The 144179-nt window shown below is 34.8% G+C and overlaps 1 protein-coding gene, 1 long non-coding RNA gene and 1 other non-coding gene across 4 annotated transcripts; 1 reads left to right on the top strand and 2 right to left on the bottom strand.

The window, feature by feature from the left end:
• Positions 1–27658: 27658 nt before the first annotated feature.
• On the bottom strand, positions 27659–31064 carry LOC132524598 (uncharacterized). Its single transcript, XR_009541939.1, has 3 exons — positions 29653–31064; positions 28839–28977; positions 27659–28342 (listed from the first exon to the last, which is right to left on the bottom strand). It is a non-coding gene; the product is annotated as an uncharacterized LOC132524598 (long non-coding RNA).
• Positions 31065–33763: 2699 nt separating this feature from the next.
• POT1 (protection of telomeres 1) lies at positions 33764–113241 on the bottom strand. 2 transcript variants are annotated; one of them, XM_060156769.1, is made up of 19 exons: positions 113190–113241; positions 110299–110371; positions 107108–107199; positions 94912–95025; positions 94084–94131; positions 92019–92133; positions 70231–70361; positions 67431–67721; positions 62377–62532; positions 57520–57689; positions 56094–56182; positions 51654–51710; positions 49660–49816; positions 47702–47907; positions 44435–44570; positions 41021–41109; positions 39122–39213; positions 37463–37568; positions 33764–35699 (listed from the first exon to the last, which is right to left on the bottom strand). In XM_060156769.1, the coding sequence occupies exons 5-19, from the start codon at positions 94090–94092 to the stop codon at positions 35587–35589; spliced, it is 1917 nt and encodes a 638-aa protein (XP_060012752.1). In that variant the 5' UTR covers positions 94093–94131; positions 94912–95025; positions 107108–107199; positions 110299–110371; positions 113190–113241; the 3' UTR covers positions 33764–35586. The 2 variants fall into 2 exon arrangements, with proteins under 2 accessions (XP_060012752.1, XP_060012751.1); XM_060156768.1 differs by lacking the exon at positions 113190–113241 and adding an exon at positions 112230–112411.
• LOC132525000 (U6 spliceosomal RNA) lies at positions 67212–67318 on the top strand. The gene has a single exon (XR_009542135.1). It is a non-coding gene; the product is annotated as a U6 spliceosomal RNA (small nuclear RNA).
• Positions 113242–144179: the final 30938 nt, after the last annotated feature.

Below are 144179 nucleotides of genomic sequence, written 5' to 3'. Positions count from 1 at the left end.
CCATTGTGACAACATAGAAATTTTCATACTCACTTTAGAAATGAAGACACAGAGGCTCTGAGCATTACAGTAACTCATCCAAATTAACGAGCGACAGTGTTGAGGTCCTGATAACACAGCTGTGGTCTTTGCAGATATATCTGTTAAAAAAGGTCAGGGAAGCTGATGGAACAGTTATAGGATAAGCATTGTGAATAAAAGAAGAAATCAGTTTCATAAATGTGTACCTGTGACACTGAGTGGAGAAAATTTCAATTGTTTCTTTTCATGTTGCATATAAAAACCATATGATCTCATGAATATGTTTATTTTACCATCAAACTAAGTTCTATGAATATGGGAAATCTGCCTATGTCATTCATCTGTGTAAGGCCAGTATCAAGCAAAGAGCCATGCACGTCATAGTCATGTAATATGTACTTAAATTTTCAAAATGTATTTGATCTGAAATATTTCATTATTTAATTCAGGTGTAAAGATGTAGTTTGTCATTTGGAGGATATATTAAATGTGATGTTTCTGTGAGGGTGATTTTGGATGAGATTTCCATGTAAATTGGTGAACTTTGAGTAAAGCAGACTGTCCTCCATACACTGGGTGGGCCTCATCCAATCAGTTGAAGGCCTGAATAGAACCAAAGACTGACCTCCCCCAAGCAAGAGGGAATTTTGCTGCAGACTTCAACTCCAACTGGTGGACCATGCTGGTAGCTAATTAGTGTGCTCGTGTCTGCTCCCTCATGTACTCCAGCAGAACATCTATTAGGAAGTATTCTAAGGAGATAAAGCAACTGCTTACAATGCTTGGAGTGTGACATTTACATTGAGTTTGAGCTAGATTTTATCGAGTAGCGAATGAAAAAAAGGTAAGTTCAATCAATGTCGGCCACCCACAGTGGTGGAAAAACCTGTCCAAACTAAATTTTCATCTCCATGAGGTCAGAGGCTGTGACTGTTTTTTGCCAACTACTTATATCCCTGAAGCTCAGTGCCAAGCCTGGCACTTAGTGGGCACTGAAAAAATATTTACTAAATGAATGAATACATGAGTGAAGGTTGCTGTGTCCACCAGGTTTCCAACAGGCTACCTATGACATACTTGAACTAGGATAATTTGAGGAGGGTTTATTTATCAAAAATCTAATTAAAAGGGGAAGTGAAAGGACAGGGCAGAAACCCAAGCTAAAGAGATGGTGGGAAGTAAAGTTACCAAAACTCAGAAAGAAAGAGTGGGTCAGCCGGCACAGAGCAGTGACCTTCTTCCTGCATCCTCCCAGAATTCCCATTTGCTAAACCTGACTTGAGGGAGCAGGATCTCTGTTGACTTCGTTCAGGCAGGTTAGCCTCAAGGGGGTGTGACCAGCGGAGAGGAGGGTGGGGTGTGGGTCCTGAAGAGCAAACAGAGACACTGCATTGTTGTCTTAACGGAAGGACTGCACTGCCCTCCTGAACAGATATCCGATTAACAACACAAGTGCAGTGTGCACGCTCACACACTCACGTGCGTGTGCACACCCACACACTGCACAGAGCCTTCTTTTAATTACTGTGGTTTGATTGCTGTTTTAAAAGAAACATGGAGGGCTTCCCTGGTGGCCCAGTGGTTGAGAGTCCGCCTGCCGATGCAGGGGACACGGATTCGTGCCCTGGTCCGGGAAGATCCCACATGCCGCGGAGCGGCTGGGCCCGTGAGCCATGGCCGCTGAGCCTGCACGTCCGGAGCCTGTGCTCCGCAACGGGAGAGGCCACAACAGTGAGAGGTCCGCGTACAACAAAAAAATAAAAAATGAAAGAAACATGGAAACAATTTACCTTATTTTGAAATTAGAACAGGAAACACAATCTTATTCATTTATTTTTAAACTATAGGTCCATTTTACATTGTCCTCAGTGAAGAAACAAGAAAGGAGATAGACAAAGGGAAAGGGAGAGAAAAAAATAGAAAAGGCAGAGAGACAAACTAAGAAACAGATCAAGAAAGATGGTAAAGGAGACTCATGGATCAGGGGACCTCGAGGAAAGAACAGTGTGGGCCTAAGGAGAGATGGTCAGGGCGGGGGAGTGAGCCAGGGAAAGAGGTGGGGGGGGGAGAAGGCGAGGGGCCGTAAGACATAGCCTTGGACCCAGGAAATAAATGGGTCAGTTGTTAGGAGATGTGCACAAATGTAGGACTGCAGGCAAAACTGTAGCCTTTTTTGTTTTTGCGGTACGCGGACCTCTCACTGTTGTGGCCTCAGCCGCTCCACGGCATGTGGGATCCTCCCGGACCGGGGCACGAACCCGCGTTCCCTGCGTTGGCAGGCGGACTCTCAACCACTGAGCCACCAGGGAAGCCCAAAGCTGTAGCCTTTTAAACTTGAAAAGATGTTGGGGAAAAGTGCTTTGTAAAATTTATGTATTAGTCTCTGGAAAAAAATATCCTTGAGATTTTGACTTAAGTAGTTAAGTCGAAGTAATTCAATTTGGAAGTGAAACAAAACGTACTTCCATGGGACGAAAATAATTCTTACATAATTTTTTTTCCTTTTAACTCAAGTAACTTGGAAGTAACTTTGCCAGGAAAAAATAGAAGAGCAATATTACCCACAAATTGTTTTTCTCCTTCCTTTCTTACCCGTTACTTCCTGTTTCACCATATTGCCTTACTGGCCACGTGTGTGTATCTATATCTATCTAAATCTCTCATATAGGCATTAGTTTCTTTATACCTATATAAATATAGATACATATATATATATGTTTTTATTTGTTCTAATAAATACCATATAAGTGTGAATAATTTTAATTCCTCAGATGACTTTTCCACCTGCAATGCCCCATCCTGCACATTTGACAACTCTGTAGCCTGAGACTCAGAACTGGAAATAAACATCACAGTGATACAGCTAATTAATGGTAAACCCAGGACCCAGGGCTCCTCACTTTCCTGCTTTTTCCTCTAGGGCGCAAACTGCCTCCCTAGCTAAAGATTTTAGCTGGAGGTCAATTTGCCAATAAATGCCTTTTCATTCCATTTTACTTACTTTTCTTTGAAAACATACATAACCCTTCAATTATTTTCTGAATGTTAGAAACCTATTGAAAGATGTATCATTTCAACATGATAACCTATGTTTATAGATTTTTTTTCATTTATTTCTGAGAACAAATTTAATGTGAACTATTTAACTCATCCTGTCACAATTAAGTGTCAACCCTGTTTTTACTTTCAGCCTATTGCTGAAACTAAGAAATGCCCACTGATTTGCTAAAATCAAGAACATAGTGTTCTTTGGGCATTAATAACAGTGACTGGGATAAAAGGATGAGCATCTCAAAGCCCCTATAATGTAGAGTTACATAAAACTAACTCAGAGGACAGGATTAAAGGTAACAGTTCAGTTAAAAATAGACCTAAAAGTTATTGGTATAGTCACTCACTCTTAAGGCTGGGAGTATGCGAATCTCCCTCTCATTGTTAACTAAAATAAATAAATGTTTCCATGCTATCAATACTACTTTAAGAAATGAGGCTCATGACAATCATAGTGCAATTTAAAGGAGGATTAAAATAATGGGGGAGAATTCTAACTGTTGAGTTCCCAAAACATAGAGCCAGAACCATTCTTTAAAGGGCAAAGATAGTTCAAAGCTTCAACCCTCCAGAGATCATGAACTTTAATGTTGTATTTCAAACTGTTAAAGGACATGTGAAGGAAGGGATCCAGAATTCAATGTCTACTGCATTTTCAGAGTTGTGAATTCCTCCACCTTCTAGAACCCTACTCAGGAGTAAATGCTGCCCTAATTACCTAGGGAAATCTAGTCAGAAAGCATTCATCAAGTTAGTATAGGTTGCCTCCAGAACACTTAAGATTGCTGGCTGGGAATGCACTTGGATGCACTTACTGGGTTGAAACCCTCCTTTTTTTAGTTCTGAGTGGACACTGTAACTTCAGTATTCCTCCAAAGCCATTTGGAATCTCTGAGAACCTCAACAGAACTGAGAAAGGTCCTCCCGCCCGGAGCTGTGATAGGTCTAATTTAGTTTCTCAAGGTCCCAGTAGGACTCCGCCAAGATGCTGCTTGAACTTGTGCGGTTGTTTTCTCTGACTGGGCTGGCTTCTCACACCTGATTTGCTCCTGGAGGATTAAACCAAAATACTGTGGGGAAGAGCGCCCTCTCCTGCCTTACAGTAGGAAATGCACTGCGTCGGATTGCCAGGGTGGATCCATTTACCGCGCGCGTCCCGCTGCCAAACTGTTGAATTTGATCGCATGAGGTTTGCGTCTTAGTTTGGCTAGATCTTTTTTATATTTATAGTCCTTGATTTGGAAATCCAAGTTTTATGTATAAACAAATGCATAATTAAAACATCCACTATATAAACAAAATGTATAATTTGCACACTGGCTACAGATTTTCTTCAGAAAAACAACAATTATTTCATATGAGGTTTTGGAATTAATAGAAATCTGTTCAGTTGTGACTTATGTGCAATTCCAATCTGAGATTGTTACAGAGGAGATTGTGACAGTTAATCAACATGCAAATGACATGTTTATGGATGAGTTAAAATGAATTCTGACAGATGTACTAGTGCCAAATATTAAAATTTAAAGCCTTAATCTTGTAGTGAAAATGACACAAACTACAGAAATCTGCTTACCTGTAGACATACTGAAGATGAAGAGAGTTTAATTAATACGTGTCAGATAATTTTTCATTTATTGATAATAGGTGAAATATACAGTATAAATACTCAAAATGCTGGAAGTAAGAAAACACTCTAGTATTCAAAAACCTCACTTGCCACTTCCGTCACAATTCATTGTTATAAGATTCACTCCAGTAAATAGAGGTTTTGGGCTTGTCTGCAGAATTAAAGTGACTATATTTAAGTGACCATTCTGTGACAGAATTATTTTTTTCATTTCATAAATATTTGAAAATGTACTACTGTTTCTGAATCTTAATCACGAAAGTTCAACTTTCATTAGGAACATTACAAGATTCTGAATAAAAGAAAGGAATTGTTGTGGGAAAGTATGAGATTAAAAGATAAACACAAAAGTAATTAATGTTCACTAGTGTCACTCATCTGTTCTTTATTTAATTCTCATCACTTGTGGAAGATCCTCAAATTAATATGAATTAACACTGAGTACTCCATAAATATTAGCTGCTATTATGTACTAGGCACTGTGCTCATTTTTTTACTTTTTTTTTTTTTTTTTGCGGTACGCGGGCCTCTCACTGTTGTGGCCTCTCCCGTTGCAGAGCACAGGCTCTGGACGCGCAGGCTCAGAGGCCATGGCTCACGGGCCCAGCTGCTCCGCGGCATGTGGGATCTTCCCGGAACGGGGCACGAACCCGCGTCCCCTGCATCGGCAGGCAGACTCTCAACCACTGCGCCACCAGGGAAGCCCACTATTCCATATTAAACTGCACTAATGAAGGGTTTATTTCTTTCTTTTCCTTCCTTTGTGGTTAAATAATCCATTGGTCATTTTAATGGCAATGTCCATAGCGGGAGTTAGACGTGTGGAAATGCTGCCATCGTAAATCTAAGTCTCTTTTGAGAGGACCATCCTCATACATTTTTAATGAAGTAAACTTTAAACCCTTCAAAACTAACAAATGTCTGTGGGAAATCATCCAAGTAATTATATTTTTGCATATTTGTAAACTTAGAATATATCTGAAAATACTTTTAAGTACATTGTACAAATGAGAGAATCAGATTGTAAATGTTTTGTTTTTAAATAAATGGATCGAATGTTTTTGTCTGACATGTGATTATGTATCACAGACTAAAATCTTATGGGGCCTGCCTATTTAGGGATCCAAACATAGTGGGTCCTCAATACCTGTTTTTGCAGCGTCTATGAAAGAGTAGAAAAAATTTTTTTTCCTTTATTCAAATTACATATTATTTAAAAGATTCTTTTTTAAAAATCAGTTTAAAGAATTTTAAGAAGGAATTCAAATCCTATAAAAAAGAAAAAATTCTAAGCAAATATTATTTTTGAAAGTTTGTTTCACTGCCCATCGGAAGGTTACTGTTCACTTCCTATCCATTTTGTTCCAGGCTACTAAGAAAAAAACACTTAAATTCCCTGGGGATGGATAATCAGTAAGTTCCCCCAAAGGCTGGGAATCATGTTGTTTGGAGACATGCATAAACATTGTCACAACTAATCCAAAAGCCACGGACACACACTTACTGACTACAATTCCTTTCCTTCCTCAGCATTTCCATTTCTCATCTTTCCTCTGAATTCTTTTCCTCTTTTAATTTTCTGTTCCTCTACCTCTATATGTTTTTTGGTCTATCAGTTTTTTTCTTCAGGCAGTCTCTTAGTTTTTCCAGCATCTTCACTGTGTGTGTTTCTCCTAGTCTTCTTTCCTTTTGTATTATGTGACATTTATCCTTTTGTTCTCTTTTTGCTCATGATATTACCTGCCATTTCTATCTTTTTAAAATGTTATTGAAATACAGTTGACATACAATATTATGTTAGTTTCAAGCGTACTACACAGTCATTTGACATTTGCATGCATTATGAAATGATCACCACGATAAGTCTAGTAACCATCTGCCCCTATACAAAGTTATAATATCATTGACCACGTTCCGTCTGCTGGATACTCCATCCCCATGGCTTAATTATTTTATAACTGGAGGTTTATACCTCTAAAGGTATAAACCCTTCCCCTTCCCCTCTTTTGCTCCTTCCCAGCCACCTCTCCTCTGGCAACCACCCTTTTATTCTCTGTATCCATGAGTCTGTTTTCCTTTTAGTTTGTTTGTTTTGTGTTTTAGATTCCACGTATAAGTGATATCATACAGTACTTGTCTTTCTCTGTCCTATTTATTTCACTTAGTGTAATACCTTCTAGATCCATCTATGTTTTCACAAATGGCAAGACTTCGCATATTTTTAGTGACTGAGTAATATTCCATTGTGTCTGTGTGGCATACACACACACACACACACACACCGCATCTTCTTTGTTCATTCATCTATCAACGGACACTTAGGTTGCTTCCATATCTTGGCTCTTGTAAACAATGCTGCAGTGAACAAAGGGGTGCATATAGCTTTTGTGAAAAGGTGAAACTGCTGGATCGTATGGCAGTTCTAGTTTTAATTTTTTTGAGGAGCCTCTGTATTGTTTTCCATAGTCACTGCACCAATTTACATTCCCACTAACAGTGCAGGAATGCCCCTTTTCTCCATATTCTCGCCAACACTTGTTTGTTGTCTTTTTTGATAATAGCCATTCTGATAGGTATGAGATGACATAGCACTGTGGTTTTGATTTGCATTTCCCTGATGATCAGTGTTGAGCATCTTTTCATGTGTCTGTTCGCCATTTCTATCTTCTTTCCTTATCGTTCATACTACCCATTTTCTCCTTCATAACCACAACCACTCCCTTTATCTCTCTCTTTTTTCCCACAAAGATGAAGCAGTACTATCATTTTACTTTACGTCCCATGTTAAGTTTAATTTTCACTCTAGTGTCTTCTGCTTTTATAGCACTTTTTCCTTTCCAAGGAATAAACATTAAATTCAAAGATAAGATTCAAATTTATTATTTACTTTCATATTAATTATGATTAACATATTTTCTCCTGTTTCATAAAAGAAGGATATTTTACTGAATCATATAAAATGCACTCAATTTAGATCTCTGTCTAGATCAGATCTCTCAATCACTTGTTGATGAGAGCCAATTTTTTCTCCATGATAATATAAAATGCACTCTTTCTGCGAGGCACATTTCATGTTTCCTTGACACAAGCCAGCCTTTTCTTTTTTTTTTTTTTTAATTTTATATTGGAGTATAGTTGAATTACAAGGCTGTGAGGCCAGCCTTTTCTTACCACCATTGTCTTAGTCCCTGATCATACCTCCACACTCATCAAAGACTAGATTTCTGCCTTATCCTGAGTGCATTCGGTAGCTATGCCACACCCCGCTCATAGCACTCCCAGTAGTGTTTACCATCCACCTCTGAGGAGGTCCTCGTATGTTTTCTCTCTCAGAAGTTGACTTCCTGCTGCTCAACGGTGAACTCAAAGGCTTTCAAGTTAGGTACCTTGAATGGTCCTCCTACTGAAACAACAGAAATACTAGACACAACATCAAAAACTCTTTTAAAAAGCCTAGCAGATCTGGCCCAAAATTGAGGAATAGAGAGTCCAAATCTGAAGTGAAAGCAAGAACGGTGGGAGGTAAGTGACAAAATTAGTTTTGTTATCAGTGGTTTCTGACAACCCCATGGCAGGACGGGGGTATAAGCAGGCAGGAGGTAAAGGCTAAAGTCTGAAAACAGCTTGGACCCCAGCACACGCAACCCTCAGAGTAAAGGTGGATGAGAATTAAACCCTCTCTTTAGAAGAGAATAACAAAGAAGTTTGTCTGTCTAGAACCTGATGCCTCTGAGGATTTATAATCATTAGTAAGCCTTCACCTGAGCTTCAGTCCCAATCATCACCACTCTGATTGTCTGAAGAAAGTTTGAGTGGAAATTTTAATCGAAAGTAGTCCTGGCTTTAATTTTTAGAAAAGAGAACTTTAAGAAACTGAAAACACAAACATTAAAGTTAGGAAACCCAGTGAAAAGATTATACGGCAGATTTGCATAGCTGAAGAGAGAATGATCAAGTCTGCAGGGAAAAGAAATCCAGAAAGTGAAAGCAAGAGTAGGTAGAGGGTAAGACGAAAAGGAATATGCAGCCATTCAAATTCCAAAAAGGATATCAGAGATATTTGAAGAGATGATGGCTAAAGATTTTACAGAACTGCTAAAGGACATTAATATTTAGATTCAAAACTCATTGAATCCCAAGCAGAAAATGCTAAGTAAATTCACACCTCAAAACATTATAATCACATTGCAGAAACCCCTAAAGGCAAAGACAAGACAATAAGACACACTTTTTGCTCTCAGTGATCTCACAGTCTGGACACATGTAAAAGGCTCTGCTTTCCCTATTTTACAGCAGTTACTGTTGGAATAAGAGGCCCTCATGACGATCGCTTCTATAAATACTTTTTCCCTTCTATCCCACTTCCGTTTCTCCCATACCCCATCAACAGGAAGAGTGACTCCTGCAGACATGATTTCATTCTGGCTCCAGTGAAGTCCTGAGAGTCCAGAATCTCAAACACAGCAACTGATCTAGAACAACGTAGAGAGTGACCACCTCTCCTCTCAGTACTGCTCTTCGTGACTCTCTAACTCCTCACTCGCTCAACCTTTAGAGCTTATCTGTTTATCTCTATCTCTATGTCAAGTACAATACTGATTTTGTACACTTAGCTGACCTCTCAGACAATGACTCATTTTTTTTCTCTCCTGGACCCAAAGGTTCATCATTTCTATGAGCCAAACACTAAACACAAAAACTGTACAGGTAGAATGACCATCACCTCCCCTACACACACACACACACACACACACACACACACACACACACACACACACACACACACACACACACACACACACACACACACACACACACACACACACGACACCTGCTTGCACACATTTCCAAGGAGCTGTAAATGTTAGAAAAGGGGAAGCCATTAGAGTAGGACACCAGGAGATCTGGGACTCGAAGGGATGAGACAGTTGTGAGAGAGCAGAGGCTAGCTGGGGTTGAAGTGTCAAGATGTAACTAGGAAATAGCAGCTACTGCGCTCATCAACTTCTGTCCACGAGATCTGGCATGCAAGGGAAGAAGGTTACTGAAAAAAAGTTTTCTCTGCTTGTTTCTCCTGAGAAATACAGGCTGGCTCACTTACCATGATGTCATCTGGTCTATGCTAGCCTCTACGCCTCCTTCCCTCTGTCACCTCCTAACTTCCTGGTAACTCCCTCTCATTCACTGAAGCGTTTATGCCTGATTCATGATTTTCATCACAGCCTCAATTTTCACTTAAAAAGAATTTCTTTTTTAGTGTGGGAATCTCATCCAGTGCCGTGCCTACTGCCTCTCCAGTGATCTTCACATCCCTCACCTTCAGTCACACGCTCCCAATGCCACATCCTGGGCTTTATCATGACCTGACAATTCTCCACCTCTGAAATCTTAACCTCAAAGTCCTACCCTGTGTACAAACTGTTTCTCTTCCAGCTCTCTCACTGTGTTACTTCCCTTAACACTGTTTTACTTCACAGTGATTTCAGTTCTACTGAAACCACTTCTACGAACTCCTATTGATATCCACGTCGTTGATAACTCAGTTTAGATTCCAGGGACCCTTGTCTTATATTGCAAGTCCTGCAATTCTGCCACTTAAATTTTCAGGAATCTGTACTCTTCTATCCCCTTGTCATCACCCTAGTTCAAGTTACCATTACCTCTCATGTGGATTACCTAACAATATCCACACTGACCTTCCTGACCCCGGTCCTTCCAAATTTACTTCCAGTCCATTCTCTGTACTGCAGCCAGAGTGATCTTTCTACAGTACAAGTCTGACCATGCCATTCTGCCCTTAAAACACTGTAATCACTCTGGTCATTACAACAAGTTCCTGATATCACTTAAACATTTCCCATGATCTGGCATCTACTCTCTCTCTCTCTCTCACTAATTAACCTTCTTGCTTTACCTAACCTTTTATTTCAGATAGCCTGAGTTTTGGGGGGTTACTAAATTTTCTATGCTCTCTCTACCTCTAGGGTTTACACATACTGGCTCCCCTTCCTGGAACATTCTTCTGTACTCCTCCTCTTTCCCCATTAATCTTAATCATTCTTTAAGTCTCAACTTAAAGATGACATCTCTCAGGAAGCTTTCTCTGACATCCCAAGTCTGAATTACATACACTTTCCTACGTGCTTGTACTTCCCTATCACGGTACTTAACACAGGATCTCATAACTGTCTCTAATTGTGGGCATCCCTGATTGGACTGAGAGATGTGAGGTTGGAGACAGTATCCCAACTGCCTAGCACAGAGTCTGAAACACATTAGCTACTCAATAAATACTGAGTGGTGGGACAAAATCCCAACTCAGAGAGTCAGATGTAGAAAAATTAAATTAAGTAGACATAACCCTAAATCAGGATATTAAATTAAGAACCTAGAGGATTCCTATGAGATTATATACCTGGACATATGGAAACGTATCTGCCATCCTAGAAGGCTACTGGAAAAAAAAATCAGTATTTCCAAAATGATTATAAAATTTTCTTTGTATTACATTAAATACACATTTATGATCCAAAAATTCCACTTTTTAAAAAATCCAGGTTGAGATTTGTACATGCAATCTCCACACTTAGCCCATGCACATTACCACTATAAATTATTATCCTGATTTTAAATCAGCATATTTTCTGAAGAGTTTCCTTTTTTGCCTCAATGTGATGGAAAGCGACATCTCGAGGCACAAGAAACAGGCATATATTCAACTCCTCATGATTTGCCTTATTACACACTGCTGACCCCATTGGACCAGCATTTCTGACAGATTGTCATCTTCCACACAGCTCTGACTTTATATAAATACAGAAAGTGCAACAGACTTGTGTCCTTAAAACCTCAAGGCCAAACTTGCTCAGGCCACAAATGTGAGAGTCGACAGAGAATATTGATATACCCCCGCAGGTCTCCCTTTCCTGTAAAAATGGAAGCGTCAGATTATGATAATTCTGTCTCCATCAAATGCCTATAAAAGGCAGACAAGTTGAGGGGAGATAAAAGTTAGCAAGAGGTATGTAAGAATAAAAGAGGAAATAGCAAGCTGTTAAACTCTCCAAGGCTTTCATAACTGCTGTCATTTTGATAACATAGTTGTTGCAGACCATTAGGCCATAGCCAGCTTCTTCCAGCTGACAAGTCTGAGGTTCCTGATGCTCTTACAATTGAGTGATGTGTCTGTAGGAAGGAGCAAATAGCCTTGTGAGAGGCTTTGTGCTTTCATAACCACGGGAAAGGTGGTAAGGTCTATCTACACCAGTAGTTTCGATCATGGATGAACAACATAATTAGCGGGGGCGGGGGGGATGGGCAGGGGTTGTTATCAAATATAAATTCCTGAATCCCACTCCCAATATTCTGATCCACCAGATCTATTCTTTTTCATTGTATTTGTATTTTTTCTTATGTTTTATTAAATTTTTTTTGTTCGTTTTGTTTTGTTTTTTTTTTGCGGTACGTGGGCCTCTCACTGTTGTGGCCTCTCCCGTTGCGGAGCACAGGCTCCGGACGCGCAGGCTCAGTGGCCATGGTTCACAGGCCCAGCCGCTCCGCGGCATGTGGGATCTTCCCAGACCGGGGCACGAACCCGTGTCACCTGCATCGGCAGGCGGACTCTCAACCACTGCGCTACCAGGGAAGCCCTATTAAAGTTTTATATAGAATAAAAAGCATGATCTCTTTCCCTCTTTTGGGTTAGTTAATACTAGATTCCATTTTAATTTTTTTTGGCTTTTAGCTACACCTCTTTGCTGATTTTTTAGAAGTAATTTATATATAATTATCATAGGCATCTTTAATTTATTACCATCTATTTAGAGTTAATATTTTTCCACTCGATCTAAAATGCTAGAGCCTAATAACAGCATGATCCTATCTACCCCATCTTCTGTGCTATTGTTAACATATTTCAAATTTATATACATTATAAACCCTACAATACAACCTTACATATAATATTTGCATTAAAAGGCAATGGTCTTTTTAAAAAGTTAAGAGAAAAAAAAAAGATATTCTTTTACATGTACCTGCTTATTTATTTTTCCTTCTGCTTTCCAATCCTTCCTGAAGATCTGAATTCCCCAGTCATTATTTTCCCTCAACCTGAAGAAGGTCCTCCAGCATTTCTTGTAGTACAAGTCTGCTGGTGGTAAATTACTAACTTTTATTTATTTGAAAATTCTTCGTTTTGCCTTTCTTTTTGAAACATATTCTTTCCGGAGATTGAATTCTGAGAGAATTTTCTTTCAGCACTTTAAAGATTTTGTTCCATTATCTTCTGGCCTTCATTGTTTTTGATGAGAAGTCAGTCATGTTTGAATCACTGTTTCCCTGTATATAAGATTTCACTACACACACACACATGCTTCTGGTTGCATTCAAGATGCTCTCATTACTTTTTATTATCCGTCAGATTATGATATGTACACTTATGATTTTCTATGTATTAATCCTACTTGGGATTCTCTGAGATTTTAAACCTGAAATTTATGTTTTTCACTAAATTTGGGAAATTTCAGACATATTTTTAGTATAGATTCTTTCCCATTTTCTTTTTTTCTTGTTAGCTGGGGATTCCAGTATACATACATTTGACAGCCTTTTAAGGAGCTCCAGATTCTGTCCCTTGACAACTCAACCCCGCAATACTGCAGCTCTCTGCTTGAGTTTTTGCTACCCTATACTATGCAAAGTTGGGTGGAAAAGAAGGGCAAATGCGTAAGCTCCCTTATGTCAAGGCATGAATTCCACTTCTGGTCATTCTCCAGTGGCTTCATTTTTCCATTAAGATTTTGTCACTTCTAAGTATGTGAAGTGATGGATGTTAACTAAATTTATTGTGGTAATCATTTCACAGTATCTACATGTATCAAATCATTACGTTGTACACCTTAAACCTATATAATGTTCTAAGTCAATTATATCTTCAAAATGCTGGAAAAATGTTTTTTAATTATTTGTGGATTGATATTGGGATATATTTGAGGGAGTAGGAAGAAATCAAGCAGAAAATATTTGAGGTCAAGGCACCTTGTATATAATTGATATCTATACCAAATCTTTTCCTGATAATCAGGCTTCAGCAGGGCTATCCCATGCCCCTGTTGTTAATATTGTCAATGTGGTAACAATTTCAGTTTCTTTGCGATTTATATAATTACTCTTGTATAGCAGTGCAACTGCCGTGATTCACTGACTTTCTTTGATCTCCAAATTTTAAGTTGCTAACTCTCAGCATCATTTAACTAGTCTTTATTTTCACTTTAATTAGCTCAATAGCTTCATGTGTCACATGTAAGTAAAATTATGAATAAAAGAACCACTACGAAGAGGATAAATAAATAAATTTCTTCATTATGGAGATCGTTTATACTACCCTATAGTCTAAAAGTATTCCCCGTGGCTATTGCTAAAGCAAAGTGGCAATGTAATGCTTTTGCCAAAAATAAGCTATGGAAAATAGAGCACTTTCCACGTGACTTGGTTTGTTCGACAGGACGCATTATTGAGTCAATGAGACCGTTGTCATTGATTTAAGCCCCAGAGGAGCTCTGACATCACCACTGCATGGCTTCCTTTGGCTGTCCCACAGGATGAGAACAGTGAGAGCAAGGGACTGACAAGAGAAATAGCCTGGGAAGTTCAGTGCAAGTCCATCCCTACTTCTGAAAACAACTTGAATTGCCCTCTGTCCCTGCTCTGTCACACGTGTCCTTGTTCCTCTCAGTTCTGCTCTGGATCCTACATTTCCAAGCTTCAGTCACCATCAACAGAGTAGAGGGCAGAAGGAAGGGAGACTCCAAGGTACCCTTTTTCTGTCTTTGGTGGTGGCTACCATCACCTTCAAGGTTCCAGTTCCTTCCAGAAAAGTCCACCAGCTTCAGTCTTCATTCAGAAATTCAAGACCATGGGTTACGATCATACCTCCTACTCGTTTGTCCTTCAGCCTGCAAGTGGTGGGGGCTTTGGATTTGCCAAGCTTTGGAGAGCCTCACAGTGCTCTAGGTAGCTTCTCAGCTTCTTCCATCACCTGATAACCCATTTTCTACATTAAATTCCTGATTTTAAATACTGGTAATGGTTTCTCTAGTTTTTTTTTGGGCTCTAAATAATTGTGCCCTGCTAACAGAGATGCAGTAACACTGTCTTTTTGAAATTTTTATTTGAAGAAAAGAGTTCCTTTTAAAATGTATCCATAAAAACCCATGTAGACATACGCACACACCCCCCCAAAGAGGAGATAAGATTTTTAAAGACATTCTAACTAAAATGTTGCTTAAGGTCAACATGCTTTGCTCACACTGAATTCTTTAACTAGCTGTATACAGAATGTATACAAGGAAGGAAACTGTAAGACTGCAAGTACTGTATGTGGTAGACGGAATAGACCCAGATCAAAAACAGGAAGATGATCCACAGATTCAAGCAGCCCAAACATAAATTTTAGATTTATGGCTAAATGGATTATCCTAATCATTAAAGGAGATTAAAATTGCAAAAAAGCAGGACAGTTTTCTTGAGATATGCATGCTGCTTATATTTGAATACAATTCTTACATGTTAAAATAGATATGTGGTTTATAATTAATTAAATACAAAGAATTTCCAGGGGCAAACTATAGCATTTTAAGTGAATCAGTGAAGAGATACCAATGTTTAATTGCACAAACACAATCTTGGAGGAGACTGGAACTGCTGTTATGTAACATGGTCATCTTTTCCTAAAAGATGTGTTTTGTTTGCCTAAATGGATTATGAAATTGTATATTATTAACATTTGTTTCTTTGTAGAGTCAATCACACTATGCCTCCTGCATAGAAGATGCTAAAAGATACAATATTACTACCTGATTCAATACATGAACTGATGTGGCCTGCCAGATATATGTTCCATAAATGTTCACCTAAAATTGCCAACAGAAACATTGCAGACAGTTCAGAATTGCAGTAAAACTATGTAAGTGCTTTCAATAGCTTTCAAGTTAACCTAAATCCCAAACTTCATGTTACGAATGGGAAGAGAAAAAACAAATAGTCTCCTAGACCCTCTCAAGCTTACTGATAAGAAATGATACAGACAAGAAAGCCTCATCTTTACTTATCTATATTTTTAACAAACGTGTAGCCTTGGTCAAAATATTAACTCTAAGAAGCACAGCGTTTTAAAAATTTCTAATTATACAAGTAAAGTCAACATTGCATTGGAGAAAGTCTAACACATCTTAAAAATCTCTTCCCATTTTCCCATTTTATTTATTTATTTATTTTTAAGTGGCCATACAGAACTTGAAAGTAGTCATATCAAGAACTGTTTTAGGAAGAGAGCAGAATTCATTACATGGAAAAGTCACGCAGCCTTATTTGAAGAGCCTCTCTTGGATCTTCAAAACCAGTGCATGAAAACTTGGCAGGACTTATATACACGGCCAAATGTAAAATAGATAGCTAGTGGGAAGCAGCCACATAGCACAGGGAGATCAGCTCAGTGCTTTGTGTCCACCTAGAGGGGTGGGAGAGGGAGGGTGGGAGGGAGACGCAGGAGGGAGGAGATATGGGAACATATGTATATGTATAGCTGATGCGCTTTGTTACACAGCAGAAACTAACACACCATTGTAAAGCAATTATACTCCAATAAAGATGTTAAAAAAATAAAAGGAGGTGAAGAACTCAGAGCCCTGGCCCTCCTGGCTCACACTAACCCCATGGAGGCATCCTGAGTCTCTGGCCTGCTTCACGCCACCCTCAGGAGCAGCTGTAACATATTTATTTATCTTTAAGTACCCATCCTAAGCTGCAATGCAGAATGCATACAAAGGAAGGAGAGGGACTACAATTTTCTATAGAGACCTCCACTACCTTAATAATATGCATATCAAGGTACTACGGCTCTAAACACACACCACACTCCCCCTTTACCTCCCCCATAAACCCTTCACATTCTCCTAAGTATTATTACTCAAAAGTCTTGGACAAAGAGAAGCCAGAACATATTACAAGCCATTTTTGCTTCCTGCTCAGTCAATGTTTCTGAAGAAATGAAATGCAGAACTGATACCTACTTAAATTGTGGATGGGGGAGGGAAAAGATAAAGGAAAAACATAGAAAAAACAAATGATAATCTCAAAACATTATCTGCTCTCACTGATATTTAAGAAAACTCATGATTTGGGAATAATTAAACTTTGTTCCACCAGTTTGCTGAGTTGTTGTGATTAGTTCTGATATTTAGTTTCTCAGCACTTGGATTTGCTAACGTCATAAAGATTTTTGCAAATATTTAAATGTTGTATTTTCTTTTCCTATATTTATACTACTGGTTCTGCTTTGTAAGTTAATACATTGGCCATGATCTCCAGTACTTTAAGAAGCTATAGTATCATTATGCATACTTTTACTTTTCCTAAATATAACAGAAGTGCTTCCTATAATTCTCTATTATTTTTGATGTTGACTATGTTTATGAAAAAGATATTCATTGTCATAAGAGACCAACAGAAAAGAATGGAAAGTTCAGTTATAGACAAAATACACAGGGTCTTGTTTTTTGTTTCTGTTTTTTTCACATGCTAGAGGTAACATTCTAATAAGCTGAGGAATTTGTAGTTTACCTCATGTCTTACACCAAAATAAATCCTAGGTAGATTTAAAAAGAAATAATTAGACTATAAAATTACTTGAATAAAATTATGGAATAAATATGTTGTTCTTAGAGGCCTAAAAATTTTCTACGTATTATATAAAAACCAGAAAGAATAAGTGATTTTTAATAAATTTAACTTCATAATACATTATTTTGCATGACAAAATAAATAAAATAAAACCCCTAAGCAAAGTGACAAATGACAAATAGGAAACATGGATGAAGTTCAGCACTATTTTTAAAAATAGAAATGTCCTGATAGAAAAGTGGGCACAGTATATGACAAATGCATTTGAAAAGAATTTCAGCCTCATCATAAATCAAATACAAGTTAAAATGAACTTCTTTTAGGTCTTGAAAATTATAAAGTTGTAAAATTTTGTAATATGACTGACATTGTTTGAATTCTAGTATGGCCACTTACTAGCTATGCAAAGTTGTTTAACATTTCTCTGCTTCAGTTTCTCTATCTGATGAAACCATTCCAGTCACACAGGGATCCATCCATCCTGTATGCCAGTATGTCATCTGTAATAAAGTGTTACTTTCCTTATGGCTGTCCTGTGAATTAAATTAACATATGTAAATAGTTAGCACTGCGCCTGGCACAGTATAAGCATTCAATTAATGGCAGATAACTGAAAAGTCTAAAAGTGTAAACTGATTAGGAGTGGGTGGATGCAGCTTCAAATAACAGAAAACAGAAAGAGAAGTTTAAGCAAACAGGGATTCGTCTTTCACACAGAACAGTTAAGTCTTGAGATGGGAAGTTAGTTCAGCTTCTCAAAGATGCTATGCGGGGACTTTGGCTCTTTTTTAACGTCATACCCCACTGTCTTCAGTGGCAAGGCTTATGTACTCATACTTACTGCCACCTGATTGTAAAGTGATGCTGTGTATCTGGGTCTGCATTCCAGACAGGAGAAGAAGGAACAAAAGGCATAAAGGTGAGAATGCGGCGCCAGATCAATGTACCTCTTTTTATCAGGAAAGCAAACCCCTCACATAACAAACTTCTACTTACATAGCTCTGACCCACAAATGTATTACATGGTCATCACTAGCTGAAATGGATGGGTATTCGTTCAGCCAGCCAGTAGTGTTTGCCATAAACAGTATTGATGGAAAAAAAAACACAAAAAACATTAACAAAGACATTTAGCAGTGGCTTTAACCTTTACACTCCTATTGAAAGTCTTCATTGCTTTGTAACAATAAAACTAATTATTAAAAAAATAAAAGAATTCTGATACTTACATTTCTCTCTCCACTCCTCTATAACTCTCTACCCCAACACATATCCCTAAAGAAGAAAAAGGACGAGGAAGATATAGGATTACTGGTATCTGACATTTCAAAATCATTTTGGCACCTGAAAACATCCATAAATTTCAGTCTCTATTGCCTGTAGAGTATTAGTGACATTTTTTGTATTTGTGAGGTAATAAGAAGAGTTGAGTCCACTCCCTTGTATCACATGCATGCATCTTTCTCTCTTTTGTAATAAATATGAGAAAACAAGACAAAAAATTGCACATGTTTCAACTGATTTCTTTATTAATGTTTCCCTCTGTTACAGATACCCACTTCAAGTACAAAGACCTGAGGACTTTCACACCTAAACAATGAATAAGTATTGGAAAAGATGATACAATGCAGTTTCTTACACAGAATTTTAACCTGATTCATTTTAATCACATAATCTCTCATTTCTAAGAAAGGTAATCAAAGAAGAGAATGTATAATGGAAATAATCAGAGCTCCAAAATAAATATATTAAGGGAGTGAAGAGAAGTCTCACCAATTGTTAAGTATGGTGAGAAATATATAAAGAGTAATTATTTGATGTGGCAGAGGTTTTAGCTAACACTATAGTGGTAATCATTTTGCAATATATAAGTGTATCAAATCAACACATGGTATGCCTTAAACTTACACAATGTTATATGTCAATTACATCTTAATAAAACTAGATTTAAAAAAGAATGATTGAAGAGCCTATGGACAACTATCAAACTATATTAGGCTATCTTTGTCTCTGCTTATTTGAAATAAAATCTATTTCAAACAAACCAATTTTCTCAACAAAATTTTTTCCTTATATAATGGTACACATCTATGAAATATTTATTTTGCTGTTTTGTACTGGTATTTAGGACAAAATTGTGAATAATCTTTGTTATTTTGATTTAAATTATGGAGAAAATTTTAAAGCCAAATGTATTTGCATTTGAGATCAGAAAATGAAGATTTCTAAGATCTTGAGTTTTCTGCTGACTTTAATGAAAATGCTTTGCAATAATTTTTTAAAAGGCAAATACCCTGGTAAACTTCACAAAAGCTTCTTCTTTAGTTCTTATAAAAGTTCACTACAGAAGACAGGTAGTACTTCAGAAGATGGCAAATATATTTATACCTGAACTTGAAAAAAAAATGTAGTCCAAGGACTCAGTTGTTCGTGGTAGACCACATGCTAAATTAATCCCAAAACCACTAAGACATTTGAGTCTAGCTGACTTTTCTCAGTTACAAGAACATTCCTGGCTCACTGGATATTTCCATTCTTGTTCAGAATCTCACGTATACAGAGTTATTCAATTTGTTCTTGATAATCACAGCGGATTATGTATTATTATTGTTACATGGCAGATTCATGCATATATGTTAAATGAATGGACAAAAGACTCACCTAGGGCTTCCCTGGTGGCGCAGTGGTTGAGTGTCCGCCTGCCGATGCAGGGGACACGGGTTCGTGCCCCGGTCCGGGAAGATCCCACATGCCGCGGAGCGGCTAGGCCCGTGAGCCATGGCCGCTGAGCCTGCGCGTCCAGAGCCTGTACTCCGCAACGGGAGAGGCCACAACAGTGAGAGGCCCGCGTACTGCAAAAAAAGAACCAAAAAGTGTGAGATCAAACGTTTCTAAACCCATCTAAATTCATTCATGATTTTTAACTTTTAGACAGATATTGGCTTTCCCATAGACACAATTTTTTTAGCTTATTTGTTCTATCAGGATAAGACAGGACAAGAACAAGGACAGTTTGGTTTGGATTTAATGCAAGATTGATCTCATAGAACTTCTGATATTTTTACTCATATTTGAGATCAAAAGATCTTTAAAGAGATGTGGATAGTGGCTACATAGAAAAACCAGTCAGTATTCTGACATTCTGCCTCATATTCAAGACTTGAATATTATGTTTCTGATACAAAGTCAACATTTTAAGCTGTTGAAGTTGAAAGCACGTATTTGTAATATGTGCAATAAGTTTCTTTAGCATTCACAATCCCCAAATTCATCCCCTTCTCCTTTTGGAAAGCAGTTGCAAATGAATTTCTGATGGAGGAATAATCAAATCCAAAGGACACAAACCATATTTGCTCAAAGTGGGTGAAATAGAAAATTTTGAGTACTGCAGAAAAGATCTATCAAATGGATTATTTTCTGCCTATCAAATTCAAAATCACTCAAGTGAAGACAATGAAATGTATTAATTACCTTAATTTTATGAATAAGGCTTAAATGGTCTACTGCCAGCAGAAGTGTGAATTTCCTTGGTTATTTAAAGTTTACTGTTATTTTCTCTGTTGCATGATTTTGGTATCTATTTAAGGGTGTAGCAAAATTTAATCATTGAAATCATGGCCTAATTCACAACTTAAAAAGCTCCTGTCAAATCTTTTAATATTAATTTGAACGTATATTCATCTACAAAGTCCTAACAAAAATTAACCTCATCAAGGACAAAAGAAATAATGAACATGGCTTAATGTGAAGCTTATGCAAAATGTAGAAGACTTATTTTACATGATATTAACTTAAAATCAGCAAGGCTTTTTTGAATTATGCATTACATCTAGAAACCTAGTGGAATCAAAAAAGTTTTTCCAATAATAATTATAAATTGATAAACTAGTGAGACCATTAAATGAGATTTTTTATCATAATTAAAAATGACAGACCATATGTGGTGTTCTACTTTATTGAGATGTTAAATTAAGTGATTTTATACAACTTTTGAATAGCCAAAGCATTAATAATATAGTATTGTTCTTCCTTTTTTGTATCAATTCTCCCTGGAGACATATGACAATTTTTAAAGAAAGCCTCTCTTAGTTGCAAAATGAAAATACCAGAAAATTGTATGATCTTTCTTCTTTTTTTTGGCTGCGTTGGGTCTTCGTTGCTGTACTCGGGCTTTCTCTAGTTGCGACGAGTGGGGGCTACTTTTTGTTGCAGTGTGCGGACTTCTCATTGCAGTGGCTTCTCTTGTTGCAGAGCATGGGCTCTAGGTGCGTGGGCTTTAGTAGTTGTGGCACGTGGTCTCAGTAGCTGTGGCACGCAGGCTCTAGAGCACAGGCTTCAGTAGTTGTGGCACGTGGGCTCAGCAGTGGTGGCTCGCAGGCTCTAGAGCGCAGGCTCAGTAGTTGTGGCACACGGGCTTAGTTGCTCCACGGCATGTGGGATCTTCCCAGACCAGGGCTCGAACCCGTGTCCCCTGCATTTGCAGGTGGATTCTTAACAACTGCGCCACCAGGGAAGTCCAGTATGCTCTTTTTATTAGTTTTCCTTCTTATTCTAGAGAGTAGCAACATGTGAAGACTATTATAACTGCTATGATGTAATGAGACTGCTTTCTTTCTGCTGGAATTTCTCCTCATCTAAGCATAAAATGATTAAAGTTACAAAAATGAGTTTATGCTTTAGTCCAAATATGAGTCAATACATGATCTTCATGGGATTCTGAAAAGTGTAGACAGGTTCAAAAAAAATCCCAAACTGTTAGCATTCTGGTTTATTCTACCTGTAATTGTTGGCATGTGTATGATTTTGAGGGAAGGGGCTGTTTTGTTGAGAGCTGTATTGCCAGTTTTCATCACAGTGCTCTGAACAAAGTAAAGGCTCATGAAATGTGCTCATTGAATAAATGCACAGACACACATACTGAAATGGGGTCAGATTGTTAGTATACGCCTTTCTTCTTACCTGTAACAGTAAATATAAGAAGGTTCTTAAATATTCTTCTGAAACATGTTATTTGAGGGCTGCATTATATTACAATTTGGGGGTATGACTTATAATTTATCTAATTAGTATTCTGGGGCATTATGGTTGTTCCCACTTTTCCTAAATAGTATTTTTGGGACGCTATTGTCATTCTCAATTTTTCATAGTTCATAAAAGTAGAATAACCTGGAGAGAGGTAGACACTAAATAAACGTTGTAAAATCATATTTATCCCTTTATCTATTTAATTCATACCACATACATGGAAACGTATTTGTGAGTTCTCTCTACAAATAGAGAAGATCAAATCAATTATTACTGCAAGGTTGGAGCGGGGACATAAGAGAATCCAGGACAAATCAATATTACCATCTATACTCCATGGACATGCATTATAATTTGTGAAGGGTTATTTGAATGTACATTATTATTTCTTTAAGTCTGTAAACTTCCATTTAAAATATCACCTATTTCCTAAATGAACTGCCAAGAATTAAAGAATATTAATGATTCCATTTTGGTTTGGCAGAACACTAGTGCTCAACTTGTTACAGATTGAAATTAATAGTACAAAAACTCCATTCAGATGAAGAAGGATCTCAGTAATTAATTTTCCTTTTTCTGAAAACACTGAAATGAACACAGATAATCTACAGTTCTCCAAGAAAGATCTTTCAGATGCCAAAGAGGAATTCTTATCTTGGAAGAGGAAAGAAACCCAACAGGAAAGGAATTGTGAAACGAATAAAGGTCAGTGATGAATCTGAACTGGTGATAGTATTTTGGGGTTCTATTTACTTTTTCGTTAGGCTGCTTTAGGGTTTGTTGGTTCTTAAATGATGTCTGACAGGCAGCCCTCTATTGTTTCCTTCCCTCTTTCCATTGCAAATGCTCATTAAGTTAAGCCTTTTAGTTAGATAGTGTAAGACATTTGTTACTGGGTAGAGCAAAGCCCTATTTCAGGGCAGCTAACAATAGCTGAATACAACAGAAGTGTCTCTGGCAAAACTGAAACCAAGATTCATTAAATCCAAGAAATGTGGATTTAAAATGGGAGGGATTTTAAAGATCATCCCGGTTCACTGCTTTAGCATCTGGACTTCTGAACTATTAGAGGACTTTAAAGGAGCAATGAGTAGAAAGAGGGGTTCTTAAACCATTTTCAACTTTTCAAAAAGCTTAAAACGTTGGACAATTACTCATGAGAAATCTGCACTGATTCCTTGCTTTTGCTTAGGATTATATGAATTTAGTTAGACAGCACTAATTATATTAATCAGACCAAAAACACTTATTAACTGTTGTTTTCAATAAATAAAAATGAGAAACAAATTCTTATTTAATAGGTGAAATTTCACAGGTATAACCTTTTCTTTTTTTTTTTTTTTTGCAGTACGCGGACCTCTCACTGTTGTGGCCTCTCCCGTTGTGGAGCACAGGCTCCGGACGCGCAGGCTCAGCGGCCATGGCTCACGGGCCTAGCCGCTCCGCGGCATGTGGGATCCCCCCAGACCGGGGCACGAACCCACGTCCCCTGCATCAGCAGGCGGACCCTCAACCACTGCGCCACCAGGGAAGCCCGGTATAACCTTTTCAAACTAATCAGTGGTGAAAACTTGGCAACAGATGGTCTATAGATGAGAGTCCAGAGAAGTTAAGAGCCTGACTCAAGATTAAGTGAATTAGTGTGAAGGCAGGGACTGGATATCCAGTTTGCTGACTTCCAGTAGGTGAGATGCAGGGTTAGCAACTTCATCTTCTAGTTCTGCCTCTTCTTCCAAACTTCTTAGAGGCTGGTGCCACCCCACTGCAGTCTGTGAGGGGCCCTCCCCAGATGTGGGTTTCTTACTTCTGTACCTGGGAACCCTGCACAGTCCTCTATTTCCAATAAAACATCACTGAAGATTTTATACTAATTTTTTTTTTTTTTTTTGGCTGCGTCATGCGACACGTAGGATCTTAGTTCCCCAACCGGGGATTGAACCCGTGCCCCCTGCAGTGGGAGCGTGGAGTCTTAACCACTGGACTGCCAGGGAAGTCCCAGATTTTATACTGATTTTAAATATTCATAACAACAAAATGTTACCTTCTTTCTACACTTATTTGCATTTTATGAAGGTCTAAGGCCTTGAACCAAAGAACTGAAGCTCTTCCAAGAGAGGTTCAACCTCTCACTAGGTGTTCTTTTGGCAGAGAGGAATTTCTGGTAAAGAGCCAATGATTACGGCAAGTATGAAGTGGATTTTAACTTTCCAAAAGAACATGGATCTATTTAGAGTGGATCTAGGGAAATCGTGTTATGAATATTTGCAGTGTTGGCTTCCTTTATAAGGGAAGTAACTGAATTGTGCCATGGGGTTTAACCCCCTCTGCCGTGATACTGCAGGTATGGTCTGGTTCTGAAAGACTGGTTTTATCACTATCTTACAATAAGCAAGTGTTGTGTCAGAAAGACTGAGGGATACATGGAAGCCAGGTTTCAGTAAATTTTAAGTACCTAATGTGTGTCCTCTCTATAAGAACCAAAGCTTATTTTCTGAGGTAGATAAATTATGATATGTATCACATACTTGTTTTGTGACCTTAGAGTAGAAAGTACTTTGCACATTCAATACTGAAAATTCAGTGCTTTCAAATAGGTGTCAGTTTTAGTCTGTGGAACCATAAAGTAAGCATTTAAAATATCTCACCAAATACACTGGTATAAAACATGCATTTTGATTTACATTTAGATTTAATAAAACCATAGGGACACAACATTAGTAGTGTATTACATCATTATTCTTTGTTCAAATTGCTGTTACACGAAGAGACAGGTATGTGGAGTCATATAAGCCCATTCCCAAATTAGATCCTATCCAATATTAAGAAAAAGTTTCCTTGATGACTCTCTGAACAACTAATGGCTAGTGAATAACTTATTAAATATAACTACTTCTGAATGATATAAGCATTGGGAAATCCGTAGCTTTATTTGTATTTTAGTTTTAAGTGACTCAAATGCAGAAACTGAAGAGACTTCTATAAACTGACTACAATGCAAAAAAATTCTCCATAAAATTTACATACAATTGTTTCTTCCTTTTCCACCATTGTTTCAGAGTTGTGGATGTTAATCAGAAAAAATATTTTCAACTTTCTCAGTGATTGCACACTTGGACCTTCAGATTCCTCCTCTTGTCACTTAGTCAAGCTATCCCTCTACTTAAAAATAAAAGTCAGCCCTACAGACCCATAATGACTGTTGTTTATCTTACGTTTCTTTGTTTCTCGTATTTTTCACAATAAAAATGAGATATTGAGAAAATGAGATGAAATAATAAAACTATCCAAGATAATCCTCTTAGGAGAGGATTCTTTGCTCAATTGGTCCAATGATATTCACTCCATTCCATTCCCGTTTTTGTAACAGCTTCACTAGACTGGGTCTGGAGTGACCCCAAGTGTGTAGCTGTTTCCCTTGGCACCACAGCCGCAGAGCTTGCTTGGATGTTAAGGAATCCAAAATAGAAGGATAAATAAATTTCAAATCTTGTTTCTAAGAGAATAGCAATAAAGACTGGTTTTTGTCACCAAAGCTTAGTAATCATATCTAATCCTTTATGAGGATTTCCTATGTGCCAAATTCTAAATGTTTTACATATATTATTTCATTTAATCCACTCTGCCCCACCCTTCCACTTCCCCATGGTTTTCTGAAGTGGGCACTATTACTATTCCCAGTTTTCATGTGAGGCTAACCAATTTGCCTAAGGTCAAACAACTAGTTTGGGGGTGTAGACAGGGGTTGAATCCATGCAGTCCAGAGCAAGAGCCCAAGGATCCAATGCTGCTAAAGCTCCCTCCCAGGTGATTATAATACGAAGCCAAGGCCAAGAACCACAGACTGGCTCAGATTCTAGTTCAAGGTGCTTCAAATCAAATGCTTTCAAGACCAGGCAGTTAAATTAAATGAAGCAAGCAGATACAGACTTCACACTCTAAATAATTTCTAAAATAATGGTTTTGAATCTTTTACCTGAAACATATCACCTGGGGAGACTGCTAAAAATGCAAATTACTGAGCTTCAGACCCATAGAATCTTTGTTCAATCTGCATCAAAGTTACCTAGGTTTTAATTTATTCATTTATTTTAACATCTCTTCAAATATTTTCTCAGTCCCTTTCTTTTTCTCTTCTCCTTCTGGGTCCCCTATAATTCGAATGTTGGTGCATTTAACGTTGTCCCAGAGGTCTTTGAGACTGTCCTCAATTCTTTTCATTCTTCTTACTTTATTCTGCTCTGCGGCAGTCACTTCCACTATTTTATCTTCCAGATCACTTGTCCGTTCTTCTGCCTCCGTTATTCTGCTATTGATTCCTTCTAGAGAATTTTCAATTTCATTTATTGTGTTGTTCATCATTGTTTGTTTACTCTTTAGTTCTTCTAGGTCCTTGTTAAACGTTTCTTGTATTTTCTCCATTCTATTTCCAAGATTTTGGATCATCTTTACTATCATTATTATGAATTCTTTTTCAGGTAGACTGCCTATTTCCTCTTCATTTGTTTGGTCTGGTGGGTTTTCACCTTGCTCCTTTATCTGCTGCATATTTCTCTGTTTTCTCATTTTGTTTAACTTACTGTGTTTGGGGTCTCTTTTTTGAAGGCTGCAGGTTCATAGTTCCCATTATTTTCGGTGTCTGCCCCCAGTGGGTAAGGTTGGTTCAGTGGGTTGTGTAGGCTTCCTGGTTGGGGGGACTAGTGCTTGTGTTCTGGTGGGTGGGGCTGGATCTTGTCCTTTCCGTGGGCAGGGCCGCATCCGGTGGTGTTTTGGGATGTCTGTGAACTTAGGATGACTTTAGGTAGCCTCTCTGCGAATGGGTGGGATTGTGTTCCTGTCTTGCTAGTTGTTTGGCATGGGGCGTCCAGCACTGGAGCTTGCTGTTGGGTGGAGCTGGGTCTTAGTGTTGAGATGGAGATCTCTGGGAGAGCTGTCGCCAATTGATGTTACGTGGGGCGGGGAGGTCTCTGGTGGTCCAGTGTCCTGGACTCGGCCCTCCCCCCTTGGATGCTCAGGCCTGACAGAGGGCTGGAGCACCCAGACCCTGCCAGCCACACAGCTCAGAAGAAAAGGAAGAAAGAAAAACAAAAACAAAAAAAACAAACAGACAGAACCCTAGGACAAATGGTAAAAGCAAACCTATACAGACAAAATCACACAAAGAAGCAAACACATACACACTCACAAAAAGAGAAAAAGGAGAAAATATATATTTACATATACATTAAAAAAAAAAAGGAAGAGAGCAACCAAACCAATAAACAAATCCACCAATGATAATAAGCACTAAATATTAAACTAAGATACACATAAAACCAGAAACAAATTAGATGCAGAAAGCAAACCCCAAGTCTACAGTTGCTCCCAAAGTCCCCCTCCTCAATTTGGTATGATTCGTTGTCTATTGAGGTATTCCACAGATGCAGGTTACATCAAGTTGATTGTGGAGCTTTAATCTGCTGCTCCTGAGGCTGCTGGGAGAGATTTCCCTTTCTCTTCTTTGTTCTCACAGCTCCCGGGGCTCAGCTTTGGATTTGGCCCCGCCTCTGCGTGTAGGTCACTGGAGGGCGTCTGTTCTTCTCTCAGACAGGACGGGGTTAAAGGAGCAGCTGATTCGGGGGCTCTGGCTCACTCAGGCCGTAGAGAGGGAGGGGTATGGATGCAGGGCAAGTCTGAGGCGGCAGAGGCTGGCGTGACGTTGCACCAGCCTGAGGTGCGCCGTGCATTCTCCTGGGGAAGTTGTCCCTGGATCCCGGGACCCTGGCAGTGGCGGGCTGCACAGGCTCCCGGAAGGGGGGTGTGGATAGTGACCTGTGCTCGCACACAGGCTTCTTGGTGGCGGCAGCAGCAGCCTTAGTGTCTCATGCCCGTCTCTGGGGTCCGCACTGGTAGCCGTGGCTCACGCCGTCTCTGGAGCTCATTTAGTTGGTGCTCTGCCTTCTGTGGCCACACAGGGAAGGAATCCACTCTCCTTGTGCACCCAAAACGATGGTCTCTTGCCTCTTGGGCAAGTCCAGACTTTTCCCGGACTCCCTCCCGGCTAGCCGTGGCGCACTAACCCCCTGCAGGCTGTGTTCACGCTGCCAACCCCAGTCCTCTCCCTGCGATCCGACCGAAGCCAGAGCCTCAGCTCCCATCCCTGCCCGCCCCGGCGGGGGAGCAGACAAGCCTCTCGGGCTGGTGAGTGCCGGTCGGCACCGATCCTCTGTGCGGGAATCTCTTCACTTTGCCCCCCGCACCCCCGCTGCTGCGCTCTCTTCCATGGCTCTGAAGCTTCCCCGCTCCGCCCTCCGCAGTCTCCGCCCGCGAAGGGGCTTCCTAGTGTGTGGAAACCTTTCCTCCTTCACAGCTCCCTCCCACTGGTACAGGTCCCATCTCTATTCTTTTGTCTCTGTTTTTTCTTTTGCCCTACCCAGGTACGTGGGGAGTTTCTTACCTTTTGGGAGGTCTGAGGTCTTCTGCCAGCGTTCAGTAGGGGTTCTGTAGGAGTTGTTCCACATGTAGATGTATTTTTGATGTATTTATGGGGAGGAAGTTGATCTCCACATCTTACTCCTCTGCCATCTTGAAGGTCCCTAGGTTTTATTTTTAAATGCAAATTTCTGCGTGCCAGAAATCCCTTTAAATGCTAGTATCACTTTAGGTGCTAATAAATTCTAGTATTGTCAGATTTTGAGTCTCAAATATTTTGTTGGTTCTAGGAATATTACCAAGCAACTATTATATGCCAGGAACTTCTAGGCACTGGGTAAATAGCAGTGAACAAATAAAACTCCCTGTTTCTAAGGAGCTCATTTTTCTTTAGGAAAGCGAAACAGTATGAAATAGTAAAACGATGTCAGATGGATAAGTGCAATAGAGAAAATTAAGTCAGGGCTGGGAATGAAGCATGATGGGGTAGAGTGGTCTTTACATGATCAGGGGAGGCCTTCCCATAAGGTTAGGAAGGCCTAACCTTATATGTTACAGAGGATTGGGGGGGCGGGGTGGGGGGAGGTGGGAAACAAGGAACCTGGAAGAGTTCAACAATGTCCAGACTAAAGTAACAACATCAAGTTACAAAGTCCATGAAGGGAGAGACTGCCTGGTACGCAAACAAGGGGACCAGTGGAGAGGAGTGGGAAGAAAAATGTAATAGTAAAAGATGTCAGAGAGGTAGTAAGGAAATGGCTCGCGTTGGGCGGTGAAGGCCATGGTAAGCTCACTGGGTGACATCAGAGAGCACTGGGAAATGATGGTATTGGCCTTACGTTTCAATCAATCAGTCCGGCTGCTGTATGCAGAATATTCCATGTGCAGAAATTGTGGAAGCAGAAAGGCCAGTTGGGGAGATATGGCTGTAGTCAAGGCAGAAGATGGTTGCATGGCCAGCATGGTAGCAGAGGAGGTGCTAAGTAGTAGTCAGATTCTGGATGAACTTTAAAGAGCGATCTATGATGATTTTTCAAGTGGATTGGCTGTGGGCTGTTAATGAAAGAGAGGAATCAAGATGAGTAGATCTCATGTTTGGGCAGTTAGTGCTTAGCAAATCTGGTGTAGATAAAATACTCTCCCAGCAAATTCCCAGTCGGGCACCAGTGTGAAGCTTGTTTTACTTATGACTTAAGCAATACCTTCCCTGGACCACTGGAGATGAAATACTGGAGCATATTATCTTCCTAAGGACTGAGATTCATTAAAACCCATATTCTTCCTGACATGAAACATTGAATACAAGACATCTCTTTTATTTCATTACCTGCAACTAGAAAAGAAAAAGGTAAAAAGAGCTCATTTTCTCAGTGATATTTGCATCTGAAGGGAATTGATTTTTTTTCTCCTGTGGTAATTCATTAATGCTTCTAATAATTCTTGAATATGCATAGGTATTTGAAACACTTTAATCACTAATAACAAAACAAACCAAAAAAAGTGTCTCATATAAAAGCCAAAAGGTGGATAGCCAATGGGAAATTCCCTGCTTTATTTCTTCCATTTGCAGAGCTTACCTCTCTCACCATTTTGGATCAAGTTTCAAGTACTATTAATTCAAAACTTGTTGTTTCACATTTTTAAAAATCCACCTTGTCTTAAAATTGAGACTAATAAAAGGTTTGTATCTAATAACATCATTCTTGTTATTTAATAAGAACTATGTAACCTGTTGCATCTTCATGTAGAAGTATTGTTCAAAACCTGTAGTAGCCCATAGGTTAGGAATTGCTCTTCTCTTTATTTAGCTCCTGTCTTCTTGCCCTAATTCTAAAGGTTGTGTCCCATGTCCGTCTTTTATTATAAACCACATCCAACTCTTTCTGGATAGACACAGTATAAATTATAAATGAATGTATGAGCTGACTTTTAAGTACCTATTCTGTACTCTGTATTCTTTATCTTAACCTCCATTTAAGCTTTGATCATTGTGCAGAAATATTTGTTAATGATTCCAAAATTTAAGGGCAAGTTTATCATTCGAGAACCCCATCTAATGGGGAATAAGCACATAGGACTTCCTATCCAACCCCATAAAACCACACATGCCTATCTATCACAAGCAATATTTTCATCTGACTCCAACAATTGTGATTTTTAAATGTTACCTTTCCTATGAACTCTAACGGCAGCTTGGGACAGAAAATCATTTATGAGGTAGCTAAACTTGGCAAGAGAAAATCTAGAAGGACTTTGCCCTCTAAGGGAGGACAAAAATCTGCTGAGGAATGGAATTATATGTAAAGACAAATCGGCTTTTATCTGGGAGTTCATATTTCACAGAAGGGAAAAATCATTCTGAAGGTACAGGAAAAAAAATAATAAAGGTATATACCAGGGCTTCAGGGTTGTATATGAAAAGGTACCTGTTTAGAAACTGCAACAATATTTGATGGAATATTTTATTAATAGAGATAAGGCTTCAATAAACACATGCTCCACATCTTCAAAGTATTGTGAATAGATGAAATAAAAGAAACTTTCACACAAGTTGCAAATGTCTTTCTTTGGCAGTTGTGTACGAGGTTGTCAGGTAAATTCCAACATAGTGCCCTGCAAAGTGAACTCAAAGCAGAGAACAAACGCGCACGCACACACACACATGCACATAAATACAAATGTGACTTTGTGGCCTAGATTTCAAGGGGAAAAAAACAGACATTCATCAGGATGTTGTTATGGTCTAAAAATAGCAGAGGCGTCTCTGAACTATCCACGTTGCACCAATCAGCACATCTGAGGGAGCATCAGGACACTGATGCATTATCCTTATCATTGTAATTGATGCCTAATAGTTCTCTACCCGTCAAATGCAGCCCTGAATGGAAGGGCCATTAATCTCCATGTAAGATGATCATCGCTCTGAAAGCCTAAGTGATCTCAAACTTTCTAACAGCTTAAATCACAACACTGCAGGGAAAAATAATACACAGGGCTACTGATTCATTTCCTGACTGCCAAAAGATATGATCTCACATACCTGAGCACGCTGGTGAGTTCCGATACTATTTCCAAGTACCCGAGGGAAGAGAAGAAAGATCACTCTGCCCAGATTTTACAAGCTGTCTAGTTCCCCTCTTTCTAGAGTGGGTGGGAGGCTTTGCCACTATCCGGAGACACTGAGGGACCAGCAGAGGAAGAAGTTTTTTTATTTCACTTAAAATGATGTTCTAGAACTTGAGTGTGACTCATCGTATCGTTCATAGAACCTGAATTTCCTAATGAAAAGCACTACAGGAGGCGTTTTCCTTTTTTATATTAACATAATTCTTTTCACAATGAGTTCTTTAAAGCATAAAAGAATATTTCAAGACAGCTATGTCACGGCAGCGTCCTAACCTGTATTAGGAAGTCTGGACAGACTTTCAAAATTCCGATCACTTGAAAAACTCCAGGAGATATAGTGAAACCAGGTCCCAGGGGCTCCAGATTTATTTAAAGGGAAAATACACCAGATAAAATACAAACTGGGTAATAAAAATAATATTATGAATAACTATAAGGTAATAAAGTCAACAACAGTATACATTCTATAAAAATATGAAATTCCAAAATTGGCATAAGACGAACACTTAGACCCCAAACCACTACAAAAATAGAAAATGAAATGATAGGAGAATTCCCCACTAAAAAGTGACTTATGCTGAATGATTACAAACAAGTTTCTCTATGTGTACTGACATAAAAAAACAAAATCCACTCTATGAAGTGACAGAGGCAAGTTGCAAAATATATTCATAGCATAATGCTATTTAAAAAAATGTATATATACACATACTTACATGTTCTCCGGGAAAACAGTCTGGAAAATTATACACCAAATTGTTAAAAGTGGTTTCCTCTGGGGTACTAGTTAAAGCACGAATTAGTTCAACCTTATATACTTTATGCTGTTTCAAATTCTTACAAGTACATATCACTTTCATTAAAAAAAAATTCTAGATGAAAACAAAACTTGATGAAATGCATGGTCAAAATTCAAAATACTGAAAATAATCAGAAGAATGTAGCATTTTCCCCAGATACCAATGAAAGCTTCCACAGAGTATAGGAGAGATTGGCTGGATTGAGAGTCACAATTAGTGACAAATGCATGCTTTGACTTCAGAAACAAAAGAACAGTCAGCTGGGGAACAGGCAGGAGAAAGATTTTGGCCCATTCCTGTGTGTGCAAGTAGCTTGGGTACAGGATCTACAGATTTGAAAACCGGGCAGCCAGTATTGTGTGGAGACTGCTTTCCCACGTAGTCAAAGATGTATTCAGCTCCTTCTGTTCCATCAACACTGGCCTTTCTCTATTTATTTAGAAACAACACCCAATGTGCAACATGACCAGGGTAAAACGAAATGGGGAATGATGCACTCCTTCTCGGCAGGTGTAGTTCCCTCAAATAAAGCAGTATGAGGTGGCCACAGAAAGAGCCTGTGAGCACTTTTCATTATCACATCTAGATAAAGAGGAATCGGCTGCCTCAGATTTTCTAAGACATGCGCTCTCTTCCTCATACAGAACAGCATGGGGGCCTCGAGAATCCAGTAGTGTCTGAAACGACGGATGCTGTGGAGACTGGAGACTGAGGAAGAAGCTGTACGCATACTACATTCTTAAATTTGTGTAATTTAAAATCTGACAGGAAGATTCTACCAATATTCACAGACTACAAAGGGGACAGGGCTCAAAATTGGGCACGATGAACTATCATCTAGTTGTTGCTACAGAAATGGAACTCCCCTTACACTTGGGTTCCCGATTAGGGTAAGGCACATATATCACCACTGGATAAACACTAGGGGCTGACAAACGCTTCTTGTTCAAAACTGAAAAGTTAAAAACAAAAATGATGACAATGTAGGGGTTTACTAAACAAAACAAAAGGTAAAGAGAAATCGTGAAAATTCATAGTTTTACTTTATTAACTGGCAGCACAGGCTGACACGTGTGGCACTCCCTGCACCTCTGACCCTTACTCTCCTAGACTGGGTGCTTCCCGAAGGAAGTGAAAATGCCTCTCTCACTTTTGTGTCCCTAGCATACCACCAATACCAAAATTTTCTTAAAACATTTCTTTAAAGTTTTTCCTTGAATATGTTTTGAACCAAGAGTGTACATCTCCAAAACAGCAGCATCGGTCTCTTTCATTGTCTTGAACAAGCTGATAATTCAGCGATGGGGCAGATGGGTAGTTAGGTCTGGAGATGCGCTAATATACTCAGGAATTTGAATTTAGAATTATTGTGAGCAGAGAAAATCAGATATTCAATCCTTTTGGCCAGTAAGGTGTGAAAAGCCTTTTGGTTCTATCTGTGATATTACTTCAGATATTTAAGGGAGAATTCACTTGCAGAAAACCCCGTACCAGCTTTTGCTCCAGAGGCCTGAAGTGGCTAACAGTGCAGCCCCTGAGCAGAGACTACCTGAATTCAAGTGCTGACTGGCATTTAATAATTGTATGCATTTGGTCAAGTCAGCTTATCAGTGAAACCTTAGTTTTCTTATCAGGATGATGGGTTGTTTTGAAACTAAAATACATGTTAAGCGCTTACTTAGTATTGTACCTGGTGTGTAGACAGTCCTAAATATCTGCTATATTGACACACTTGCTTTGATTCTTCACCTCAAATCATGCCTCAGCTCAACATAGGGCAAATAAACGAAACAGTTGAAATGTGTACATTTATTTATTCTTCACTAATATTGAACTAGGCAGATCTGTATCTCTCAGTCTTCAGGAAATAACATACATAAATCTTTACATATATATAAATATACAGAAGCATTTGTATAAAACTGAATATTCATGATTTTAAATTTGACAAATATCATCAGGTAAAAAGCAGACTATCATACTGAGTTAATTTCTCATTCAATGTTCAACCTGAAATTTAAGTATATTTTACATAAGACCCTAACAAAAAGGGTAACATACCTAAGTCACTAACATTGCAGATCTGACCACTTGATTAGGTTGAGGAGGAATGGAATAACTTCTAATATCATGTAGAGAAACAAGCAATCAAAGCACATAATTCAGGTCTGAAAAAATGGATTTATCCTCAATTGGTCAAAGTCAGCACCCAAAGAAAGCAATTCTGCTACTTCCACTTAAAGCAAATCACTCTTTTCAAGCACACTGTAGCTCACTCAGACAAGCACTTCTTCAAGAGTACTTGTTCAAGCAGATCCCTTTGCATGAAAACAAAACAGATCAAATCCTTGTGCTCAGTAAGAGTGGAAGATTTAAGGTAAGGACATTTCCTAATCCCATATACATGCTAAAATCATCCAAATTGCTGATATAAAAATCAGGGCAGAAAAAGCAGCTCAACCAGGCATGATGGATGGCAGAGAAATCAGTGGCTGATACATGGAAAAACCAATAGGGAGAGTGACTTCTAGGGTAGGGTAACAAAATAGCTTCTCCGAAAGGAGGAGAGTAAAGAGTAAATGAAAACACAGTCCTTGTTTATTCGATGTCTCTCTTTTATATCCCTCACAGCCATCATACTGAATATTTTGAGCAACAGGAACATTTTTAACTTATAAGAGGGCATTAGGATAACACAATGCCTATCTGTCAAAAAATTTTTAAATACTGGTTAAAATGGAAAACTACAGAGCTAAAATCTCTTATGTCTTTTATAGCAATCGCATAGAAAATAGTAATGTCTTCCAAAATTATAGCATTTTACCTATGGTAAGTTGAATGTCAAAATTAGATAAGATCTTCTGCAACTGTGGTGTCAAAAATCTGATAGCAAATTTGCTGCTCCGGTCCACTTGTGACATTATATGACTTGATGAAGCATTCCAACCATGGATATGCATCTACAAATCAAAAAAAGAAATGCTATTTAACCATCAAAACTAAACAGATAACTCTGAAATATGTATCTAAGCATAATGCTTAGCTAGTAAAATCAACATATTTAATTTAGCTTGAAAAGTAAATAAATACACTCACCACATTTACCATTATCTGCTCTTCCAAATACACACTGGATTCATGTTATTGTTTTGTAGCAATTCTGACTAATTTCAATTTTTCCCCAACAACAGGAAAAAGTCATTAAATGTGGGGTTTTTCAAAATATTTGATAGCAAAGGTAGTAATCTACGTCATTCCCAACTTTTATTCTTTTTTTTCTGCTTATCACTTACTGATCTGCCCGTTTTGTTTTTCTTGGTTGACTGCAAAGAAACCAGGTCGCCCTTATATCTGTCTAGTTGAAATTCCCGTCAGGTACCAGGTGTTGTGTCCAGGCAATGTTGGCAGCCAAGCTTTGGTCACGACCACAGTAAATCTGTTTATAACTTCTCGAACAGTCTGTTAACATTTCTTGAAGTTTGAATTTGAAAGACATTTAATATAGTCCTCACTATTGGCAAGGGTCAAGCAAGACAGGCACTCTCCTACACTGCTGGTAGAACCATAAACAGGTAAAATGCTCTTGAAAAGCAATCTGGCCATATGTAGCAAAAGCCTATCAGGCCTATGCTTTTTCATATGGCAGTTTTTTTTTTTTTTTTTTGCGGTACGCGGGCCTCTCACTGTTGTGGCCTCTCCCGCTGCGGAGCACAGGCTCCGGACACACAGGCTCAGCGGCCATGGCTCACGGGCCCAGCCGCTCCGCGGCATGTGGGATCCTCCCGGACCAGGGCACGAACTCGTGTTCCCTGCATCGGCAGGCGGACTCTCAACCACTGCGCCACCAGGGAAGCCCCGATATGGCGGTTTTATTTGCAGAAATTTATCCAAAAGAATCCAAGCAGCCAACAAAAATAAAAGCTGACATCATATAAAAGTATGTAAGTTAGACTTAGTTATGGATATACAAAAACTATCTTTTTGGAATTGTTATAAAATGCAAACACTGACCAGGGGAAAATAAAACCTGACTTAAAATAACCTATAAACGTTAAACTGACAACAGTTAGATCTGCAGGTGGTAAAATTTGTTACTGATGAAAAATTGTTAGAAGTCAAGTTATCTTAAAATGACTTAGATCTGCAAGTTTCAATGCAAAGAGAAATAATGGCCACAAAAGGAAAAATCAGTGGCAGTAGGTGTAATCAATACAATTTGACCTGAAGACTGGTTGATGAATCAAATGTTACACAGAAAACAACTAAAGCTGACAAAAATATTCAGTAAAATAAAAACTTGTAAAATCTGAAACTCGTTAATATTGAATAGACAATTTATCAATGAATTAAACAGGCTAAATGAGTTTGTTATAGGAAATGTTTCCTGTCAAAATTTCATCCCTGTTGGTTTAATTTCAACTGTTTGTATGCATAAGCATCATATCAAATGTGCTTGTGATCAAAATTGCCTCCCCCTTGTTATATCAATATTTCAAACTATTTTAAAAAACTTTTTTCATTTCAGGAATTATGATTCATACCTATTTTATCCCTGCCACTATCTTCATCAGTAGGTAGATCATACAGTATAAACAATCACTTAGTAATTTATTTGGATTCAGATTTCAAAGTTTTTAATACCTCTAAAAGTCCATAGCTTAGCCATATGCTAGGTATTATTTCAAGGAAAAGAATGAATGGATTGTTAAATATTACTGCCTACCAATTTTTAATCCTGGAGGACAAAACATATCCATGATCATATCCATAATTTGCTGAAGGCCATCTTTGATTAGGACTTCTGATGCTGGAATCTGGAAAAATTTTTCCTTAAGAAAAATATGAAGAAACAAGGAAATGATCTTTATCTTCTTCAGAAGCTATAATCAATACAAAATTATTTGAATATTATCTAATTAAAATAATCTCGACTATTTCACCATATCAGTATCGTAGAATTCATAAACTAGAGTGCTAGTCTAAACTCTAAAATCTGATTTACTACTTTAATCTAAAAACAGCTATGATACATATATATAAAATCAAGTTAAACCACTCTGACTTAATGATAAGAATGATTAGAATACAGTGAGGCTTACTATTCTCTTGAGGGCATATGTATTGAGCACCTACAATGTCTAAGTGTTAAGTTTAAAAGAGTTTAATATATAGTATATATTTATTTAATTTTTTTTTCTCCTCTCCTATTTATAAGTTCCAGGAGGGAAAGGAGTTTGCTTGTTTCACTCATTGCTATATCCCCATCACAAAGAGTAGCACTTGGCATACAGTAAGTGCTTATTAAATACTTATTTAATAAATGGATAAATAATTTATTTAGGCAGGAGAAAAACTGTCCTCAACCTTAACCAAGATTTTTCCCAATGTGTGTAGTAAAAAATTTAACCTCATTGGCCTTTGCCCTCGGTTTCTGAGAGGTAATCTAAGCCCTTGGAATGTCATGCCTCATAGGAGTATTCTTTTTTGCCTGGAGACCCTGGGTCACTCTAACATTGTGATTTAGGGTGGGGAGTTTGGAGCATGTGGTTTTAACTTGACCACTGGAGGGGCTGAAGATTGAGATCAGTCACATGGGCAGCCAACCATGACTACATGATGAAGCTCCAAAAAAAACTCTGGACACTAAGGCTCAGTTGCACTTCCCTGGTTGGCAATACCTCATGTGTACTGTTACATATCATTTCCAGGAAAGTAACACTGTCCACTACTCTATGGGAAGAGAACAAATGGAAGCTCCATGTTAGAAACTTTCCTGGACTCTGCCCTATGCACCTCTTCCCTTGAGGATTTTAACCTATATCCTTTAGCTGTAATAAATTGTTAACAGTGAGCATAATAGCTTTCAATAAGTTCTGTGAGTCCTTCTAGCGAATTATCAAAACTAAGGGTGCTCTTGGGGACCTCTGAAATTTCAACTGGTGCCAGAAGTAAGGGTGGTCTTGGGAACCTCCAAACATGGTACTGTCAGAAATGAAGGTGGTCTTGTGGACAGCTACCTAGCTTCACACATAACTATCTCCCTAACAGAGTAATTTCATTCTCTCTAATACAAAATGTGGAGGCTTAAAAAGCCCAGTGAAATGCTAACAGATAATGCCTGAGGGGGTGGCCATACCTCTGCCTTTGGCTCCTGGAATAGAACTTCCTCAATTTTTCATTATTCACATATTAAGATTTACAGTGTCAAATCAAAAGAGAGATAAATACATAGACAATTTAAGATTTATGTGCTTGTCTTTTATTTATTTTTCAGAGTTGCCTTAAATCTCCTCAGTAACAAAGTATGCATGAATAAATATATTAAAATTTTAAAAAGTACTATTTTTTAATTAGAAGTATCTTCACTACCTCTATTACTTACAGAATCCATGAGGTAAGCTTCCAGTACTCCTGTTCCATCGTCAAGAGTAAATGTCATCACAAACACATGTTGGAGAGGTACAATACCCAGTACTAATGAAGGAAAAAAGTTGAAACCATATGAATCTCCTATGCCTTAATCAAAGTAAAGAAAAAATTGTTTTATGATATTAGATACCTGTTAGTCTTGTTTACTAAAATAACTCAAGAGATTAAAAAAACTTATCCCTTTCTGTTCTCTAATACCAATATATTAAGCTAATTTTAGAAGGGTAATTTTGGAACATTACACTACACCTGTATAGGGATAATGACTCATGAGCAATAGTATCTTTTTTAAATTAAATATCAATACAGCATTATCTTTAAATTGAGTTCATCTTGATAAAAAAACATAAAAACCAATTCATGAAAGGCAATTCAGAAAAGCATACAGTTTGATAGTTAGGATTTTTTTAACATGTCTCTCTCCTTTGTATTTTAAGCATAGGGATCGATTATTTTTTAAGAGATATCATCTGGTTGAATGATGTGAGAATCTGAGATTTCATAATTTGGTAAGATGAGGAAAAAGGAAGAAATTAAAGAGATGCTAAATCAGGAAAATTTACAGGTTAAAATGAACATCTTACTTTGTGTCTGGAAATGGAAGACATTCAATATGCTTATATAATGGAATATTGTCTTCCATTTGTGGAATCCATATTCAGTAATAAAGGGAGCAACTAAAACAAATAAATTAGGGCATACAGACATGAGAGAAATTGCTAATACAGAGGAATTGATTTTTAAGATTCAGAAGTTCTCGATAGGCATAAACTGTGAGCTAAAACCAAGAAGGATGAACATAAAACCTACCCCGAGGGACCATATAAGCAAACAAAAAACTACATTTAGTACAGGATGAGGAGACCAAGCCTGAAGCACATAGTAAGAAGCTCATGCAAAAGTAACCTGGAATTTCACTGGACCACAAACAAAATATGAGTTAGCAGTATTATATAGCTGGATTAAAAGAGAAAGGAAACAAAACCAAGTATACAAATAAATATCTACAGAATAAAATTTTCAGGCAAGTAGGAGCAGTATCCAGTCTTAGGTAAATAAAGGTTTTCTTCATATTCTGAATTGGCCAACACCTGCAGCTCTATTTCTAGCTTTGAGGACCAAACTTTGAGAAGAGCATTAGTAAAATGGAATGTTTACTGAAGAGGAGAAATAAAATAGTAAGGAATGTGGGAAAGTACCAAAGGAAGTGAGGGTACCTGCTTGGAGAAATAAAGACTCAATGAAAACTTGACAGATTATCTTCAAATGTACAGTTTGTTGACTTTATAGAAGAGGGAACAGATGTACTTTAATTCTAGTACACAGAATGTGGCCCATGTTAAAATTACAGGTAAGCAGATTTTGCCTCACTGTTAAGTACTGCACCTAAAAAGTAAGATATGTTACCTTGCAATGTAATGAGTCCCCAGTCACTGAAGAGTTTTAAGCCAAGGCTGGATGACCACAGTTAATAACGTGATATAAAAAGATTCTTGTTGCTCCAGCTAAAGACTTGTATTGGGTAAAAAGTTGTAATAGCTATCTCTACAACTCTTTTCAATCCCAAGATACTATAAACTGGAGAGATTATTCACAAGTTGTATTTATGATTACTAAATTATTAAAATGTAATAATTGAAAAACATTGGCAGATGCTTGAAAGTAAGTTTTCAATTATTTTAAACATTTATACTTTTATTATGACCACTGTGAATGGTTATACTTAAGGACAATTAAACTTTAGTTCAGCCTTTGCTCTGGTTTTACAATATCCACAAATACTGAAATATTCTCAGTGAGATCACGTTATACAAAGACAGTTACAATGACAGGACACAGAAACTTAGCTTACCTTCTGCCACAGAAGAAGGAATCCACGATGTTTTATCAACCAGGGAATTCAGATTCTGTATTGGTCTCAAACTAGAACACTGTTTACATCTAAATTAATAAAAGAAAAAAATGATTTATTATAAGTAATTATTACAACTCATTTAATTATTATAACATTTCTGTCATTCAAGCATGCAGTTTAAAAAGTATATTATTAAACAAAAGAGCACTGCACTTCCTGTATTGTAATGTGCATATTACAAACAGAATTACTAAAAAAAATAAGCTTCTTACAATAGAAGCAATCTAAAAAGATAGTACAGTTCAGAATAAACAACTCTAAGTTGACAATGAGAGAGGTTCCAGGTGCAGATTGTTAATTAATTTGGCTAATTTCCTTATCTGGTAAAACAAAAAGTCTAAAGAGACAAACTCTAAGGACTCTTTCATTTTATGGCTCTGTGCACAATATGGAATAGCCAAGGTCTTAATTTTATAAATATAGCAACAGGAGAAAATTATTCTAAGGAAGTCAGTACTAGCACATATTTAGAGGATCACAGTTTATGATGCCTAGTACTATAGTTATCCTTTGTATACAAATCAATCTAAAATTACATAATACACTAAAATTGCATATTATCTAGTATAGGTATTTTGCTTTACTTACAAACATTTTAAGTATAAGCAATTTAGTTTTTACTATATGTAATAATGTTTAGGAGATGATGATGAGAAAATATGCTTGGATAAAAATATAAAAATCAACATTCAAAAAGTTCATGCAGATTCCTTTTCATTTGCAATCTGGGGGAAAACAGAGGGTAACTATATTAAATGTTATCCCCTTCCATTCTTTAAATACATAGAAGTTTTTTCTTTAACAGAAAAAGGTAATTGAATGACGAGTATTAGTTTCTTAAAAAAAAAAGGCTGTGATATTAAACGTTAGACATTGATAAAGCAAGTATACAAATTAAAAATTAAGAGTAATAAGCATAAATTAGAGAATTCATTACTTCCAAAGTAATAAAAGAGGAAAAAGGAGAAAAATGAGAACATTTTTATAAATTAATCCAATAGAAGACTGGAAAAAAAAATAAAGTAATAACAAAAAAAGGGGTGGGAAGAGAAACAATAATAGTATGATAAGTGGAAAACAACAAGAAATACAGTATAGAAATAAAACCTAAATGTTTCAGTAGTTAACATATTTTAAACTCATCTATTAAAAAACAACTAAAACCTACTGATAAGTATTTATTTATGAGACCTACTAAAATATAACAACAAAGATACATAAAAGCAATGGGATGAGAATAAGATACACCATGCAATTACCAACCAAAAAAACTCTGATATAGTAATAAGAAAACGAGAAAAAAATAAACCTTACAGCAAAAAATCACGATTAAAGATGAAGTCATTACATAAGGATATACAGTACAATGAATTCACCAGAAGATGAAATACCAAACCTGAGTGAGCAAGCAAAAAGGACTCAAAACATATAAAGCACACATTGACAGAATAATAGGTCACAAACTACAATCACAGAGGACGTTAAGCACAGTCTCTAAGAAGTGATTAGACAGATAAAGTTACAAAGGAAAGATAAGTTTTGGATACGATTAACAAGCTTGTCTAATGGACATAACTAAACACTATTAAACACTAAACACAACTGTTTAAGAATACAGATTCTTTTTAAAATCTATGTAATATGTACAAATTATGAAGAAACACATTCTAGGATAAAGCAAAACTAAACAAATCTCAAAGAATCATTATGAAATGCATCACGCTACTTGGTTAAAAAGTAATCTAACTAAAATACAAACAAAAACATAGCACCTAAAATGAGTGTGTGGAAAAATTTAAAATACACAGTGAAGTAATTCATGGGCCAAAGAAATCATAATAGGAATTGCGAAACATTGAGAAGTGACAAGAAAAACACTACATATCAAATCTTCGGTTAAAGCTATGGCTATTTTCTCAGGAGGTATATTACAGACTTAAATACAAATATTTAAAAACATATTAAAAATAATGAATTAAGTGAGGTAAACATTCAATTAAAAACATTACAAAAAAGAAATACCAAGGAAACCTATAGAAAGTAAAGGAAGAAAATAAAGTTAAGAACAATAATAAAAAAAATAGAGAGCATCAACAAAAACAAAAGCTAGTTGCTTTGGCAAAAAAGTCCAAGGGAAAAAAAGGAGCAAATAATATGAAGTGGATTCAAGAACAGATGAAGAGGAGATTTAAAAATCATCAGAAAGTACTATGAATTATTTTATCTCAATAAATTTAAATTTAAAAGATAAATGAAATACTTCTCTAGAAAACTTTCATTAATAAAGTAGATGCAAGAAGAAACAGAAATCCTTAAAAGATGTGTAACTAGTAAGAAACTGAAGCATTAGTTTCTGTTCCATTAAAAAAGCATCAGATCCAGAAATCTAAGTAAAGTTTTGCAAAAACTATGTCTTGTCAAACATTTTGGCAAATATGACTATATTAATATTTTAAAAATCTGTAAAACATAAGGAAGCATAGAGTTAAAAAGTACAGGACTAGAAGTTTGATGAAATGCACATAACTGACAAATGTTTAGTATCTCTCATATAGAAAGAATTTTTACAATCATCTAAACACACACACAAGAACCAAAACAGAGACCAGTAATTGAATAGAAAAATGTGAATATGGAATTCACAGAAGAGAAAACCTAAATAGCCAATAAACATGAGACTTGTTTAAACTACCCAGTCATCTAGGAAATGCAAACAAAAACAACATAGATACTATTTGATGCTCAGCAGTCTAACAAAATTACAAGTTAGACTAACACCAAGAGCTAACCCGGGGTAAACAAATTTTTACACACTGCTGATTGGACCATAAAATGTTACAATCATTAGAAAAACAATTTGGTATTTTCCAATAAAGCAGAAAATATTCTATAATCCAAGGTTTCTCAAAGCAGAGCACTTCCAGGGTGCTTGTTTCATCAAGTGGAAACAGAGATTCTATCTATATTGCCTCCTTCCAAATCTAGACATCTGTTTGTAGCTCCTAATGTATTCTGATATCTTCCAGTTTCTCAGTGGCAACTCATTTATAACTTTGTGGCACAAAAATTCTGGAATTCAATCACTTAACTTTTACTAGGATACAGCTTTGAACTTTCTCTGTAACTAATATCTAAATTGTTATGAAAGAAAGCAAATGAATATTAGCCTTTGGGACAGCCTTAAACTTAGCATACTGTAGGCACTCAATATATATGGTATCCAAAGAATAGATATATGCCAAAAAATCTAGTACCTATAAATTGGTACTAAATAAGTATCCACTGAATATATAGTAACAAGTGGAATAAAGTAATAAATAAAACTAAAAATTCCCATTATTGAAGACATACCCATAGTGATGTATTTTTCCTTGTATAAGGAATGGTGCTGAAAGGTCAAGGACTTCCAGGTCTTCATGGCCAGATCTCACAGGAATTACACTATGAAACTTGTTTGAGAGTTTGCAGATTTCATTAAGTGTACCTCCTATTAAAAGAGAACAAATAAACCCTTAAAGTAGTACAAATATAAAGTAAGCAAACTGGGGTACTTATTAAGTAACACATGATCAACAGTAAAGGACTAAGGGGATTGACAGAAAAAGACAACAAATACCATGAATTTAAGAGATTTAATGCACTTATACATTTATTGTTAAAAATAATAATTTGTAAGCTTAGGATCCTATTCATTGATTAAAGAAAACACTGAGCAAAAATGCTGAGATTTGAGCAAAATATAAGGTTTGTGAAATATGAACTTTTAAAATTTATACAAATTGCTCTTTATGCCAGGAATACTTTGGTTCAAATGATCTAAAAAGAATGAAGTTGAGAGTCAAAATATGACAGGATTCCCATTATTAAATTTGCTATATACTACTAATGTCTAGACAACTTTGGTCTTGAGTTTGAAATAAATCTTTTCAGTTTAACACTGAATTTAAATATAGATGCAAACAGTTTATGTAATAGGAATTCCTGTAGAGTGTTTATTCATTTTTCCTATGGAAACCATCACACTTACTTACCCTAATGCTACGACAGGGTGGGTATTAAAACCATCATGTTGGCGGAGAAGAAAGAGTATGCTCAACGGTGCACAATTATTAAAAGGCAGCATTATCTCTGATTACTCAAACCCCCCGGTACCTTTTCTGGTGTATTTTTCACTTAGATTGATAATTCTTCCTCTCCAGGGAAAGAGAATATGGTTTATAAAAATACTTCTGAGTATTTCCTAAAATTTGTGTAAAATTTGTAATGTTAAAATTCAATTGTGAGGAGGAAGCATTTCTGGCATAGCAGAGTAAGGACGTCCAAAAATACACTTCTCCATAATAGCAAAAACAACTGGCAAAAATTGTCAAATTCAACTTTTTCAGAACTCTAGAAATTAACCAAAGGCTTGCAACAATCCAAGGAGTGTTTATTCAAAAAAAGTGGATAAATCTTATAAGAACAGCAAGGTTCATGGCATTTTAACTTGCCCAGCTCCCATACCTCTTCCCTCAGCTCTGTGATAGCTGGAAACCACAGGTTTGCTGTGTCATCCTACAGTTAGATCTTAGCCTATGCTTAGAGTTACAATACTCAGAAATATGATAAAATAAAAATAGCTTACATTTTGATGAAACCCTTTTAAAGTGCTTTCACAAACACTTTCATTTGACTTTTTAAAAAGGCTCTGTAAGGTAAACTGTTACCACTTTGGATGTACTTATATATTCAATAAATATTTACTGAGAGCCAGTTACATGCCAGGTTTACTACTCTAGGTGCTGAAGATACATAGATTAAAAGAACATGTATTCTGACCTTGGGGAATTTACATTCTAATAAATAAACAAATCTACAAACAGATAAAAGACAAATATAATATAAGAAGTGCTCTACTAGAAGTTCATACAGCATGCAGTAAGAACCACTCAAATCTGCCTGATAAATCAGAAAAGTGCTTGATGCATGTAGGTGTTTGTTAAATATTTTATATGAATTGCTGAATAAAGGGAGTTATTGAGTTTACTTCTGAAGACGTATTAGAGCAGAATTTCTCAGAACAGTGACAGAATGGCAAAGAGGCCCAGAGGAATATACTAGGTTTAGGAATTATCACCAGTTCAATATGGCTAGAGGGTGGGATGGGACCTGCGATAGGAGGTGAGACTGAAAGCTTGAGGGTTGACTGGTAATTTTAAAGATAGGATCAGGAACTAAGGGGACTTCTTTATTCAAGCTTCCTTTGGACTGTCAAGGCCAACATGGCTTCAGCACAGAATTCTGTGGGAGGCAGCAAAGCACAGAAGGAGCCGAAGGCATACTTGACATCCTCTGAGTTGGCCCTACAAGGACAGTTCTAATAAAGCCTGATGGGATCACAGCTTTGTTTTATTTTTAGGCCATATAAATAGATTTACCCCATATGTATGTGTGTGTGTGTGTCTTTGTCCTTCTGTTTTTACATCTATCTCCTGGTACAGATTAAAATACTGCTAATGGAATAAAATGTCACATCTCACTCATCAAAATGGCCAAATTTTTTAAAGCTAGTATATTAGGAGGAGGGTAGGTGAACAGATAATCTCACATGCTGCTAAAGCATGTGCACATTATGATAACTTTACTAGAAAGTAATTGGGCAACATTCACTTAATTCCTTGTGCCCAAATACACTTCAGGCGGGAGATAAAGTTCATCACAGAGTTGCTATGTAAAAAACTGGAAGCAATTCAGTTTCACCACCCACTACTAGGGAAGACATTTATCTCCTCTGTGGTTCAGTTTTCTCATGTATAAAAAACAGCTTATAATAGTACCAACTTCACAGGATTGTTGTGATGATTAAATTAATTAGTTTCTGGTATGCTATAAATGTATTAAAACAAGTGATGTTCATAAAAATAATATCAATGTTTATATACATGTGTATTCACATATATACATTATTTTCTAAAATGATTATGTGTTACTTTTATAAACAGAAAAATGCCAGGAATAAAAATGATCATAATCCATTGTAAGAAAGATCAGTTCATTCACAAAATGAAAGATTTCTCTAATGCAAATTAAAGATGATGGTCCCCTTTTATTATGGATTATTAGATAAATATTAGATAAAAATAAGACAAAAGTATAAAAGAAATGCAGAATTAAATTTGACTCAAAGTTTCATTCTCTTAAAATATGTCAGGTTATCGTTACTTGATTTAACTATCAATAGATGACTTTCACTCTATTTTTATGAAACAAGAGTGACATCCAGAGGCCAAGATAACAGCAACTATACATAACAAGCAGCTTCTTGATTATTATTCAGCTCAGCAGTCACCTTGGGTCTCATTAAGATGACATGTAGGAATCCAACAAGATGGACAAATGCAAACACTTGAGTTTAATGTGTAATTTCAAAATGTCATTCAGATAAATTTACATATATATGTGTATATGTATGTATTTGAATCTAGTTGCTATATATATTACATTATTTGAAATTTAAATTAACAGTATTTTGACTTTACATGTCCCAGGTTGCCCCTAAAATATATTTAACAATAATCAATCAGAGAAACACATAAGCAAAAGCTATATTCTAATAGAACAGCAACTTAAATATCATACCTTCTATCAAAATTAGACAGTCATTTGAAAGTGGGAGAATACCATTATTTTTCACAAAATGAACAGCTACTTTTCGTTCTCCTTGATCTTTAGTGGTCCAGATATTTGAATCATATAATGATGTATTTTGTAGTTTGCTATCTGGGGTTTTGGTTGCACCCTCTTGCAAAATTATATCCAAATCACCCTCATGTGGAACTTCTTGCCTAAAATCATTGACAATGAAATAATACAAAAACAATTGGTATAAGCTTGGAAATTCAAATTTAACAAACTATCCAATAAAAAAATTGTTTATATGCTTATGAACCAGCTACTTATTTTAAAACATGGAGATAACACTCTGCAGATTACATGGCTCATTCAATAGAAAGATATTTGATGACATTTTATGGCTAATTAGATCCATATCATAATTACATTAACCACCAGCAATTTCCTTGCCTGGTTTTGTGACACCATTATTTCTAGCACCAAACTGTTCTCCTCTGTAAGGAATGCTAAACTTCCCAGCAGGAGCCCCGTCTTCACTCCAGCTAAATATCCACTTACCACTTAAGTAATATCACTTTCATAGGGTACCTACTTTGCAAACCAATATTCCATTTGATTCCTTTTAATCTAGAATATAATTTTCAAAAGTCATATGGTAAAATATGATACAGTAGAAATCGCATAATCTAGAATCAAAAGGTCTATTTCCTTGTCTTGGTTCTGTCACCAATCAGCTGTGTAAATTTAGGTAAAACCTCTTAACGTTTCTAAGATGATTTCCCTATTTGTTAAAAATATTATCATAGAGGGTGGTTTTGTTTGGCAAAGCTATATGATTTTTACAGAATCTTACGAACTATAATTTGATAATACTTCAAGACTATCTAAAATCTGTACTTATATTTTAATTCCAACTACCATTTCAAGCCAAAATGGGTAGAAGATGGTCCCCTGTTTTGTATAAGGAGATCTGATGATCAAAAATCTCCACAAACAGTATTATACTTAGATTGTGAAGGGGAAAATATATGTACATTAGTGTACACAGCACACACACAATGTACACACACATAAATATAATGGAGATGTATATACATGTTCATGTTACATATATAGAGGGAAGACAGTCAAATTGCATAAAAGAGGGATTAAAAATAATTTTCAGAATATGTCTTGAGTTAGTAAGTACATATTCATTCTAATGTCTTATAAATTTATTTACTTATTTACAAAATAATTGATGTTTAGAATAAACCTTTTGAGGAACTGAGAAATCCTTAATCAACAACAAAAGTTCAAATTATGTCCACTGTGTGGTAGTTATTAAGCAGGACAGGAATATTTCCAACAAGGCTTTCTCTTAACACTTAATTAGGAATTTCAACTAACCAGAAATCTTTTCTATTTAAGGATTTTAGCTAACAATGGTTTACTTTCAAGATTTTTTTGTGACAAATGAGAAAGCCCCCCCCAAATATTTTCTTTTTTTAAATTATTATATTTATTTATTTATTTATTTATTGGAGTATAATTGCTTTACAAAGTTGTGTTAGTTTCTGCTGCACAGCAAAGTGAATCAGCCATATGCATACACACATCCCCTCCCTCTTTGACCTCCCCTCGGCCCCATCCCACCCAACTAGGCCATCACAGAGAACCCAGCTGAGTTCCCTGTGCTATACAGCTTTTCACAGTTATTATTTGTTTGCATTTATCAGAGCTACTAAATTGAATTTCAGATCTGAAAACAGCAACTACTTTTATTTACTATTACTAAGAAACATCAAAAGGATTTATTTTCTAAGAATTAGTGTTTTCTCTTAAAAAGATTACCATTCTTTCAAAATACAATACATTAAAATCACAATTTACTCATTGTCAGGACTTAAACTGACACATAAGAAAACATATATACACAAATTTCATGAAATGAAAACTTTGGTTTTGTTATGGAAAATACTTACAGTGAATGACACTTAGGACAATAAAGTTTAACAGACTGAAAGAGTCTTCTGGGCTTATATGACCTCAATTTTGCTCGGATACGATATTGTTGAGGAGCTTTTTGTTTCAAAATAGCACACAGTGGGGTTTTCTCCAAATACTGATGATCCGTAAGTACTATAAAGAATTTTTGAATTAAGTTAGAGAAATCTGCAAGGATATAAGTATATTCATGGCATGAATCCCCGTGAAACAAACATACACAATCAAATCCAATTAAGTTGTATTAATTGTCAATTTTGGTAACATTTTGCCACATTTATCATCATCTCCAACTGTCATTATCTCCATCTCTCCATATATACATAAACCTTGCAGACACGTGATAGTAACTTCCATATATTTTGTCCCTTTTTCCCTAAGTACTTCAGTATGTATTTCACAAGAACAAGCAATTTCATTAACATATTACAATGTAATTTTCAACATCAGAACACTTAACACTGATTATCACGGAATCAACAGACATTATTCAAATTTCTCCAACTATCCCCATAATGCTCTTATTTAGCATTTTATCTTCAGATCTAGGACCCAATCCTGAACCATGTGTAGCATTTATTTTTCCTGTCTCTTTGGAGTCCTTCAATGTAGAGAATGGTTCCTCAGCTCTTCTTTGTCTTTCAGGACGCTAATATATTTGAGGAGTAGAGGCCATTTATTTGGGTGTGTCTGGTTTTTCTCATGATCAGATACCAATTACACATTTTTGGTAGGAATACTACTGTGTAAGTGATATTGTGGCCTTCTCATTGCATGACATCAAAAGGCACATGATATCAGCGTTTTCATTCCTGGGTATGTTAACTTTGCTCAGCTGATTAAGCTGGTGTTCAGCAGGTTTCTCCACTATAAACTTATTATTTCTCCCTTTATAACTAATAAGAAAGTATTTGATAAAATATAAATATCCCAATTTCATTAAACATTTAGGATCCTGCTAGTTTAAGATCCATTGACGATTAGCAACTAAATAATTACTATCATGATTGAAAAATGGTGATTTTTCTCTAACTTCATTATTCTTTACATTTATCTGCTGCCATTCTATTTTAAATACCAGTTTTCCATTCAACCTCATTTATTTATTTGTTTTGTTCATTTATTTACTATCCATATGGACTAATAGATTCCTACTTTATTCAATCAGTTCTATGCCATCACTAGTAATTTTTATTTTGATACTCAAATTGTATGAGATTTGACATCTGCCACCATTAACCTGAGAAATTCTCTACTTTCTGGCACAACAAGATGTTCCAGAATCACCTTATAATTCTCTTGTCCCAACCCTGGAATCTGCTATTTCTCCAAGAAGCCCCGATTGGGGATATTACTTATAAACTAAGATCTGTGCACTAGGTGTACTCATTGCTACTGGGTGTCCTTGTTTTTATGCCCTTTCATCAACAGAGCTCGGGCACATATGCACACATGTTCATACCTATACTTATACACGTGCACCTGCATGTGTATGAATGTATATGTGAGTGAATACATATATACAAACACCCATATATCTATTTCTGTATCTGTCTCTAAAACCATGAGTACATACTGACACCTCCAATTCTAATACAATACCACAGCTTCTTTCTTCTAGCCCATTTCATAATTATACGTCCTTTCTCCAATAATGAGAAACTCATATCTTTATAATAGTATATTACAGAATTTTATTTAATAGACTTGTGCTTAGAAATAGTTAATTTTTTTTTAAATCTTAGCTGAAGTATCAGAAGGTGGGTATCTGATAGATTAACTATCATTGCTTACATTAAAGTTTTGGGGCATATTTTAAGGAACTCCTTTATGGACACAACACTAAATACATAGTGTGAATTGATTAAAATTAACACGGATATGTTTTTGCCCTCGTGGATAGATAAGTATAAGGACAGACTTCATAATACTCACTCTTGTGCCCATAATACAAAAATGAAAATGGTCTTACTTGTAGCTGACAGTTGTTGACATCTTTCTAACTCATATAGTGATACTGATCCAGAGCCTATCAGGAAAAAAAGAAAGAGGAATTACAGTTTTAAAATCCATTAAAAGCTCAATGTGGCATTGAAAACTATAAAACATTACTGAGAGAAACTGAAGAAAATCTAAACAAATGGTGATATTTGTTTATGGATTCATGTCATTTGTTCATGGATTGGAAGGTTCAATATTGTTAGGAACTGACATTCTTCCCAATAGATCTGTAGATTCAATAAAATCCTAATCAAAATTGCATAGGCTTTATTATAGAAAAGCAGATTCTATCACTTAAGTGGAAATGGCAAAGAATCTAGAATCTAATCTTGAAAAAGAACAAAATTGGAGGACTTATACTATATGACTTCAAGATTTACTATAAAGCTATAGTAAACAAAAGAATATGGTACTGAATAAAGAATGACAAATAATATTATCAGAATTAAATAGAAAGTCCAGAAATACACCCACATTTACATGGTCATTTGATTTTTGATAAAGGCAGCAAAGCAATCCAAATGGAAAGCAAAACGCTTTTCAAAAAATGGTTCTGCAACAACTGGAAATTAGTATGAGGAAAAAAAAATGCTTACTTCACACCACACTACTAAGTACTGAACACAAAGCTCAGCAGTAAATCCACATTTATACTCATTTGATTTTTGACAAAGACACCAAAGCCATCTTTAAAAAAAAAATGGTGCTGCAACTGGAAATTCATATTTTCAAAAATGTCTATGTCACACCATAATACTAAGCATTAAAAAGGAATAAACCACTGATATATGCAACATGGATGAATCTCAAAAACAAATAGTATGTACAAGAGTACATAACATGTTATTGCATTTATCTGAAGTTCTAGAACAGGCACAATTAATCTATGGTGGAAAAAATCAGGACTTCTGGGGTAGGGATGGGGGTGAGGATTGACTGGGAAAGAGCACGAGGGAGATTTCTGCAAAAAGGTAATGGTCTTGATTTTAAGAGGGACTTAGGTTTTGCAGTTTATGTGTTAGCCAAAACTCATGAAATGATACACCTAGGTTGCCCATTTCATTGAATATAATTTACCTCAAAAATAAAAGAGAATTCTAAACAAATATTTAACTCTAGATAATGATGTTCATTCATTGAAGTGTTTAGGAGATGTACTTATGTCTGCAAATTACTTTGAAATGCATCAAAAAATAAACTGGATTGATGCATTAAAAAAGAGATAAATGACACAGCAAAGAGAATAACATGTTAACTAGAGAATCGGATGGTGGGTATATGAGTGTTGACTATACAATTGTTTCAACTTTTCTGTGTGTTCGAAAATTTTTCTTATGTTGAAAAAATACATTGAAGGGAATAAAGGGATAGGTGGATAAAATAATATATTTACCAAACTTAATAGGATGACTTGATGAATACCATAAAATATGATTTTACTTTAACAAAAAAAGCAAAAGTAGTGATCATAGCAATAAGTCTTTTTTTTTTTAACATCTTTATTGGAGTATAGTTGCTTTACAATGGTGTGTTACTTTCTGCTTTATAACAAAGTGAATCAGCTATACATATACATATATCCCCATATCTCCTCCCTCTTGCATCTCCCTCCCACCCTCCCTATCCCACCCCTCTAGGTGGTCACAAAGCACCTAGCTGATCTCCCTGTGCTATGCGGCTGCTTCCCACTAGCTGTCTATTTTACATTTGGTAGTATATATAAGTCCATGCCACACTCTCACTTTGTCCCAGCTTACCCTTCTCCCTCCCCATGTCCTCAAGTCCATTCTCTACGTCTGTGTCTTTCTTCCTGTCCTGCCCCTAGGTTCTTCAGAACCTTTTTTTTTTTAAATTTACATTCCATATATATGTGTTAGCATACGGTATTTGTTTTTCTCTTTCTGACTTATTTCACTCTGTTTGATAGACTCTAGGTCCATCCACCTCACTACAAATAACTCAATTTCCATAGCAGTAAGTTTTAATAATGCTTTCCAAAATGAAGAATTTAACACTTTAAAAAGTATCCATATTTTGCAACTACTTTAGCTTACTACATTCTATTATATATAACAGTATGTTATATTTTTATAATTTATTGTATGTGGCATCATATACAAACATATGTATTACTTGTCCATCTTCCTCAACATCACTAATAAATGGCATAAGAATCCATGGCAAGAGAACCTTAAGCGAGCGAAGTATAATTTCAAAGAATCTGATTACTTAATATCTGCCATTCTGCATGAAGTTAAATAATAAGAAAATAGAGAAAATATTGCAAAATATATACAACAATCTCCCACAAAACTGATAAGACAAAAAATAAAGAATCCGACAGCAAATCAGGTATAGGGTAAGAGCAGACAATTCAAAGAAGGAGTAAAAAGGGCCAATATATACGTAATAAGATTTTTAAGTTTCCATGTACTCAGAAAAAATAAATAAGATATCACCTTATACCTACCAAATTGTCAAAAAATTACTTATAGTGTCAACGGCCAATACCACTGAGAGTGTGAGGAAAGGACATTCTCCCACACTGTTATTTGCATATGGATCCTATGACATTTTGGCATATAATCTGGCATCATTTATGAAAATAACAGATGTGCTTACTCTTTGATCCTTCAACCCCACCTTTAGAAGTTTATTTTAGAGAAACAATAAGCATGAAAGTACAATTGTTCAAGGGTGTTTATTAAAGAAGTATTTGTAAGAGTAAGAAACTGGAAACAACCTGAATGTCTATCAAATGGAAAATGGCTTAATTAATAATGTTAGATTCATATAAAATATAATGTAACTATTAAAAGAATGAGTTTGAGCTATATGAATTACCCCAGAAAGAGGTCTGTGATACACTGTTAAATAAAGCAGCTAGTCTAGTATCGTTTAGTACCCATTTTTGTAAAACTTTTAAACAGAGGGAAAACTCGTATCTGTTTATGTAGAAGTATATATATTCATATAAACATGTTGATTTTGAAGAAATCACACTAAACTGTTAACTTTACCTCAGCGAGTGGGCATAAAGGCATGGGAAGGCTACGTACCTTGATACTGTCACATGTACTACTTTTGTAATTTAAAAACGATTAGAAAAACCTTTTAAAAGGAGAAAAGGGATTTCAAAAAGTATAATTACAAATTAATACTGTCTCCAAATGATTGTCAATTGAAGTAAACTGGCCTCCTAATGGCAGCTTAAATAATCACAGATTAGGCCAAAATGCTATCACCAGCGTGCTAGGAAATATGAATAATTCTAAGGCAGAGAAAATGAAGAAATAAATATGTACAAAAAAATCAAATAGCCTGCATTTGAATCTGACTGACTTTGCCATCAGTTAATAGCTAAGTGACCCTGGACAAATTATATGACTCCCATCACTCAAAGCCTCAGTTTCCTTTCTATAAAAGGGAAGAATAATATCAACCTCATAGGAGTGCTGTTAGGATTAAATAATAATGGCTGTAGGCACTGACTAAGTGCCTATCAAGCCACACATGTTAATTTTAATGCTTATCATTACTGATACAGAAAGAGAGTAAATACTCATAGATCATAGTAGGGAAGGAGTTAGGTTGTAAAAAAAATATAGGGGATAGAAACATGACATAGATTCTAGGTGTCAGAATGTATAAGCAAATACTGACACAAAATGGTAAAGAAAAAAATCTTACAGATTGAGTGTTTTAAAATTTAGATTTGAATAGTCACCTGTTCAGGTAGGCAATAATATAAATACACAACCAATTGTTTGTTAACATTTTGTAATTAGGTACTTAACTCAATAAAACTGGGAACTCTAAGATATGTATAATCAAAAAATACTTGGGCTATTTGAAATAAAGCAGCAAAAACAACCTTTGTTCCTTTTAGAAACTGATGAGCAAAAGAGTTTACTAGGAAATAAATACAGATTTATAATAAATTCATATATAAACACATTAACACTACATATATCACAAATCAAGTAATCCCTACCACCGCAATTTGAAAATGTAACTATACAGGTAAGGGAGGAGTAACGTTTACCTTTGCACAGGACACTGATAAAGATTTAGCATGTTTCTTTACAATGAATATGGATTTAACAACAACAAAAAAATAGAGATAGGAAGATATTAAAAAAGAATTTATGTTGATAAAGTCATTTTACTTAGCAGAAATTAAACTGGCAATATTAAAAATTATCCTTACTCATTAGGAGCATGGGATTAATAAATAAACACCACTATATATAAAATAGGTGAACAACAAGGATTTACTATAAAGCACATGGAACTATATTCAATATCTTGTTAATAACCTGTAACAGAAAAGAATCTGACACTGTACACCTGAAACTAACACAATATTGTAAATCAACTGTAGTTTAATAAATTAAAAAACTGTCCTTACTTGAAATATTTGAAAAGCTGTCCTCATGTTCTGATTGACATATACCCTCTAAACGCTGATTGGCTGGCAAATCTACAGATTCTAAAACCCTGTAATTGAAAGAATAGAATTTTCAATTGCATAAAACAAAGTCAAACAATGATCAGTTTAGCTCTACCCAAAGAAACCAAGAGCTCAATGAAATTGTATAAAAAATTCTGTGTGTATGCATTCTTCAGGAGGACTATAGTTTTTTAACAGATTATCAGGGGATTCCAAGAGACCCTCAAATTTTAAAAACCTAAGTCTAGAAAGACACAAGTAGAACAGTGGGATGATGAAATACTGCAAATAAGCTGGGTATTTAATGGATGACATTCTAAGTCAGAACAATCTCATTCTAGACTCAAGTAGTGAAATACTATGTGGCTATATATTGCAATATGAGAAATAAAGTAGGGAAACTGATAGAAGGTTATTAAAATAGCTAATTTCATTGATGATAAAATCATATTGATTTCAATATATTAAAACCTGGAAAATAGCTATGTCATTTCAATTTACTGAAAAGGATATTTTCTGTAACTCTTTGAAAATATGTAGAAGAATTTTTATTTCCCTAGAATACGGGTCGAAGAGTTTCTGCACACATCATTAACAGGAGTACTTCAAGGAAAAGGGAACTGCAAGTGTAGCAGGATTTAAGGTACTATTCACTTTCTGGGCACACCTAAAAGTTTTAAAAATATGATACCCTGAAATATTTCCATTACCTATTTTCTCAGTTATACGCACTTTAAAAAGGCAGTATTGGGGCTTCCCTGCTGGTGCAGTGGTTGGGAGTCCGCCTGTCGATGCGGACGCGGGTTTGTGCCCGGGTCCGGGAGGATCCCGCATGCCGCAGAGCGGCTGGGCCCGTGGGGCTGTGGCCATTGGGCCTGCGTGTCCGGAGCCTGTGCTCCACGACGGGAGGGGCCACGGCAGTGAGAGGCCCGCGTACCGCAAAAAAAAAAAAAAAAAAAAAAAAGGCAGTATTTTGTCCATGATTGATCAAGTATGTTTGGCACCCTAGACATATATATCAAGTTTTCCAAACTTTAGCTAAGCTCCAGTTTCCACTGTTTGTTTCTGTACCTGGAGAAGGTGGCAAATGGTAGAAGAACATGAGTGCAAAGAGTAGAGGTAAGAGCATAAGTAACTATTGGAAAACCTAGACTATAAACCCAGCTCTGCTACTATGTAGCTATTTGAACCTACAATCACTTGATTTGTTTCATTTGGTTCATCTATTTAAAAAAATGAATAATGAATGGCAAGGAAGGCTCTGAGGATCAATTACAAGAGACCTCTTAGAGCCCCCCTTCCCACCTCAGAACAATATTATCCTAGAAACCAGCTTAATTAATACCTTATTTACAATTTCTAAATAGGTTTATAATATGCTTACTTTTTCAGTTGATCCACATCAGAGTTACTTTCTGGCAAGACTCTGATTCCCCGACCGTAACTGGTGCCTCCATGGAGATGAAACTCTAGGGCTAAAAATGTTGCCAGGTTCTCTGAATTGACTGACTGAAGTTTGGTATGTAGGCTATAAATTCTAAGAAAGCTTCCAACCTAAAAGCAGATGATTTATTATTTAGAAAATGGAGAAAAATCAAACAATTTTTGATACAATATTTAACAACTAACATGGGGCACAGACCAATAACCCGGGATGTTGACTCATCAGAAAGGGAAGTGGTATGTTCTACTAATGTGTACTCAATATCAGCCCCAAGGACACTGTATCAAAACCAAAACGTGTGTGTGTGTGTGTGTGTGTGTGTGTGTGTGTGTGCGTGTGTGTATGTGTTTGTATACATACATATGCATGTATAGATATGTATGTATTTTTCAAATGTAAAGGCATATTTCCATTTTAGAGATATTAAAATGTTAAATAAGTTTGAGTCTTAGCATTGGTAAGATATGGTAGCTAAGAAACCTATTACCCTAAATCAAATCCAAGCCCTCTATTTGATTAAGAACCTATTTGGTTAAGGTTTCTGAAAATAACCTACTTTAACTAATTTAAGGTAAGATTTAATTAAATATGATCACTAAAACACTCTCATTATGAGAATACTAGAAAGTATGTTTAAATGTGCTACTCTACCAAAATAATAAACCCCCTCTATTCCACAAGTTCTATGGAAATAAAATTTCTGTAAATATTTTTCTCTGTACACCATAATGTGAAAGACCTTCTATGAGTTCAAATATAGATTTAAATCAATTATAGTTTTGAACGAAATGTCCTATAATTTTAGATGTTTTGCTAAACTTAGTCTTAAAAATACCTTTAATTACGGAGTATTTGATATTCTTTTAATGTAGAAGACTTAAAAAGAGACAGATGCAGAATGTTTATTAAAGAAACACATACTCAAAGGAAGAAGCTGTATTACCTAAATCACATTTTTATGAAGAAAGAGTTATAAACAAAAGGAGTTAGTTACCAACTAGGAAATTTAATTCATTTGTATAAAGCAGCACTCCTGACTGCTGATGACTGTGGGACTACCATTCTTTTTTTCCTACAAGGTCAAGATTAACCGTGGTGAGATTCTGTGTAACAGAAAAGCTATACATGGGGGAAAATAAAGAAAGAGAAGGTAGTAAACCAACCTCCCACCTCTGCTTACTGCTGTTTCAGTTCATTGTATTTCTCCTCATCACCCTCTGGATGTGATGGAGGAGAGAAATGGGGGGAAAAAATAAGGGGAAAAAATCCACACTCCCAGAGCTACTCCTTCATCCTCAAGGATCTTTTTCCCATCCAATCATGGGTTTTATAAGGAGGTAAGGCACTTAGTCTTTTCTTCTTTGACTTCTTCCACTGACAGAACAGCAGGGGAGCAGGGTAAATAGAGTCAGAGAAGGAAAACACACACACACACACACACACACACACACACACACACACACACACACAAGATGACAAAACTGATTTTCCTCATGTTCTCCAAAGTAAGATGATGGAAGGAAATATGTCTATTTCTATTTACTTTTATGTCATTCTTTTTGAACATTTATTACTCTGTAATTCTTTTTAATATACATAATATATTAGTGCAGTAAATGTATATAATCTACAAAGGACTTAAAGAAGGCCAGACACAAGGCGAAAGATACCATAATCATAAATGAAAAGTTTCAACATTATAAAGATAATTTCCTAATTAATTATTCTTTAAAATCAATGCAGTTTCTATCTAAATCTCCAGTGCCTTTCAAGGAATTGTAAAAACTGATCTGAAAGTGAACAGTCAAGTTACTTTTGAAGACTGAACTGGGAGTGAGGGCTTAACCTATGAAATATCATTTAAAAATAAAGGTATGATTATTAAGACAGGCTGGTATTAATGCAGACACATATATGAACACGGATAAATCTTACAAATATAATGTCAAAGGAAAAAAGCAAATTATAGAATGATACATAACCATATGCATTTTTCAGACAAAAGTATATCAAATAAAAGCATAATAAACATGGGTGTGCGCACGTACATGTTAGGATAAATAAAAAGGATATTTGGGAGCAAAAAATTAGAACAAGCAGAGGTACAAAGAAGGTTCCACATGTAGAAATTTCATTTCTTAAAATTAAAAGTACCTGAAATAAGTGTGCAAAACATTTAGAAATGTTAAGTTTGGATGATAGGCACGTAGATGTTTGTTATACTATCTTCTTTACTATTGTATTTCATAATAAAACAAAATTATACTTTAAAGACCAAGAGAGAATTTTATATATATAGGCTATAAAAATGACAAACTGTTATTTCCAGAAATTCCTTCTGGAGGCAGCACTGTATATTTTTTTAAGCTTGCTAAATATATTATAAAACGTGCCAGATGCTCTGTTATAATAGACAAATACATAACAAACAAATCGTCTTATTGGTAATAACAAAAAAATTATAAAACATACCTCTAAAAATTGTTGTAAAAGCCCTTTTTAATACAGAAACAGTAAAAATAAAGCAAAGCAAACTGGCTATTAAGAAATGTTTATTCCTTTAGAAATAATTTAAATATTCCTTATAAACTTTAAAAAATTTCCCTTTAGGTTTAATATTTTTAATGACCTGTATGTGTCTGAAAATAACCAAAATATAGTTCTTGGGTCACTGAATGCCAAACATAATTAGAACTACGTGTATTTTATAATTATTTTTAAATTGTGTCAGAATAAGTCTGGGGATTGAAAATACACTGCTTTTGTTTGTAGACAAAAGGTTTGAAGTGTGTGTGTGTTGTGTGTGTGTGTGTGTGTGTGTGTGCAAAATGTTTAGGGAAGGAGATAACTTACTTAAAAAGCAAGGTTTAGGAAAAATGTTAAGGGCAACTTTAGCTGTAAAATGTATCGTATATAGAGTTCAATTATATTGTGCTTTACAATTGCCTTAACTGTCCTCTTTATTACATAAAATAAAAATCACATTTTTTCCTGTTCCTATTCAACAAAAAAACATGTAATCCATGCATTTCAATATAAATATGCAATTTTAAGCAGTTATCGTCGAGTGCTGACAAGAATTAATTGATATCAATATCATTTGGCTCTGGGCACTTCTTAAATAAATATGAAATGGTTAGTATAGAGGTTGCCTCAGAACAAATAAAATGTGATGTCAAGGTACATTAAATAAAAGCCTACAGTTATACTACTTACACATAGAGAAAATCCTTTTCATTTTTCTATTACATTGTAGATAAATGTCATGATATCTTTAGAGAAAAATTAATTGCCCTTCATTTTCTTAATTATGTATGCTCATAGCACCCTCTAGTGGGTGAGATAAAGCAGACAAAGGAGATGAAAAAAATCTGAAAAAAATTCACAGCGCTCATTGATTCATGCATTCACCAGCAGATATTATTTACTTAACCCTTACTACATGGAAAGCACTGTGGCAGGTGCTGTCCAGGACTTGGGACAAAGAAATCAGGACAAGAGAGAGGAACAAAAGACCTATAGAAACAGCATAGGGAAAGAGAAGGGAATTAAAACAGTGAAAGTCGAATCTAAAATGTAAATCTTTTTCATTCGTAAAAGAACTATATCTGTATTTTAAAAAGACTTTAGAATTGGCTTTATCATTACATTTATTTTTGAAATAAGCTAATCAATGCAGATAAAATCAAGGAAAAGCATCAAAAATATATTTTCAACAGTCAATTTTCTGATATGAAAGGTATGAACACACTCATAAAGGACAAAAGAGTACAGTTATCACCTTCCTTGACCTGGACTTTAACCTAATTTATTGAGTTGGGTGGGCTTCTTTGTAACACAGTGTAAAAGTGGAAATATTTCCTTCTCCAAGAACATTTATTTGCAAAAAAGAAACCGGGCACTAAAATTCAGATTTAAAAAAATTACAATTCACTTTCCCTATTTTCTTCCCATAAGTAGGTTATATACCTCCCTAAATGTAGGATGGAAGCTATTTGCAATAAAGAAATTCATTTCTTTATACTGCTTAAGAAGATTAGCTCTGGAAACAGACATACATTCAAATACAGGCTTCACGCAAGTAAGTGCGAAATCTTGGGCCTCTGAGTGCCTCAGTTTTCTCATTTGTAAAACAGAAATGATGATAGTACCTACAGCACAAGACAGTGCTAAATACATATGAAGTGCTTTAACAGATGTTACTATTATTATCATTATTATCAATGACAGCATTCTTTGCAAGAAAGATTACTTGCAAATAAATGACATGGTAAAATGAAGAAAAATATTCCTTAAAATGTTACTAAGAAGCAAGAAGTGCCAAAACTAAGCAGCGTTATTTTACCTAGAAAACTGCATCTCAAAAACAGTGAGCAAATTCTAATAAACTGTATGGTATACACAGACAATTTATCAATATATTTTAGAGGTGGATTAAAAAGTTGAAGACTGGATTTTATCAAACCAAGTAAAAGAGCTTATCATTTAAGTTTACAAATATTTTATACATCCTTTGTTATTTTAAAGCAAATTTTATGGCAGAAAAAAATTTTTCTTTCCATAGTAAAATTGGGCACAGCTTTAAGATGTTCAGGAAACATTCTTTAACTTTAAAAAAGCTGTTCAAGCCATTATAATTTAATATATCGTCTAATAATTTAAATACACATTTTACAAATTAAAGAAAAAAATTAATCTGCAGTTAATTTCTAGACCTCAAATATCATCTAACATGTGATTTACCCTAAAATTTATAAAAATACAAAAGAGCAAAACATGCTTGCTACACAACATCACCTTTAAAGATTTGGCCACTTGAACATGGTTGTCATAGACTAAAATGTCTATTGTCAGATTCTGCACCCGGTGGATGTGACTTAAATCACCTTCAAGAACAAGGTCTTGTATTAAGACTCTCCAAGATGGGAATGGGGTCCTGGTGCCATCCCATACCTGCATAAGAAGTAGAACAAAAGTTTAATGATCTTTTTGTAAAATTGTGGAGGCTAGAAGAGTTTTATTTGCTGGTAACATAGCTTAAAAGTAATTAAATATATTCCCCCAAATATCTGTTAAACTTTGAATATGATGTATATTCTTTCCTGATTGTAAAAGGACTACATATGTATAGGTAATGAATAAAATATAAGGAAAAAAACTCAAACAGCTATGAGCTTAGAAAAACTATTAACATATTGTTGAATTTACTTATCTTTTTTTTCTTCTATGTAGTTATAATATATATGTCTTTTTTTCTTTTTACCAAACTGGCATTCTATTCTGCTTTTCATTTCTTAATTTATTGCTGGGCAGTTTTTCAGGCAATTTAAATATTCTTCTAAAATAGGACTTTCAATGGCTTCACATTACATTATAGATGCAAACAAATTTATTAAACCAATCCCTTTTTTGGCCATTTGTTTCAAAATTTTTGCTATTTTAAATAATTTAGTAATTACCATCTTGTATATAAACCTTTACAAGTATCTCTGCTAATTTTCTTAAGTATAAATTCCTAGCTTTTAGGGAACTAATCTGACCTCTGCCCATTTTTCCACTTTGTTCTGATTTGGAAAAGGCCTTTGAAAGCACAGATATGAATATTTTGTTTATGTTAGAGGTTATGAACACAAGTGAATTACAATCATGGGTGATGGAAAGGGAAAGGTAGGTTGGATTGCTATTTAAGTCACCTTGAGGTAAGGATGGGAACAGGGGCCCAGGACGAGTATGCACTATCCCATCCTTAAGACCTGAGCTAGCTTGTGCTGTGCTAGGGCTGGAAGAGATGAGCTTGAGGCTATGCTATGCTATAGAAGGGCTGGACAAAAGACATTTGGAGAGAGGTGAGAATGCCTCTGCATGTCAGAAGTTTGGCTGGGTAAGAGTGAACAGTCTACTTAAACAGAAAACACCACATTTCCTTTTCTTTTTAACTGTTATTTTTTTTTAATTGAAGTATAGTTGATTTACAATGTTGTGTTAGTTTCAGGTGTACAGCAAAGTGATTCAGTTATACACACACATAGACACACACACATATATCTTTTTCAGATTATTTTCCTTTATAGGTTATTACAAGATATTGAATATAGTTCCCAGTGCTATACATAGGTCCTTGTTGCTTATCTATTTTATATACAGTTGTGTGTATCTGTTAATCCCAAACTCCTAATTTATCCTTACCCCCATCCTTTCCCTTTTGGTAACCGTAAATTTGTTTTCCATGTCTGTGAATCTATTTCTGTTTTGTAAATAAGTTCATTTGTATCATTTGCTTAGATTCCACATATAAGTGATATCATATGATGTTTGCCTTTCTCTGACTTACTTCACTTATTACTATAATTTCAAGGGCCATCCATGTTGCTGCAAATGGCATTATTTCATTCTTTTTTTATGGCTGAGTAATATTCCACTGTATATATACACCACATATTCTTTATCCATTAATAGACATTTAGGTTGCTTCCATGTCTTGGCTATTGTAAATAGTGCTGCTATGAAAATTGGATGTATCTTTTCAAATTAGAGTTTTTGTCTTTTCCAGATATATGCCCAGGAATAGGATTGCTGGATCATGTGAACTCTATTTTCAGTTTTTTAAGGAACCACCATACTGTTCTCCATAGGGGCTGCACCAATTTACATTCTTAACAACAATGTAGGAGGTTCCCCTTTCTCCACACCCTCTCCAGCACTTGTTATTTGTAGACTTTTTAATGATGGCCATTCTGACCAGTCTGAGGCAGTACCTCACTGTAGTTTTAATTTGCATTTCTTTAATAATTAGTGATGTTGAGCATCTTTTCATGTGCCTGTTGGCTATCTGTAAGTCTTCTTTGGAGAAATGTCTATTTAGGTCTTCCGCCTATTTTATGGAAAACACCGCATATCTATACAGGTATCTGCCAGTGTCAGATTACAGAGAAAGTACTGAATAATGTTGGTGACAGTGCTAAGTTGTAAATAAACAATCATGAGTTTGTGTCACTCACTCTGTTTCCTAAATTATTCAAAGAACCAGGACAATCACTTTGGGAGTAGTAACATTATGTCGCATTTTTCTTCACTTGGAATTTGTTCTTTCATTTTGTGTACATGTTTTTGAGACTTAAAAATGGCTTTACAGACCAATCCGTGAGTCTTCTGAAGGAGGGGTTGAGAGAGTAGAGTATAAGTCAGACCTTGTGTTGAAATTCTGGAACTTTTGTAATCTTGTATCAAAACTCAATCTGTTAGGTATCTGCATATTTTATACAGATCTAATTCTTTTTTCCAAATAGATAACAATCACCATTTAACAATTCTTTGCCAATTTGAAATGTTAATGTTATTTTTATTATTATAGCAGCACGGGGACAAGAGAGGAAGTCAAGGAGAGAAATTTTTTTACTATATATCACTTTAAAATATCTTTTAAATTTCTGGGCAATGTTAAAATTACCTATCCCAAAATTAAATACCTTACTAAAATACTACCTCAAACTTTCTATAATTGTTTGTTAATTTTTCAATTTCTTGACTTGAAAGATTATTCTGATATGCTATACTTTTTTTTCTTTCTTTGTTCATGAGATATTTAAGGCTCTAAATTTTATCTTTGAGTATACCCCCAACCATAGCCTTTAATCTCTTCTTATTAACATTATAGTCTTAATAACCTATAATTAAAATTAACTTCTTTTAGAAACAACAGTATGTGGGGGAATCATATCTGCTAGAATAATTAAAATGAATGTATTGTAGTTACTAATAAAGAGACCAATATTAGCATCATATCTCAGTTGAGACAGGAAATAATTACGCTATATTCCATGCTGACCAGAACTCATTTGGAGTAAGGTCTGGCTCCTTCTGTTTTCAAAACAAAATTTTAAAAAATTATTCATAGTTTGGGATAGGAAAACCAATTTCAGAAAAAAAAAATCACTTAAAATTTGACTTCCCATAGTAAAATGAGCAAAATATTGCTATATAGTCCTCTCAATATATTTTTTGCTATGCATATAATACATTTTTAGTATATAAATGAAAGCACATTAATCACTAAAGAGAATATTGTGAATTTCTATATCAATAAGTATGTCTACAATGTCATTTTATAGTCACACAGTATTCCACAACACATAAATAATTCACAAAATTCTCTATCGCTAGTATGCGAGTTTTTTCTGATTTTTGTTACTGCAAGAAATATAAGGATAAATATTCCTTTAAAGGCATTTTTCCACATTTTAAATTATTACTATAAAATAAATTTATGAAAATAGAGTTTGAGACGAAGAGCATAGAAAGACTTTTGAGATTTCTTTCAAACTGTCCTCAAGAAAGTCTTACTAATGTAATTTCTTACATTCACTTCTGAATGCTGTATTTTAAAATAATATCTACATGAAAGCTGTTTTTATTTCTCCGAAAAGGCTATCTATAAAAATGGGATGCAGGCATGTTTTCTTGCTTTAGAAGGAAAATGTACATTCAGCTACGTCAGCTAAAAGGTGGCAGGTTTTATCTCAGAATTTAAGAATTTACGCTCAATACAGCAGCCGAAAGGTGGAGAATACTTCTCTGCACAGCTGATTTGTTGTCACTGGAAGTGTTCAGTGATTAGCAAACACTCATTTGTTAAATATGTCACTTTGGGCATAAAGTATGACTGGCTGACCTCCTCATTTTGTTTGGATGATTTTATGTTGCTTTAGCTTCAATTTTGTCACACTTAACTTATTTATGTTTTCTTATAGCATGAATTTACTTTTTCAGAGTATTTCGTGTGTATATAAATATGTGCAATTTTCAACTTCAAAAACTTTGTATTTTATTCAATAATTTCTATCTTCACTATTCTTTAATATGGGCAAGGTATAACTGATAATAATGCTAAACCCCAATATTTGTCCAAGGGCCACTGTACTCCATTTCCTGTTCCATTGTTCCAAAGAGTCAGAAGCTAAAGAACCAGAGAAGCAGGGCTGAAGCAGTGTTTGTTTAAATGCATCCTGCCTAGGCTAGGTAGGTGAGGATGGTATCAGACAACTGTCCTCTCCAGAAGCTATTCATGAATAAATTGGGATAGGTGTAAACAAAGATTAGATGGGTCTTATGTCACTTTTTTTTTCTACAGATTTAAGAACAAAATAAAATATAACAAGAAAAATAAACACTTCAAAACCATCCATCATCTACCTATGAAGCAGACAGTGAAATAACATGGGAAGAGAACCCAACATCAATGGGCCAAGAAGAAGGCAAATGAGTGAGAAGGAAGGCTACATCTTGATAGGGAAACAGAAATATGCATTTTTTGAGCTGCAACTTAAAAATAGCAATAGAAAACAACTCATTTTGCTAGTACTAATAAGAAATATATAAACACAATATAAACAACACTATATTTAAAATATAGATCTGGTAATACTATTTTTCTCTAGAAATATAGGATAAAGAAGAGAAGTTCAAGAGTAAAGTTGCATAGAAATTACAGGCTCATTAAAAATGGTTAGATTTTAAGTTCTTAGTACACAGTATGCATATTTATTCCACCAGAATGCTGAAAATATAAGCTCTTTACAGGCTTATAGGTCATGGTAACTTACAAAACAATTTCCAGTATTTAAAAATATCTACCTGTGCTCGCTTTGGCAGCACATATACTAAAATTGGATCGATACAGAGAAGATTAGCATGGCCCCTGTGTAAGGATGACACGCAAATTCGTGAAGCGTTCCGTATTTTTTTATAAAGCAGAAACTAACACACCATTGTAAAGCAATTATACTCCAATAAAGATGTAAAAAAATGATTAAACTGATAAAATAAATACATAAATAAATTTTAAAAAAATCTACCTTTAGAAGAAATGATGCTCCATCCACTTCTGCTTTGCCCAAGAGCTGACAAGTCAGGTCAAAATACTGCATTGGCTGGACATCACACAATTTCACTAATGTTGAAGAAGGTGAAATATGAGTAGATGCCCAAACACGTAACGCTTCTACCATTTTGTGGTCCTCAGCGGTGAAGTTAAAACACTTGCTTGAAGTACGAGGTATGATAGGAGCTCCCAAAGTTCCCTCAAATGTTAAAGATGCAAAGCCAGAGCTGGTGATACCCTGAGTCTCCTTTTTATATACTTGGATCTAAGAAAGTGGCAAAGTAGAAAACAAAACAGAAACAAACAAAACAGGTTTACTGATCCAGAACCTAGGAACTGAAAACACTTGTGAGATGATAAAATCCTGCCAGCATAGTTAATAGAGGACATAATTCTTTAAATATTTCATTTAATTAGCATATGAAATTATAAAATCTACTGGGCTATATCAAAATCCACAAGCACCATGTAAACCGTAAAACACTATACAAGATTATTTTTATTTTTTAAAGAGCTAGGTGGCAGCCTCCCTAATACTATCAGGCTTGCAGTTTTACTAACAAAACATTTATTAGTTTTTTTATTAAGGTATAATTCATAAAAGGATAATAAGTAACAGTTATTTATGAATATTATAGGGAAAACTAGAACACTTAAAATATAAGAGTTTGAAGTGAGTAAAATGCAGCTGAGGCTAAGGGCTCATCAGTCTGACTGAGACAGCTGGGATATGTCTTAAAAACATTGGCTTTCTGAATTTCAAGGCTCAGTTATTAGATGCACATGCATTTATGACTGTTATATCTTCTTCATAAAGCAACCCTTTTGAACTTATGAAATACCTCCTTTAGTCTCCTGTAATACTGTCTGATATTAATAAATGTATTTATATATTTACTGGAAATTAGAAAATATATTGAACTGAAGGATACTTAAGCTGTGATGTGCTAAAACTTGTTGGATATAACTAAAGTAGTATTCAATACATAGAGAAAAATTTACAGAAATAAGTGAATATTTTACAAAAGAAGAAAGGGTAAAAATCAGAAATTTAGGCTTCTATCTCAAGAAGCTGCACAAAGAATATTATTTCAAATCCAAGGAAAGTGGAAAGAAAACATAATCAAGGTAAGAGAAATAGAAACATACAATAGAGAAAATCAAAGCTAAAAACTGGTTCTCTGAAGAGATTTGGAATTCTCTTATATCTCTAATGGGAGTGTAAGTTGGTAAAAAACACTTTAGAAAACTAAAGGGTAATATATGCACAACCCTGAACTCACGAACCACACTCCTTGGTATACAATCAGCTGAAATGCATATATATCTATGCATTATACAATATATAATATGTAATATATATTATAATTACATATAAATGTATATATTATATTACATATAATTATATATATTCAGTAAAAGGTATGTACTAGACTGTTTACAGCAGCATAATAGCCTCAAACTGAAAAGTACCTAAACGACCAACAGAATAAATATATAAATTCTGGTGTATTCAAACATTGGCTGGACAGAATACCATTTAGCAGTGAAAATGAACAAAGTAAAACTATATGTAATAGTACAGTTGACTCATACAAGCATAAGCCAGAAACTAAAAAAAACCAAAAACACCCCAAAAAACTATAGTGTATTTCCTTTATATAAAGAACAAATACATATGAAACTATATATGTTGTTAGAAGTTGTGAGATTATTTACTCTTGGCGGGGGGGGAGTGTGAATGACAACCCCAGGTAGGGGTACAAAGGACGTTTCTAGAGTGTTAGTAACATGAGCATGCTAATATTGTGAAAAGGGAGATGTATATTTTACTTCAGTTAAACAATAGCAAGAATTACAAATACAGTTGGCCCCTGAACATGGGCGTTAGGGGCACTGACCATTTGTGCAGTTGAAAATCCCCTTATAACTTAATAGTCGGCCCTCTATCCTCAGTTCAGCATCTATGGATTCAACTAACTGTGGGATCCTGTAGTACTGCACTGTTTACTACTGAAAAGAATCTGCACATCAGTGGACCCAAGCAGTTCAGAACTGTGCAGTTCAGGGTCAACTGTACTACAGGAAACAGCAGTGTGTGAGAAATAAGCTATTTTTTTGAAGTTTGGATAAGCCCGTAATATAGTGCTACAATAGTAATATTTCTAGTTCTCTTTATCTTTAAGCAAATGTTCTCCAATATTCTTCTATTCTCAGGGAAAAGGCATTAATAGAGCAAGAGAGTTGTTTCCCACCATATCTTAAGACTAGAAGACATCTGGACTATTGCACTCATTTATGAGCATCAGTGACCATGAGGACCACAGATAAACTGAAGCAATAGAAGAAAAGACAACCAAGATAGTGAAGGGGTTGCGTGAAAACCCATGTAACAAAAGCAAACTATGAAGGGACTGCAATGTTTAAAACCTAAAAGACTGAAAATATTAAAGGGTTAAAAAGCTGATTTTTAAAAAATCACATACTATTTAATAGCTCTACCTTTTTATTAAATGTTTTCTAACGGAATGCAACTAGTTGGAATCGCGGCAGCTAACACATTTCTGTGGAAGGATGTCAGGTAGTTTGCTCAAATGAAGAGATTTCCTAATATAAATCATTTGAAGTCTGATACTATTTACATTTCTTCTTGTCGCTTGAAATGCCTGACGTCATGTTCTAACAAAGCAACCACATAATTAGTGTAACTAGTTTTAGTGAGCAAACAGCGTTCTCTTCAAACAAATATAAGTTCTAAACAGTATGAATTATACCTTCAGCCTGTGAAAGCGAACAATATCTCCATTTTTATAAATCATTGGAAGGGCTTCATAATTTCCACTAAAGAACAGGCAGGTTAACTTTACATGTGTCTGGTCCACAATTGTTACAACTGAGCAATAATCTGGAAAACACAAAAATATTTTACCTGACTTTTCGTATTTCAAAGCATTTGACAAAATAATACTGAGTTCAAAACACCAAACATTATTCTACCCTTTAATCAAGTCTTTTAAGAATAGGATCAAAACATAAAGAAATTTTCTTGTCTCTCAAAATGCACTGCCAAATTATTTTGCAAAAGTGTTCCACAAAAATTCATTTTAGAAAGTTTAATGAAACAAAAATAAAAACCATACTTATAAATTGTCTGGAGGTGTAATAACTTTATTACCTCAAAGTTTAGAAACCATGAAGCAGATAAACATATTCAAATAATATAATTTCTAAAATAAACATAATTAAATTTAGAGTGAAAACAAAAAACTAGAAGATATTTGCAGCAAATGTGATGAAGAGTCAATATACTGCATAAAGATACTATGAAAACTGGTTATAAAACCCAGATTTTACAGTAAATATGGAAGTCAAATGAACAAACAACTCATAGAAAACTATATGAGAACAACTCAAAAGGGAAAATGATGATTTGCTGGTTATCTATAAAAGGTTACACATTAGAACGAGAGCAATTTTATATAATTTAAGCTGGCAAAAACCCCCAGCAAATTTAATGATAGTTGGGTTGCTATGAAAACAAGTAACTTCAATCACTGGTGGCAGCAAAAACTGTAGTTTCAGAAAATTGCACACTGAGAGTATGTCTTGACTTCCTTCCTTCTCAGTAATATACTCAAGACAGTATAGACATGGAAAAGGATAAACCCGGAACAGTGAAGGGAGAGGAGAGGGGAGTGAGGGAGAGGGAGAGACGATATCAACATATTTCAGGAAGTTGGGAAAGTAAATGGTTAAGGGATCAAATGGACAGAGGAGGATGCATCCGGAAGATACTCTAAAGTAGCTACAGCAAAGAGGGCAGCCATTGGGATTAAGGGTGACGGTGAAAAATAGAGCCAAAATCAGGGCTCATGAAAAGTTTACACATAGGACAACTGTTTCAATGAGCACCCATCCTAACCCTCACTCCCCTTGAAAATAATTCCAGGTAGGCAGGTAGGGTATCTCAGTGTTTAACACCAACCCCTTCCTGCAACACAGGCTGCTTTCCAAGGAAGTTTCACTGATAGACAGGAAGTGGTAAGGCTTCTAATGAGGGTGTTAGCACCCAGAATAAATCCATCTGCATTATCACATTAGGGGGTCTACAGTCAGAAGGCTCTCTTCCCACCCACCTGAGACTGACACTTTCAATCAATGTGCCCTATGTAAGTACTATTTGTCTCTGTCAGATTTCCAATTCAAAAAAAGAGATCAAGTTGAAAAAACAAACTCATTATATACAAAGCAAACAAATGTCTACAACCTAAAATAAACCATAGCTACATTTCTAAATTTGTAAACAGTAAGCCATTACCAGACACAGAACAGTAACGGATAAAAGGAAGGAAGGAAGGAGGGAGGGAGGGAAGGAAGGAAGGAAGGAAGGAAGGAAGGAAGGAAGGACACTGGGGAGGGGAGGGAGTGGAGGAGAAGAGATGAGTGGAGAGAAAGGGGGAAGGAATGGGGGAAGTGGGGAGAGAGGAAAGGAGAGGGGAGAGGAATGGAGGGCAAGAGGAGAAAGAGAAACCTGATTCTGTGAGGACGGGACAATAATTCAGAGAACATAAAAAAACTTTAAGGACAAAATCTTAATAAGCATCTTCAAAAAGAGTAAAAAGATATTACATCCTCGTCTCTTGATATACAGGATCTACTGGACCCAATTTTAGTTTTGGAGTTTCCATTTTCAGTAGTTTTAACTATTTGTAAGGAGTGTTATTTCAGGACATTTTTCTTTCTTAGAAGTCTTCCAAAGATTAAAGATAAATTTTACTTATTTTTTAATAGAATAAGACACATTCTTCTTGTAATGATCATACGGCTCTATGTACCCTTTTATAAATCTAAGATACATTATGGAATCTTAGTCATCTATTTTCCTTTATCTCAAAATATTTTGCTATTTCATTATCCTATAAATTATTTCATCATTATTCCTACCTATGCTTAAAAAAGACTAAATTAATTTTTAAAATGGGAAAATGAGAAACTTGCCTAGAGGAATGATGCAAGAGTGAAATTAATCATCCCTATTGCACTGCACTGCTCAATGTGTTATAACACCTTTCAAGAAGATATAAACCAGGTTTGAAAACTATCTTTGAAGTTTCTTCTTCAGCCTTAAGAATTCAGAACTGAAATTTTTTTGCCAATAGTCACAGAGAAGAAAATTAGATGGATCAGAAGCTGAACGCAAAGACAGGTATAGCAGCACGTTAGATACTATGGATAATGATGAATGTACTTTGAATAAAATACAAATGCTCTGAAGGTTTTAAGTTTCATATAATATCATGACAGACTAAACACAAGGGCAAAGAGATCACTAATCTAATGAAACACATGGGACCTTAAATTAAATTTCATACCATGACTGAAGTTTAATCAGAGTCTGAAATTATGTTTAATGTTAAAGAATATATTTTGGTAAAAGGTATTTACAGTCCTAAATACAGTTTGGGGTTATCAAATAATAATTAATAATGTACAAAATGTCAATATTCTAAATTAATTTACAGAAATGGAATAATCCACTTTACTTCTCAGACAGAAAACAAAACAAAAATACAGTACTTATGTTAGCAAGATATCTTATTCCCAGGCCTATAACTAGGGGGAAACTACATTATTTAGCAGTCAGCAATTACTGAGGGCTTACTATATGACAGGTAGTGTGCTAAGCAATTTATATGCATTATCTCCCTGAATTCTTAGATAGTTGTATGTAACAGTTTACAAACGAGAGAACTCAGTTTCTTAAAAAGTCCAGGCAAGGTATCCAAGTGTGAATGTCTTATAGGTCACATATAACTCAGCATATCTGACTCCTGTTTCTTCATTTAACCAGAACACCACACTGCATGTTGCACGCTTTTTTAAACATCAACAACAATCCCAAAGAAAGTAAAATATTACGCTTAAAACTGTGATGGAGGGTTGAAAGTTTTCCTAAGTAGGTAAAATTATACTGAATCTTAACTCTATATTATTTACTATTTCATGCATTTATCTTGAAACATACTAAAGGAGAGTTCATTACTGAAGAATAACATATCATTATAATGAAACTTCACCTGTAATTTACTCCAGAGGCATCACAGAAACCCCACGAACATCACAGAAAGATTCTACAATAATTCATTCTTATGAGGTTTATATGCATTTGTACATTCTTTGTAATAATTATTTTTTGACTCATAAACTGAAAGAATAAAAGAAGAAAAGGAGACAATAAGAGTATCTCCTGAGGTAGCTGAACAAGAGTTAAATCCTAGTGGAAAGACAAAAGCAGTAAAAGAAGATGTATGTTTAAGGCTACTTAAAGAGGAGTTAACTGAATTGTGAGTGTAAGAGGACAAAGGAGAGAGCACAGTACTATAAATCAGGAGTTGGCAAACTATGGCCCATAGCCAAATCCATCCCACCACTGGTTTATTATCTTTACAAAGCATTCAACTTAAGTTTTCCAAAAAAAAATCTTTTCACATTCACATTCAGTTGGTTATAGCAGATTTAATGAAATTACTTAATTAGAATAACAAGTAAAAGGAGTAGAAAGAGATTTGGGAACCAAATTGTAAGAATGCAATTCTTTTGAGAATACAGTTCCACTAGTGGGAGCAGAAATGAGCCAGAGCATCAGGGCTAGGCAACTCCCAGTCACCAATTCCTAGTTGTGAAAGCTTAGGATGACAAAAGCATCAGTAACAGCGTTTTACAGCTGCAGTGTAGAACATTTGTTCATTGTCAAATTAGATAAGAAGTTGCTTAAGAAAGTTTCTAATTTAAATAATAACTTAGCTGTAGGAAAACACCCAATGTGTCATGAAATAAATTACATATATTTATTGTGTAACAAAGATATATGTGTACATAGTAAATAATTTTCAGAACAGTGATTGTATATAGAAGATTTCTGAAGAATGCCAGAAGGAAAGTAGACACTCTTTAATCAGAAAACACAGAAATAGGCTTCCAGATTTAGTATTACGTCTTCACAGTTCACAGCATCTATAACACATAGTAGCTGATCAACCATCTTTACTAAATTAATGCATGTCATTACCTACAGCAAATATACAGTACTTGCAAAAATTCTCCCTCTCTGAAGCCTACTGCAGACACTGAAAATCATTTAGCCTCTTTATGCCTCAAATTCCTTACCTAAAAAACGGGGAAAATAATACTATTCACCTCATATGATTGTTAAAATTAAATAAGTAATTACATGTAAAGTATTTAAAATAGCACCTAGAACATGGTTAAAAGCTATGTATAAGAGGTGGCCAGTGGTGGTAGTAGCAGCAGCAGTAGCAACAGCAGCATTTCTATTACTGATAATTAATCATAACATTTTTTTCTAATGAACACAGACATGATTTTAGAATCTGTCTTAACGAAGTACATGAAGATACTTTGCCAAGATACAGTGCCAAACAGATCACAGTCAGAACATAAAATCAAAAGTATAGATGTAAGGGATTGCAAAGGAATTGCAATTTTAATTTCCACTGGAATCTCAATGAGTTGTTTTTAGATATGGTGCTATCAACCTTCCACAGAGAAATATCTTGTAGTTAACAAGAGCATCTGGTCCTCAAGAGAAATTTCATTTGGAACACAAAGAGTTTCTGAAAAAGCTATAAGGTGGAATATAGCACTAACCACTTATTCAAAAATTACAAGATAATATAGAACAATTTTAATGGATCAAAATGGTAATCAAGGGCCAAGAAGATCTAATACCTCACTTAAAAATTAGGATAGGACTTCCCTGTTGGCGCAGTGGTTGAGAGTCCGCCAGCTGATGCAGGGGACACAGGTTCGTGCCCCGGTCCGGGAAGATCCCACATGCCGCGGAGCGGCTGGGCCCGTGAGCCATGGCCGCTGAGACTGTGCATCCGGAGCCTGTGCTCCGCAATGGGAGAGGCCACAACAGTGAGAGGCCCGTGTACCGCAAAAAAAAAAAAAAAAAAAAAAAAAAAATTAGGATAAAGCAGCTCACTGTGTCAGCTTGAAGAAATGTTCAAGTTCCTGTAGGGTAACAGTTCTCAAAGTTTGCTCTGCAAACCACTGGGGGGCTCCAGATATGTTTATGGGGTCCATAAATTCAAACCTATTTTCATAGTAATATTAAGATGTTATTTGCCTTTTCAATTGTGTTGACCTTCGGACTGATGGTATAGAAGCAATGGTGAGTAAAACTGCTGGTGTCTTGGCAAGAATCAAGGCAGTAGCCTCAAACTGTAGTAGTGGTCACTGTATCCTTCACCAACACACACTAACATTAGAACAAAACCCACAGTTTTACTAAAGAATAAGGCCATTCTTGATGAAGCATTAAAAATTTCTTATATTTGATCCTTGAGTACATGTCTTTTTAATATTTTACGTGGTGAAATGGGAAGCAAAATATTTCAACTGCTTACCAAAGTATGATGGTCATCTTAAGGAAAAACACTTGTGTGATTGTTTATGAGTTACACTAGCCACATTCTTTTCATGGTACAGCATTTTTATTTAAAAGGATGACTGACAGAAAAATTTTAGTTATTCAAGCTCTGGTATTTGTCAGATGTTTTTACAAAAATGAATGGAATTAATCTTTCAGTTCAAAGAAAACTAGCATTTTTTTGCCAATGATAAAACCAAAGTTTTTAGGCTAAAATTACAATATTGGAAAAGTTCCACCTTCTACCATGATACTGAATGGTTTCTCAATATTCAAAGACTTTTTAAAATTTAATTTAATTTTATTTTTAACATCTTTATTGGAGTATAGTTGCTTTACAATGGTGTGTTAGTTTCTGCTGTATAACAAAGTGAATCAGCTATACATATACATACATCCCCAGATCTCCTCCCTCTTGCGTCAAAGACTTTTCTAATAAAATTGACTGGTGACAGAAATAACTGTTATATTTTGGTATTGTATGATACTGTACAATGAAATGGGTCAACATATAGAAGATCTGCATTCCTCAGGAAATGTTTTTTTTCAAATGACCTATGCACTACAAATCATGGATGATTTAAAGATCCATTCAAACTGCAAGATGGATCAATGGATTTTAATTCAATAGAATATGAAAGTTCACTGCTATGGTTTCAGATTCCTCATTGTAACCAACCTTTAAGAAGGTTATCAAAGAATATCCAAAATTACCTGAAGACTTTTATAAAAGTCCTCTTCCCTTTTCCAACTACATAGCTGTGTGAAGCCAGAAATTTTTATGTATCTCAACTGAAATAACATGTTGTAACAGACTGAAGGGATAAGAGAATCCTGCTACTTTCATTATTTTTTAAAGATAAAAATATCATCAAAAATGTGAAACAATACCACACTTCATAGTTTTGGAAAATATATTTTTCATTAGTTACTTATGTTTTACAATAGACTATTTTTGGTTTAAATGAATTATTAGATGTCATTAAATATGTTAGTTTTTCACTTTCAATTTCCAGTATGTTTAAATATCTATAACTGTGATCCATAAAAATATACGCTCCTTGAGATCCTGATAATTTTTAGGAATATAAAAAGCTTAAGAAGCACTGATTTAGGACATCAACAATATTATACTTTCTGAAAGTGAAAATTCATAAAGTACTACATTTTATATAGATCACTACAGAGACAGTCCCTTGCAATTCTACGATAATCAAAATTGCAAAGAAGTAAGAATTGGTCCTATCCCTTCCCTGTTCACAATAAATAAAGGTTAAAAAATATGGATAATGAATTGCTTGAAAGTGAAGCTCTATCAACTTTAATCTAGGTCGATAATCTCTAAGCTTGATTCTATAGACAACAGTTGCAGCAAACAAGAATCAGAGTACATTAAAAAGGGTTCCATGTTCAAGTAATTCCAAGTAAAATTATGTTAAAAGTAAAGTTAAACAGATTCCTTTATTAAATCTTTTCAGAGGTGATAACGTGTTAATAATGCACCGTGAATCTCAAGAGCCAGATACAGTATGCAAAATTTCCCACTTTTTCATGGAATGTTTCACAGAATTGGTATTTCTCCCACTGAAAATGCTTTGCTAAAAGCTTATGTGGATTAGATCCCCAAGTTATTTTAAATGAAGTATTACTGAGAAAACTAGAGAACTTACAGCCTCACTTGATGAAGAGGCAGACAGCTCTTCAGGACTACAGTTCACTGTTGTCTTGGGACATTCTCTTCAGCAGTTCCTGTCTCCCCATTATCTACCCTATCTCCTGGCAATCCACTCTTCTAGACTTTCTCTTTCTTGCCTTCTTATCTCCCTCTTTGTTATTACTTACAAGAGAGAGAGAAAAAAATAATCATAAGAGTAAAATCCCATTTTGATGCTTCCTGATACCAAACCAATTGACAGTACTATGAAGGATAATAAATAAATCAATAAACCCTAGTTTTGATCTTTGTTCTTTTCTCAGCTTGGAGTGTTCTCCTATCTATAACTCTACATGAATCTTCTTTTCAGTTATATAAGGTAATTGTGTGTGATGATACCAGTTTTTCAAAAGTATCACGTAAACTGGAAATCAGAAGCCTGATGATTCAGCTAAAAACTGATGGATAGCTGCTAAGGTGGTGGTAGAGATTGGGGTGTATACATTCTGTTTATGATTAAATGATCAAAACTATTTCTAGTGTTGATAGAAATTCATTTGTATTTCTAAGTTCTTATTCTATGGCTGTTACATGTTCCCATTAATATTTTGCTTAAATCTAACTTATATAATACATATAGATGACAATAAATCTTTCAAATATTTAGCATAAAATACGAGCTTTCTTATCATGACATTTCTGCAAAGCAGAGAATATGTATTCAGTTTATCATTCCACTCTAAAAATCAAACTCACTGTTTTTCAACTAGTAATAACATCCAAGCATATACACAAATCCTATGAAGTCCTGATACTGTTTTCCAAATAAAGCAAAATATTTCATATCCTAAAACTAAAGAATTAAAAGTATAAAATAATTATAAGAAATACTCCAATGCATAAGCTACTTTTCACTGGTTTCTCTATTTCAAACTCCTACTTTTTTTCTTAATTCTTTTCATTTTTTAACCAAAGAGAATTTTTTGTGTGTTTTCATTCAGGGAAGGGGAGATGGGAAGGTGGGGTAACATTAATATATCCCTACCCATTGTAATTCTGTGTTATGTTAACTCTTCCAAAAAGCATTTCAAAAGTATTCACAACAAAGCTTAGGACTCCACATCAATAAATTAAAATGTTTTGCCTTATTCAAGTAGTTACAGCAGTGTATTTTATAAACATCTGGTGCAGTGACTAAGGGAAAGGGTACATAAATTGCACTCACAAATACTGCACACTGGAAAGATAAACTGAAAAATTATAAAATCCCCCTTTATGTACATTATTTCTCAGATTTGTTTTATTGCTCTATTTCCACAGCTTAATTTTGGACTACTGTTATAATGTGGAATTATTTTTCCTGCTCATATTTTGTTCTCCCCATACCAAATTACAAACAATTAAAACAGCATTCTTAAAATATTTCACTACTCTTAGCAAAGACTTTTAGTGCTACCACATTATCTATGGATATTTCTGAGTTGTTAAAAAATGCTTATATGTAAATATATGTACAGATACACAGATGTGTATATAGAGAACTATCAAGTAAAAAAACTACTTTCTTAACATCAAGGATTGAAAAAACAGAATTTAAAATGACCTCACCTAAGTTTACTTCTTAGTATATTAAATCTAACCTTAAGTATTTTCTTTACAGGCATGCCCACACACACAATCAATTCAATTACTGAGCTGCAGGCCCAGACAGACTTACTGTAGCAATATTCTTCAAAATAGCATCTACCTGCTACAAGGCAAGCTCTCCAGAATAGCATAACTAAACATGAGGAAATTCTCAGAGTCTCCTAAGGTTATCTATAAAATAATGAGGAGTTTCAAAATAAAATTTTATGTACATATTTTATATACATATTTTTGGGTTTAGATATGTATATAGTTATAAAAGATGGAAACAAAAATGCAGATTCAAGAAACAAGTGGCATTTTAAAAAATCTGTCCAATAATTTGCTCTCAGGGACAATAAAGAAGTAATATAAATGAAATATTAAATAGCTTTCAGGTTCTTTCACAAATTACCATTAGATTCATGACATAACTGGAAACCAAGCTACTCATTTTAACAAATACTAACAAGGCAAACTGCTAGAGTAAGTTTTATTTAACTTCTCCAAAGACGTAAAGTGTTTCACCAAGTAAGTAAATAATCCTTCAATAATGACTACATAAAATGATAAAAATATTTATTTTCCCCATGCCTCATTTTTTACTCATTCCCAAATGAAACAAAAATCATCTCGTGAAGTTAGAGTCAACTTACAAATTAATATTTTAATAATAAAGTTACAGAGCTAAGAGGTAATTTAAGTCTACTTTCTTGATAGCCTGTATCAGCAGGGAAGGTAGGGAGAGTAGAGAGACATTTAATAAATCAGTATTCTTTCTTAGTTTATCTAAATAACAACCTCTAAAAATACATATTTAAACTTTGATAAAGAATTGACTTTAGGTCTTCCCTGGTGGCGCAGTGGTTGAGAGTCCGCCTGCGGATGCAGGGGACACGGGTTCGTGTCCCGGTTCGGGAGGATCCCACATGCCGCGGAGCGGCTGGGCCAGTGAGCCATGGCCGCTGAGCCTGCGCATCCGGAGCCTGTGCTCCGCAACGGGAGAGGCCACAACGGTGAGAGGCCCGCGTACCGCAAAAAAAAACAAAAAACAAAAAAATTGACTTTAAAGCTTCAGTAAGACTTCATGTTTAAACTGTTGACGAAGTATTTTAACTACTTTAACACTTAGGTAATACTTCATTTAACTTGATGTAAATCTAGAAAAGGTAACAAATGATAAATTAAGCCCTACATTCTGCGATCTTCAGCAATTCACCTAATTTCCTCAGTATGATTAAGTGTAAATTGCCTTGGAGTTTTATTATAAGGGAAAGCTGGTAGTTCATCTAAGTAAGGTCTTTAATCAAAGAAGCATGCATGCATGCATGCTTATATATTTATATAATCCACAAAAAAATTATATAATCCACAAAAAAATTCCTCCATGAAAGTTGCTTCACCACCTTTTTATCTACTAGGGCCCTGTTGTTTGTATTTATTTATTTTTTTGAGGTTATTCGGCATTTATTTATTGAAAGTAAGTTGAAATCTATTCTATTGTATATTATTACAACAAGTGCTGTTCTTCACTGAGGCAATCTATCATTGATTTTCTAACTATGTTTTCTACATATGCAATTCAAGATTTGAAAATTAAAATAATATTTACCTTACAAAGAATTCACATATCTATTAATAGCTACTGCAACTGGCTGTTACCATATTACAGGTACAGTTGCATATGTTACTTCAATCGTTACAGCAAATTCCATGAGAGACCATGACCATCATCATCTCCATTTTCAGATAAACAAATTAATCAAGAGAAGCAGAGTAAGTTGTCTATGATAAAACAACTAAAAATTTCTCTTAAGCTTATGTTGTAGAGTGTTGTTGTTTTTAAACCAATCAGTACTTCATCAACAGTTTTCCACTTGTATAAAATTTTATTATTGAAATACTAAAGTAAAAGCCATGAAGGCAAATCACTGAACTAAGGCAATACTATATGCTACAATCTTACTTGTTTACAAGGATACTTGCTATACAATACACACATAACAGCACTCTCTTTATTATGCTGGTGTGAGGTTAACATAATTTCCACTCATGTTTTTATAATGTTGAAAAAGATCATGGGAGGCAGGAAAGAGAAGCGTAAATATTATGATAGATATAAGTTCTAATATATAGATATATACACATGCACACACAGATGCGATAGGTAGATATATTTATGAGTTCATAAATGTTATTCTGAAATTACACCTGGGGGAGTTTTCCTCTTATGTTTTACTCTATGCATTGAGCAACCATAGGTCATAGATGGTACACCTAGGTGTAAGAATTTCAACTAAGACTAGCAATGGTCTTTATCTTCACAGAGTTTGTGTTTAAAATAAGGGAGACAAAACAGTAAGATTAATTTTTAAAATAACTATAAAAGTATATTGATATTCATCAATAAAAAGGAATAAACTATTGATACATGCTATAACATGGAACCTCAAAATTATTATGCTAAGTGAAAGAAACCAGAAGCAAAGTGAGCCTATCTGTATGAAGTGTCCAGAAAGGTACAGAGATAGAAAGCAAGTTAATGGTTGCCTAGGACTGGGGATGGCAATGAGGACTGACTGCAAACAGAATGGAGATCTTTTTGTATGGTGTTGTTTGCTCATGGCCATAAAAATGAAATTCACTCTTCGTGGTTGAATCAGTTACCATCAATCATACAAATGTCAGCATATGAAGTCTTGCTGATATCTTTTGTTAACTATGATCTCCTCATCCATTTGGTTTGACATTAAAAATTATATCTTTTTAAATCATCATTTTAATTGTAACTTGGGAGCAAATATAAACACATGTGCTGTACCGTCTGAATCCTTCTTAAAATTTGACAAAAACCATAACCATGAATGAGATCAGAGGTCAGCAAACTATGGCCTGTGGGCCAGCTGACTTCTGTAAAATCAAGTTTTATTGCTACACATTCATTTCCACATTGTCTATGGCTGTTTTCATGCTATAAGGCACAACTGAGTAGTTGTGACAGAGACTACCTGTCATACAATGCCTAAATTTTACACTATCCAGTGCCTTAAGGAAAAATCCAACTCTTAAACTAGATTAATGGTGGACATACAAAAAGGATACTGGAAATAAAGGACTAATAGCATAATACTCTGAAATAGGAAAAGACACTAAAGTACACTACAATGTCTTTATTTAATACTTAATCTTTCAAGAACTCAATTTTTCAAAGTAATGGTACTAGTATGTAAACAGTCCAGCTTCAAATGCAGTAATATTTACACGACCAATTTAAGAAATTTCAAGATGAACTTAGTATAGAAGATAAAAGATCATGATATTCAAAGCAACTCAACAATTATTTCTGATAAGAAAAACGGCCTACAAGAAAAAAAATACTCAAAAAGACTGTCAATTCCACTCTTAGGTATATACCTAAGAGAAATGAAAACATGATGTCCACACAAAAACATATATATGAATGTACATAGCAGCATTATTTGTAACACCAAAAAACAGAAAGAACCTAAATGTCCATCAAGTGACAGATGGATAAATAAAATGTGGTCCATCCATGCAATGGGATACTTTTCAGTAACAAAGAGAAATGAAGTACTGATACATACCACAACATGGATGAACCTTGAGAGCATGCTAAGTGAAAGAAATGAGTCACAAACTATCAGATATTATGATTCCATTAATATGAATAGTCTAGAATAAGCAATCTATAGACAGAAAGTAGATTAATCGTTGCCTAGGGCTGGGAGGAATACGGGGAATTTGGGAGCTAAGAGATGCAGAGTTTCTTCCGGAGGACATGAAAATGTTCTACAATGTTCTACAAATTGACTGTGGTGGTAGATGCACAACCCCATGAATATACTAAAGCTACTGAACTGTATCCTTTAAATGAGTAAATTAGATGTAAATTAAATCTCAGTAAAGCTGTTTGTAAAAAAAGGGACTATCAGTATCTGGTTAAACAGCTGCTTTAAGGCACTAAATACATGTTTAAGTGCCATGTAATTTATAGATATTATTTATCTTGCTTGTTCATATTTTTCTTTCAGCTCTTAGGTACTACTAAAACTACTCTAACCTATTCTTAATCACAACCAAACTCTCCTCAAATTTCAAAGAGGAAGTTACTAGTACAGCTACCAATTAGATTATTATCCTAGGAATACTCCCCAACTAAGCCACCTGATATTTGTTTTGCTGATTCTAAGACTCATAAAATTGGGCTTCAAGCTTCATATTGATGAGCAACAGCCAGGAATGCCCACAAAGAAGTGGCATTCCTGAACAGTGTATGATACTGCGAGCTGGTAACCGGCAAAATATGTGATTTGTTTAAAAGTCTTTTGGAACAGGAGAAAGCATGACCAGTGCCACTTCCAAGTTTCCACATCTATAACATAGAGGCGATGCAACACCACACTTAGGGTATTTTGTAAAGCAGAAACAATAATCATATGAAAGACATCATAGAATTTAGTAAATAAGAGCTGCAATGTTATTATTTAGATGGCCATGCCCCTGAAGAATGCAGGCAATACAAATTTTACAGAGCAAAAGGGTCAACCTCTGTGGTTCACAAACAGAGGTATTATAATACCTCTAAACTCTTTTTATTCTTAATTTTGTATTAAAAAATTTCACTAGCTGGAGATGGGAGTGAAATTAGTCTCTGAGTGGAAAGAGAGAGTCTTCTTCATGACTTTAGAGCCTTATGTGGTTTAAAAGTAGCAACAGGTTCAATTATTCAAAGATCAAATCTATTGTGGAAATAGGACAATTAATAACATATTCAGCAGAACTTCAATATACTGGACTAGATATAGCAATGCTTAGAATTTATATGCATTCGAGCTTTCAAACAATTTCACAATAAATATATAAACATGAACTTAGTATAACATAATTTTATTTAAGTCTACTACACTTCAGCTTCATTTAAAGGAAAATTTAAAAGCTATGTAAGTATCTCAAATATACAGCATATTATACTTCCAAAAGAAAACTGACACTTGTAGAAATAAAAATACTATGATTAATGTATAAATAAGGAGAATAATTTAAAGTGATAATAATAAAAGTTCAAATGAGAGGCAAACTACTTTAACTTCTAACATATTCCTTTATAAGGTAAAACTCATTATACTTCTTCATTAAAATCCAAGCACTAGGACAAGTGACTAGTTCCTCTAGTGAATTAAATGTTATTTTATGAATTTTATATTCATTCTATTAAGTACTGATAAATTATTAATAATACATATGTTTAACATTTATCTTACAAAATGCACTAGGGATATATTACACACACACACACACACACACACACACACACACACACACACACACACACCCTTTAAGAACCTGACACCATTTATTTTACCTGTAGGAAAAAAAAATCACAACTTATGGTAGAGTTTCATATAAATCCTAATCTGATTTCAAATATTTTTAAATCCTGATACCAGTATGTATATGGCAAATGCACCCAATATATTTCTGTAAGGCTTAAAAGTATATTAAAATTATGAATGAAGAAACAAAAAGACTGAGATTAACAAGCAAACTATATTATTACACAGTAAATCAGAATTGAGGATAAAGAATCCTACCAACCCAAACATCCTCAAATATTCATGTAGAGATTGTAGCAAATACTCTGCCTAATGATTAAAAATTGGGCAACATCTAAATAGCCCTCCTTGTTTTTGAGGAGACCTATTGCAGGTCACATATTGGGAGAAGAAAATTCACCTCAGACTCTCTGTTAGGTGTTGCTCCACGGATCCTTATATAGCGGTATAGAAATTATACATGATTTAAACATGACATTATTTAATAAATGATTTTGAAACAAGGCAGTTACCAACAAAAAGTGAGATCACTGCACACTACATAAAAAACAAAATTCCAGGCAATACATGCAGTTTTAAAAAATATATAATAATAATTTTAAGGAAATATAGGGTAATAGTTTTCAGATCTTCTAATAGGTAAGCCTTTCCAAACAAATTATGACTCCACAAGCATTTTAAAGATTTAAATTTCAAAAACTACCAGCACAAAACTAAAATGCTGCGAAAAGCATCTGTAACATAATGACAAAAAAGAGATTATCATTTATATATAAGAAGCTGCCAGAAACCACTGCAAAAGGATGAACAAACTGAAAAATAAGGAAGAGAATATACTTGGATTTTCTTAATTGATGATATGTAAAGTTGGGAGGGAAATTAATACACTGAAGTAGAAGAAAATCCTAACAATGCAGATGGAAATCAAAGTAACTTGTAACTCGAAAGTAATTTTTGTGAACCTGAATATTACCAGAATCCATTTGACCTGAGAAGTAATGTAACAAAGTATTCCACTGATAGCCACTTGAGATATATTTGTAATAATTCTGAACACATAATCTTTCAAAGACAAATTGCCAACTACATGACAGTATAGCATATAAATAAAGCTGATTGCATATATAACCAATACAATCTGAACAAGCCAGTTTTACCACATATGGAAACCATAAAACATAGAATTAAAAAAAAATTTCTTCAAGAATATAAACAAAATGTACACCACAAAAGTATCATAGGTCCTTAATAACGATCCCTAAAAAAAGACTGCTACAAGAGCATAAAATTATGCATCAATATATTGCTGACATTCTATTGCTTAAAATTATATTTAAGTCAACTGCTTCAGCACTAGTTCACATTTTCATTATAAATCTGACAACTTTTGTTGCTATTTTCAAACTCTGGAATGTTGGCCTCTTCTTCCTCGTCTATCAAAATCCAATTTACCCTTTAAAGTTCAGCTAAAATGCTACATCTCTTAGAAGCTTTTCCCCTGTTAGCATTAATCTCTCCATTCCCACTCGGAAAGCACTTTGCTTATTCCTTTAGTCACAGCATAAGACTGTGCCTTCTATTAGCTAGCTGATTACATTTGGGTCTCCCGCACTTGTAAACTCTCTGAGAGTTATTTTATCTATGGACAACAACCTATGAGTCTATAGAAAACAACTAAGTACAGTACAGTGCTACACAAGGCTAGCAAACACATTTTTTAATTTAATGAATAAAAGAATATAACACGAGTTTCAAGAAAAAATGGGAAAACAGTACTGATTTTATGATTCATGAAAATAATTCAAATTAAAAAACTCATGAAAAATAAGGGTAACATCCTAAATAAACAGGCTAATAATTTTTAGAGGAAAAGGTCATGAGAGACAGATTCTTAGGATATGGACAGGAAGCCAAATAGAAGCTTTAAGCTTCATCAAAGAAGTCATTCTTGAATATAAGAAAGCAAGCCACACAAAGGTTCAGTGACAGGGGAAGAAAGATCTTTCTTCACCTTCTTTCTCCAAGTGGAAACCTACTTCCTACTGGCACGGACAGAACAGCTGGAAAACAGTGCTGAAGAGAGGCTTAGCTCACCTTTCCAAATCCTTAAAGAGATAAGTGATGACTAGCTGTGCCCTGGATGCCCTCCATTCCTGAAAGCAAGATAGCCAAGCACTTGAAGATTCTTACCTCACTCAACTAGATATTATCATTTTTTAGCCCTTGGGAAATGGAAAACTCTGTGCCTGCCCACAACCTGCATCTTATATAAAAGGTAAATCCATCATTCAACTTTAAAACACACATTCAAAAAGCATGGTACATTTTACAACGAAGATTCTGCTTTACATAGTCAACAATAAAATGGACAAGTAGAGTTTTACAAATTGGGGAAAGACTAAAACCAAAGTGAAATCATGAATAATTATAATCATTGATTTATAATGGTTATCTGCTTAACTACAGACTTTAATTTCTTGAGGGTGGAAACAATCACATAAATCTTTGAATGTCTCATGTCTATAAAATATAACACCTGGCACACAGAAAGTTCTCAATAAATGTTTGTTGAATAAATGAACAAATGAGCAAACTGAAAAGCAAAACTGTGCATTCATTTATTTTGTTTTAAATGCCATACATTAAGCCAAAATGTATGTTGTAGTTTTGACATTAACTGAATAGTCAAATAAGTGAGTATGAACATACCACAGATCAGGATTTTGCAATCTGAGGCTCAGAGGCAGCAGGGAATGAACTTTGATATTGTATATTTAAGTGTTTAAGCATGCATGTGAATTTTTCTAGGACAGGCTCTATAACTGTCATCACATTTTCATAAAGGTGTAGGACTACAAAAGGGTTAAAAATTCTAAAGATGCGTTATCAATTTTAAAAAATAAAAAATATAAGTAAACATTACATACAATTTTATGTTGTACTAGAAGTTTTAATCTCCCTTTGATGAATCAGAAAGGCTCCTGGATCTTATGGAATACCAATGAGTCATTAATCATTCAGTAATTAATAAATTCTTTTTCAACCATGTTACTGTGGAATATGTGGGAGTTAATTATTATACTTTAAGAAATTAAAAGACACTAACTACATAATCATTAATAGGCAACCAATATTACTCAGGCAAAACAAAAATATTCAAACGATTATGCTACATAACATTAATGCATAAATGGCAAGTCATTCTCATAAGTGAAAATAGTACTTTTACAGAGCCAAAATTAGCAATCCAGAGTTAGCTGGAATGTTTAACAGAACAGGAAAAGAAAAAATCCTAGGGCTCTATATCCTATCACTCTATCCTAAGAACTAAAAGTAAGTGAAACAGATAGGAGCTCTTAGAAATCCAATGTTTTGGATACAATTTTAGTAATTTGATTATAATGCTCAGTAAGTAGCTAAAACAGGTGTCCTTTTTCTAAGAAACTGAATAGCATAAGTCTGCTTGTAGAAACACTGTAACATCCAAAACTGTTCAGTTTAACCAAGCTGCTTTTCTAATATTGAGAATTTTTGATGGGAGGAGGTGTGAAAATAGTTTAGCAACATAGAGCATTCCTGAGGAAAGCTAGGGAGCCACAGGTGATGTGCCACATTATGTGGCATGAAAAGGCTGAGACCTCTAGGGTCTCAAAGTTGGACAGAGAAGAAAATAAAAAAAGAAGTGAACAGTAAAAACTGATGCTATGAATACTCTATTCTCTCCCTTCCTCTGGACTCAAATATTAGGAAGAATAAGCACAAACAGTGTTCTCTCTACTCTTCGCATTTGCTCAGAGTGAGCAGGCATTATGATATTAACCAAGCAAGCAGGACCACATACTATTAACAAGTCTGGATGGATATATTTTATGGCCTGCCTCTACTTACCTTATTTAGCAAGAACAGACAATAAGAACAGAGTAAAGGTGTCTCAAGTTTCAAAAAAAAAATTAAGATACTCCTTAAAATCTGAGACAAAGCTAAAATTAAACTCCTTTATACATGTTATCTAAGAAAAATGCCCAATGTTATCTGTGCAGGGCAAAACACTGCACACGTAGCTCTACCTACCCAGCTCTTCAAAGCAAAAGTAACGGTGCGAGAGAAGCAGAAGTAACTGCTTTCAGAGAAGTAACTGCTTTCAGAGAAGATAACTGCTATAAAATCTCAAAATCCCAAGAATGTGGCAATAACCTTGTCTTCCTATATGAAAGAGGCCACATTATGTACCCCTGCTGAGTCATGATCAAAATCAATTTTGATGATACGATGATCTTTTAATATATGCTGTTTCCATAATCCTTGAGAAATTCTCAGTTTTCATGATGAATCTTATCACAGATGAATAAGAATGTGAGCATCGATAGTCCTTTTAAAAACAGGACTGACAGACTTCTGTAAGAATAAAAGCTACAACTCCTCGAAGACTGAAGATAAAGCTTGGGAAATAAAGCATTTGCTACAGAAATAAGATAGCAGTATGCTACAGGTCATGTATAATCATTATTACAGAGGATGAGAGGAAAGTCAAGAAAAATTTTAGTCAAGAAGGATGCTAAATTGCGCCAAATTGCTTCTACTGCATTGAATTTAACATTTATAAAATGAATTTTAATGAAAAATTCTAGCTAATGATATATAAGAGAATCAACTTTTTTCCATCTATCTAAATTTGAGTTGCATAAAGGTAATTTTCCTACACATAACTATTATGTACATCAAGATGTAATATTTAGGTTGTGGCCCTGTATTTGTGAAATAATGTTGCTTTATATAGTACAAAAAAGGCTCAGCTGTGGATTACTCCTGTACATTTATTTTAGTACTTCTCAGTGGTAATACTAATGAAGTTGATTCTTTCCTGAACACGAAAATCAGTGCTATTTGTCTGACTCTCCTGCAGCATGTTGAAGGATAAATTCTATCAACAGAAAAAAATGTAAGTGTAACTAAAATTATAAGACAGATAGTTTTAAAATGTTACCATCTTGGTAGTAGTGAAGACATCTCGCTGTATCTTCAGACAAATTTTAGAGTTTTAATGAATATATTCAGAAAAAATTGATGACATTCATTTTAATTTAGTATCTCAGAAGAAACAGAGAAACACATTATCTTTAAAATAAAAGTTGGCTTATTACTACTCATGAATGTTTTTATTAAAGGACTGGATCTAACTATAAATATACCTAAGAGATACAGGATACATAGAATATATAATAAATACTACAGTTTCCCAATGCTTTCATTATATACACGATTTAATAACATTGTCAGAAGAAAATGATTATGCTATCTAATAACAAACTAAAATTGAGTCATCATAGCTGTTTTAAAAACAGCTATAATTTTATTCTGTAATACTTTCATTTCATGATATTTTTGAAAATAATGTATTTGCTGATTAATTTACTAAAAACTTTCAATGATAAGCATTTGAACCATACCAAGTGCAAAAAGTTTTAAAATTATATCTTCTACCAAGTTAGATGAACATTATTACCAGTATTGTAGCTTATTCCTAAATTTGGCAGGCCTATTAAAGCTAGCCAGATAACACTGGCAACTGGAAGAAGACTGCAGTGATTACACTCTACAGGGAATTCACAGAATGGGCAATGTAAAATTCAGGGGAAAAAAATTCGATGATGAGAAGAAACTACTAAGGTGAAAGTATGCATATGTATGTTGAATGGCATGATGGGGTGTGGAAAGTAGACTGCAAAAGAGTAAAGTTGAATGAAAATATTTGAGAAATTCAAACAAAATTTCTCTGCTTCAACCTTAACGTTTAATTCTTCCCCTCCTACTGAAACAACAGAAATCAGGGTTTTCAATAAAACATCCTTTTGCGGTCTTCAGACTTAGCTACAACCTATTTCAAACTTCTCATCTCTAGATTCAATAGTCTTCACATAGCCACTTGCACATAAACTAAGTCTTTACACATTATCAAAATATTCTGTCAACTATACTCCAACAAAAGTTAAAAATAAATAAATAAAAAAACTGAAGCAAATATGGTAAAATCTGCCCAGTAAATATAATATAGGGGTCATTTAATTATTTTCTGTATGTTTGATATATTTCATAATGTAAAAAAAATCAAATAATGCTCAAAATAAAATTTTAAAACACACTAAAAAAAAATGCTGACCACATGAAAATGAGACTTTTCCCCCCATCCACCCCACCAAAGAGTAAACTTAGAGCTCATGCCACAATAAAATTTGCATATGTATAATTTAATAAATTAAATCTTTTAAAAATATTAACTCACTGAGAACATCTTTGTGTTCCCAGCATGAGCCACAGCAGCTGGCAGGCATACAGTCGATAAAGACAATATTTCATCAACACCACCACTGTTTCACATTTTTAACATCTTTACAATATGGTTATATCTTACAATTGACAGTGAAGCATAGCTTTTCTTAATGATACATAAAATAATGATGCCTCTTACAAATGTTGCTGTTTCAAATTAGACTAAACAGAGCAATAAATGTTAAATTTCGTTGAACTAAATTAAACCAAGGTGAAAGTGCCTGTCTGTTAACTACATTAACTCTCAGAAAGCTGAAATCCACGTTTTTTTGATTCATTCTTTTACATGTTAGTCTGTTTAAAAGCTTACATTTTTATATAGAATAGGTTATATCTCCTTAATTATCTTTAAAAACAACCCAAGTACTATGCCTTTTGACTGGGATGTTTAATCCTTTTACATTTAAAGTAACTACTGATAGGGAAGAACTTACTCTTGCCATTTTGTTCTTTTCTGTCTGTCTTGTAGCTCTTTTGTCCCTTGTTTTCTCTCTTATGGTCTTCCTTTGTGTTTCACTGATTTTTTTTGTCGTGACCTACTCTGATTCCTTTCTCATTTTCTTTTGTGTATCTTCCATAAGTATTTTCTTTTTGGTTACCACAAAATTTACATAAAACACCTTACAGTTATAACTATCTTAAACTAATAAAAAATAAATTTCTATCATATACAAAAGCTCTACACTTTTAGTCCCCTCCCCCAACACATACTTTATGTTACCTAGTCACAATTTACATCTTTTTATGTTGTAACCACTAACACATGTTTACAGGTAGCTCTTTTTTATACATTTGTCTTTTAACTTTATTGCAAGAATTAAAATGATTTACATAACAGCATTACATATTCTGTACGTGTCTATATATTTACCTTTTCTAGCTTATTCTATACTTTCATAGGCTATTTTATACTTTCATATGCTGTCATGTTGCTGCTTAGCATTCTTTTCTTCCTTTATTCTCTACAACTTATAGACTATACTTATTTTATAAGTAAAAATGGCCAAAAAATTTGCATCAGTATTGTTTGACAATTATAAATCACAATTAAGTTTCTAAGACTTAGAGTACTGAAGGAGCTGTGTTCCTGAACCAATAAAACAGTTCCAGTCCATTAAAATCTTGACCAATTTTAATAATACCTACCCGTTCCTTTGCTCAGATATGGAGGCTTAAAGAACTTCACAACACCATAGACATTGACAATCATGCCACTCTTAAGTTGATTCAGGGGTGTATATACATAATGTGTGGCTGGAACCTAAAGAAAGACAGTGAATATAAGTATTAAGATTTTAGAATCATGTTATGATCAAATTTGTAAGTTAGCAAACTGATCTGCATTTTTTCCTTCTAAGTGTCTAAAAAGAGACTGTAGCCTGAAAAAAGGAGAAATGCACAGCTTATAAAGGTTGCTATATAAACCATCTAGTTTTTCATATAAATAACTTTGATTATAAATGGTGTAATTTGTACACAGCTCTAAAAAATGCAGTTTAAGAGACTTTTGTTCTGGTTTTTATATCACTTCAAAACTTGTGGCATATATTTATTTTTTTTCCTATACTGCTATGAAGATTTTAATAAGGCCTAAATAAAGCCAGATTTTGATTATAAATGATATAAAGACATTAAACATGGTAATAAAAGAAAAAAATTTTTCTGAAATAACTATACAGAAGTTTGGAAAGAAAAGGGGAAGTGATTTCACAAGAACGTCTGATGTTAGTCAAACAATCCTGAAAAGGGTTCAGACATCTGGCCCCATCACCCACCCACTTCACTCCCAGCTGGAAATAAGGTTACCTATCACACTAAGAGTTAAAATTTTAAAAATCAAATCAAAATGAATTGTTTTTTTCAAGGAAGCTGATCCCTCAGGTCAAACACAAGGGCAGGGCTTGCTTAGAAATCTCATCAAACCATGATATTAAAAAAAAGTAATGAAAGAAAAACAATGGTCAGCATATGGGACAGAATAGAGACAATAGGTACTCAGCTGACAAACTAACTGGATCCAATATATTATCTTAACAAATATCTCCCTAATGTGGAGATGAATGGGAAGGCCAGCACAGCTCAATGACCCTAACCATTATGGTTTTCCAAGTAATGTACTTGTTAATTCACAACCAGCAATCAACATCTTGATTGTAATTTGGCTCTCAATGTAAATAAGCCAGTATGTGTGTGCAGAGCAGCTACGTTATATTCTAATAGTTCAGAATACCTGAGCTTCCTGAAAAACCGTTTTTGCCAAGTTCAGAGGCTCTCTCATTTACTTCTGCCTTACCACAAGTGCATGGATGTATCAAATATTTGAAGCTGACCTATCTATAACAATTTTGAAAAACACTAATATCAGAGTTAATTCATATTTTTTAAAAAGTACATCAATACTTTTATTGGTTACAGTTACCCTAAATAACAAATTTAAGTTATACAATTATGGTAGTATTCAGAATTTAAAACCTGTATCCCGTAGTCACTGTCAACTAGAAGCAAAGTCCTTGAACTCTGTCCAATAGAAACTAAAGGTAGAACATAAAATTTATTTTAAGGAGCCCATGGGTCGCAACTAAGGAGCCCATGTGCCACAACTAAGGAACCCGCCTGTGCAACTAAGGAGCCCATTTGCCATAACTAAACTTTATCAACATATTACCTTCTTTCCAGTTTCACTCAGCTACAAGTAGCTCACCTTTAAAAATGGGAACCTTCCCATTGCTATGAGATGACAAAATTATATAAAATATTTAAAATATGATTTAAAAGAAAAAGCAAAATATATCAGAAGTATAATAAAATTCTTTACTTAAAATTACATAATTTGTCAAATCACAATTCAGCACATAACAATCTGTTTAAATATAAGCTGATGAAAAGCAAAAGAAATGAATTTGCCTAAGATTTAAAAGGAGTAAAAATCCCAGTGTCTTCACACAATAAAACTTCTTTTCCATTTTAATTTTCTTGTGTACGTAACTTCTGCAAAATATCAGCAAATATTCCAGACAACAGATGAACCAGGTATTAATTACCAGGGAAATATATAACTCAAATGTAATATCATTATATATCAAAAAAGTAGAGATTATGTTTTCCCACTGTATTGATACTATTTCAAAATCAGTCTATAAAGTGGGTCAAATACATATATGTATGTGTGTGTGGGGTGTACATTTCTAAATTAAAATTAATACCATCTTACCAAAGACATTGATTCTGTAGAAAAATCTCTTACGGATTTAACATAAACCTGAAAAAAAAAGAGAGGACTTATTTGTATACAAACATGTTCAATGTGATTACAGACCTTTAATTGTAGTAAAACTACACATTTTATAATATTCCAGTTCACAGAATGGCATAAAGTTGTAGCTTACAAATTAAGAGTCGCAGGTACAAAGTTGTCTAAGCTAAGCTTCAGTTTAATTCACCAATTTTAATATCACAGAACCACACCTGGCCCATAAAATGCCCTGTTCAGACAAAAAAATAAAACAAAACAGGCAGATGTTGGTCTGCAGGCACATAGCTTGACCCAACTCTACTTCTCCACCTGACAGCCTTGACCAAACAGGCAGTCTCCAAAAGTGTATGTGTGTTTGTGTGGGGAGGGGGCGGGGGGTGGTGAAGTGAGACGGAGAGGATGAAGACCTTCATAAAGAATGAAATAGGAGGAAATCAGTTTTACCTAAAAAGGGGCACCTGATCAATTTAAGATAAAATCAAGCAGACCATCAAAAGAGGATGACAGTATAACTGCAAAGAATATATTGATCAGGTTTAGAGTGTCTGTGAAGCTTTAAGAATTTCAGTAACAAATAACTATCTTTAAGGGATCCTTCTCTGCTACCTGGAATCATTCTAAATATAAAGCCAAGAAAAGGATTTTTATTTTTAAACTTAAAATATTTAATTACAATAATTCAGTCAGACTAAATAGTTTATCTGCAGATACACAGAAATACTACTTCTATTCCATTACTTTAGCTCATTAAAACTACAATTAGAGACTAAAAAGTTGCATACTTACATAAACAGTTGATTTGAAGTCCTCAGATGCTTTCAAAAATAAGCGAAGTTTACCATCTCTGCTTGTAGATGAAGATGCTGACAAAATAACAAATCCGGCCACTGCAATGGTGTCCTATATAGAAAAAAATAATTTAAAAATCATCAAAATACCATAATTCTGAATGCCATATAGATTCTTATTTTTATTACTATGTAAAAACAGGAATCATTTCTATAAAATGAAAAGCTGGTTAGCCTAAACTTGTTTAATGCTTTCTGAATATAAGATTGAGACTACCACCTCCTACAAAAGGGTATCAGCAATGTAGCCATAGATAAGTACAGTGCTCCTCTTAATGGACCAGGAAAACACTACCTAAATCACTTAGAAATTTTTATTTATCTATTAGGGCTTCAAACATCAATGTTCATCTCAATTTATGTGAATAAGTGTGCATGAATAAACACAACGAAGAGACAGTAATGAGCCAACAGTATTAAGAATGGAAATTAAATGAAACTAAATCTCTGAGAGACTACATTGAGAAAGACATGTCATTATTGCAAAAACTCCATATTGTTATAAAACTAACATGAGCATAAAGATCCAGGGTATGAGACATAAATAGGACATTTCCATTTACATACTAATAAGAACAAAGATACTTTCTTTCCACGTAGGTTTATAATAGTAAGAAGAAGCCAATCTCCATTTATTCCTGCCTCTCTCATTCTTTAGTTAAATCTCTTTTCTTATTTTCCAAATACTGGAACATCCACACTTAGTGAGTCTTGTCTTGCTGTATTTTATATACACACACACACACACGCACACACGCGTGCACACACACACACACATATTATTATCTTACTCCTCTAATTTTAACACCAAAACCTTAAGATAAACAGAAATTCCTGGGCCTTAGGCAGCTTCCTTCAATAATCTTAATTTCTACCAAATGGAACTCTTCTGCATTACTGATTTTTATTTTGCACATATGAGTGTGGTGTCAACCCCCAGGAGTCTCTATTTAGGTCCATTAATTAGGCTGTAAGCACCTTGAAGACAAGGGTCATGTCTTATTCTGCTTTGTATTTACAGGGCTTGGCACAAAGTAGGCCCTCCATAAACTATCTGTGAATCAAAGGAAGGATCATAAATGGCCTTTCTAAAATCTCTGGCCCTATCCAGATATTTTAGCTCTGCAAATTTCTGCATTTTATTTTCTTCAGGTGAGACTGCAAACATAATTGTGTCTGTGCTGTTAATGCTAATTAAACACAATGCTTCACAGTTAAGTGGGAGAAAATTTTCCTTCCCACTGAAGATTTTCTATGTTTGTACCATGGTTTAGGCAGTTTTAAAGGGGAATAAATTACAGAGCAAGAGTGCTTCTGGAATAAATTACTATTATAACTGAAAAATATGCAGTTTTTCCAATTTACCTTTGAACAGTATATTCTGATTTAAAGGAAAACTTAAGATTTCAGTCAAAGATGTAAAGTTGTTTAATCAAGCTAACACAGGAGAATAAACAGAAGTAGGGAAATCATTGGTCAGTTCTAAATTCTCTTCAAAATACAAAAAATAACATATCTCATTTTATTTTTTATTTTACTTTAAAATGTCTTAAACATAAATATATGGAAAGATATACACTAAATGAAAGTGTTAGGGGAAGAAATGCATATTTTTCAATTTTTCTGTATAAACCAAACTTAAAGAATAAAAGTATTTCTTTTATGATGGAGAAAACATTTTTAAATAAAGAGAATAAATCATTAAAAGCAAGATATCAGTATTCATAACAAAAATTTTTCAAAAGTCTATTCTAACATTAGCAACAAAACTCAGTAAAAGGTTACAACTTTTCCTCTAGCATACAATCGACAAAATGGAAATAAGAACCAAAAATACTTTTAAAGAACCTACATGCCCGTTGACAGACGAATGGATAAAGAAGATGTGGTACATATATACAATGGAATATTAGCCATAAAAAGGAAATTGGGTCATTTGTAGAGATGTGGATGGATCTAGAGACTGTCCTACGGAGTGAAGTAAAGTCAGAAAGAGAGAAACAAATATCGTATATTAACACATATATGTGGAACCTAGAAAAATGGTACAGATGAACCAGTTTGTAGGGCAGAAATAGAGACACAGATGTAGAGAACAAACGTATGGACACCAAGGGGGGAAAGTGGCAGCAGGGGGCAGCGGTGGTGTGATGAATTCGGAGATTGGGATTGACATATAGACACTAATATGTATAAAATAGATAACTAATAAGAACCTGCTGTATAAAAAAAAATAAAATTCAAAACTTCAAAAAAATAGTTATTAAAAAAATTTTAAGCTACAAATTAAACCTATAAAAAATAAATGTTCAATTTATTACGTTTGTTTTATTTTTTTAATTTAATTTTACTTTTAATTTTTATTGGAGTATGGTTGATTTACAATGTTAGTTACAGCGTTAGTTTCAGGTGTACAGCAAAGTGAATCAGTTATACATATACATGTATCCACTCTTTTTTAGATTCTTTCCCCATATATGCCATTACAGAGTACTGAGTAGAGTTCCCTGTGCTATATAGTAGGTCCTTATTAGTTATCTATTTTATATATAGTAGTGTGTATATTTCCATCCCAAACTCCCAATTTATCCCTCCCAAATTTATATTTATAAACATGAATTTATATTTAATTTACACATATAAATTGCACTGAAGGCCCTCAATGATCTCATCCCAAGTTACTTTGCCTGCTTTATCTCCATATACTTCCATTCAATACAAAATAAATCAGATTCTCTTATATACCCAATGTTTTTCCACATATATTTTTTGCATTTTCTGAGTACCTATCTTTTAAAATCTGGGCTGTAAATGCTTCTTCCCTGGGAGGTTTATCTTAGCTTGTACCCCAAAGAAGGAAGAAGGAAAAATAATTCTTCCTTCCTCTGAACTCTCCTATGCCGCATTTTAATATTTTTCATGTGTGTTATTTATAAACTTTCTTAATGTTTTTACTGCCCTGAAAACTCTGTAAGATCCTTGGGACTAAGAATGTCTTATCCATCTGAATATCCCACACAAGTGACTAGTGGAGGCTTCTGTTCATAATCAGTGGTCAACAAATATTTGTTGAATAAATTAATCAACACTGGTAGAAAATGAAATACAGATCTAAACAAAAGAGAAAAAAATAAATGGCTTAGGATTCATGTCCCATCAATTTATTAATCATAATGACTTTCAAATTAATTCAAATACACAGAGGATTAGAAACATAAATATATAATAGGCTGTTTTAGCTTGTATAAACACTCATTAGATTGAGTTGAAAATGAGATTTAACACACACTGTTCTAAGTTTCTGAGAAGAGCACAGCATACTGAAGCCATTCAAACAAGAATGGGAATTACACAGTTCAGTGGTGAGACTAAAGTATTCTGATATGTCAGAGTAGGTGCCTATCTCAGTCTGCTGAAAACAGTATTAGAAAACCAGCTTGAGAAGCATAACCCTGCTGCTAAAAATGATAAGGTTTTAATTGCTATCTTTGCATCAAAGTTATAAAAGTGAAAACACATTTGAAATGAAATCTTTGAAATAACTCGGCATACTCAGATATCAGCAAAGCAGTCATTTCCCTTTTGTCACAGTGCCTTAGATAGATTAAGCCCTCATCATTAGACAATTTTCAGTGTAGCCAACAGGAATATTTCTACCGCAAACGAGTTGCAGAGAAAATGAGTGAAATCAATACGGGTCTTTTTAACGTAAGCGTTCTTTAAAAATGAACAATTGAAGGAAAAAAAGTCAGACAACTTACTTGCATATAAACAACCATGGTTTTTACATGCTAATATCTCCCAATGAGGAACACAATCAGTGGTGAAATAGGAAGCAAACCAATAGGTAACAAAAATACACAAAACCAGTGGATTAATTTGCTTATTTTTAATGGATAACATACTAAAAATTCTCAAGTCATCACTGAGCAGGAAAAGGGCAAAGAAAATATGAAACAGTTGATAATCCAAAAAGAAAAACTTATCTGACTTTAACAGGCATTAAGTAATTTTTACTATACTGACCTTACAAATACTGTTAGGTTATCACATCTTAAAACACTGTTAAAGAGTGAAAGGGTACAGGGAAAAACCAGGGACCTGATGTCATTGATAGTGCAGTGACTGACAGAAAATGTTTCTTTAGCATAATAAATGTATTTCATGTGTATTAGCACTTATTGGATCATGTAACACCAAGGACATAATTGGCATAAAAACCAAAATCTTTAAATGGTCTACAAATCATTTTATGATCTGATGCCCACCCAGCTCACCAGCCGCATTTCGTGTGACTCACTCTGGAACTCTGCCTTACTATAATTCCTTAGCATTCCAGGATCCTCACTCAGGGCCTCTGTATATGCTGTTCTCTCTTACTTATCTACTCTCCCCGTACCCCTATGTTCATTCTTTCGGCTATTTTTCTCATTCTGCTACTCAATCTTCTTAGTACATATCATATCTGGATAAAATAATTAATTACATAATAGTTGTTTAATTCCACTCTTCTCCATTGGATACTATTCCATGAAAGCAAGGTCCGTAACTGTCTTATTCAGTTAAAATGTCTCTGACATGGAGCAGACAAAAAACATTCAACAAGTGTTTAGACAACTCAATGAATACCTAAATATATGAATATACACACACAAACACACAGACATTACATAAAATATACGTTCATTAAATCTTAACATAAACTATACAACTACTACAAAACTTACTTCATAGAATCTTAGCATTTTAGAATTGTGAAGGACCTTAGAGATCGCATAATCAAACACCTTCATCTTTCAGATAAGAAAATAAGGGCCAGAGAGAATAAATGAGCAGTTTAAGGTGACACACACCTAATTAGTTGTAGATTAAGACAAGAACCCAGATCTCCTGACTTCTATGGTAGGTACTACTCTATCTCCTCTTTCAGAACTAAATCTTATAGGAATGGGAAAAAACGTATTAACAAATGTCTGTAACTTTGACAGTTTTGTAATAAGACCTTTTTTTAAACTTTTAAAATACTTTGGAAAAGTCTTTCCTATTTTGTATCTACATATTAATGTTAAAACTTTCTTTAAATGAAAGTTAAAACTGAAAAAAATGCCTCAGATGGAGGTAATTTCAATTAGACCATTTGTATTCCCACAAAATGTACCATTAATCTAGCAAAGCAAAGATGTTTTAGCATTGCTGTATTCAAATACAGAGCTAATCTTAAGGAAATAAGCGACAAAGAAGAAAGGTGTAAGAATCGAGCTATAAAAATTCATTCTTTTTTTTTTTTACCCTGTGTATGTCCACATTTATTTTTTATTTAAAAAAAATTTTTTAACATCTTTATTAGAGTATAATTGCTTTACAATAGTGTGTTAGCTTCTGTTTTATAACAAAGTGAATCAGTTATACATATACATATGTTCCCATATCTCTTCCCTCTTGCATCTCCCTCCCTCCCACCCTCCCTATCCCACCCCTCTACGTGGTCACAAAGCACCCAGCTGATCTCCCTGTGCTATGCGGTTGCTTCCCACTAGCTGTTTTCCATTTGGTAGTGTATATATGTCCATGCCACTCTCTCACTTTGTCCCAGCTTACCCTTCCCACTCCCCGTATCCTCAAGTCCATTCTCTAGTCGGTCTGCATGTTTATTCCCGTCTTGCCCCTAGGTTCTTCGGACCTTTTTTCTCTTTCTTTTTTTACTTTTATTTATTTATTTATTTTAATTTTTTTTTAATTTAGATTCCATATATATGTGTTAGCATACGGTATTTGTTTTTCTCTTTCTGACTTACTTCACTTTGTATGACAGTCTCTAGGTCCATCCACCTCACAATAAAAATTCATTCTTTTATGCAAAAAGTTTTACCTTTGATTTGCAACAATCTTTAACCTTAATACTATAAACTCTAAAATAAATAGACTAATTAGACCTCCCAAATGATCAACATTCGTGATTTTAAATGCAGAAAGAATTTAAACTAAATTGTGACCTCAGTCTTCACACCATTATATTTTAAAAGGAGAAACCTTGACTTACCATTACCAACATCCTATTATCTGACAAGTACTAATTAGTTGTATGGTTCTATTCTATTTTAATGAATACCTATTTAAAATATATTTCAAAAGCAGAAGACACCTTTCATATCAGTTAGGAAAAATAATAATATCTAATATATCATACATGTTTTATAGATAAATGTACATGTTTTGCTAACTCATTATATTATAAACCTTTTATATTATTTTTCAGGTAAGAATTTAATAAATACAAGAATGTTAAGGAAGGATAAAGATAAAAACATATTTAAAATATAAGCAAACAGATCCCTAATATTCAATACCATGTATTTATTTTTAAAACACTTCTCTAAGACGTCCAAGATACGTTGTGAAATAAAGCAATTTACAAAACATGGATTGTATGATGTCATTTGGTAGAAAATGTACATATATGTGTATATGTATATAAAGATACATACATACATATGTAAGTATACATATATACACACATATATAAAAGCTGGAAGGATACCAAAAAAAGAAAAAGACATAGCAGTGGTTTTATCTAATAATGGGAGTAGGTAATGAGAGTGGGTTCAGAGGGAGTGGGGCAGCTTTTGCTTTTCTGGTTATGCCCTTCCATGCTGCTTAAATGCTTTTAAAACCATGGCCACACAAGAAGAACAAAATCTTCTAAGGCAAACATTTCCAAGACCTAATTCAAGTCCACAATATCTCCTTAAGGCAGGACAAAAATACAGTCGTGGAGACAGAGCAGCTTCTGTACTTACTACAAGGTTAGCTTTAGAATAACTGTACTACTGACCATCAGGACAGAGGGTTACTAATGGCTCAAACGATAAACGTATATGGAAGCACTTTGCAATCTGTAAAGTTCCATACAAATATAATACGATATTCTCAATAAAAGATTAGTAATATAATATATAAAAGATTAGTACCATATTTTAGTAAAAGATTCCAAAAACCTGATTAAGCATTAGAAGCTAGCTTTAATAGATGTTTGAAAAATAAACAAACGTGTTTTGTTGCCTAAACTTAAGCAAACTCTAACAACCTCTTAAGTATGGCCTTTGCTATTGAACTATGTAAAATAAAGGACAGAAAAAGGAACAGAAAAGTAAGTTCTTTAATCTCCTTACATCACTAGAAATTAGAATTTACGATCTCTTTATATCATTTCACTTCAAAACATCCAAACATGCCAGCCAGAAGAGCTCTTTAATTATGAACCCCTCCAAAAACAAACACACACATTCATAGGCACACACAGATACACAGTCAGAGATACCCAGGACTAATGAGGAGGAAGGAAGTATAAGATAAACAGAGATCCATGCACTAAGGTAAAAAAAAAATTAATATATGCATAATAAATGTAATACACACAAACCTCTCTAATAGCAACTCTACCTAGAACATTTCCTCCAAAGATTCTTTTGTATTGTCTTTGTAAAATGTTTCAAAAAATTCTTTAAGAAGATTAAAACATTACATTCATATTAGCACTTGACTCTCATGAACATAAAACTTTTCTAAAAATAATACAGGAAGATTTTTGTAAGATACGAAATTCTAATATCAGATCATTATTATTTCTGTGGAGTTCCATATTAACTCAACTATATACTGCGATAGAATCATGAAATTGGGCCTTTAAAAAGCAGTTCTTGATGATCATATGTTCATGGATCTCTTTGAGAATGAGGTAAGAGTTACAGACGGCCTCCTCAGAGGGGAAAAAAAATACATAAATACATTTACATACACTTTTAGTTGATTGAAGAACGCTTTTTGGCTACCTACACCCTGTTGGGGATTCACTGGAGACCCGAGCACCTTAGGGTCTCATCTTCATCTATAAACTATAGGCCCTTTCATAAAAATGAAGCAGGCTTTAGTTTTATTGCCAGTTGACTCTTAAAACAGGATGCTAAAACCTCTTCCTGATCATGCATTAAAATCAACTTTTCTCCCCTGAAGGAAACTGAAGCACAGAGTGTAACGTCGTACTTATTAAAAAAAATATCAGGAGCGAAGAAAAGAAAGGTAACTTTAATGATCTTAGCAAATTGAAAGGAAGTAGGCTATTATTTCCTGGCCCAGGTCCTTGAAATCTCTAAAACTGTTAAAAGTGGACTTCTTTACAGAAAGGAAAGAGTTCATCTTAAATAACATGAAACTACATTTCATGTATATTTCAAATATTCTATAACCCATGAAAACTAAATATTACTAATTCAATGTACTATCGCAAAACTTGCCTATGCATACCTAACAGCCTGAAGAATGAGAAAGCTGTTAATACACTGATTTGGGGTTTTATTGGTTTGTTTTGAAGGATGGGCAGCCAGAGAAAATATCTGTTATAACTTAGTATCCACACGCAAATTAGTCATTAAACTGATTTTTTTCATTTTCCCCTATCTCATCAAAGTATTATAATAGAGAAATTGTTTTCTAGATCAAGGGAAAAATATGTAAGTTATTTTTCTAAATAAGTGTATCTTTCCCTGTTAAACATCTACTTAGCATTCTCACTTTCATTCCTCTCTCTCCCTCCCTCTCACTCTCATCATTTCTGAGGAATATCTTCCTTAAAAAATGGCATGGGGGCTTCCCTGGTGGCGCAGTGGTTGAGAGTCCGCCTGCCGATGCAGGGGACACGGGTTCGTGCCCCGGTACGGGAAGATCCCACATGCCGCGGAGTGGCTGGTCCCGTGAGCCATGGCCGCTGAGCCTGCACGTCCGGAGCCTGTGCTCCGCAACGGGAGAGGCCACAACAGTGAGAGGCCCGCGTACCGCAAAAAAAAAAAAAAAAAAAAAAAGCATGATTTAGGGACTTATTAAACACTGAATTCTTAATAATTCAGAACTGTCATCATAAACATTAATTATTTTAACAAAGCTGAAATAAAGTCATGCCTTTAAGAGCAAGAAGAATAATAATAAGGAACAATAACAGGCCTTTACTGGAGTCACCCACAAAAGTGCCTCATCAAAATAGCTATGTAGAGATACTGGATCCTACCCTACCTAAACGGCCTCAAGCAGGTATGATTTTGTGTGTGTGTGCGTGTGTGTGTGTGTGTGTGTGTGTGTTTGTGTGTGTGTGTACACATGCTTTATATACTTTATTTCCTAGTCCCCTTTCTTGATAAGACTGTCAGATAGTACTTTTTTAGTATACTTGCCTCTAGAACTTCACAGTGCCATACCAACCATATTAAAACTATATCGCATTCAAAGTTTTTAAAATTGCATCGAAAATTAGTCTAGTTATCATTCTGAAGAGAACAGTCTAATGAACTGTCCTAGGAATTTCTGGACATGAATTGCATGGCAACTATTCGATTTCATGAATTGCATGGCAACTCCTATTTGATTTCTTCAAATTGTGAAGTAAGATTTTAAGATATACCACTGACTTAATAACAGCTTTTCACTGAGAAAAAAAATCACTACACTAATTCTTTTCTTTGTTCAAATTATAAATTAAGAAAAAATTAACTGATTTACCACCTCCTTACAGAAACTTAGCAAAAAACTCCTAGGAGAGAACACAGGCAAAACGTTCTCTGACATAAATCGTACAGTTTTCTTAGGTCAGTTCTCCAAACTACAAACACACACACATATACAACTAATCAATTCTGGGTCAATTCAACAAATGCTTTAGTTTTGGTCTTTATACATCCACAATAGCTTCTGAATTACTGCTAAGGTCTCCTCACTGAGTTCCCTACCTAAAGTCTCCTCCTGGTAGAAGAAAATAAATTTAAAAATAACTTATGAGATAATCAGGGAAATTGGAACACTGACTTGATATTTGATTATATAGACGAATTACTGTTAAATTATTTAGGCATAATGATGAAATTGTGTTTATTCAAATAGATAGTAAGACACATAGATATACATAGATATGTGTGTATATATACATGAATACATTGATATTTCATGGTTTATAAAAGCTGATGTTAATATTTCAGTAGTATAATTGTACTATGGTATGTATTCATTTGTATATATACATATACACATACACATATAATTTTAGGATGCTTTCTCTTTTACATACTGAAATTTTTAGGATTTAAATTATATAATTCCTGATATTTGCCTCAAAATAATCTGTGGCAGTAAAATGAAAAGATGAAACAGATGAAATAAGAGCCTGAATGCTGATAACTGAAGTTAGATATTTGGAATAGGGACAGTCATCATACAATTCTTACCACTTATATATACGTTAGAAATTTTTCATAATAAAAAGTTTAAAGACTAACAAATAAAATATTCCACTAAAAAACTAAGTGCCTACTCTTTGATGTTTCTCCCCAAATCCTCCAGGCAGATTCAGCCTATTGAGGCTGCTATTCCAGTTCTATTATAGTTACCACCATTAAATGATTTTCCATTAGGCTAGAGATAGTAGACTCCATAAGGTCAAGCACTGTGTCTTATTCATTTTGGTTTCTCCAGAGCCTAGCACAGAGTCAAGCAAAATGTCAGCACTTAATAAATGTTTACTGAACCTAAATGAAAAAAGAGACAGAGTACAGACAATCTCATCTGACTGTGCCATTTTGCAGAAACCATTGTTTTTTCCCACGTCATTTACTTGTTAGTAACAACCATAAATCAAAAAGGATTGAAACCATATATCTAATATTCCTGCAACATCATTATAGAAGTACTGTCTAACTCTGAGCAACTTATTTGGAGACTTATCAATGACTCAACAATGTTTTACAGCTATATGCTTCAATATTGTTTAATTACCAAAACTGGTTTTGCAAATATCTAGAGGATTTCCAATTAACATCAAAGATGTTATGAGATTCTTACAGAAAGTTAATTTTAAATCATTTTAATACGCATGCAGAAAAAATCTGTAAGATTATACACCAAACAGTGGTTAATTTCTGGAGATGTGCTGTCCAATACAGTATCAACTAGCCATATGTGGCTATTTAAATTTAATTAAAATGATATTATACAAAGTTTAAAATTTAGTTCCTCAGCTGTACTAGCCATATTTTAAGGGCTCATTGGCCAAATATGACTAGTGGCTACCATACTGACAGCACAGATATAGAACATTTCCATCATCGCAAACAGTTCTACTGGATGGTGCTACTGATTTTAGTGTGCTGATCTTGTAACCTGCAACATTGCTAAATTCATGTATTAGCCCTAGTAGCTTTCTTTTGGATTCTTTAAGATTTTCTATATATCAGATCATGTCATCTGAGAAGAGAGATAGTTTTACTTCTTCTTTTACAGTTTAGATGTCTTTTATTTCTTTCTTATTTAGTTGCTCTGCCTAGAAGTTCCAGTACAACGTTGAATAACAGTGGTGAAAGCAAGCATCCTTGTCCTGTTCCTAACCTTGGGAGGAATGCTTTCAGTCTTTCACCACTGACTATGATGTTAGCTGTAGGTTTTTCATAATTGATCTTTACTATGTTGAGAAGTTCCCTTCTATTCCTAGTTTTCTGAGTGTTTTGATTATGAAAGTGTGTAGAATTTTTCAAATGCCTTTCCTGCATCAATTAAGATGATCGTTTGTGTTTTTTTCCCTTTGCTCTATTACTGTGATATATTACAATGACTGATTTTCTTATGTTGAACCAAACATCATTTCTGGGATAAATCCCCCTTGGTCATTGTGTTTACTCCTTTTAATATGCTGTTGTGTTTGGTTTGGTATTATCTTGTTGGGGATTTAGCAGGCATTTCTTTTTATAACAATTATAGAAAATATTATAAAAATACAGAGTTATAGCTCATTATTTTTTAGTTAGTGAGAATTATTTTTTAATTAAGTGAAGAGAAAATGTATATATCTTTAAGCTATTCTATTGAACACTAAAAATTAAACTTAAGTGAGAGGAAAAATTGTCCCTTTTTATGTCAATGATAAGTTTTACTAACCTCTTACAAGTGTTCAATTTTAAAGATGTTGCTTTTTTAAGTATAATTTTTTATATACCTACAAATATATAATGAATCACTAAAATATGGCCTATGGGATAAATACAGCATCTTCAATAATTCTAAGGCTACTGCAAAAAAGATAAAGTAATATAAAAATACTTTACCCCTTCATAGAAAACTTTAGCACAGTCCTTTGCTAATTTTCCAAAAAATAATACACTGAGGGTGTTGATATCCGAATTTGAATTTTCTTGTTCTGTGGAGAAACACAGACACATAGAGAAACACTTTAGATATAAAGGTGTTCTAGACAAGAAAATTGATGACAACTAAATTCTAAAAACTATAGATAATTCAAAATATAATTATGAAGAAGAGTAATTAAAACGTTTAAAATTCACTTGTAGTTTACTCTTAACACCTTAAGTATCATAAAAATAATGTATAGAATGCTACTAGGTGTTAAAACCAAAATTATAACTAGTTGCACCTAAAATACGTTTTACAAATTTCTGTAAATACTACATTAACATCATATAATGACCACTTTCAATTTATTTTCACATGGTTATGATCAAAAGAACTGAATAAGTTACAATTATTCAATTTTTATAGTGTATAACATATCACTCCCCAAATACTTCATTTTTACTGATCTTCTGGTAATCTATAATTATTAGAACATGAAGTTTTAATCTAGGGACGTGTGTTCTTCTCCCCCAGCACCCGCATATTGAAGAATAAAAGAGCATGTGTGTGTAAAAACCAAGCTATTTGTGATTTTGACAATGAAAATTACTAGGAAAAGAAGAAACAAACATTTTACAGTAATCTCATTTGTATATTCTAGGCTTTGATAAAGAATCTCCATCATCTTCATTCTTCAGAGGCCACCTCCTAGAACCACTGAAGCAAGTCCAAATACTAAGATTCAATTACTATATCATCGGAGGGAGGTCGCATTAATATAAGCTTTCAAACATTCAACTACTCGAAGAAACTGCCTTTATATCAGACTTTCATGTATCTATGAAGTACATGAAAGATCTTTCTAAAATTTGCAGTGTTACTTAAAACTCCTGAATCTGCTACTTTATCACCAGCAATGAAACAACTACATCTGTCTATTGCCTCCTTTCACTTACCTCTTTCATCCAACTCCTCGAAACAAGTATATACATAAACTGAAACACTAATGTTCCTTAAAAACAAAAACACGATGGCTTCTAATCAAGATATAACTTACTTCTTTAATATCTTAAATGACCTATCAAATGTCTATTTCTGGCCATGACAGAGTAACAGGGACGGGATTTGCTCTCCGGCCTTAAAGCAACTAGAGAAGTAAGAAAATATATATAAAACAACAGTTTTCAGACACTGGACAACAGTAAGTGCAGGTAAGTGATCTCTTTGAGATGCAAAACAAAGCAATAGCCCCAGCTTACTTCCTGGAAAGAGTTTCCAGGCAGCAGAAAATGGAGGTAAAAATCCAAAGAAAGCCCAACAGCCTCACTGAATTCAGAAGAGTTCAGATTTGAGGACAGCAAGGCAGCTAGAATCTGCATGACATGGTGCTGAAAGGAAGACAGCAGCATAGATAGATAAGAGCGCTCTGGAGATGGGTGCCTTCTGGTCTTTGGTTGAGTACTGATCTACAAAAGCATGGGAGGAAAGGGATTAGAACCACTTGAAAGAAACAGGCAGAACAATTCTGAGACTCACACAGGGCTGTGAACTGTTCTGGTTCCAACCAGCCAGAGTGGAATCCTCATTCACAAAACACATAGTAAACTTGTCAGAAGGGCACTTCCTTAGTGATAAGGGCAAATTAGCCCCCAAATAAAGGCTGCTCTAGATCCATCCTACCAAAGCTAATCAAACTGATTCCAAGAGAATTTACAGTATTCCAAACCAAAGACAAATAATATTTAAAGGATTACAAATAAATCCAATATTTGATAATATAAAATTCTAAATGTCCAGGATCCAGTTAAAAAACTGCCAACCATACAGAAAGGAAAAACACATAAGGATTGGGGCGGGGGCAGGGAATCAATAGAAAAAAACTCAGAAATGACAGCGATGACAGGATTGCCAGAGAAGATTTTGGAACAGTTATTAAAAGTACATGTTCAAGGAAGTAGAAGAAAATAGATGAGGAGAACTGGCAGATATGAAAAAACTCAAGATGCACTTCCAGAGTTGAAAAATATAATATTAGAAGCTAATAGTACATTGATTGGAGTTAACAGCAGATTAACAGACAAGAAATGTTACTGAAAACTGGAAAATAGAGAAAAATTAATGAAAAGAAAGGCCGATTTTAAAGATCAGTAAAATAAATCTCTAGCCAGAATGATCAGAAAAAAAAGTGAGAGAGAGAGAGAGAGAGAGAGAAAATAGTCTCAAATTATCAAATCAGTGAAATGGGACACCACTACAGATCCTACCAACATTAAAAGCATATAAAAAGTATATTATGAATGACTTTACGCCAATATATCTGACAACCAAGATGACCTGATAAATTCCCTTAGAAACATAAATTACCAATCACTGCAGGAAAAGACAGATTCCTATCATATTTTTCATAAATTTAACAAAATATTAGCAAATCATACCTAGGAATATATAAAAGGATAATACATCAGGCATACCACCTTATCCTGCTCTATTTGTCTACAAACCACATTTCTATCAATTATTACTTTATATAATTATTTGCTGAATTTATTTATTCCCCTACAATGTAAACTCCATGAACGCAAGAACGTTGTTTTGGTCACTGCTATATTCCCTGTACTTAGAACAGTGTCTGATATATATCTGGTTTTCAATAGTTGTAGAAATGTGGTTCAAAGTTTGTTTCCCATTCACCGCTGTAGACCATTCTTCATTCATTCAACTAATTTCAGACTTCAGATGAGATTTACTTTGGTCCCCAAGTATTCTAAACTCTTACCAGGATTATTTAAGGGTTACTAGGAAGAAGAATTCTCTCTCATGTAACTACACTTGGGTAAGAAATAACATGCTGAAAGTAGCATTTTCTTAAAATTTGCTAAGCTGTTTGGGTCACATTAGTGAAACTAGAAGTAGGGGGATGAGTTGGTTATTGTAATAGTCTAGATAGGACGTTAAAGGAATCTGAAGTATAACAGAAGCAATGGGAGAATGGGGAGAGGATAGACTTCGGAGAAAAAAATTTAGAGAGGAAAAGAATAACTTTTCATTCCATAGATTTTTACACTAGAAATGATTTTTGTGCTTATGTGTGTATGTATACATACACAAAGTTACCCATTTCCAGATTACAAGCAAAAAGTTAAGCAGAAATGGTCTTCTTATATACCTTGTAGTCCAATCTTCAAAACAGCTCTTCTGTTTCCACCATAAGTTAAAGAAGAGATAAGTGAGAGTTTTCCCTGAAACGAGAGAAAAACAGTTACACAGAAAAGCCAAAAGAGATTATAATACCAAGATACAAGTAAAAATTAGAATAAATTTTTTAATTTGCTTTATTCATCATTACAAAATACTGGAAAGAATCCAAGTACTGCTATACTGGGGAATGGATAAACAGACTGTGATGGAATTCTAGCAACCAATAAAAAGTAATACTATTGGGCTTCCCTGGTGGCGCAGTGGTTGAGAGTCCACCTGCCGATGCAGGGGACACGGGTTCGTGCCCCGGTCCGGGAAGATCCCACATGCCGCGGAGCGGCTGGGCCCGTGAGCCATGGCCACTGAGCCTGTGCATCTGGAGCCTGTGCTTCGCAACGGGAGAGGCCATAACAGTGAGAGGCCCGCATACCGCCAAAAAAAAAAAAAAAAAGTAATACTATTGATAAACTCAACAACCTGAAGAATCTCAAATGTCTTGAGTGAAAGAAGCCAGAATCGAAAGGCTACCTACTGATACCTGTAACATATAATACTGTACATCAACTATATTTCAATTAAAAAAATAAAAGGCTACATACTGTATGATTCAATTTACATGGCATTCTTGAAAGGCAAGAATACTGTATACTCTCAGAAAACTGGTCAAAAGTGGTTGCCAGGGATTGAAATTAGGGTAGCAGCTGACTCTAAAATTTTTGGGGGGAGGGTGATCATCTGTTCTATAGCTTGATTATGGTTGTAGTTATACGTTTTTATATATCTCTCAAAACTCACAGAACTGTATAGTAAAAACAATGAATTTCACAGTAAAATGTATTTAATAAAATTCAAGAAACATAAATATGTTTCTTGAGATATCTACAGACACGTGCAGGTTAGACAAAGGAATTTAAGAATTCAAACTGACATTTTACTTATATATAAAAGGGTTTATTTTAGTAACACTAATAAAAGTACTAGAATTTAAAAAATATTTCATTTAAATGCTTCTATATCAAACACACAAAATAAGAGAAGAATGATAAAGTTAGATACAGCTCAGTAATAATTAGTATTAATGACTTGTCACAAAGAAAAGGAATCTAATCACAGCACTTTATTAATAAATACAAGTATGCAAGAAACATCATCCGAATCAACCAAATGCAAAATGAGTTTACAAATACTAACAAGCATTTGATTAGGAATTTAAATTCAATGAAGTAGAGAAGACCAACTGTAATACGTAATACTCTATTTCATATGAAACAAAATATAAGGAAAATGGAAAATAAACAAAGGAATAAAAGATAAATGTCTACATGGAGAATATTGATTAGAAGGGCAAAACTGAAGTGTGGCATTATTTCTCCTTCTTTTACTATCAGACCCATTTTATCAGTAAGTCCCTTACCTCCTTCCCAGCATTCTTAACTTTGTCCAAAACTTAAATATACAATAACTAAAATTAAAAATTCACTAAATATGCATACAATATTGGATATAACCCAAAAACAAGTTCAGTAAACTTAAAGACAGAACAATAGAAATTCCACAATCTGAAAATCCCTCAGCCAAAAAAGAAAACAAAAACAAAATAGTACTGAAGAAAAACAAACTACCTCAGAGACCAGAAGTACAGTATCAAACAGTCCAACATACAAACATACATGTAACCGACATCCAGAAGGAGAAATGAGTAATAATATACTAAAAAAAAAAAATCCAAGAAACATTAGCCAATAATATCCCTAATTTGATGAAAAACATTGACTTGTGGATCCAAGAAGCTCAGTTACCCACAAGCAAGAGAAATTCAAAGAAAAACCACACCTAGGCACTTGACAATCCAACTGCTGAAAACAAAAGACAACTATTCTGAGTTATGAAAATTCTTACCTCGATATATTTCCTGCTATAATCACAACCTGGCTGTAGGTATCTGAAATCTACTTTGTGTAATTTACTTAGCAGATCAACTTCAGGCAGTCCTTTGACTTCTTTTATTAATTCAAGTGGCATATCAGATCTGCTTCACAGTGCCGTGGAAAGCAAATTCAGTTAGGGAAGTTGATAGCTTACTGCTGAAAACACAAAGCCCAGTGTTTTATCCAAAATGTAGTCAATAATTTGCTTTAAGCTTCTTTGATTTAGTTTTGCTTTTCCTTTCCTTTAAGTTAGTCATCACTGTTGGGGGAGAGGGAGGAAGGATGGATTATGCTATAATTTTATTACAGGGATCAATACACGCATCCTCCTAAGGCATTGAAACTTAACCCTTTTTTATTTAGTTTTATATTTAAAGAACTACTTCTAAAAGCCAGTTTTAGGATCTGTACACACTGCACTAGCAATTGCCTTTACCACTGTGCTTTAAAATGTACAAACTATGGGGAAGGGAAGGGAGGTTGAAAAGTTTTGGGTTTGTTTTTTAATCCCTTTGGCAGTTTTAATATTGTGTGGGCAAATTGTGCACGAAAAGCTTATTACTCCAAAATATATCAGTTGCCTCCCCCCCTCCAGCCCCGATGCAATCGGAAGAAACGACTATTGAACTGATGTTAACTTGTGCATTGCAGATTCAATCTTTTTTCTCAAACTTCTTGCCTGGGACACGAACTAGTGTCGATATTTAATTTTAGTGTGTGCCCACCAAGCTTCTCCAAGCCAGCTGGCCGTCTAGAGGGCGGGGGTCCTGCATTAACTCAAGTCAGCTGCTCACAAAACGCCAAGCAAGATGGTCAACACAGCAAGCTCACAAGAAAGACAAGTACGAACAGTTTCTCTGCAATAACTTCTCCAAATTTTTATCTAAACTAAATCAGCCTCTTCATAATACTGGTTCAGGTCCCGACTCACCTTGTACCCAAGCAACGAACTCCAAACGTACTTGGAAATTGACCAGCGCTCTAAACAGAAACCCGGAAGAGTTCAGACTGGCGCGCCCGTGACGTCACACGCACGCTAGCAACCCAGTCCTACGCATGCGTACACAGTCGGTAGGCGGGGGTAATCTGCCCCTTGCTCCTGGGCGCTTGGAAGGACGAGTTGCGAGACGGTTTCCAGGCCTAAAATGCCCTGGAAGTTTCACGGAACACCTAGAGGGTGCGGTACCTGGGGAAGCGTGAGGCGGCTGTACTTCTCCCGCTCCCCGAATTTCCTCCGCTCCCCTTAGCCCCGCCCCGCCTATTTTGTGCAAACCGTGTGGGGGAGGGGTGTGCGCGGCGGTGGGAGACGGGGACGCTATGCTCTGTGGCTCCTAAATCCTGTAGCCAATGAAAAGCCTTTCCAAAACCAGAGCGGGTTTTAAGATTCCGTTTGGTAGGCTGGAAGTTCCTGTGGGCAGGGCCCTTATTTTAGCTTCCATTTCTCTCCCCCTAAAAGGAAGCGCTCAAATGCAGCTTTTACAGTGAAATAATTCCACCAATGAGTAATGCTACTTTTCAGACAGATTTGATTAACCACTTTGTTTATAGGGCTATGATTTTGTGCTATAATTAAGGAGACATTGTTAAATGTGAATCCTCTGCTAATTTCTGATTTATGCCTCCAGTCATTTGATTTAAGCGAAACCACCTCAGTCCAAAACTATAATGAAATGAAGAATTACATAAATATTTCCAAGCCTATTTGGACTAAAATATCTGCCGTACATATATATTTGCAGGAAGAAATAGCTAACTATATTTAAAGAAAGTATTTTTTTCAGCAGGAAGCACTTGGTGTTAGTCCATCTTCCCTTTCTCTCCCTCCCCTGATTCATATATCACCAGTTGTGGTAACAGTCTGAGCTCAGCAGCTGGCCATTAGAGGAAAACTTTCCTAAGTAAGGCTTAGATCCTCTCCTTGTTCCTACCCTGGTCTCTACCAGCTCATAAAAACTGTTCTTGCCTAAGTGAAGCCCTCCACCTTGGCCCTGGATCCTTGCCATGTTCATTTCACCTGTCATAAATTACATATCTTCTCTCAACCTATTTTCAACTTTTCCTTCTTATTCTTTGTGTTGATCTGAAACAAAGAAACTACCGGATAATTCTCCAGCAAAGATGGGTTTATTTGGGACCAGCAGAGCATGGCAACTCAGGGTCTGCAGCCAGGGGGAGACATGCAAGACCCAGACTGGCAAGGGAAGAAGAAAGCTGATACAGAGGGGGAAAGGGAGTTGTGAGGGTTTTAGTAAACAAAGAGTCCATGGCTTTTCATTGGCTGAGTCTTTGCCAGGAAAGAAGTCTTTCTTCTTCCTGTTGAGGTCAGCAGGGTGTGAGAGCTCCCTCTTCTGGTTTCCCAACTCTATTTAATTGAGGTTTCTGTTTATTAATTTTTTACATTTGCCGTTGGCATTTAAACACATTCTTCCACAGCCTAAGCTTACTAAGGGCAAGGAGAATTGTTTACTATTGTATGCATAAAACTTGAGCAGTTCTGTAGGTGCTAAATATTTGTTGAATAAATGAATGTTCAGGAAAAAATTTTCTCTTTCCTCACCTCTAGCTTCCATCATTCCATTTCACCCCCAATTCTACCCTATTAACACTGAAATTGCCTTTCCAAGATAACTGAAGACCTCTTTGTTGCTAAGCCAAAAGGATACTTTTTAGTCTTTCTTACTCATCTTTTTTTTTTTTTTTTTTTTTTTTTTCCGGTACGCGGGCCTCTCCCGTTGCGGAGCACAGGCTCCGGACGCGCAGGCTCAGCGGCCATGGCTCACGGGTCCAGCCGCTCCGCGGCATGTGGGATCCTCCCAGACCGGGGCGCAAACCCGCGTCCCCTGCATCGGCAGGCGGACTCCCAACCACTGCGCCACCAGGGAAGCCCCCTTACTCATCTTTTTAAAAAGTATTTTCATTTTGCTACTGTAACTGAGCAGGCACCTATGAGGCCTTCCAGGGACAGGACCCACCCCCCCACCCCCCACCGCCAATGTCCTTCACCTGCTTCTTGTCTGTAGAAAACCTTTAGCCAAACAATAAATTCAATCAGAGAAATGAGAAAATGCAGAAACAAAGGAAAATAGTCAAATAAGACAAAATAATGATGGTTTAGCCATTAAACAAAGTTAAGAACCTTTGGCTCCTCCTTAAAGGCTATAGAAAACATTCTGAGCCATATCCTTTGAGCTGTCTTGCAGATAGTGAAACGCCCACCAGGTGGAAGATGTTAACTGTATGCTGCCCACAAGCATGTAGACCCCCAAACCAGTTGGAACCAGAAGGTTGATGATGTTGATGCCCAGTTACCTCACCACCAACCAATTGGAAGAATGTCCATGTACTGATCATGTGCCCCCAAACCCTCTCCTCAGCATGTAGCCCTTTTCCTCTTTACCCTGTATAATCTCCAAGCAAAACCTAGGGAGTTGGGAGTTGGTTCTTTGGCCATAAGTTCACCTTCTCCCCAGGACTGCTAGCTTCCTCAATAATGCTATCTTTCCTTTTACCCAATATTTGCCTCTCAGTATTGGATTCTTGAGCAATGAGCAGCCAAGTTTGAGTTTGGTAACACTACCACATGTTCTTAGTTTTTCTCTTATCCTCCATCAACTGAACCTTTCAAAGTTTTCTTTTTTCTTTCCTATTTAGCCTGTAAATGTCCATATCCCACTGTGATGCAGATATCTAACAGAAGTGTACATAACTGCTTTTTTTGTTGTGATTGTTCTCAATTACTCTAGAACCCAGATGTTCCCTACATATCCAAGTAACTTCCAGTCTTGTTTCTTCTTCACAACCTCCCAATTAGTGGCAGAGCTGGGGATGCATCTGGCTCCAGATCCTATACTTCTTTCCCTGACATTAGCAATTAGTTTGTCCTACCAATGAAGAAAATTGAACATGAAATACAGCATAATTTAAGACAATAAAAGGAGAAAAAAAAGAAACTGAATCAACTAGACAAGGTTACTGAACTCATATAATGCCAAAACAATCCATTATTGTTTTTCTACATCCATTGAAGCAGCATAAAAAGCTACTCCAAGACTAATAATTAATGTAATAGCTATTACAAATTATAATTTTTAAACATGCGGAGAAGAAAGTTTTGGTATAAAATCTACAATGTAAAAATTTTCAATTTTTAAGAAAAGTTAAAATGAGATTCTCACTAATAAATAATGAGCACTAAAAGAATTTTTTTAATTGAGAAAAGCATAAATATAAGGATTCAGTGCTGTTATTCTCAGTAATTGACCAAAATGAAAGAAATTAAATCTACAAATTTCTGGTACTTTTTATCTCTTATTAGCATTTTTAAACTGCTTTTTAATATTTACTTTTTAATGTTGAAATTTTGAACTGAATTTTCTAGACACCCAACACTTCAATTTTATTTCCTTTGCATTTCATTAATTGTGGGGCCATTAACCCATTCCTATTGCAATCAACTATCTTCCTGCAAGCATTTGTTATCATGTTGCATCCCAACAGCTTGACAATATCATGTTCTACTTATTCCTGAGATTTCCCAACAGTAATATCTAGGCTACATTGTTTAGCATTCATTTCCTCATAATTCAATAGCATTTCTGTCCAATCCTATTGAACATCTCAATAAATGTATAAAATCCTATTTCTAAAGCATCAAATTTTTATATTGTTATACAGTTGAACCAAGATATCTCAAACAAATTTATATTTCAAGTATAAATTTAAATATGTAATAGGTATGTAATCACAGTGCATATTAGGAAAACAACAGAGATCTTTTTAGACATAATATTGAGTATCACAAATTGGGGAAAAAAATCAATGTCTATTGAAGAGATTGCCCAATAACATGTATTTTAGTAGTATTTTAAAAAATTTACATATGACTTCCAGTTTTCTTCAAACGAAATTCAGTGAAAAGCCCTGTCTGAGAGGAATACTAAGGGACAAACCACACACTAAGGAAAAAGTGAATGGCTGGAAACAGAAAATAACAGCCTAAAAGCCTACTTAACATTACAGGGATACACATGTGTGAAGCAAGGCTGCACTAAGCAAGAAGGGCCATGATTTTATCATGAAGAGTGGGATATTCTCTGCTGGACCATGCCATGAGGCACGTAAGTAACTCATAGTGTCTAAGAGGCACAGGGTTGATTGAGACAGGCTGTCTCAACAGAGATAATCTTCAGTTAAGTTACACCAAAGATATATATTGAGATGAAAAAAGCCTGCATTCACAACATGAACATGAGTTAATTCAGAATAAGATTCTCTGACAAAACCGTTTATAGAAAAAGCAAAACAAAGAAACAAACAAACCAAAAACCCCCCAAGATCCCCAGGTGCCAATGTGTGGGAAGAACCACGTTGCCTAAGAAAATGGTTGGTTCTTCAAGTTTCTCTGTAGAGGTGGGAAGAGGGAGAAATTGAGAAGGAACCAGCAAAAAGCCAGAGGGTATGCATGATTCCCTGAAGAGATGTCATTTTTTGATGCCTGTGCTGTCCTTCATTCACCCATTCAAAACAAAAATCTTTAATAAGGTAAAGTTATTGAGATCACAGGAAGTAAGGAACTTGGTCTATGTTCAGATTGATACAAGTATAATTGAGGCAGCACACACAGAAGAGAGATAAAGAAAAATAAGAGGGAAAGACCTGCTGGAAATGAACAGACATGAAGAATAGATTAGTCAAAGGGGAACTTTCAACTTCTTAACACTGTAGACGAATGTAACTTCTTAACACTGTATGCCTTGAGTTTAGAGTCCCCATTTTCTGAATGCCCTATGCTTTATACCATGTGGATATGTCCTGGAAAATCCTGCAATACTACTCACATATAGAACTTTATATCTATTTAATCTTAGACTAAAAAATTGTGTTGATGGCTCGTTTTAGAAAGACTCTGGTCCAGTTCTGAAAGTTGGAGAGTGTGGTAGCAGGTAGCAGTATGTAATCTGATATTTTTCTCTTTTGTTCCCATCTTTTTTGAGTGATCAAAAATGGGCACATTTTTAAAACCTTTATAATGAATAGTTTTGAATAATGGAAAATTGATTAGGAGGTTGCATGTTTTTTTAAATTCATCATGGTTATTTGGAATAATTGAGAACCATGTGCTTTAGGTTCAAAATGCATTTTTAACACAAAAAGACATTTTGTACCTTTGTCAGATCTTTCTTCTATTAGTTTAAATAAAATCTGCATTTATTCATTACCTTCATACATTTTTTTTTCAGGAAATGGAAAATTCAACATCATAGAGCCCCCTTGATGAAAATTGAGGGTATCTTATCCATTTTTCACTTGTGTACAACAACGAGAATTTCTATAGCTAAATGACAGTTTTTCTTTTCTCCCTACAATGATAGATTATAGCTACCGTATTAATTAGGGAATAAAATATCATTTGTGTTGGCCCTACTTTTTTTTTTTTTTTTTGCGGTACGCGGGCCTCTCACTGTTGTGGCCTCTCCCGTTGCGGAGCACAGGCTCCGGACGCGCAGGCTCAGCGGCCATGGCTCACGGGCCCAGCCGCTCCGCGGCATGTGGGATCTTCCCAGACCAGGGCACGAACCCGCGTCCGCTGCATCGGCAGGCGGACTCTCAACCACTGTGCCACCAGGGAAGCCCTGGCCCTACTTTTATCTAGTCCTCAATAGTAAAACATTAGTCCGAAGTATCTTTCCTATGATTAGAGTGGAATACAAATGATTACCATGTAATCACATTTGAAGAACTTCAGTTTAATTAGGGTATATTCAACCCAGAGTGCAGTGTCAAAGTCTGGCACAGTCAAAGGAATAGAACAGATGGAGGAACCATTAGGAACCATTCCTAATTATTTTCCTAAACTTTTCCTAAACCATTAGGAACCATTAGGAACCATTCCTAATTATTTTCATATTAAGGTGGTATAAACGAGTCCAAAGTCTAGAGGCATGTTTGTTTAACAGAGTCTTGTAAGTCTATTAGAATGTAAGGAAATGGTGAAAGGGAAATTTATTCTTTTTGCCTTGTCATTTATATCTGACCATGAAGAATTTTTTATGTACTCCAAGTAATCTGATAATCAATTCTATTCATATTAAACTTACAAATACTAATAACATTAATCTTGATAAATCTCCTCCTTAACTTTTCCTTATATTAAACATTCTTTTCTTTCTATCTCTGCCCATTAGCCTTTATATCAAACCATTCATTCCTCCCTCAGAAAAATCCTATCCTCTTTGCCACAATTACAGATTCAGGAATGAGCATGTGACCCAATGCAAGCCAAGGAGAGATGAAAAGATATTTGATGGGTACTTCTGGGAGAGATATTTTTCCTCTCTCTGTAGTGACAGTATGACAAATCAGCCTCCCATCTTCCTGATACAAAGTGAGGAAACATGTAGACTAATTACTCCTGGATGCCATTCCATGACCAGAAAGGAACCAGATTTAAGATGAAGCCAGTCTGTGGTAACTGAGCAGAATGTCAGATTAAAAAAAAAATTCTGCAAACTTGATAGCCTTAAGCCCTTGAATCAATTAATTCTGAAATTCACATGCCTCTGAATTTCTAGTTATATGAGCTCGTTTCAGTTTTACATGACTGGAAGTTGAAAGAAGGTTTCTTTCAGGCAAGCAGAAGGGAATTCATAGGTACAAGACATCTAACATCACTAATAATCTTCACTTAGCAAAATCTGAGACGAGATGGGAGGATTTTTAAAAAAACAGCCTCTAAGAGCTATATTTCCAAAATTCTTATTTCCCATGAATTCCAGACTTATATTTTCAGATGCATGCTAGATATCTCCATTCAGATGTCTAGAAGATATCTCCAACTTTCAAACCATAACAGGCCCAAGAGAGAACTCAGGATGTTATGAAACTCCAAATTGCTCCTTTTTAATATTCCCTAACTCAGTGAACAACACCATCTTCACGCAATTCATTACTCAGGCTAAACCACCTTGAGGATGCCCTTAATTATTCTTCTAACACTCCACAACCAATCTGTAAGTCCTTTGCCTCTGTCTTCAGATCATGTCCTATCCTGAATCCAGGCACTTGCCACCACCTCCATCAAGCCAATTATCTTTCATTGTTACAAAGCAACAGCTTTCTAACTATCATTCTTATCCTCTTACATCCAATTACCCACATAAGATCCAGAGTGATTCTTTAAAAAATATATTCAGAAAATGTCACTTCCCCTTGCAATATCTTTCAATGGTTTTTCATCACACTCAGAAAAATATAATCTGGCCTCTCACCACCTCCACCTTTACATTCAAATATTCTCCTGTCTCTCTGCTAAAATGTACTGACCCTCTGCTGGGTTTGAAACATCCTAAACACACTGAAATTCTCTTCTCCAAATATCCATGAAACTCGCTCTCTTCCTTCAGGTGTCTGCTGAAAAGTCACCTTACCAGAGAGTGCTTTCCTAACCATTTGTTCACTAGTCTTTTACTATCCTGTGTTAGTTTTAAAGCAAATAGGTGACTATATGTTATCAGTCCAAATGACAATGTTTGATCTCCAGATCTGTTGATAACTGATCATCTACTCTTAGACTTTTCAGTAGTAAGAGCGAATCCATTTTTGCTTATGACATCTTGACATGAATTTTGTTTTGTTTTGTTTTTCATTTGCAACGAAATAATTAGTACAAGTTTTTAACTCTCCATGAGTCAAAAACTGAGCTTGGCTATACTATGTAAACCTTCTCCCATTATGGGCTTTGTAAGCTGACTCATCTCTTTTTCTTTTTTTTTTTTTTGCGGTACGTGGGCCTCTCACTGTTGTGGCCTCTCCCGTTGTGGCCTCTCCCGCTGCGGAGCACAGGCTCCAGACATGCAGGCTCAGCGGCCATGGCTCATGGGCCCAGCCGCTCCGCGGCATGTGGCATGTGGGATCTTCCCGGACTGGGGCACAAACCCGTGTCCCCTGCATCGGCAGGCGGACTCTCAACCACTGCACCACCAGGGAAGCCCAAGCTGACTCATCTCTTAAACACATAAGGAAAAAACATTCTGCAAGTGACAAATTCCCTCACCAAAAATATCACCAGAACAAACAAACCGCCAAATTTCTAGAAGAAATAAATCCACACAGATACTATATAACTTTCTTAGAAAAGTTCAACCCAGATCAGAGAAAAAAATCAGGCTTCAGATCAGTAATCACAGGAAGTGCTGAACAAGGACATCGGATGAAGATGGCTGACTAAATATAAGCACCCTCTCCAAGCCAAATCACCCTTAAATGGCCATATATATTTTACAAAATGATAAATATAAAGTGGTGATGGAAAACTAGAATACCTTTTATTAATTAGCCATGTAATTTGAAGAATTAGTTAAGTGTATAAAACAGAGAAAAGAGGCTCATGCAAACTACAGCTCAAAAGACATTAGGAGGAGGACTGAGGGGCAGATGTGAAATGTTTACCAAAGGATGATTCAAGTCCAGAGCAACACATTAGAACAGTTGGGGAGCCCCCCAGAGAAGCGATTATTTGAGTGAATGCATGCGGAATAGCTGGATGGAGCCCTCTCCTTCTCTGGGCATCAGCTGCATTTGCCCTCAGAGCAAAGTGGCGAGGGTCAGTGCCTGCATCACGGAAACCAGACATAATTAGACAGAAATTTCAAGCAGAGTTTACCAGCACTTTATGCCCACGGTCTCCTGAGGCCTGCTCTGGTATCAGAACATACATCCACAGCCAGGCAAACAGAAATTAGCAACAAAATTATAAGGAACTAGCAAAAACATCACCAAAAGTTTGAGGAAAATATGCTTTATTAACATGTCACCAAACCCAATTTTTGAAGAAATTAATCTCAATATTTTAGACACCAAACAGAAGACTTTAAAAGGCACAGAGTTAACATCTTCAGAGTGAGTCAAGATGTTACAAAAATATCAGAAATAATAACGTTACCTATCATAGATGTAGATTATTAGATGTGTATAAAATAATGCTCTGTAAAAACTTACACCAATAAAATTCAAAGGCTAATTGAAATAGATAAATCGATAATTTTCTAGGGAAGTATAAATTGCTCACATTGGTTCTAGAGTGATGGACTATGAATCAATGAACAATTATAGATAAAATTAAAAAAATGAAAGATTTATTCTTAAAAAATGCACAACAAAGACACTTTTAATCTGGAGTAGGAACAAAATCTCTGCCCACTTCTAACAAAGAAAATGAGAAGTAGAAATAGTAATTTTATTTTAGATTATATTAGCACTAAAAACCCCCAACTTTAAAGCACACTAATAAAGGATACCAACTGCATTGGACATTGGAGATGAAATATTGAGAACGATTACATTAAGAGAGAAAGTTTGGAAAGATTAGCAACTACTTCTGATCATGAGCAAAGCTGTCAGAGTAGCAGGTTTCCATAGTGCTTGGTACCACTCAGTGGAAAATTAACTCTTGCGTTAGACATCAAGACCAAGTGCATGGGCTGAAGAAGCCTTCCTGAGTGTCTTAGCCCTCATGGATTGGCAAGGGAATTGGAGTTGAAGGAAAAAAACCCTATATATATATTCCATTTTTGCAGCAAAGAAGTTTACCACACCCTTCATCATGTTAGCCTAAAGTAATCTTCCGGTCTCTTCCCACATTAAATTCTGTAAACATCTGGGGCCAGAAAGAACTTCTCACATTCAAAGGTATGCAGAAATGTAAAAGGGACATGTAAGGGAAAAAGTCATAAAAGAATATAAAACGCTGAAAACTAAGATGGCCTACAAAATATTTTAACATGGAGTAGATAAAAACTTTGGTTAAGTATTTTCCTATAGAATCAAATAGCTTTTTAAATTAAAAAAAGAATTTTAATTGTTTAAAGCCCTCCATGTGTGAAGATTTCAAGACAGAAATATAGGAATCAGAGGAGAAATAATAATACAACAAAAGAAGTGGAGACAAAAATAAAACCACAATAAGTGATGCAACAGTTGAATCATCCACACAATTGAAAACAAATCTACCTAAAAGAAGGACAAATTTCAGCATATTAAATTAAATGTAATAGAAAAGAAAAAAACATTTAAACAATTAGAAAGAGATAGATGTAGAAGTTTGCCAACGTAGACCTATTATACACATACCTGGGGTCCGTGTAGAGGAGAATAAAGCGATTTGAACAGAAAATAGAGTTAAAAATATAAATGAAGAAAAATTCCTGAGATAAAAAATTTTGATTCAGTAAATTGAAGGTGGACATTGTATTCTAATTAAAATTGGCTCTGACTTGTTAATACTATGACATTTTCATGTAAATTTCCTGGATTTAAAACAACAGAAAGATTTCTATGGCATTCAAGCCACCAAACCAAAATATCCAATAAAATAAAAGATCAACTCATTTTAAGCCACTTGTCAGATTGGTTTTAACCTTTGCTACAGCATTTTTCAATGTGAGAAAGAAATAAAGCAATTATAGGAAGTCCTCGAGTAGGAGAAGTGTGACTCAAATATTTTGTACTGTTTTAAATTTTTGTTTATCTAAAGGCAGCAGACAAGTGATAGTAGATGACTCTTTTGCTATAGCAAGCTCTGAAAAAAAAATTAGATTGTTCTAATTTGGATAGTCTATGTTATTTCCAAAAAAAAAAAAAAAAATTAAAAGGATTCCTCAAAAGCTGGACTTCACAGAGACTTTAATATGAAAATGTAGTTTGTGAACCTCCTACACAGGGATGCAAATGAAATGTTTCTCATTCTTATTCTTCCATGCATTCTTCTTTCCTCAGAGTATGTTCCAGGAAATGGGTTTGTGTAAAGCTTGTACAGATCTTCCCAGTGAAATTCTTTTTAGCTTACCTTCCAGTTACCTTCTTGGAACAATGAATACTGGAGCCTGGACACAAGTAAAGAAAGTTTTCTTCTATTTTTTTTTCACATATGTAAGCATCATTTTATTAGGCTAAACTTACATTAGATATAAATGGTAAATATTTCTTAAAATTTAAAATTTTTTACATTATGATATATATTTTCTTTCATAATGAAAACTGTCTGCCTTGATGTTACTTATTAATAAGTAGTTTAAAACCAAATATCCTTGATTTCTCTCTTTAGCCACTTATATTTTCTGCATCTTAAGTCTGATGATACATGGCAGAGACTTTCTCTTTGCTTTTCCCCTTTCCATTTCCAATTTCTTACTTCTACTGTAAGTGCAAAAATAAATTAAAAATAAGAGACTTAAGAGACTTCCCTCACCCCTTTTCTTAGAAAACTTACTTTGGAAAACCGTAATTGTAAGTTCTTTCTTTGTTACTTTGAAAAGTATGTAAATCTTTTAGAAGCTAAATAAGACTCTTACCAGCGTTATGACCCAAGTAGGTCTCTCTCAAGGAAACTGGAAGGCATCTCTTTGAAATGCAATCATCAAGGAAGATAGCATCCAGTCTTCCCATTTTTGAGGGAGGGTTGCAAAATTACCTCCTGGAATGAGAAGAGAAGAAGGGGAAAAGGAAGTTGGGAGGGCTATGGTAAACAAAGAGTCCATGGCTTTTCACTGGCTGACTTGCGACAGTTCTCATTGGCTGAGTCCTTGCTGAAGGAGGAGGAATCTATCTTGTTCTTGTTGAGCCTCACTATCTATTGCGGCTCCGTGTGAGAGCTCCCTCTTCTGGTCTCCTGACTTTTTAAAATTAAAGTTTCTGTTTATTAATTCTTTACAACCCAGAAAAATCTCACTCGAGTCCCAGTGCTTTATAACCAAGTTCAGTTCTTGTTCTATACCAATGTCTAACTCTGTAGTAATACTGCAGTTTTATTACACGATAGAAAAATTCAAGGTTGTTATTATTGATAAAATCTTTGGAAGTATAGTAAAATCATTTTTGTGTTTATGCTCAGAAATTTATTTTACCAGTTATTGTCATCAGTTCTAGAGAACCCTTTTTTTACAGTAGTAGTTAAATAGCAGAACCTAAGAAAGACACTGAAAAATGAAAAGTGGTTTAATTAAGTTTCCATAACTGGATCTGAGCATTTTTATTTTGGAATAAAACTGCAAGCACTTAAATATTTTGAAGTTAACACTTTATTAAGATAAATAGAGAAAATTCACAGCTCTCTTGGTGTTGAATTGTTCCAGGCTGTCTGGCTTCATAGCAGTTTACAAGAAGCTAGTGCACTGATTTACAGCATAAAGCTATCTCTGCAACCAGAGAGGCTAGCTATTTTATTACTTGATAACTGGAATCTTAGATTGTGAAAACACAGCAAAATCTACACTAAGAAGAGTATGCCCTCACAATCTGTTGTTCATATACAGAGCTTGTGTAAAATTTAAAGTAAATCATCTGAAGAATGAAGATATTTTAAAGTGAAAACAGAGTCATATTTACTCTCAATTCTTATGTTCAACCATTACCTCACACTGATTTCAAAATCTTTCTGTGAACACATATAACAGAAAAACTGATAGGTAAACTATAATACCAATGAGAATCTTCCCAGAAAATTTAGCAAGTGACAAAAACTTATATATTGTATTTGTGCTTGACATTATTCTTGCAGTTCTGCTAATTTATCACAAACACTTAAGATTTTTTTAGGACTAATTTTTAATTATTGGAGTTTAGGAAATTGTCAACATTTTCAAAATCCCTATGGGGATGAGTCAGAAATTAAATTTTCACTGTAATGGAAGGAATGCAGGCAGTGATACGTTTTCCTTTTACCTTAACAGAAAACTTCTGAGATAAATTCAGTGAGGTTTTTCTTCTTGTCATTTTGGGGAGAATGGCATTTTTTATTTTTCAATAACTAATTGAGAGACTATTGAATCTTACATATTTTTAATTAAAAACCCTGATATTTATTTTGTGATACTACTGTCATTTGACATAAAACAACTCAAAGGAAACTTTTAAGTAATGGATGATATAAAAGTGAATGAGCTGCAAAAACAGGTATGCTTAAAACAAAAATCTTACACTTTCACCTAAATGTGAAAATGAGTAGATTATTTCTACAGGGGGAAAAATATGTTATTTAGAAGGTAATTAACATAATAATGAAAACATCACTTGTAAAAATTTTAAAAGATTAAATGATGATAAAAAGATTAAAATCTATTGGGAAATGCGACATAGCAAAACAAGTCTTTATGAAATAAGCTCACACAGCTAAGGCAGACTATATCAGCTGTTCATCTTCTTGAAACAGCATGCTTAAAGCTTCATCCTACAACATCAAACCTACAGAATTATGCAAAACCAAATATCTATTTTAATAAGTTGGAAGTATGCTTAAATTGGATCAATTTTCAACCAAAACACAAGTTCAAAAATATATAAAATAATTTCAGCATGTTATATAAAACAAAGTTTTATGTTCTGTAAAATGTTTGTGTTGAAGCTAAGAAAAATTATGTTTATACAATGTGGTACATACAGTTATGAGATGTATGGCTTAGCACCTGTTCTAATTGATGGAGTAAGACATATCTACAAATTCATACAAACTAAGCACATTGTATACCTTGATTTTTGCTTGTCTTCTTTCCTGAATAAACCCCATAGATATTTAATACAGATATCCAGCGTGTTAGCCCTCTCACCAGGTAAGACGAAGGTAATCAAAGCTGTATGGCTAGAAGATATTTTGGGACTATGTGAAATCACTCATGTTTTGTAAGAAAACCTCTGATTTGTAATAAATGTTTTATTGCAATATTTATTTGGAAGAATAAGTTTTGGTGTTAAAATACTGATTTATTGCTTCTCAAAATGTATTTGACAACACACAAAACAGGAAAAGCGTTCCAGAAAGAAAAATATTTTGACAAGAAAAAGTTTAAATGTTTAAAATTTTAGTTTAAAAATATATTTCATAAACATTTAAAATAACATTATCATCAGTGTGAATAAAATCAGAGCTTTAAAATAAAAATATTAGAAATACGTGTTTATCTTATTGCCCCTTCATTAGAAATGGAAGCAGAATGGTCCGTCTCAAGAATTAAAGATAAATGTTCTCAAGATTATTGTGGTTTGTTGCATCATTTCTGTGCATTAATAATTGGAGTTGGAGAGTTTCCCATAGCTAATTATTTTTGCAATAAAATAGTTAAAGAATTTCTCTGAAACCTTTCTTCTGAGATTTTAAAAATCATTTATTCAAATCATGCATTTCCATGAATGTATCATCACAATGAGAGCAGGAAAACATTTAGAAATTGCATGCTTCACTACAACATAACCTGCCTTTATATTTGCCTAACTGCTTTTGCCTTAAAGCAAATAGAGCCTTATGTATAATATAGAATGACAGACACCACTTCCTTTTTATTTCAAAAGCCACTTGTAAATTAGTTATTTGGAACTCAGAATGCATTTTTTTCCTATGGAATAAGAAATATTAAGTATTTAAGTAACTCTCAAGGTAAATCATACACACATAATCCAATGTATAACTGAATAATAATAAAATTAACATCGTAATTTCATGAGTGGCTACTAACTTATTCTAATTACTAATATCGTTGCTCAGACTACCTCATTTAATCCTGAGACCATCAAGAAAGTGAAAGGATAACTCACTGAATGAGAGAAAACATTTGTCAATATCTTATATGATAAGAAACCAGTAACCAGAAATACAAACACATAACTCAATAATAAAAATACAAATAACACAATTTAAAAGTGTGGAAAGGATTTGAATAGACATATCTCCAGAAAAGATATGCAAAATTCCAATAAGCCCATAAAAAGAAGCTCAACATCATTAGCTATTAAGGAAATGCAAATCAAAACTATAATGAGATACCACTTCACACTCAGTAGAATGGCTACAATAAAAACAGATGTTGATAAGGATGTGGAAAAATTAGGACCCTCACACTGCTGGTAGGAATGTAAAATGCTGCAAACAATGTAGAAAATAGGCAGTTCCTTAAAATGCTAAACACAGAGCTACCATATGGTGTAGTAATTCCACTCCTGCGTATATACTCAAAGAGAAATGTAAACATACCTCCATACAAAAAGTTGTATATGAATATTCATAACAGCACTATTCATAAAAGTCAAAAAGTAAAAACCACCCAAATGTCCATCAACTGATGAAAGAATAAACAACATGATGAAAGAATATATAAGTATATCTATACTATGGAATATTATTTGGAAATAAAAAGGAATAAAGAATTGATACATGTTACAACATAGATAGATGAACTTTTAAAACATTATGCTCAATGAAGAAAGCCTAAAGACTACATACTGTATTAAAATCTAGACTAGACAAATCCACAGAGATAGAAAGTATATTAGTGGTTTCTTGGGGAAGGGGATGGGTTGAGAAGCAATTTCTAATGGATACACCCTTTCTTTTTGGGATGATAAACTTTTCTAATCTTAGATTGTGGTGGTAGTTGCAGAACTCTGTGAATATAATAAGGCCATTGAATTATAAACTTTAGTAAATTTTATAGTATCAATAAAGATGTTTAAAAAATTGTTCCTGGGGCTACTTATGGCACACTGGAAAAAGTAAGTGTAAAATTACTCTGAAGAGATATTTCCATAATCTATGCTGCACAAAAGACCTTTGAAATAAATAGTTGCTTTGGAAGATAACAATTAAATATCAAAAAATTCACAAGGAAATGATCCACCTGAGATACAGCAAATATAAGAAACATTTAAAATATATAAGAGAATAATGAAATAATTTGAAACAGAAAATAAAAAGTATATTTAATATAGTTAAAACTGTATACCAATAGAAACCACAAGAAAAGAATTAAAGACTATGAAAAAGAGAGCAAGCTGATTTGAAAAATCATCACTTAAAACTTCTAGAAATTAAATTTTTTTTATGATTCTTGAAATAAAAACAATCAATGAGCAGGTCGAAAAGTAGATTAAATAAGAATGTTGACTTGGTTACCTGGTGAAATTTCTCAGAATGTAGCCCAGAGAGATATGAAGATTAAACATATGAAAGAGAGACTAAGACACAGAGAAGATTGAAGAGAAAATCCAACATATATATTTATATGAGTTATTGAAGTAGAATAGGAGAGGAGTAATATTTGAAATGATAATGGTGAAAGTTTTTTCCAGATTGAGGAAAAATAAGAATCTTTACAGTCCAGAAGCAAAATAATTTCCAACCAGGCTAAATAAAAGTAAAGTTATACTAATCATATCTAGTTGAAACCACTGGACACCAGAGGCAACAAGAAAAATCTTAAAGACAACCAGGTGAAATAAGATTACTAGGAAAGAAATGGTGGGGGCAGTTGGAGAGGGACAGATTCACCACACAGAAATAATATTTGGACTGCAGCAACAAAGTCCAGAAAATAAAGAAGAATAATATCTTCAAAATTGCTTAGAGAAAATAACTATCATACTAGAGTTCTATACCCTGCTAAATAATTTTTCAAGAGTTGCCAGGGGCACGGACAGGAGGAGGAAGAGATTTTCAGTTAGAGAGAACTTTTTGTTTGTTAGTTTATTTTTTAATTGCTGGAGACCCTCCATCACTTAAATTACCATTCAATGATTTATTTTGGGAAGAAGAAAATTACACCCATAAGGTAGGAGCAGGACTCATAAATGGATGATAGGAATGGATATTGATAAATTTGTGGTAAACCTAAATTAAAATTACTATAAAGATAATGACTAATAGTGTATGGTTCAAAAATAAAACATAACTAAACTATTGGACATGAATTATGTGAAAGAGGGTTATAAGTTACTTATATTATGAGTGAGTGGTACAAAGATAGTGATTAATTTTAGACTTTGTCAGGTTAGGCTCAACATATTAGAAATTTAAGGGGAACCCATAAAATAACAGAAAAATAATGTATAATTTCCAATAATTTAGAGGAGAAAAATGGAATAAATACACTTGATCGTTCTAACTTAAAACAGTCAAGAAGGAAGAAAGAACATAAAATCACAGAGTAAGGCAGCAGAAATAAAATACTAAGAAACAGTACAGGAAAAAGTAAAAAAACTTAACAATTAAAAGATGGAAATTTTATGATTAGATCACACATTTCCGGCTATACGTTAATTTAAAAGGCACATCTAAAACGTAGTGACAGTGGAAATTTGAAAGTAAGGGGAAAAAAAAGGATATATCTGACAATTATTAACTACAAGAAGCTGCTGTGGCTATACAACTCACAGGGAAAACAGTTTAAGGCAGAAAACATTAAATGAGGTTAAAAAGGGTCACTGGAAAATGATTTTAAAAATACTCACTAGGAAGATGTAAGGAGAAAAAAGATATAGAAATCCATTTTCCTGTTAGTTATGCATGTATAATTCTCAAAAGGTTTGAAACTAGATTAGTCCTACTTGAACAAACTTCCTTTTATTCCTTGACATGTCTCCTTGAAAGTTTAGAACACATTTCTCCCACTAAGCCTTCCAGTATTGATTTTTTTCTAACGCTTTTCTACCTCTCCCTTTGCTCTTATATAGTGTGTTGTATATTGAGTTAGATGGGAAATCTCACAGGAGCTTTGTCTTTTATGTGTTTGTAAGTGCCATGTACCCTTACAACTATTATAAATAAATAATAATCACCACCCTGGGATAAAAATAAAACATAAAGTGTCAACCTTTCACACCAAAATGAGTTACCTTCCTTTCTTTAACAATGCCTTAGAGATGCATTCTTGTAAAATTCTAGAAACTCTTTTAAGAGTTTAAGTTTAAGTTAGAAAAGGAAAAATAATGCTATACCAGTCTAGGGTGAACAACCATTTGGTTTGTCTGATTTTAGCAGTGAAAGTCCTGTTTCCCAGGAAGCAATTCAGTCTCAGGAAAACTGGGATAGTTGGTTGCCTTCTTTTAAATAATCTAAAGCACAAACATCTCATACTTTTTATTTAAATTTTTATCTAAGTACACGTTTAGGCAAAGACCAAAATTAATATCCATAATGGAGAAAAGTATTAACAATTTTCCTTAATCAAAGTCCTCTATTTCTATTGTTAAAAAAAAGATCATGTCTACACTTTTGTAGCCTACGTATCTCCTTCTAATTTGCCTAAGTATTGAGCATTTTATTAACTGGGAAATTTGCAAAATGGTGGAAAATGACTTTTCCTTTAAATTAATATGTGTTGTCAAGAAGTCTCTGGTACTCCTGGAGTTTTTATTAAGCATTATAGAGAAACTCACAGTTATTTTCAGGCATCATAGCAGCTGATAAGCTCAAGAAAGTGAAGAAGTTATGAAGCCAGTTACCAATTTTTAAAAAGAATACTTCAGAAATGTTTCATAGCCTTGTATTTTCCTATACTGACAGCTAATATTTTAGCTAAGGAAGTGGTTAAAATAGAGTATGGAATTTATAGGCAAAGAGAATATATGTAATTAAATTATGACATTTTCATAAGCAAATAATATACAACTCTCTGCTATGTGAATTATAAAGAAGTATATTTTCCATATTTGATAACTTGGGAAATTTAGATTTTCTCATGTGGTCAAAATGGTTCTGGGTACCCAATAATATTTTCTCAAAACTGTTCATCTATTCACAAAATTCTAGGCTAAGTGGGAGTTCCAAAGAGAAATAATACATGATCCAACTTTTAAGGGACTCATTCTGTTAGAATCAAAAGTGAACACATGGGGCTTCCCTGGTGGCGCAGTGGTTGAGAGTCCGCCTGCCGACGCAGGGGACACAGGTTCGTTCCCCGGTCCGGGAAGATCCCACATGCCGCGGAGCGGCTGGGCCCGTGAGCCATGGCCACTGAGCTTGCGCGTCCGGAGCCTGTGCTACGCAACGGGAGAGGCCACGGCAGTGAGAGGCCCGCGTACCGCAAAACAAAAACAAAAACAAAAACTGAACACATGAATTTATTAAAGTAGAACACAATACAACTGTATATAGAAGGTGCCATCATTATAAGAAGTTACTAAGGTGCATAGCAAAAACTTTACAAAGGATATGACGCTTGAATTGGTTCTTGAATTCATTCATTCATTCATGTATGCTAGCATGCAAGTATTTATCAAAATTATTAAGTATCAGTCTTGTGTCAGGCACTGTGCTTAGTGCTGGTTATAAATTGTAAACGAGAAAGAGAAGTTCCTAACATCACATAGCATATACTCTATTAGGAAAGAGAGATAGTAATCATGTTCACAAATAAATAAAACACATTCATTACAGATGGTGTCAAATGTTATCAAACATAACAAGTGGAAGGAATTGAGTAACAAGCAGGAGTTGTTCAGGCAGATGGGGGTGGGGTGAACAAGGGCATTCCAAGAGAACAGGTCCTCTTTTTCTGTTTTTTTTTTTTTTTTTGGTACGCAGGCCTCTCACTGTTGTGGCCTCTCCCGTTGCGGAGCACAGGCTCCGGACGCACAGGCTCAGCGGCCATGGCTCACGGGCCCAGCCGCTCTGCGGCATGTGGGATCTTCCTGGACCGGGGCACGAACCTGTGTCCCCTGCATCGGCAGGCGGACTCTCAACCACTGCGCCACCAGGGAAGCCCAAGTACAGGTCCTCTTAAGCTGTCTGACCTCTGCAACACACAGTTGGCACTTTACATAATGGTCACCAACACCCTTTTTCCTTTTTAACTGTCTTCAAGAGTAAATCCTAATATTACATTCACCACATTTTAATTTGTCTCTGATAGTTCACCCTTTTAACTTCACATCCTTTTCCCCTGTTTATTGCCCTGCCAGATGTTTTCTTTTTGTTTGTTTGTTTTGTTTTTTTTCTGCGGTACGCGGGCTTCTCACTGTTGTGGCCCCTCCCGTTGCGGAGCACAGGCTCTGGACGCGCAGGCTCAGTGGCCATGGCTCACGGGCCCAGCCGCTCCACGGCCTGTGGGATCTTCCCGGACCGGGACACGAACCCGTGTCCCCTGCATCGGCAGGTGGACTCTCAACCACTGCGCCACCAGGGAAGCCCCAGATGTTTTATTTAATAACATTTGCCTGCCTGCAACCTTTCCTTCATTCTGATTCCTATTCATTCCCTGGTATGGCCAAAGGTAAAGGGAGCTGGAGAGTAATGGGATTAATATCAAAACAGAAAGCCAAATCTTCTATATAACTTCCAGGATAATACATATAGGAGCAGGGTAAATAAATCAAGAATAGAGCTGGACAGAGATGAAATGATGTAGAAGAGGAAAAAAGAAAAAAGATCAGAGCAAGAAATGAAGGTCCAAATATTTCACCATTAACGGATGAAACAACTAAAGTTCTACCTCATTGGATACAAATATAGGAGAGGGTCAGCCTCAGATATAAGTCCAGGGTTCTTAGAAACCCACCAACCCTTTGGCACCAACCAATACTGTTACGAACTTGGGTACCAGTTCCTGGCTCTATATGGGTTGTAGAAAAGATGAGCCTAAGCAACATTTACTCCTAGAATGCTCTATCAATGTAGATCTGTGTTTCCTCCTGCTAAGCCCAGCCCTCTGTGAAGTCTGCCCAACACATTTATGATCTGTTCCAACAGCTAAAAATGAGGAGTTAGCGTGCACAGTACATGGGGGCTTATATTCCTGCTGCCATAACTGTCTGCTTTAGAACCAAGACCTGAAGAAAATGACTGTCTTCCTCCTATCCCCTGCTTGGGCTCTACCTTGCTACACTGAGCAAATTCCATTGATAACAGTTGCTTTGATGAAAGACTGTAGCAGGTTAAAACAATAATTACAAAATTATTATGTGTCAAGGTATTACTCTCTTAACTGCTACAAAAAATGTCCCTAAAATGAGGGAAAAAATGGTTACTTAAATAGAAGTGCTAAATGATCTACAACCTCACTGACGCTTGTGATACTTTTATACCCTCTTCACTGTTAGTGTTTCATTTATGGGTGGGTAAGACATTTATTTGGAGATTGTCATTTCCTTCACATGCTTTAAAAGGGAGCAGAAGAGTCTGTTTAAAATGAGATATCTTGGCTTCATGCCCAATTCTCCTTTCCTTCTATTTAGTGTTACACTAATTAGTTCAGCATGATCATCCAACAATCAGATAATATTTAATTCAATTAATTTCATTTCCACCCAACACCTTTCCATAAAAGTGAACAATGGCTTGTTTGTTTTCATTGATAATTTGTCATGGTGAATGCTCTACATTCAGGGGTAGTGATCCTTACCTTGGCAGATAAAAGATTCTGTACACAGACATGTAAATACCGGTTTGCTGATAAATTCTAGCCAAAAAAAATGCACTCACCTTACTAATGAACTATTTCATAAACAATGAGCTTTTATTACATACCTTTTTAAGTATCTTTAGGGATATTTTGTTTTGACTTTCTAAATGAAGGTGGACAGTATAGGGCACATGATATTTTTTCAATACAAACCCCAAATTATTTTTTATTACATTTTCACTGAGCATTTAACATTATAAATATTTGCCCTGAATATTTCTTTGTATGATATTTAAAAATTACATGTGGATGTATTATCTGTGACATAGCAGCTTAGTAGCCAATTAAATTCTGAAAGTCGGTATTCTTTTAAAAGTGAAAAAAGCAGGCATGGAAAAAACATTCTGTACAGAGCAATTATGTGTAAGATGTTTTTAAGGATGAATAAAGTTATTTTTGTGAATGCAATATTAGTTCCAAATGCTGGCAGAATTATTAAGGTATCTGTCTATGTAAAAAGAGATTAATATTTTAAAATATTATCAAATTTTTCACTATTTGGTATGAATTTGTTTCCAAATGTGTCCTAATTCTCTCAGTGCATCTGGATAAAGACATTTGCCAAGAAGATAAGCAGGCATGGCTCCTAAAATGGCTAATTTTTTGGTCCAGAGAGGAATGAGGTTTGTTAATGAATAGAAATATAAATTTATTGAATAAGATGTAAGCCTGTTTATGTTACAAATGTGAAACTATTTGTAGTTATAGAGAACAAAATAAACAAAACAACTAAATCCTATTAATATTCACAAGACATTAAGACTGAGAAGTTTTCTCTGTGTTTGGAGAATTCTTGGCTCTCCTTGGTTGATATAAATGCTCACCAGGACTGGCTTAATGTAAGGGAAGTGTAGAAGTCGCCCTAGTCTGCACGGTTTCAAGATATTATCTCCGGTCTACACTTATAGTCCTTTGTGTCTCCTTGGGAATAAAGGCAAAGCCCATGATAATGGGATTGACAGGATGGAGGGGGTGGGAAGTGAGGAGTACCCAGGGCACCTAAGATGGGGAGGCATGTTGACCATGAATGGAGAACATTAAATTTGCTGCAGATTTTTATTTTTAGAATTATTGTTCAACTTTCGCAAATGTTGACAAGATTTCCTATATCTCAGTATTCCTTATGGTAAAAGTATATTCATAGGGAAAACTCTAGATCTTATTGCCAGAAAAAGTATAACATTCCATCCTAAAATATAACCTTTAAAGATAAATTTCAGAGTTTTAGCTTTGAATGATGTCTTATTCCAATACATTCTGATTGTTATGGGGGATTAAAAAAAAGTGTGATTAGTTGTTTGGGCAGGTGGGAAAAATCCATATATCTCCTATTTCTGACAAAGATTGGTCCTAAGAGCAGAAGGTTGGGCTGTTGCTCTTGGAAACAATACCGGGTGGTACATGGTGTGTATGACCAATCTCATCCCCAGTTTGTTCCCTTAGCCTTAATCCAACACCACCAAGGTGTACTCTCCTTGTCCTCCTTTAATTAGTCACAATTTGATTTTCTTCTGCCTGGAATGTTGTCTGTCATCGACCTATTTTCACATCTGTGAGATGATGGAATCATAGAATTTCAGAATTTCGGGAGACAAAATATACAACTTTCCACCTAATCCAGTGTTCACTACTCTTCTCTTTACTTATCCTTTGAGAACTAAATTTAAAATTATATTTTTGGGGAAGCCTTTCCTCATTCCTTCAGCTGACATCATTTTTGCCTCTATTGGAATCTATAATGTTTCATTTTTACCTTTTTTAGCAGTTTAGTACGATAAGTACCTTACAATTTAGGTAGTCTTATTCTAAATTAAAAGTTCCCTGAAGGAATGAGTTGTCCTTACATGTTTTCTATAAACCCCTGTTGCTCCTAAAACAGTATCTTATTATGAATAGAAATGTAAACATTTATTGAATAAGATGTAAGCCCGTTTATGATACAAACGTGAAACTATTTGTAGTTATAGCCAATAAAATAAACAAAATAACTAAATTCCATTAATATTCACAGGACATTAGGACCGAGAAGTTTTCTTTGATGAAAAACAAAAGCAGAGAAACCATAACCGCAGGAGCATGGGTGTATTTATTTCAACTCATAAATTCTAATAGTTTTGAATAGTCATAAATTTCTGCTAACAAATTTGTTATGGATTTAATGTTGTTCTCCAAAAAGATATATTGAAGTCCTAATCCCCATACCTCATAATGTGACTTTATTTGGATAGAGGGTTATTGCAGATATAATTAGTTAATTAAGATGCTGTCATACTAGAGTAGGGTGGCCTCCTAATCCAATATAAATAGTGTCCTTATCAGAAGAAGAGAGGAGACATAGAGACAGAGAAGCACAGGGAGAACACTATGTGATGATGGAGTGATGCATCTACAGGACAAGGAAAAGTAAGGATTTCCAGGAACCACCAGAAGCTAGGAGAGAAACGTGGAACAGAGTATCACTCTCAGAGTCTCCAGTAGGAACCAACACCTCCTGTCAACACCTTGGTTTGGAAAGTCTATTTTTAAAAATTTAAAAAAAATTTTGGCCTCACCTTGTGGCTTGCAGGATCTCAATTCTCAGGCCAGGGACTGAACCTGGACAACGGCAGTGAAAGCACCAAATCCTAACCGTGAGACCACCAGGGAAACACCTAGCCTCCAGAACTGTGAGATAATAAATTTGTTTTATGAGGTCTCTCAGTTTGTGGTAATTTGTTATGCAGCCCTGGAAAACTGATATACCATTCTTCTCCCTCATCCATTTCTCACAATAAAAATTTTAAATTAAATGCTTTTAACAAGCTGAGTGACAACTGGTATTTGGGAAAAGTTGAGAAGGTGAAAACTATTATTCGTGATTGCCTCCTTCAGGCAGTGGGTAGAGAAGCCCCAAAAGAACTGCAGTGAATGAAGCCAAACACAGACAAATATAGTATGTCCAGGTAAGAGAAGTAACCAATGCCAGGTAAGCAGATAAAAGAGACAAAGTAGAGCAGGACTTCTAAGATTCGTGTAAGTAATTGGCAACAAAGAGATCTGGAGAAATTGAAGCAGCAGTAGGAGATAGGTTGGTCAAAATATTGATGAATCAGAAATCTTCACCAATTGAAGGAGCAAGGGCAATATGACTTGAAAACAGAGATACAGAGCCAGAGTAATGAGAAAGGAGAGGAATGATTCTGAAGCTGAGGCTGTTTGCTCCCCACACCCCAACTTCCTTTATTCTTGTCTCACACAGATGAGTTTCAGTCCCGAGTAACTCTTCCCTGAATGCCTATAGGTATTAGAATCTAAAAACAAATAGCTGACTTCTGTGGGATTGCCAGAGCAGAAAGACACAATTTTCTGGCAGAGGCAGTTCTTATATTGATCATTTAAGCCTGTGTCTTCATAAAATATTAACATTACAAGGCTTAGTTAGGAGATGTTAACTGCTGAGAGCCTCTGGTGAGATCTGAGTTCATGTCAGACTATAACTCCAACATAATACTTTTAAATCAGTAAACATAAAGATCCTTTTCCTTTTCACCACATAGGAAAATTCAGAATGTTATTGTGGAATACCCTACAGTTATTGCACAGCAAAGAAACATTTCTCATTTTAGTCTAGCATCTGAAACTCCACACATATATAAAAGTATAGAATAGTTATTGTCAACATCTCATGCCTCCAACTTTAATGTTCAGCATTCAGAGTGCAGTCAGTGTGATGTTTTGTCAAGAGACTGCTGTTAAAATGCCAGATGAGAAGAAAATGTGTGGTGCTTTTGGAAATGAACACAGGAAGTTGTGGTCAAGCACCAGGAGACAAATATGCAGGTAAGTCTAAGCTGAATTTTTCAGAGATATGTTACTGCCCTAGAATAATAGTTGGGTGCTCAAATGGCAAAGTAGAAATGTGGCAGAAGACCCCAGAGGATATTTTTCCCCATTTACATAAAATGGGAAATCAAGTCTGCAAAGACCTTCTGAGAGGTTTTTGTTCATTGTTTTATAAAAGATATTTAAGTGTAACATTGATTTCCTAATCTGCTTATTAATTCATTTAAATTCCACAAACCTTTCAAACAGAAATGGGATACAAAGTGACAAATATAGCTCCTGTACTTTTAGGACTATAAGTAGGGAAGAGACGGATGTATAAAATTAACTATAATTTATGGCAAAATGTGATGAGTCAACTAGAGAGTCAACCCAAGATCTATATGTGCAAAAAAAGTATAATTCTTGCTAGGAAATCAGGGTGTTTTCTTGGAAGATATGGGATTTGAGTATTTGAACTGAGAGTTAAAAAGTAGGTAAGATGTCTGCAGTCAGAAGAGAGAGAGGAGTTCAGGCAAAGAGACTAGCAGTGAAGGCTGGTAGGCAGTAAACGTAGACATCAAAAAAGTGGACTAGTAAAGCAGAAACTTTATATGGAGGGAAAAAAAAGGAAATGCCAAGTCATAAAAATATTTTAGTGGATGACACAGTTGAGTTTTAAAAAAAATCATGTTCCACTCAACATGTCTACTATACATCTGTTTCTTGATTTCATTACCCAGATGACAGATTGCAGGTTTTAGTCTGCTTTCAGAGAATTACTTTTTTTCCCCTATTCCTGGACCACTTTTCCCTTCAGATTCTAACTTTTGAAGATCTACAAGCCACTGAACTATAGTGTTGGTATTGGATTATTTGATTAAGCCATAGAATTATATCTGTATATTATCAATGTTTGTTTTAAACCTTGGTTAAAAACAAGCTTACTCTGTGATAAAATTTTGGCATGAATGTCACCACTGCTCTGATGACATTAACTAAATGCTTCAAAATCAATCTGACTCATGTTACTTTAACTTGATTTTCAGCATGAGACCCACAGAGATTACTCACCTAGCATCAAAATATGATGTAGGAATAAGATAACTGAATTGACAAGTATTCCTTAGAGCAACTCTATCCACTATTTCTTTCTTCAAAAGAGTTTTGACAGCCTGTCAAACATTTTCTTATAAAGAAATCATATGACTACCTTCATCAGACTACCTGTCGGTTCACACCCATTCAGGCTTGAAACAGAATCAGTGTTTCCCCATTGGCTTCTAGTGCTGTGAATAAGAATTGCTCAACTCAGCATATCCTGAGAGGTAACATGGTCTAATCTATCAAGCAACAAAGGGAAAGTTTAAAGTTTTGGCATCTGTATCTTGGGTTTATTTCCCCCATATATTTGTCATATGACTTTAGAAGAATTTTCTTCATTCTATTTTCTCTTGTCTAGTTCCTAAACTTTCCTTGTGGTATTTGCCATGTGACATTAAGAAGATAATGCTGATGTACAACATGCAATCTATAGAGGAGAGCATTATTTCTAAAAGCTCTTGAGAAGATATTTATTGAGAAAACATTGACCCTATCTGTCCTTTTCTCCAGTTGTAAGTTCTTGCATCATGATTCACTGTGTAGCTCCAAATTAAACAGAGTTCTTGTTCACTCTTGTTAAAACACTTGTCATATTTAGCCTTTCTTTTTAAGATGTTAGGTCCGTTAAAGCGAAATGTTCCATATTACTCTTCTGTTTCCATGGGACAAAAATGAAATTTATTTCTAAAGCGAAAAAAAAAAAGGATTCCTCTGTCTCTCTCTCTCAGTCTCTCTCTCTGGTACTCTGTCTCTTTTGTTCTTGAGAATGATTATAAAAATGTTTACTTTCATGAAGTACCCCTACCTAATTTTGAGATGTATATATTTATTTATTTTAAATCTTAATTTTCTTTTTGATAGACTTATTTAGCTATTCAATTTTACTCTCTGAATAGGAATGAAAGGTGGAAGATTCAGTGACAAATTTGAACAACTTAAACCTTACTGCCACAGAAACAATTTCAAGTTCTACATGCATAGCAACCTATCTTTAAGAAACAAAATGGCTTGTAGTATATCAATAAGGTCTTTAAAGGGATATCTGAACTTTAAATGATCAGTGTAAAATTGTTTTTCAATTACATGATGTCATGCAAATTTTTATTATTACTATAATTATTTTAAATAATTCTGTTGCAAGTTTTTCCATTAGAGAAAGAAGTAAGTTTTAAAACTTGCTACTTGTTAGGATTAATTTAAAAACCAGGAGGAAAAAAATAAGTGAGAAAATATAAAATGCCAACAAGAGTAAAAGGTGCTCAGAAGTGGCCATTTAGTCCTCTTAACTGAATAGTGGGTGACCACTGGAATGTAATTTGTAACCTCTGATGTAATTATTTATGCATTAGTTCCATCCTAGTCTTTTAAGAGAGCTAATGGCAAACATTTTCCATTTCTGTAATAATCAAATGATTTCTTTCATGCACTTATGCATAAACATGTTAAGTCTATTTATCTTAAAAGTTAAGACTTTTACATCACTATTTAAAAATGCTTCCACTTCTGACAGCTTTGGCCTTTCTCAATGTCAAAAACTAATTCAATTTCTGTCTGGAGAGTGGGTTTCAGGAAAGTTTAGACACTTTTCAGTTCTTCAAAAAATATTTCAGGCTCAGTAACAGGGAAGCTCTTGATTTTCTTTGTATTTGAAGCAACTACTGCAAAAGAGGTGAATTGTTCACAAGATTTTTGAGCACGTCTTTTCCTGAAATTATTTTTATTGTATTGTATTATGCTTACTTGAAAACGTGATAACTTGCTCAGATTTCAGAATCTCATCACATTTTCTTTCTGGGATTGAAATGCATTTCTATCAGCAAATAAAAAATCTATAGCAAAAGGTTTGTCACCTTTGAATATGATTCATTGTCATCTCTCTAAAATATAAGAAAATTCAACATGAAAGGTATTATCTTTTTACATGTCATAATTCATGCTCAAAATGATTCACCTGTATTGTATCTGAAACCTGTTTATTTTTCTCCATCCTAGAATAAAAATAATTAGGTTGATGGGATTCTTTGTGATCTCTAATACTGTTCATTTAAGCTGGTCTTTACACATGAAATTTTTCTACATTTTTCTAAAGTTCCAAATAACTGAAAATTCTCAAGGGATAAGAGGATGCTATTATAAGTACAAAGATCAGCATATCACAAAGACTAAAGAACAATACAAAGAAACTGAGATTATAATGATTTTCCTTTCAAATATTTACTTAATGTTATCTAAAGACTTTAATGCTTACTGCAGGGCTGCACACATATCACTTGATTAAACCTTGTTCAATAAATGAATGAACTTTGCATTTAATTTTTTAAACTTTAGTTTATTTAATGTGATATTAACACATTTTACTACATTATCAAATGTCTAGAAGATTTTAGTACTTTGCCAAGGAGAATTTTTTCATAATTAATTTGATTTTATAATACACAGCTTGTGACATGACTACACTTGGAAGGTATTAAATAAATAGGAATGAATAGAAAAAAAGCTGTCACTTTCCACAAAACATGTTTTAAACTAGTCGAAACAGTTTCTTTAAGTTTTAATATGTATTTAAATCTACTATTTCAAAAGTTTTATTGGTACTCTAAAGACTGAATTGAATTAGGCAATATTTCTGCTATCTGAAAGGATCATAATGACAAAAGTTTATGGTACTAATACTAGATTATGTATGATACTAATATAATATTATGATATTCATGTACATATGATACTAATAATTTAGAAAAATATTATATGTAAGAAGGAACTCTAATATTTAACTAGTATTAGAAAAGAAAAATAACATATACCTAAGGGATATACCAATTATTTTCTATTCACAGATAAAATGTGTTGGCAAAGTATTTCTTCAATACTATGTCTCATTATATATCATTTTGTTTCAGTGATGTTCTTTTATCCATACCCTTTATTTCAATGATGTAATATATTCCAAATAACATATGGTAGTCATTTAAAATTTCAGAATAACTTTACTTTTCTCAAAAAAAGCTATCAGATCACTCACTGCATGGAACATGATCAAAGCCTTTTATACTTTAATAAGATCTTAAAGACAGTGTAGCTTAACTCCTATCTTCTTTTTCGCATTTTTCTTATCCACATTTTGCACATTGATAAACTGAGGAGGGATGAAATTATATGTGTTGAAGGTCATACTATGACTATTGACAGGGAGAGGACCAAAATCTCCTGACCTCCAATTTTTGTGGCTTTGCCCACTGCACCATTCTGTTTCTTCCCCAAATTTGGGCTTTTAAAATATCAGTGACTTATGGTGAAACTCAAGCCCTCACAAGCAGAATTTTCCATTAGTTCCCTTCAATCTCTGTACGAATATTAAAAGCAGGAAATTTGGTTGAGATAAAAGTCACTCCCAAAGTTTAAGGGACATGTTTAAGACTGTGCATATACTTAGCATAAGTGCCAGGATCACAAGTCAAACCTAAGACTCTATATTTAGTACATTTCACTAGATCACACAGCTTTTGGTCTAAATGTGCATTCAAGCCAGAGCATCTTGCCGGGCTGGAGGAAACACAAGGGAGGTTATGGCCAAAATATGTAAATGAGCACCTGCTGAACACCACCAGAGCCATCTGCTGGTTGGATTCTCACATCCACTCGCTCACCTCTTAGCTTTTCCCTCAGTCATTCAGGATGTGAAGGAAGAGCCACATTCTCTAATTATGGATTTTCAGGCATTAGCAGTCACTGTGATCACCTCATAATGAACTTGTCAAAGAAGCGCCTGCTTGATCTAGTGTACTAGTATCTTAAGCTACTTGAGGACTCCAGGTTATTCTTAGATTGCAGCTTTCACGAACACTTAAAGTTGACCCTATGGATTCCCAGAGTCATTCATTCTAGCATTCATTCCAGCATTGGCTATAACTTTGATTTATGATTCTTGGGATCTTAGAACCTTAATTTTCAAATCAAATCGAATCAATGTACTCACTAAATACCTTTTTTAGTTCTATCAGTGTCTAGGACTGATTATTCAATGGATATTAACATTATAAAAATAAAGCAGTCACAAGGAAAATTGCAAACATACAGAAAAAAATAAAAATAAAACAATAAAAGACACAAATAATCACCACCCAGATACAGTTGTTAATTTTAGGTATATATTTTTCATTATATATGCGTGTATGGAAGTTGTATATAATTTTAAAATATAAGTGAGATGAGGTAAATATTCATATATATATATATATTTAAAACATAGCTAAATAATCCCATTGTGCAAATTTTACCATTTAATAATACATTACAAAATAAAGTACCCTGTTTTCCAATATTATTCTTCAACATCATTTAAAATAACTGCATGGTGTTTCATTTTATACATAAATCATGATTGATTTAACCATTTCCCATTTGTTTAATATTTAGGTTACTAACAATATCTTTGTTCTAATTAATTTCTATGAAAATCATTACATATAAATCTTGGCATATACATCTAATTATTTCTTTAGGAAAAGCTTCTCAAAGTGGAAATTGCTGGGTCAGAGCATGAAACTTACTCATAAAAGATAATTCATGTAAAAAAAAAGATAATTCATGTAATATAGATCAGTGGAACAGGATAGAAAGCACAGAGATAAACCCACGATCATATGGTCACCTATTTTTGATAAAGGAGGCAAAAATATACAATGGAGAAAAGACTGCCTCTTCAACAAGTTGTGCTGGGAAAACTGAACAGCTACATGTAAAAGAATGAAATTAGAATACTCCCTAACACCATACACAAAAATAAACTCAAAATGGAT

Source organism: Lagenorhynchus albirostris, chromosome 8 (genome assembly GCF_949774975.1).
Source record: "Lagenorhynchus albirostris chromosome 8, mLagAlb1.1, whole genome shotgun sequence".
In the NCBI taxonomy this organism is placed as follows: domain Eukaryota; kingdom Metazoa; phylum Chordata; class Mammalia; order Artiodactyla; family Delphinidae; genus Lagenorhynchus; species Lagenorhynchus albirostris.
Note: the sequence above shows the minus strand (reverse complement) of the source record. Positions and strands in the feature narration are given on the sequence as shown.

Coding starts and splice junctions, on each gene's coding strand:
- POT1 (XM_060156768.1), bottom strand. CDS start 112,352: ATGCCACTTGAATTAATAAAAGAAGTCAAAGGACTGCCTGAAGTTGAT. Junction 92,134..94,083: donor CTACAGAATCAATGTCTTTG/GTAAGATGGTAT, acceptor GTCTTTCTTTAG/GTTCCAGCCACACATTATGT. Junction 44,571..47,701: donor CTGTCTAATTTTGATAGAAG/GTATGATATTTA, acceptor CTCTTTTAATAG/GAGGTACACTTAATGAAATC.